Source organism: Parasteatoda tepidariorum, chromosome 9 (genome assembly GCF_982258835.1).
Source record: "Parasteatoda tepidariorum strain Cologne lab strain chromosome 9, Ptep-v5.0, whole genome shotgun sequence".
NCBI classification, from domain to species: Eukaryota; Metazoa; Arthropoda; class Arachnida; order Araneae; family Theridiidae; genus Parasteatoda; species Parasteatoda tepidariorum.
Window position 1 is genome coordinate 71730219 of NC_141763.1, and position 144179 is coordinate 71874397.

At 27.0% G+C, this 144179-nt stretch overlaps 1 protein-coding gene and 1 long non-coding RNA gene across 9 annotated transcripts; one reads left to right on the forward strand and one right to left on the reverse strand.

The window, feature by feature from the left end:
* The first annotated feature begins 16968 nt into the window (after positions 1-16968).
* On the forward strand, positions 16969-63212 carry Orc4 (origin recognition complex subunit 4). 8 transcript variants are annotated; one of them, XM_071186075.2, is made up of 3 exons: positions 16969-16987; positions 56650-56722; positions 61835-63212. In XM_071186075.2, the coding sequence occupies exon 3, from the start codon at positions 61865-61867 to the stop codon at positions 63125-63127; it is 1263 nt and encodes a 420-aa protein (XP_071042176.2). In that variant the 5' UTR covers positions 16969-16987; positions 56650-56722; positions 61835-61864; the 3' UTR covers positions 63128-63212. The 8 variants fall into 8 exon arrangements, with proteins under 8 accessions (XP_071042176.2, XP_015917149.2, XP_071042178.2 ...); XM_016061663.4 differs by lacking the exon at positions 16969-16987 and adding an exon at positions 54751-54945 and having other exon boundaries at positions 61849-63212; XM_071186077.2 differs by lacking the exon at positions 16969-16987 and adding an exon at positions 54751-54945 and having other exon boundaries at positions 56650-56685; positions 61849-63212.
* LOC107446885 (uncharacterized) lies at positions 59882-110480 on the reverse strand. Its single transcript, XR_011637858.2, has 3 exons — positions 110267-110480; positions 73064-73229; positions 59882-60303 (listed from the first exon to the last, which is right to left on the reverse strand). It is a non-coding gene; the product is annotated as an uncharacterized LOC107446885 (long non-coding RNA).
* Positions 110481-144179: the final 33699 nt, after the last annotated feature.

Consider the following 144179-nt stretch of genomic DNA (forward strand, 5'->3'; position numbering starts at 1 on the left):
GAAATGACAGAACTTTTTAATTAAATAGTTTTTATGTCTGTATCATTTTGTCAATTTCACTTTATACATTGAATAGATAGCATTTAGAATGAAGGCAATTTATTGCATTTTAGTTTTTATACGTTTGCACTATTCTGAATATTTGAAATGCTTTCATCTTTACATGAATATGACTAATTACGATGCAGAAAGTTATTAGTTTTTTTTAATTTTTTTATTACTTCTAGTATATGTTTCAATAATTTATAAGACCAATGATTTGAAACCTCTTATTTAGAAAACTTGTAATTTATGTTTTTCTTTCAATTGCTGTTAACAATTTTTTTTAATATATTATTATTTTGATACAAATAGAATATTTTTGCATTTATAATAAGTTTTAATAGAATATTGGACCTTATAATTTTTTTTTCAATGCATCGTTATTTAGATATAATTGGATAGTTTGTATATCGCAAATAGTATGGGTAATTTATGTATGAGTATGTAAGTTATTTGGGTAGAATTCCACATAAACAAAAATGATTTTCGAAAAATGCCGTTAGATCCACGTGCTTGAAAACGAAAGTAATTTTAACTATTATATTATTCATTTATTCTGAAAATAAATTCTTTTACTTATTTTACTTATTATTTTTTTTTTTTTTATAGTTGAGTAGTTCTGTGATCTGTATGAAGCTTTTAAATTTATATTTACTTAATATTTAAAAAAATAATACAGTAAAGAACATTCAGGACCACCCATGGGTATACCTTGGGATTGTATGGAGAAATATATGACCACGTAGTTGTCAAGTAAAATCTCATAGTATTATGAGTATTTAATTTTATACATAATATGTATCAGTTAAGATGTATCATTAAGAAATTTTTTTTTAATTCGCCCCTATTTTTTTTCAAATTCGATACTTTATTTGAGAAAATTTTTAATAACTCTAGGAACATAAGGAACATATAAAAAATTTTAATATGCAATTGTGACACACACACTCTCTCTCTATCCCTAGTGAACTGGTCTAAACACCGCCATCTGGCGGGCATGAGTAGAAATAGTTAGTTAAGCTTTTGAATTCTTTGTATATATATTCTTTGTATAGCTTTTAGATAGACTGTGTTTACCTTCCGTCTCCCTTTTGTAATTATGTCTAGTATCTGTTTGTAATTTTATTTGTAACTTAACCTTATAACATTAAAAGGGCTGATTTACTTTAACCCACTACCACCGGACACACAATTAGTTTTAATTGAAACTGGATAGTCAATGTATAGAAAAACGTATGGTTAATTTTTATGTAATAAGACAGTATTGTAAATACTTAATTGGTGTCAATTTAGATTTTTACTCTTAACAAGATATTAGTTTAGTTTTATATTTAATTGTTTTAATTGGACAGTCATAAAAAGTTTATAATTGAAATGAGCTTCAATTTTTTTAAATGATCATCAAATTTTTTTTTATTCCATTAATTTATTTAAAACTAAATATCTTATACCGGTATTATTTTACTGGATGAAAGAATGTATAAAATTATATTTTTGGTATGCCATTATTCTTGGCAAATATTAGGTGGTTCATATAAGTAAAAAATATGCACGGAAAAAATTCTTCCAAAATTACTACACTGTATGATAAAGACATTCCTAGTTTTAAAGAAAAAAAAAGCAATATAATTTTGGTGAATAAAACCAAAATATATTACTGTATTTAAACCAATCATTTGGTAATTTTTCCATTCACATGGTAGCGGTTTACCGAAAATACTGTTTCTCAAAATTATAGGTCTGACTATCGCACATTTTGTTAAAGATACAAAACTGAAAAGTACATTTAACCGAATAAATGGTTTTCATGCCATACTCTATGACATCATGAAGAAATTACCAAACAGCATGGTAATAAAACCATATTTTATTTTTGATTTTAACAAAAGTCATTACCAAAGCTCTTCGACAGAAATTACAATGCCTTTTAGTATTCCCATAGAGCCAGAAATACGAAAATTTTTACCATATTCTGATAGTTTTGATAATATTTGTTTTGGTGTGGGTATTTTGCATGGTACATTTGTAAATAATGTATTAGTAGTATTGAAATATTTAATTTTTATTATATTTTATTATAGATTTTACAAGTAAAGAGTTAATTCCTCAAACTAGTTAGCTTTAATGTTATTTGTTTTACAGATCTTATTTTCTTCTCTTTTATTGTAAATAATATTAATTAATTTAATTTTTTGCTTTATTTAATTCACCCACTAACAGGCTCTTCAAGCATTGTTGAAAAAACAAGTCTCACTTATTATCATCATAATTTTGAATCCAACTCGGAGGACAAGGAAACCTTTGGATCACCTATCGAGACTTTTTCTTATTCTTACTGAAAGATTTTTTTTCTTCTTTGCATTAAAAATTCGTTTGCTTTTAAAATTTCGAAAATATTTCACTGCTGTTCAACAATAATTAGTAACAAATGTAAACAGAGATTATTTTGGCCTGCACTATTTTCTGTTCAGGTCTAGAACATTACATAAAAGCACTAGCCAGCACTGAAATTTTAACTTACTTTTTGTATCAAACATGAGCGTTTTGTAAACTTTTATTTTATAAAACTGAATTTTAGTGTTTGAAAAAAACTTATTGACACCAAATTCGAACTGCAACTTTAAAACTTTTATATTTATTATTACAAACTGTTTCTTAGAGACATTTTCGTCTTAAAAAATTCAAACATTTATTTAATTTTTCGAATGCAGCGCCATCTGTGAACTAAAATTCAAATCCACTTGATTAAGTTGGAGTATTTTTTTCTGGAAAATTTAATTTTAAAATAAAAAATTCTGTTTAAGATTTTGTAGTTACCTCAGACCTCCCCGTATAGTGTAAGCTTTGGAGATCAGGTATTTTAACACTGAATGCATCATTTGAAATTATATTAAACATGTATTTTTAGAATTTAAATACAGTACATAGTTTTTAAGATGTTTGACAGTTTCTATACTTTTTGGACGTCTTGTATACGTCCTCTTATAAAAAATGTATAAATTTGCAATTAAAATATCATCAAATTTATAATTTAAATTTATTGTTGACTTTTTATCAAACAGCTAAAGCGCATTCTTCTTTAATAAACCCTTTTTTTTTCCTATTTTTCACAATTTAAAATTATAATTAAGGATAAAGTAAATTTTATTTTCATAAATATTTAATTAATGTTTTGACTTTATTTTCAGGGATTAAAGATAACATTTTTATTCGCGAAGAAAAATTTCCTCTTTTACTTAAGCATATTTAAACAAAATAAAAAATTTCTTTTAAACTCGGAACTGAATAAATATTTATACTTTATCTGATTTTGTTATTACATTTTTCTAAAATGTTCCTTCTGTTTAAGAAATATTTTTCTACTTTTTCTTGTTATAACATAATAAATATTTCTGAAAACACCTAACATTATCTACGCATTTCGGGGAAAATACTGCGGTTGAAAAATTCTTTTCGAAGTCTAAAAGACATTAAGCGAGTAAGGTTACGATTAAATATTCATCTTCTCGGTGATGTATTTTGAATATTTTATGTTCGCAATTTTTGGAAAACTTTGCAGAAAAAAAAATACTTTTAACTCACAACGTTTTGAAAGATCGTTAATATTTTATAGTTATTTTTGCAATGAATGTGTAGGAAAAATCTTAAAGTAAATCCTTTTAAAGATTATTTCAGCTTTTATGATTTGAAAACTATGTTTTTTAATGTTTGGTAACGTATTTAGTTTTTCTACGTTGTTAATTTCATTTTGTTTGTGAAAAATTTCTGCAGTTTCTTTTTGTTCTGTGTTTATTAGGTAGCTTTATAGCTTTATTATAAAGTAAGAAACTTAAAATCAAAAAAAAATTTTAGTCCGTTTAATAGTTAGACTTATTTTGTTATATAGTTACTGATTTTATCAAAATTTACATAGTTATTTTGCAAGGAATGCAAGAAAAATCTTAAATTTTTATAAACACTATTTTAGCCTTTATGATTTTAAAATTATGTTTTATTATGTGAAAAGTAGGTGTTTGTTTTCAATGTTTTAAAATGCGCTCAGTTTTTTTTTGTTAATTTCATATTATTTTTTGAAGAACTACTGGAATATTTTCATCTGCTTTGTGCAATCTTGAACAGTACCTTTATTGATATTGAATAGTACCTACTGATGCTGAATAGTACCTACAGGGATTGGTAAATGGTAAGCAACATCACATATTTTAAGTCAGATAAAAATTATGGTGGATATTTTGGCTATAATCAGTAGAGGTTTTATTTTGATGGGCACTTTTTCCTCTTTTTTTATTTATTCGATGCTTTTAAACTATCCTGTCGGAGGAGGAAGTGAGTTACTCCCTTTTGCACCGAGCACAGGGGTTCGTTTCGATTGGAGAAGCAGACTCGCAAAGCAGAACATATGGAGACTAATAATTTCTCTGCTGTATTACTCTGTGAGGCTCACTCCAATTTTTATGGGCTTGGCGACGAAACCCCGGAACCTCCAACCTGATTCTAGACAATTTAACTCCGTAAATATTAGTGATATCTCCTTGAAACTCAAATTTTCCAGTAACATCATTTTGTTGCCAAAAAAGTCGCCAAATTATTGCCAAATCGGCAAAAATTTCGCCAAACATAGTCATAAGAAATATATTAGATGTGTAATAATGCTTGGTTTGCCCGCAAGACTGCGCTAATGATAAACTTCACTCATGATCCTCTCCGCACTTTCTCTCGAACGTTTAATTTGAGTGGATGTAAAAAAAGTGATGTTTGATGCTTGTTAGTGTTGTGTTTGTATTGTTTTAGAGTTATTAAAATGTTAAAATAACTAACTGAGCTAGAATGGTTTATTATAGATGTTATTTTCTTTACATTAGAATTCTGCTACTTTCTTGCAAATTTTCTAATTAAACTGTTTAATTGAGGTCCGTCTGAAATATTTAGCTTCATAACAAATGAGTATTCACAAAATTATACTCACGTTTACCAATGAAACAAACTGCACACAAAATACCTCACGAACAAGTTACATAAATTACACAAAACATTTACGGAAATAATAATTGAAACACTTTTCTTTACTACAACTTATTAAAATTTCCCTTGCCTACAATTTCTTTTGAAATATTCCAATATTTGCTCAATTATTATTCATTAAAAATGTAATTAAAAAATCTATTTCTTATCACGAATGAGGCGAATTAAAGTGTTACGTGATTTGATCTCATGTCTGACTAGCAAATTTTATGTAAAAAAAGCAATTTATGTCAAATTCGTAAAACATTTTCTGAAAATTAAATATATTTTTATATTTTTAAACAGATATTTTTTTAAAATCATGCGATGTTTGTTCGATGCCTTATTTCAAAACATCGAAATTATTTATAAAAAGTATTAACATAATACGATGAAAATAAATCATAATAACATTTTAAGTTATGTTAAAATGTATTCATAAATTAGTATTTATAATTAATCCAATAATAAAAGGAACAAAAGTGCGTTTTTATAATTAAAAAGGGAAAAAACCATCATTATTAAAAACCACAGTGTCTTATAAAATGTTACTTAAGCAATATTTTTATTTACAAAGATAAATAATTTAATCTTGTATAAAACATGCCTTCCAGAATTTATACGTCTTTAATTTTTATTTCAAAATTAGGAACTGCCCCGTTTATTACTAACAATAAAGAACCATCAATTATTTAAAATGCAAATTATTATATTCTTTCTTCTTAATAATTAGCAAAGAGAACAGACATTTTTAACAGGATAATTTGTCTACAAATTTTCTGGCCGATTTGGCAAAGTGCCACTTACGAAATGCACTACATTGAATAAAACGTCTATATCTGTCAAACTCTGCGAACATAATTCCTATTCTCGTCTATTATCGTTCAACATAATAAGCAATGAATCTATTTCTTGTGAAAGAGTTACCCTAATGAAATGAATTATTCAAATTACTTTCTTTAAATGCCGAGAGAAAAAGAAATATAGATTCAAATTCTGCGCATTATATCTGCTCATTATTATTTACTCTCTTTTAAAGGGTGTCGTTGGAAAATGTTTATTTGTGATGTATGAAGATTTTAAGTTAAACTGGTTTTTTAATATTTATGAAAATAAAAGGCTTTGGAGTTAATGATTGCAGGTTATTTAATGCGGTGTTTTTACTTCCCCAAAACTAGTCTTCTGTATAAAATTATAATGTTCTATTATTGCATGTGAAATATAGATTTATCTTATTTTATGTAATTGTATGCTTTCATTGAATTGTTGATTAAAATAAGTTCTACTAAAATTACACAGATTAAATTGCGTGTAGCATTTTGTTTTCGTTAGTAATAATTTTTTTGGTTTATATTTATGTTTATATATTAATTTATAATTTATTAATTTTATGTTCGTTATATTTTCTGGATAAGGAAAAACTTTTAATTTAAGTTTTACATCTTGATTTGATCTTTCTTAGATATGTCGGGGTGGTCTGGTTGGTTGGGAGTTAGGCCCGTGTTCAAGAAAACATGAGTTCAATCCGCAACGGCGGAAAACTGCCCATGTACAAAATGGCGACTGGTACACGCTGAATCTGTCGGGGTCACGAAGTCCTCCAAGTTCCCATAACAAATCTATACCTCAGGGGTGTAGGATTGGAAATTGATCGTGCTCTGGTTCAGGTCAAAATTACGATTTGCGGATGGATGGTGTTTAAATGTGTCCTCCCTGCAAAACGGTCAGTGACGTAAGTGTGTGGTAGAGGTCAAATTCTTGACCATATTTGCGCCATTGAAAAACAAGAAGAGCACCCCTCTGCCTTAAAAATAGGCTTGTCAGTTTTGACAGGTGACATAAGTCAACAACAACAACATCTTTCTTAGATTTAAAAAAAAGAAATAAATTGTATTAAAATTATAATAATGATGTAAATAATTCAATAAATACAATAAATTTATACAAAGTGCTAAATTTTTTAAAAAAATTATTAAAATAGAAAAATTTATGAAAAATCCTTTTCTATGTCTTACGCCGTTTATTGGCTAATCCCACTGAATGCCTAAGTTCGTGGTTCAAATCTCAGTGGAAGAGTGAAGTAACGTAATACATCCATTTTAAGATGTATAACGCATTTGCTAATGAATCACTTTAAAAAAAATGATACGAAATGCGATATCGTAATATACCAAAGTCCTTGAGAATTTTTTTTAATCGGAACTTATTAAGCTAAACCAAAATAATATCACGATATTTTGTTAGTCTCTCCATTCATATGCATTGGTTTGTTTTAGCACATTTAATCCGATATTTATTAAACTATTCAGCCTTTTTGCAGTGTTTATGAAACGTTTTGAAAAAATGTATGAAAAATCGTAGAAAAGTAGACATTTTATGCTCCAGGAATAAATGAAAACATTTTCGCGTCTTGCAAATGTCACATAATTATTGCGTTTTCAGAATCCTTCACTTTTAAAAGGTATGACTCATGGCGAGGAAAGAGTCAAAATATTTATCTAGGCCTAAAACAGTTTTTGAATTTGCTTTAATCTCAAATAAATGACGATAAATGTCTCACCCTGTCCTGTCAATACATGTTGCTTGTTTGAACTGTATTCTAAAACACCTTTAAAGAATAATATAATGTATATTTTTCGTTACTTAAAGTTGTACCAAAATATTCCTTGAATTAAATCCTACCGACTGGATAGAATTCTTTAAATTATTCGATTTTATTGTATGTGTTTAGTAAGAGCAGACGAGTTTTAATATTGCTGCCATTAAACAAGAAATCGATATTCTTTTAAGACTTTTCATTCTAAAAACAAAAGCAGACGAAACAATAAACTAGTTTCCTGAAGAGAAGTGAAGGGAAGAGAATAATGCTAACGGAAGAAGAATTCTTAAAGAAGAATGTTCAAAGACTAGAAGGAGGAGAGCAATGAATCACTGACCCAATCTAAACAATAAATCAATTGCTGTCAAACTCAGAAAAAGGTTACAATAAAATAGTTGGGTTTATAGTTTTATTAACACTCGGAACAAGAGTTCTTTTGAACAAAGTAAGTCAAAAACAAAACCAAACAAGATTTGATATGTTGGCGTCTGGCTTGTTCTGAGGAGTTCAATTTTTTCTTTTTTCATTTGAAAAGTCATAATTCATAAAATAAATGGCTTAGCTATTATTTCTTGGCTAATAATTGTCTACTAATATTTTGACTATAAAAATATTTCTTATAGAAGAGGAATGTTTAAGACAAATTTATTTTTTCGCTATGAAATCAAATTATGTAGATAATAAAAATATTACATAATGTATAATGAAATTAATTATTTAAAAAGTGCATAAATCTTGGTATGCCCAATGTTAAAATTGCAAACATTGGAGAAAAATGTACTTCGCATCTTCTAAATTCTTTTCTAACCACATATTTATTAATTCTTTGTTAAAAATATTTAATGGTGGAAACCAGACAATTGCTTACATGAGATTTTTTTTTCAAAGAAAATGTTTTTTATTTCGGTGTTTTTTAAATCTAGCCAAAAACTATATTACTCTGCGAATGAAAACAAAAGCACCAGGGGAAAAAATTACATTAAGATTTACACTTCCTTACAATAATTAAAGAGACATTTTCAGTTTTTGACATTTTTTTAAAAATTTCTCAGGAAATACTTAAAGAATTATTTTACAACTTTAGGTCATGCGATTTCTCATAGTTAACAATAAAGTTTAAAGCTTTCAGAGGCTTGAGGGACCGATAGTAAATTACGAACAGAACAAAAAAAGCGTTTTTAACACCTTATGATGGAAAATATAGCAATAAACTTGAATCAATTACTTTAGCTATTATATGAAATAGTTACATAAAATTTCATAAGCTTAGCTTAAATGTTTATGCGGATGCAGAAATTTTTTATAAACACTAATTTTTTGTCTTACGTTTTTTCACTATAACTTCACAAATATTCAATTAAATTAAACAAAATATCTGGCGCAATATTTTATTAACCATAAAATAATAATTTCAAAATCTGAAAGAAAAAAAAATCATTAAAAATTGCTTTAGATACGAGTATTTAAAATGGTTCTTTCACATTGAGCATGGGCAGAAAACATTTAAAAAAAATTTCTTCATAATTTTGAAGTAAAACGTGTTTAGTGACTAATGAAAAAAAAATCTGATTTAAATATCGTGACTAGTATGTAGCACATTTGGTTAGTATGAAGCACAATTTCCTGTTTAAATTCTGAAAAAGGGTTAATTTTATCGTGTTCACTTTAAAGCTAGCTTAACGCTTTAATTGGGTATAATATAGCCTACGTCACAGGTTGTGTTGTTCCTACTAAATTTAACCCATGGACGGCATTTTCTGCGAGCCTAACTTCAAGCCACAAATAAACAAACGAAGTGTTCGATCGTTTAAATAGCTGCTTGCGAGATTTTATTGCATTATAAAGAAAAGTTATTGAAACTAAATACAACTAAATAAACAACAACAGCTAAAACAAATAACAACAACTACTAATAACAATAACTAAATAAACAACAACTAAATTCCATTCGTTTAGCATTGCGTCATATGTTGTTCCTACTAAATCGAAGTAGTTGAGTTTTTTTCACATTATACCCAATTATGAAAACACAACACCTTTTTAAAATTTTGAGTCGCGTGTAAAAAGTTATTTTGAATAATAATGTTATAATTTTTTTGAATATGTATATTTTGTCTGACATCAAGCTCAATTTCATATCCAACTTCTGAAAAGGTGTCTTTAAAACTATCTTAAAATTTTATTTGAGTACTTGCAACTCGATAAGAAGTGAAATGACTATGCCTAACCATGTGATTTTTGTAAGATTTAATTGGATACCTGTAAGTGACATCACGCGTGTGAGTCGAACCTGATTGGCTTCTGAATCGATAAATGGAATGATTTACTTACGATGACATCACTTGCAGGCATCCAATTATGAAAACACGTGTATTATAGTGATTGAATAAATGCAAGGTTCTGTTAAATTAATAAAATTTTAAAAGCTACAATTTTATTTTAATCAATTAATTCTAACACTTTTCGCAAATTATTGACCTATAGTATAATAATAGACGACTTATTCAATGACTAGTGGGTAATAAATAATTCTCTTTCATCGCCAAAGCAATCTGGCAAATAAAACACATGACACCGCCTCTGATTTAAACGAAGCGAAAAATTCAATTTAAAATGTAATCTTTTCCATAAATCACTTCATTTTTAAACCTAAGATTACGCATTTTTTTTTCTCCAGAAAAGAGCGAATTTCGACTTTAAATCTCGTGTAATCTTTAACAGATCAAAGATTTATCGTTTTTTTTTCACAGTACCTATTGTAAACAACGGCGAATTTAAGAAAATGCCATAAATATTTACTTGATAGTCGATGCACGTGTATTTACGCCTTTGTTTTGACAGTTTATATCGCTTTGAATCGATAACAAATGCTTTGAACTCATGATTGTATCGATAGAAAAATCGATTAAACTGTTCGAGTTGTTGAAAAATCGATTTTTGAGTGTGTATGTATCATCTGCTGTAGATTAAATGTTATGAAGCGATAAAAAGATTTCTAAGCTGATTGCTTATCTTAGATATTTATCATTTAAGTGAATGAAAATCGTTTTTTGGGGAACAATTAAAATTGATTTTCCGACTTATCAAATGATAGACTTGAATAAATCCTTTTATAATTTACGTTTTCTGCTTGTGCTTGATAAAATAATTTTAAAAAAATTACTGAAGAAAGTAAATAGTTAATAATGATTAAAAATTGTTACTGCGGACAAATTAAATTTAAAACAACGCTATCAATATCAAATTAAAACGAAAATATCGTTACTTTTATTAAGTTTATAATTTTTTTAATTTTAATTTAGCTTTAAAATAATTATTTCTTTTAACCGGAATTAAAATGTGATTCTTTTAATGAACTGTTGTGAGATTATTTACCATTGTAGCTTAAACGGGTTAAATAGGCTAAAGCAGACAATAAAGTTAAAAAAAATTTTTTTTACAATTAATAATTACTTTTTCAATTATGTACAGAAAAAAACTTTTTATTTTCATGTATAATTAAATACAAATTATTTAAAATATGTTTAAAAATTTTTGTAACATTCAGATTTTATTTCAGATTATATCCATTTCGCTTCTATGTTTTTTTACAATACACAACAATGCTTTTTACAATATATACCAGTATTTGTCTTGAAATATTTATCCAAATATTGTAACAAGAGATAAATTTATATAAATTAATTGAAGAATAACTGCTATTTTATCTAACTTTAAGGCTTTCATTTAATTAAAAATTCCTATTAATGCAAACCACAATTGTATACAAAATGGCATTATTGGTAATTAGGTCCTTTACCTAGCTGTAAAAATGCATATGCATATTTTTGTCAATAATCTTAAGTCTTTTTTTTTTGTCAAATATCCTTTTTAGCGTTTTTTATAAAAATTTATTGCATTAAGATTTAAAATACGCTTTTTTCTAAATTTTAGTAGGTTGAAATAAAGTAAAAATACAATGTCACCAAAAATTTTGTTTTTTGAAGTTTTTGTAAAACTATGGTGAAAACTGGTAAAAACGGTTATGCGTCAAAAACTTGCCAACTCTAAATTGTATGCCTCCAAAAAGCAGTTGTCTCTGTAGAAATATTATTAAATTTACTCTTGTTGTTTGGAATTTTTAATTACAATGAAAATTACAAAAAAAATTGTCAAAATTAATTAAAGTAATCTTATGAATAGTTTGTGACAAATAAATATTTTACTATTTGAGTTTGGTGAATTTTGCTTCATGAACAAAATGAGATGAAATACATTACAAAAGTATCCAACAATGTGTAAGAAACGCTAAAAGTTAAAATGAAACGACTTTTATGCAATTCTTAAAAATAATTAAAAAATAATAAATGTTAATTTAATAAAATTAAAAAAAAATCTTTTTGGTTCTTTTCGGCATGACGTGAGTAATAATTTTCTTAAAAATTTATTTAATTTTTTGTGATTGCCCATTTTATACAATGATTAAAAAATAAATAAAATGAAAAAAAATAATAATAAATAAAATTTGGAGGCTGTCTACATTTTTTGGCGACTTTTCGCTTGCACCCGGCTAACCGAAAAGAACTTTTTTTGAGTATACTTTCTTCAAAGCTACAAATTTTTTGTAAAAATCTAAAATGCGCAAATTTTGTTATTATTCTAATCTTGGTTCTCAAGAGGTTAAATTTTTGTTGTTGCTGTTTTTGGAAAAAATCTCGAAAATTATTATCCTTCATTTTGAGGTATCGCCAGTTTAGAACTCTGACTCAGAATTTTTATTAAATATATTTTTCATACTTTTATCATACATATTTTGTATTAATTTAGGCCAAAATAAGTGAAAAATATTATATTTAGCATTATAACATTTAATGGTTATGAAATATAGCATGAAAAACCGGTGTCTTTTTCTGCGTTAAAGGTAAAATTTTCTAAACACGGCTCACTCCCAAACAATTTTTCAAATTTGTACTTATTTTCTGTTATTTAAATCTAAGAAAAAAAGTTATTCATCATTGAAATTTCTTCAATTTACAAAATCAATCATTGATATATTTTCGAATATGAAAGAAAAAAAAGAAGCTTAAAACTACTTTTTTCGGATTTTATATTTTAGTGCAAATTTAATTCTGATATTCTAACAGATATTTTTATGAACTCTTACGCTGTTTTTTTTTATAATTAATATTTTTTTTTTTATAATTAATATTTTTATAATTAATTTTTATAATTGGTAAAATTTTCCAAACACGGCTCACTCCCAAACAATAATTTTTCAAATTTGTACTTATTTTCAGTTATTTAAATCTAAGAAAAAAAAGTTATTCATCATTGAAATTTCTTCAATTTACAAAATCAATTCTTGATATATTTTTGAATATGAAAGAAAAAAAAAGTTCAAAACTACTTTTTTCGGATTTTATACTTTAGTGCAAATGTAATTCCGATATTCTAACAGATATTTTTATCAACTCTTACGCTGTTTTTTTATATCTAAAAAATACCAAAATATATTTTTGCTTGTAAAGCGTCAGAAAAAATATATATGAAAAAGGAAACCGGTGTCCCATTTGCGTCAAATGGTAAAAAAAGAGTTAGAACGTAGCATCTGAAAAAAAAAATATGATATGATATTAGATATTTGGAAAACTAAGATTATGATCACATATTTACATATTTTGTACTGATAGTAGCGTAATGATGTATCACACTATCTGTTTCCTACCTTTTCTATATGTTATGTCTCATATATATAGAAAATAAATATGAACGCTATAGAATAATCAGACTCAGAAGTGACGATTGTACAGACTAGGCATAAGTTAATAAATTAAATTTAATAATAAAAATTCCATAAATCAGTACATTCAAAACATTACAATATTTTTTTTAAAATTAATCGATATGTTTTTTTCTTAACTCTTTATTGATAGCAGTGCGATAAAGAAAATTCTAGCGATAAAGAGAAGTGATGACAGATTTTATTGCTCAGAGGTTAATGAAGTTTACAAAGCATTAATACAGCTGACAAGCGAAATTTTATCTTTAGTTACGGTGTTTGTGATCCATTGACAAAACATTTTCTCTGGTCTTATTAATTTCCTTCCGATATATTAGATATCACAAAATATATGAATAGTGTATTTCTAAAATTTTGTTACTTTAATCATTTTAATACTGCGTTCATGTGAAATTTTAATTTCACAAACAATGTGTATATGACCAGTAATTTTGGCGATAAGCAGAATAGATAGTTTCTACTTTCGGTTTTTATATCATAGTAGTCCCACAGTGACTGATCGTTAAGACACGGCTCCCAGCAGATCACAGAAGTCAAGCATCACTGGCTGCAGTCAGTGTGCGGGTGGGTGACCACTTGGATCAGTCTGCGTAGGGACCGAGGGTGTGCGGTATTGGTCCTCGTTAAACTGTTCTACCGTTAAGTGCTCGACTTCGCGTGCAGGTCGTCGGGCTACCGAAGCGGGAGTGCCATGCCCTCTGCAGAGGATCAAAATTGTGATGGCATGTCTTCGGTTCATCCTCAGGGATGTTTCCCAGACCGTCGCCAATAGCCCATTGTGCAGTTCTAGTGCGACGTAAATGAACAAATCGAATCATTATATCATAGTACAGCTCTCAAAATTGTTTATTTTTGTTTATCTGCATTGTTTTTTATATTTTTGCAATTTTCAGATTCATTCCAGATAATAAAGAGGAATGGAATATAGAATTAATAATGTTATTCCTGCTACAAAAAAAAAATCTAAGCTTTTTTATGTTATAATTTCGCTTGTCATCCATACTTATAATATTTAATAAACTTAGCATGCATAACTAGCAATGTTTATATGCTTTAAAATTAGGAAATTAGTTATAATGAGAGGAAAAAAAGTGAAAATTTGAATGTTTTCAATGAGACGAATCAATCCAAATGATTTTCGTCCATTAACATGAAGTCACTTTCAATTGCTGTAGCGTAAGGGACTACAATAGGTCTCAAGACATCATCCTTATATCACTGACCGATCAGAACTCCATTTCGAATAATATGAAGATCAGTGCGCCCATCAATGGAGATGCCAGCATAGACCATCACTCCCCTACAGCCAAATCTTACACTTTCGTGCACGAACGCACAATTGTTTCTAGTGCCACATTCCCTCCTGATGAAAATACGCCTATTATCAGGATGAACAGAAAAACGGGACTCGTCAGAGAAAAGAACATTGCGCCATTCATTTCTGCGCTCTGTTGCCCTCTCCCTGCAGGTACGACGGTGCCTTTCTGTTTACGTGACGCACACCATTGGTCAACGAACATACAGACTTACAGCTTGAAGGAAGCTTCGGACAGTTTGCGTCGAAACTGTGGTGCCAGTAGCCGAGTGAAAGTGTTGAAGAAGAGTGGTATTCATATTTCGGTGCCTCTGAGCCGTTATCGTTAAATAACGGTCTTCATTGGGTGTTGTTGCACGTCTACGCCCTTGTACTCATCTTCGGCCTGCATTTCCAGTCTCCAAAAAACGGTTCCATATCCTGAAACCATTTCCTCTTTGTGAAACTCCAATGGCTTCTGCTACTGCGCCTTGTGCTTGGCCTCTTCTAACTTACCAACGGCTCTTCAAGCTTGTGATTTGGTTAAATGACTTCGTTGAGACAAAGCGCTTACTGAATATCGATCATTCTTTTCCGCTTTGTCTTACATTAAGTTGAAAGCCAAATCTAATTCGCTGCCGCTAAATCATCGTCTTCGACGTCAAACAGCATCTCAGCGTCAGCAGCTCAAAATTTGCATACTGCGAAGTTTGAAAATACGAAAAATTTGCATTTGTGACTATCTTCTTCCATTTTATGCAAGAAAAAAAAAGAATTTGCTTATATTGCTATTTTAAACAAGATTTACAATACCCTTTAATTATTTTGAGCAGTGTATTATCTAAATATGAAAAAGAGGGAGGTGAGGTATAAGAACTGCTTGCTAAGACCCTAACATCTCTTCATTTTAAAATTGTTTTTCAAAAAAATGTAAAAAAATATTGAAAAAATTTTAAATTTGTAGCAAAAGTCAAATTGGGCATAAGACAAAGCTGGAAAAAATTCTTTAATAAGTTTCGAAATGAATATAAATCGCAACTCTCGCTTTATTCAAAAATGCATTTTTCAGTTGAATTAAATCTTGAAATTAGATTACTACACTAAAAGTATTAGTAAAAGGGTTATTATTATGCTTATTTTTGGTGACAAAAGGGGAGGGGGAGAACAAAGCAGCAAAAAACATGGTTATGCAATATTGGAATGGTCCCTAACAGGCTATTGTACAATTAAAATAGATCTCGTTAACTATTCGCCTTTCGCTACCCAAGTCCAATTTTAAACATTACTTAGCTCATCTCTTAATGAAATTTAATAGCTACTTTTCAGCTTTTAGTTTTTTTAAAAAATTTTAAAACATAAAATTTACGTCGAAGTTTAATATACTGTTTTTTAAGAATATGCCGTTTTGTTGTGTACTAGGTGACACGTCTATTGCAGCAAGTGCTTGAGTAGCGTCCTGTAATAACTGTGCTCAGCTACAGCTGTGTAAGAAAACCTATTTTTAAGAAGGGCTTTTTATTTTGGATCAAGCTAGTTAAGGAACCTATTTTTTTACACATAAATACAAATCTTTAATGTTAAAAACAATACACAAAATTATCATAAAAATACAAAAAAATCATTAATTTTATGATAAAATGAAAAGTAATAAACAAAGGAGTAACAATACTTAGGAAAATACAAGCAATCACTATATTTCTCTTTACACCTCTTACTATAAATTTTTCATTTCTTTTTATTCTAAAAAATCCATAAGCCATTATTTATTTATTTTCCCCATTTTTGTTTCTCTCAATTTTTCTGTAAAAATAAAATGAAATATATGCTAAAAAAGAACCATATAAATATATAAAAAAATATCCTGATAAAATATGCTGTATCCTTGAAAAACTCTTTCAAAATGTTCTCAATAAAATGTGTGTATTTCCACAAAATAAAATCGTAGATATATCAATATCAAATATTTCGTGTAGATCTATGTAAATTTTGAGAAAACAAATTTCAGTTTTTTTTTCTCTCTTTTGTTGATAAATTGACAACCCTTTAAAATTCATAAGATTTTTTTTTTAAATGGAGCGTCATGCTTTTTTTTAAATAGTAAATTGATTGTGAAGTGGAGCATTAAGGAAGGGAAATCGGAAAGTAAGCATCTTGACTATTGGATATATTCAGCCTGATGATTGGTTTTTCTGCTTTAAGAGTGGAGATGCAGTGAAGTTATTTGTACAACCAACGAGGAAGATTTTATCGCCAAGAGAATTCGACGCCAAGAGTCTGTAAAGAGTTTTATTTCTAATTTTTTTTTCTCTCTTTTTTTTGTATCTCCTACCCAAAAATTCAACACCAGGAATAACTTTTCTTTAAAATACACTCTTAGTGAAAAACACGTTTATTTGTGATAATATTGTAATAGATATTGTATGTATTGTAACTTAAAAGCAGGTTTCATTTTGTCTTTAAATTTTCAGTAAATAAATTTATTTTTTTACATTGCATAGTTACAATAATTTATTATTATATTGCATAAATAATACTTCTGAACAAAGTTTTCGTTGCAATAATGGAAATATATGATATTGCATAATTAAGGAGTGTGGATTTCATATTTGAAATTAGTTTTGCTACTAAAGCTACAGATTTTTTAAAACAGTTTTAGTCAATTTTTTGTAGAAATGTACAAGTTTAAAACGTTGCATATAAACGGGGTGCATAAAAATTGTGAAAAACTTCTGGGACAGTTAGGGCACACCATCAGGATTGAAATTGCATTGGAATCCATATCAGGAAAAGTCACTATATGACACTAAGGGAGCTGCCCTATTATGACCTTATCAGAAAGTGAATAGAACAGTTGATAATAAAGACGCGGCCCAAGCGGCGTATGATGACATTTCCGGGCATAGTTTTCTTAAAGTTTAATGCTAATGATGTGCCCTAGCTCCCCTAGAAGTCTTCTGTAATATTCAACTGTTATATGCATCGTTTCTAAACTTGTACTTTCGATAAAATATAGACTAAAATAAAAATAAAAACTTACGTTTAAAATAAAATGCCATTTGAAATAAAAAGAAAAACTGGATCTTTAAGAGAGAAACCAATTGCAAAAGTATCTAAGATCTGTTTAAAAATCTCACGCAGCAGAAAAAATATCTTCCTTAGTGCAATTAATAGTTTTTTTTAATTACAAACTTGCTATTTACGCATTTCAATCAAATAATTCAAAAACGCTGCATTTAGTGAGGCAAAATGTATCTTCGTAAAAAAAGTTATTGGGATTTTTTTTCCTAAACTAATTTGATATTTCTATTGCTCGCTACCACTTAAGTTTCAAAATATCTTAATTATATAATTTTTGATAAAAATATAAATACTGTTAATATATTATGGTTAATACAAATGTCTAGATTTTCTAAAGTGAATTTTAAGAATAAAATAATTGAATTATCAGTCTTCATATTTTTGAAACAAATTTTTGAAAATATTTGCTGGGATAAATTATTTGGAAAGGAAATAACTAATTGTGATTTAACTTCATTTTAAAGAATTATGAATTCATAGATAGGAACTGATATACGGTAAAAAAAATTAGCAGAACGGGATCTTTATAAACTAATATATTATGCGGGCCCCATAATGAGGTCATGACATAGGATAACATTTTTCCCAACATGAACGCAAGATATTGAATATTTTTCTCTAATCTACGCTCTATTAGTCGAGGTGTCTCAGGGGATAGAGCCTCGCCTTCCAACGAGGTGATCTGGGTTCGAATCCCAGCAATGGCTGGAATTCGAATCCCCCACTCGGCTCGCACCGACCACTGGCGAAAAACACCCGCAGTGATAGATGGATCATTGGTTAGGGTCCCTTTGCAGTCAGTCTAACCACGGGAGGTTTTCATGGTTTCTTTCTCCATGTAACGCAAATGCGGGTTAGTTCCAACAAAAAGTCCTCCACGAAGGCGAAATTTCTCCCTATACTTCATTCAGGAGTTCCCTTGTCTTCTGGATTGGGTTCAAAATTACAAGGCTACGTTGGTTGATCATTAGTAGTCGTAAACCCAAAGAATTGCGTCGGCTGTTCAACGATGGCTGTGAAATAAATTAAAAAGTCCACGCTCCATTTTTAAGAGAATTGTGTTATTAACAAAAACCTGTAATTCCCATCCAAAATTATCATCTTTACTCCCCCTCCCCTCCTATGTATATCCCATTTTTATATGTTTCTATAGCAGCAATTTGATAAAAACGAATTGCATTTTTTAAAAATATTTTTTTTAACTCGTGACTAAATGCATACAAATCCTTTTAAAAATTATATAGTTTCAAAAAGTAATTCGTATTTACTTCCGTTTAGAGTGCAGAAATTTTGATTTCCATGAAAGATTCTGAGGAACAATCGCTTTGCCCTGATGATGATTTGGTCGGATACCCTGTGGTTTTAACTCATTTTCTTTTATACAATTTTCTAAAAATCTTCTTTAACGAGGTTAATGCTTTGCAGTTACTATGGCACATAATCATTCATTCAAATAATCATTTTATTTTTCATATGTAAGCTTATTTTATAAGCCTATTTTGCAGAATACATCTGCAACATAACAATAGGGCAATGCTAAAAGAGTTATGTTAGTATAATATACGAAAACTGTTTTCTTTTTTAAATTTTTTTTTATCGAGTGATCATTTAGAAACTTTGTTCGGATATTGATAAGAAACTATTTAATTATTTAGTTGCTTAAAAACGTTATTCATTGAACATTCTTCAAAATAATATATTTAGCAACATTTAAAACGCATTAACATTAATTTAAGAACATTTAAGATATTTTAATGCAATAAAATAATCTTATTTTAAAATAATATCAAAAAGTAAAGCGATATTTTTTAAGTATGAATATAAATTGCTCCTGAAAATCGTTCGAATGACAGCGAAACTTCATTTTTATCAAACGAAGATAAAAACATCGTTTGCTATTTTTTAGGAAAAGAAAATGAAAAGCGAAGTGAAATCATTTGTCAAACGATACGAGTGTTTCAAACCATGGCAAATTCGGATGATATTAGGCTCCTAACAATCCCTCTTAGATAATGACTTTATGTCAAAAGGAATGGCAACACCTTTATTAAAAGAGAATTCATATTTGAATGTGAATGGAATCAATAAGATCGTTATTGGATTAAATGATATTACACAGTTATCGTCAAAAATCACGTGATTTGAATTGTAATCGAATTAATGAATATTTTATATTGTTTTGATAGAAAGCGCTTCATTTCCGAATTTTGGTGGAAGCATTTGCAGAATTTAAAGGTAATAATATTGTGTTTACTTAAGCGTAGCGCTCTAATTATTAACAACTCAGGCATTAACTATTCACTATTTATTAATTTACGTATTAATTCAAAATTTCATCAAAACCACTATTCTAATCTGAACCACAGAATTATTGATGAAAGGTTTTCACTTTAATCTATTTAATGGAACTATATTACAAATCAAGCTGAAATTAAGTTATAATAGCATAAATTATGTACTACAATTGTTTATTATAATATTAAATTCGATAATTTATAAGATCGGTTTTCGAAGATTGACGTTTTTATTATGCAACAAGCAAATATAAATACAATTAAGTTGAATAATTAATTAAAATTGCTAATTTAAATTTATAATCTTAAATTCTGCGCAAATTTTACCAATTGTATTTACAAAAATTTTTTAATTGAAAGACTTGAGACGATATAGTGATAAATCTGACTTTTTATGCAGATTTTGACACCTAACTATTTCTTAGAATTGTTTGTCAAATATTTAAGATTCATACTAAAATTTCAAAAAGATGGGAGAACAATAAGAAACATTTTAATTGCCACCTAAAAATCTTAGTGTTTTATTTATTTATTTTTCTTTAAATGAAAAACACTCATGAAGTGTTTATATGATTTGAAAAAGGTGCTTATCATTACATTCTAAGTAAACCTTCAACTATCGGTTTAATGTGAAAAATTTAAGCAATGAAAAATTTGCTTATATTAATAGGTCATCAATGAAAAATTTAAGAATATAAATTTATCTAGAGTATTTGATCATTAATAATTGAATGTTTCTTATTCTTGCAATAGTAACTTTAATAACTATGAAGGAGAGGATATTACAACAATGTCCGCCAATTCCTTAATATGTTTTTATTTTAATTTTAATATTACAGACTGCAAAATACAAACAAAACAATTTATGCTAAACTGCAAAAAAAAAAAAAAAAGAAAGAAAAAAAACTCTGCAACAGAAAATTGCTGTATTCTGTTTGTATGATACTTTTTTTTTTTTACAGATTTTATATTTATTTTCGTAACGCTGATTTAAAATCTGCAATCAGTCTTTCTCTTCAAGCCACCGTTTTAATTACGTTTTTAGTCTTTTTTTTATCGAAATGTATGAGATTAAAACGTTACATATAATAGAGGGACACATAAATGTTTCTACGAACTTCCGGCAGAATTAGGGCACATCATACGGATTAAAATTGTATAGGATCCCATGCTCGGTAATGTCGTCATACGCTGCTAGGGACTGTTCTCAAATATGAATTGTTTCTTCATGTGCTTCTGAATAGGCAAGCGCAGCTAGTGCTGTACGGCGTTCATTGATTCATAGGTTTTAATCCTGATGTGCCCTAATTCCCCTAGAAGTTTGTCGAACTATTCATGCTCCCCTCTAAGATATAGCGTTTTTAAACTAGTACATTTTGACAAAAAATATACTAAAAATTTCATTCTACGAAAATATCTTCAGTTTAAGAAGCATACCTATTTCAGATTTGTAATCATCAGACCCAAATCTGGCTAGATCAAGTATTTGTATAAATGCAACAAAAAATTTGTTCCCCTTTGTTACTAATTAAAACTTTTTTTTTTATTTCCAATGGCAGGCCAATTTAAAAGAACAAAAGGATAAAATAACAAGAAAAACAAGGCAAAAGGAGATAAATAGAATTAAATGCATAGTGACATGCTTAGCCCATACGGGCCCTAGCTTCCCAGTAGCGTCCACACACAGTAGTGGAGATGAGCGCAGGACAGACAGAAATATGGGGCAAGTCCATGTCCTCCCCAAGGCGACAGAGCTTGCATTTAGGAGAGTCAAAAATGTTTATGCTAAGAAGGTGTTTGGCCAGACAGTCATGGCCCGTTACAAGTCTAAAGAGAGCGACTACCGTAAACCTGCGCTGATTTGGGATAGTTAAAATATGGTTGAACCAGGTTTTGTGTATATTGCTTGTACGGAAATTCTCTGAGAGCATGTTCCGGAATTAGTTTCGGACCAGCAATTTAAATGAGTGCAGAGAGATGGAGCAACGAGATGCTTGGGCAATAGTTGTTCTTTTCTTGGCCAAGAAATCAGCTTTTTCATTACCCCAAATCCCGCAATGTCCCGGGATCCATTGGAGGACGATTTGCTTGCCTTTCAGTGTCAGGTCTTTCAGACAATCAATGCATTTCTGAATGGAGATGGATTGGGGAATCAGTGGAGAATTAATATCAAGAAGTGCTGCTTTAGAGCTAATTAAAACTTACGCTCTCATATTTGCTAATTATTATCGATTATTCACGAACAACCATTAATTAATAATTATTGATGGTCATTAATAAATAATTTCTAACGAAATGTAACTGACTTATTGCAGTTGTATTTTACGGCTTTTTTTATAAAGTAGAACAGTTAAAGAAAATTTCTTTGCAAATCTACAAATAAATGAACAAAAGGGAATTTTTAAAAGTGTATTTTTTTTAGTTTGAAGGTTAGTAACTATTAAAATCTCACTTTATCTCCTCATTTCTATTGAACGTCAGAACGTAAGTGTGCCAACGTGTCATCCTTTTTTTCTTCTTTATAACTGTCGCTGAAGAGCCTACTCAATTTTTGGGTATACGACTACTAATGTTCAACTACGTAGCCTTGTAATTTTGAACCTAATCCAGAAGACAAGGGAACTCCTGGATGAAGTATTGGGAGAAATTTCCCTTCGTGGAGGACTTTTTGATGGAACTACCCCTCATTCGCGTTAAATGGAGAGTATGACCTCTAGAACCTCCCGTGGTTAGCCTGACGACAAGGGGACTCTAACCCATGATCCGCCTGCCACTGAGGATAATTCACGTCAGCACTGTTTTCGGTGCAAGCCGGAGGCGGAATTCATATCGAGCAGCCATCGCTGGGATTCGTACCCGTATCAACTCATTGGAAGGCGAACCTCTATCACCTGAGCCATCGTGGCTCAATGTGTCATCATTATCTATATCAGCAACTTCTTTCAGGGGTTAACTTTTTTTTAGGTTTTAATTTTTTCTTCTTCAGGAAATTTAGGTTACCACGATCCCGTTTACTCGAAAGAACTTGCGCCAGACTGAGTTCTCAAAACCATATGATCAGCTGATTAAGATTACGCCATTGGTTTAATTTGACCGACGACATAGCCGATTCTAGCTTTTTGCCAAAATACTATACTTGAAATTAACATCAAGTTGTTTACTTATTGTAAACACTATCCATAATTTTGATTTATACAGCAACAATACATACAATCTATAATTAATCACTGGTCTCCAAACAGAACAATTTGTTTGATTTAAGAATTATATTTTAAGAATTTATTTGGACTTACTATATATTTTTAATACATTCTATATATTTAAAAAAAATAGGATTTGTAATTATTCCAGCTTTTATTATATAATTAGTAGTATAAAATTTCTTCATTAATTAAAAACAATACGATTTTTAAAAATATTCAAGTCTCGAATTGATTTAAAAAGGCATAATTCTTTCAAATAAAATTTTTAGTTTTCCAATAAATAAAATTTGACAATAAAGACAATTGCTTTTTGATCTACGAAAATTAACTATTAATTTAACAGACAACCTTTTCTAACTATATTAAGTACTTTTCCTCAGTTCAAATAATGATGTCACGATAATTTTCGCAACTAACAGCGACTGAAGAAACAAAAATGCTGAATTAGTTAGAATATTGATTGTTAATTTCACGATTAGTTAAGCCAATGAATTTCGAATGAAAGCTTATCTTTAAACTATTAATACCTGGCAATTGTTGACCGAAATCTCAATAGTTTAAAGTTTCTTCCCTTGGGGGGAAATTGTTTTCGGAATTCATTTTCTTTGAGGATTGAGTCTAACTATATTTGGTTTATATTGGAAGATGACTTAAAATTAATTAGAATGGAAGTTTTGCAGTTTACAGCGGGGCTTCTTTCTGATCATGCTGTTATTAATTCTGTAACTAAAAATTAAACTTTTATGTGAATTAAGTAAACAGGGCTACCAATTTTCTACGCTTCGTGGGAAAATTTCTTTCGGTAGCAGCAGATTTTATATTTTAATGCTTGGTTCTTTATTATTTAGATGTAATATTCTACATGTAAATGATACAAAAGTTACATAAAAAGTTACTTTGTCCCATTTTGCTATAACTACACAGTCAGAACCTCATCGAAACACCAAGTTCAAAGTTCAAGTTAGATATGAAAGGGAAAAGGGCAGCAAGCGGCCTCAGGTGCCCAGATATTTAATACAGTACAGTACAGTCCCATTTTGCTTGTAATGAAGCTTTTCAGATGTAGGCAAATTTAACATAAATACTATACGCTTTGGTTTTTGGTAGTTTACTACTTTATAAAATACGCATTTCCAAAACGCGTAGTAGTTTGATTCCCTGAGTAAGTTTTTGTTTTAATATTTTGTAAGTAGTTCTTTAACTGTTTTTATAATCATATTTGTATGTTTAGATCTCGATCCAGCTCAGGGGATAAAGCGCTATCCTCCCAATGAGGGACCCGGGTTCGAATCCCAGGGATGGCTCGTAACGACCACAGTGCTGACACTTAAAGTATCCTTAGTGGCAGACAGATCATGGGTTTAAGTCCCCTTGCTATCAGTCTAACCGTGGGAGGAGTTTGTGATTTTACTCTCCTTGTAACGCAAATGCGGGTTAGTTCCATCAAAGAGGCAAATTTCTCCCGATCCAGGAGTTCTCTTGTTTTCTGGATTGGGCTCAAAATTACAAGGCTACGGCGTTAAACATAGGTAACAGTAAACTCTAAATTGGGTCATCTGTTCAGTCCGGTTATAAAATAAAATTTCAAAAATTTTTGTTCTCGTTTTTTTTTTTTTTTTTTTTTTTTACGAATATTTCTCTTATTCTCTAAATGGACATATCATTGCTATCAATACTTCCCCCTCCTCTCCCCATACTGCATTTATTTCTTGCGAATTAATTTTACAGTTAGTCTGTAAATGCTTGTTATCGAAAAAGGCTGAAATCCCTTTTTTACTCGCTTTTATTAGAAAAAAAATTTAAAGTTTCTAAAAACATTTGTAATTCCGATATCTTATTAGTCATTTCGAGTACTTAATATGGAGTTCATCCAAATTCAAAATTTCAACTTTTTATTTGTGATTTTCAATGATAACATGATTTTACATTTAACCGTAGTAATCTTCCAATTGAACATAAAATTGATTGCTTGGTGTGAAAAAAATGAATATCTAAATCAATGAATGAATCAGAAAATCACTGATTCAACAAATAATCGATTATTGAATTATCGATTATGTGTTTATGAATTATCGATCGAATAGATAATTCAGCAAAATAATAAATCTAGAAATCTGTCAAGCAGCTGATAAATGAATGCAATTATTGATAAATTAATGAATCAATAAATCAGTGCAATATGTAGTAAAAACCCATCGAATTTTGAATAAAGGAATTAACTGGTCAAAGAAAGGCTTTTTTGTTAACCCTTTAATGAGCCATTTATTTCTTGTAAAGGTAAATTAAAGTATTTTTGGAATTGAGATTGTATTAAGAATAGTAATTGATATAAGAAAAAAAAAACTCATTTAGTTTATAAAAATGTCATTTTTTGGTGGTAAATATATTTACACGACCTATTAGGAACTTATTGACTTTTGTTTTTCTTTATTTCTAATATAAATTTTATAACTGCTGCAAACTTCAAAAGGAATTATGTATTTTATAACTTTTATACGTTTTTCTTAAACTAAAAAATGGCTACCAATTTTGTTCAAACGCACTTCAAGAACTCTGTAGTTATAAACAAATGGAAACCTGAATTAAAAGTGGTAAAAAAGTGGTGGTAAGTATACTTCCCACGGCATTCGAAAGAGTTAATGAATTACTTTAAATCTTAAAAAATATGAAATTATGCAGATCTTTTAATTCTGAACGTAATTTGATTACTAAAATTTTGATGGTTCTTGACAAATTTTTTTTTTGTCGCGTAAAGGGTTATGCTAAAGTGGGCGGAGTTTTTTGCATCCGGGACTATATGCTCCGCCTTTTTTTAAACACCCACTATCGGAAGCTGCGATCGGGTCGATCTGGGTTCGATTCTCGGTAGCTTTAATTCAAATAAGAGATGAATCTTATTTGAATCTTTATTTTAACAGTGTATTTAAAACAAAATACCTCATTTACACAAGTATGTAGAAAAGCATACTATATTTTAGAAATTTTTAATTTTTTTTTTATATATTTCCAAGAGATTACGCTTCATTTTTTAAAAGTTAGATTTTTTGATGTTTTTTATTTCAATAAAGGCAAATAAGAATAAAAGAAAAGAGTAATTAACGAATAAAATTAAGATGAATTATAAGTTTTATTTATAGGCTTTTGTTGACTCCTTATTATCCGTGATATAATATAATAATAATATATCAATATCTGTGTTTGTGTGTGTAATAAAACGAGTATATATTAAACCTTTCTTAATTTTTTTTATGCATTTCTAACATTACTTTAAATGTATTTAAATCTTCTGAAAATGTGAGAATTTGATTTTTTTTGCATCTTTATTAAACTTTAATTGATCATTTTGAAATATTTTAAAAAAATCATTACTTAATATTTATGTACGTCAGAACTTAATATCTCTTTCAAGAATTAGAAATCCTATTAAATAAATAGCATATTTATATTTTTTTAAATTAAGAATAAATTATCGTCGTAAAAAATGAGATTTTCTCTTTAAAGCAGACTTACATTTACTTCATTTTTAAAATTCAACTCCCTAAAGAATTTATGAGAAGATAATAAGCATTCAAATTTTTCAAGTTAGCTACCACTTTAAAATAAAGCGTGTTTAGCCCCTATATATACAAGAATCGCTAACTATATCTCAATAACCAAGCCAATGGTACTTTAATGGCACTTCTTTGGTCACTATTATCAATCTGTGATATAATATCTATGATAACCTACATAGTCTTTCATCTATTGTGTCAAAAGTACCTTTGATTGGTTTTTGCCAAATATTGTTTTAAATTTAAAATTCATCGTTTCCCCCCCCCCTTTTTCTTCTTCTTCTCCTCCCTCTCTCTCTCTCTCTCTCTCTCTCTCTCTCTCTCTCTCTCTCTCTCATTTTTCTTCTTCTTTTAGTATACTAATGCGGCAATAACAATTCGAAGCACTTAAAGTAACTTATTTTCAAACTCAAATTATTATCACAAATTTTTGATATAAAATAAAATGAAAAAAATATTTGTGGAAATTTAATTTTTCAATTATTTATGGTTTTGTTGTTTTTTTTTTTCCTTCTTAAATTTAGTAAGTAGGCGTTTCCTTGAATGTAATGTAATTTATGAAATACATATTGAAGGTCAGATGCTTTAAATTGTAAACGTAAGTTACAAGCTGTAAACTTACATTTATTTGTAAAAATAACAACTTACAACAAATAAGTCAATCAAAATTATTGAGTATGTGAGAAAGCAATATATCATCGAATAAAGAAATCAAAGAAACCATAGAATAATGAATAACAAATTAGCAGGTCAAATGATTTGCTGTTTCATAGATTACTTTTTCCCTGATTTTATTGATCCGTTGACGTATTGATTTGCTTTTTCATGGACTCAATAATTTTATTAATTCATCAATTAGCTAATGCATTCATACGCTCAATTATTGACCTGCTGGTTCATTGATTTACCAAGTTATTGATTCACTAATTTTAAGATTTTTCAATTCATCGATTTGCTTATTTAGTGATACCGCCATTAAGATTCTTCACCTCATTATTTTTGCCTTCTCTAATTAGTCTTTTACGCTTATTTATTTAATTCGGACTTTTGCTGGAGTAGTAAAAACTACTTCTAACTGAAAGTTGCAGAAAACAACCGAAATAAAAGTAGACTTCGTGCCTTTCTCAACTTTCATTCGTAATATTGCTGATGCTCCTAGAGATTTCGTATTTTTTCTTGAAATAACGTGAAAAAACGAATTCCAGCTCTTTAGGGTTAAATAAATACACACATTAAATAAATAGATAGTATACTTATAAAAATACATATACGTATAAATAACCAGATTAAATATATATATATATATATATATATATATATATATATATATATATATATATATATATATATATATATATATATATATATATATATATATATATATATATATATATATATATATATATATATATATATATATATATATATATATATATATATATATATATATATATATATATCAAAATGAAGAATAAAACAAAGAAAAATTATAGACATATGAAAAAAAGGGGGGTGGAAATAAGTAAAAAATAGCAAACAACAGATTATATAATATATAATAATTAAAAAAAAAAAGGATGAAATTTTATTTAAAAAACCGGAAAAATAAAACCGGGAAAAAAAGATATAATCTTTTCTTCAGCCCACACGATCATATCCGCAAAACAGAGTGCTTTCTGATATTGTATCAATAAAGCCAGAGCAAAATATATTAATACAATAGTGTGAGGAGCACTCAAAAATTTTTTTGTAAAAATAACAACAAATGAAATAGATCACAAAAAGTAAAAATAGCATGTAAAAACAGAAATAAAATAGAAAACATTTAAAAGGGACTATAAAGCGAGTAGCAAAATCAGATCAACTTACAAGGACAGAAAATTTTTCAAGAATGATTTAAAAATGTTTTCGCAGAAAGATTGCCAGATTACAAAATATGAAAACAAAAGATGAAAACAAAAGCGCAAATTGAGTGTAACAAGAGGGTTTTAAAGTGTCGTTCTTGCTGCACTGCTGAAGTGATTTGTTATTCTGAGCTTTGATTTGTTAGTTACCAAGGATGGGCCCGAAATGGATGTGCGCAAGGTAATATTATACTGGATAATTTTAAAAATTGATCATAAATAGTTTTAAAAGATAGATGTTTATTTAAGAAAAAATATAAAAAAGAAAAGAGAAACATAAATTGCCTGTTTTGCAAATAATTTTAGCCGCGGATTTACACAATATGGATTAGCACATAGAAAAATTATTTAAAATATCAAAAAAAAATTTTTTTCAATAGATAATTTTAACACGGATTTGCCCGAAATGGATTTGCACATGGAAAAATTAACAAAGAAAAACTTTTAGTAGATAATTTTATCCACGGATTTGCCCGAAATGGATTTGCACATGGAAAAACTGTATAGATTAACAAAGGAAATAATTTAGTAAAGGAATTTTTAGTAAGTAATTCTAACCACGGATTTGCCCGAAATGGATTTGTACATGGAAAAATTATACAAATTAACAAAGAAATCATTTAGTAAATAATTTTGGCAATGGATTTACCTGAAATGGATTTGCACATGGGAAAATTATAAAAATTAACAACCAAAAAAAATGTTTATTAAATATATCCACAAAAATATACGATTAATTCAGTGATTTTATATAAAATTTTATTATTTTAGTTGGGAATTCATTGTTTTTTTTATCAAATTTTGAAATAGTTTATCGATTTGTTTTTTGGAGAAATAAATATTACTACATATTCTTTTAATTCTGTTCATTTCATTAAAAGTGAACTTATTGTTTTCCTTAACTTTCTTCGTGTTTTCTTGTATTTACTTATATATATATATATATATATATATATATATATATATATATATATATATATATATATATATATATATATATATATATATATATATATATATATATATATATATATATATATATATATATATATATATATATATATATATATATATATATATATATATATATATATATATATATATATATATATATTTATATATATATGTATATATATATATATATATATATATATATATATATATATATATATATATATATATATATATATATAATCTGGTTATTTATACGCATATGTATTTTTATAAGTATACTATCTATTTATTTAATGTGTGTATTTATTTAACCCTAAAGAGCTGGAATAAATATATATATATATATAATAAATAGATAATTCAAAACGATCCCATAGCTGTCAATTTTTCGCAGTTACTCCGAATATACGAATTTTAAAATGAACTTTAAATTTAAAACCCATGCTTTTCTCTTTCGGTTTGAGATTTATAAATTTAACTTAGACTTATTTTAACTATCATTATTATTGAATAAATTATAGGCATATATGGTTGATGAATTATAAAAATATCGCCATTGAAATTATTTTGAACGCAGCTCTCAATACGAATTTAGGAAAATGGATTCAAGAATAACTTTTTTGGGAGCTGACATGATAAGTTTATTAATTACACACATCGTTATGACAATGGGTGTAACTTATTACACAGTAATAAATTAAACATGTCTATTCATGTTCTGATAAAATATGAAAATAATTTATCCTATAGCTTTTTTTCAATTATCTTTTCATAATCTCCTTGGAAAATCATTTTTTTAAAGAGCAAAAGTTATAGGTATGAAAAACTAAATGAAAACTCTGTAAAATTGTATGGAAGTTTATTTGGCTTCAATTTTTTACGCCATATTTTTCATTTTAATGTGAAGTGAACGAAGTCTTTTGCATATGGCGCTAAATGCTCCGCCTCTTTAATATTTATCTTATACGCCTACATACCTGTAGCTGTGGCGATCTGGCTTCGATTTCCGGTGCATGAAGCCTATTACATGGCTGCCAACTCTTTCGGTTTTCCCGGAAGATTTTATTTCCATATTTGAAGTGGTAGCGAAATTCATGTTATTCCGCTAAAAATTTTGAATTATAATAATAATTATAAATGAGTTTGACCACCACTACATATAAATAATTACAACAGATATTTGAAAGCATATTATTCTTTACGTTAGCGAATTTCAACCTGATTGAAATATAAATATATTTTTGAGGAAGATAGTTTTTCAGTAATTGCTTTACTGCCACTTGGAAAATCTATTCTCGAAAAGAGTGAATGTTGGCAGGTATGCTATTAGTTTATAGATTGACGGGTATCCTTTAGTTTGTATTCTGATATTAAATTTCATTTCTTTCTAAGTGAAAAATATTATCCTGAAGTTTCATCATCTAAATTGTACAATGCTTAATCACATAATTAAAGTCAGTCATTGTATAAATCTTTATCTTTAAAAAAAAAAAGAAAATAATTCAAGGTAACTACCACTTCGAAATAAAATGCGTTTTGCCTCGGTATATAAAGGAATCGCTAACTATTTCTGTATAACCATGATATGGTACTTTAATGGCACCTCTTTGGTTGGTAATATCTGTGATAAACTACTGTGATACTCATTCATCTATAACTGTGATAACCTACTGTGATACCCTTCATTCAGTATCTATGATACTCTTTCCTCTAATGTGTCAAAAGTACCATGGATTGGTCTTTTGTCAAAAATTGTTTTAAATTTAAAATTAATGGTATATTTTTTTTTCTCTTTCAGTATATTTATGAGTCAGTAATAATTACAAGTTTTTTTTATCTGATCTATTTTCAGACTTTAATTTTTATTACAAATTTATGATATGAACAAAATGAAAAAATCTTTCGTTTACATTTCATTTTTTAACTATTCATTCGTTTGCTATTTTTCTTTTATGTTTAATAATTAGATAGTAGTAAGTAATAAGTTTAATTGTAAGGTAGTTTTTGCGAAATATTGTTTTAAATTTTTAAATTAATCGGATAATTTTTTAAAATTTTTTTCTCTTTCAGTATATTTGTAAATCAGTAATAATTAGAAGCTCTTTTTGTTATCTGATTGATTTTCGAACTTTAATTTTCATCGCAGATTTATGATATAAAACAAAATGAAAAAATCATTTGTTCAAATTTTATTTTTAAATTATTCATTCGTTAGTTGCATTTCTCTTAAGAATGCTAAGTAGGCGTTTTCTGTGGCAGTATTATAATTTGTAAACTGCATAAAATAATTGTCTGATGTTTAAAATGTTAAAAACTAATTTATAGCATAACTATTCACATTAAGAATTTTCAATGTTAGTAAATACAAGATGATAAAATAATCGCGACCGTATTAGAAATGCCTGTATAATAAATTAAAGTTTCTAAAAGATGTGAATTGCATCATTTTTGAAAAAATGTAGTACAATATTAAGGGATTCATTAATTAAAAAAAGTGATTTGAGCGATTAGAGAAATTGAAAGCAATTTGGATGTGCCCATAATTTTTTTCTTGTTTTAAATGTGAAAAAATATAATTCATTTCTTCTGATAGACACATCATAATTAGACACATCGTCATGACGATGCATGTAATTTATAATACAATAATAAATTAAACATGTCTATACATGTTCTGATAAAATGGGAGAATGGTTTATCCTATAGCTATTTTTCCAATTAGAAAATCATTTCTTTGAAGAACAAACGTTACAGGTTTGAAAAATTGAATAAAAACCCTGTAAAATCATATGGAAGTTTATTTTGGCTTTAATTTTTTTTGAAGTATACGAAGTCTTGTATATGGGTCTATATGCTCCGCCTCTTTAATATTTATTGTATACGCCCCCATACCTGGAGCTGTGATGATGCGATCTGGCTACAATTTACGGTGATATGAGGCCAATTCATCTATAGATCGACATGCATCCTCTAGTTATATTCTGATATTAGATTTCATTTCTTTCTACGTGAAAAATTTTATCCTGAAGTTTCTTCACCCAAATTATACCATGCTTAATCACATCATTGAAGTCTTAAAGTATATAAATCTGCATAGAAAAAAAGAGAAATTAAGACATTGTTTTGGATAAATTTTTTCTTGCCATTTTTTAAATAGTTTTGTGCTTGTAAGTTTGTTCATGTCAAAATGATATCTATATTTTGAGGGCATATAAAATCTGCTTGTGGCAATCAGGAAATAATTAAAAACTGTACTATATGCTGACACTGGTTCCCTTTAAAGCTTTGCGCACTTTAGCCGACATATTCTATTACAAAATATTTCTCCCCACTAACTCTACTCCAAAACCTCAGTAGTTCACTTCAAAACATCGCTCGCCTACATACTCTGCAGCAAAATATCATCCACTTGCATATTCTCACGTAAAACATCGTTCACTCGCATATTCTGCTCTATTTTATTGCCTACCTGCATACTCTGCCGTAAAACATCGCCCATCTGCAGACGGATACTCTACTTCAAAACTTTTTTAGCCCTCATGCATTGTTCTAAAATTTGTTCACCCACCTACTCTGCTCCAAAACATTGCTCTCTATCGCATATACTGCTACGTCCGCCCACTTACTCTTTTCCAAAAAACCTCACACATTTACGTACTTCGCTGGAAATTTTTTTTCGCCCGCATGCTCTGCTCCGAAATTTCGCTCACCCGGTAATTCTACTTCAAAACATAGCTCGATCACACACTCTGCATCAAAAATTCGCTAGGCCAAAGGCTTTTTGCCTAATCATAGCTTATCTTCACTTATTGCCTTTCGCTCACAAGCCGCAATTTGCCGACCACCAAAGTAGTAAAAAGAAATTTATTTATTTATTTTTTTGATTGCAAGATTAAATTGCAGAGACTCGAAAACGAGTTTATTGAAACACAGTAAAAAAAATTAAAAACCTGTTAAAAAAAATATCATGAAATATATTATAGCCATGTGAAAACACTTGTCCATGAATTTTTTTTTAAACCGCAATGTCAATAGTGATCTAAACTTGTCTTTTGTACTTTAATTTATTTCTCAGAATTTTCTGATGTACGTTATGCTTAAAATGTGCTTATCAGCTTTTTTTATGCACTGTTTAAAAGATCTAAGATTTTAGGAAGAAAATTGCTGAAAAAGAATAATGTATACTTGGATTTTTTTTCTTTTTTTAAAATAGAGTTTGAATTTTCTGAATTTTTTAAAAAAACTAAGTTTTTTAAAAATTAACAACTAATGTAGAAAATTTGCATTAATTAAAAAAATAAATTTTCATCATAATTTATGCCTTAGTACTTTTGACTTTGTTTTATTAAATCCTAGTTATAACCGTTGGGAAAATCTGTATTCAGAAAAATTTATGAATAGCGCATGATTAAAGGAGCATTTCATAAGTAATTATCAAAAGTTTTAATAGAAGAATGAATAGTTCCTATTCATTCCAAATTGTCTGTTAATTTTAATTCAAGATTTATTTTTATTCATTTTGTACTTTTTGTTAAAGAATAATTATAGAAAGGTTTAGACATTTTTACTGATGATATTTTGTACTTAAAGAAAGTGTTATACGGTACAACGTTAAGTTATGGGGTGTGCGGTGTCAGTGGAAATTAGAAAAGAAGTTGTTATTAAAAATATTATTTAATGACTTCATGAATAATTAGGAATAACGCAAAATAAAAATTTTCAATTTTCATTTTAAAATAAATTATTCACTTTTAAACTGAAACTTTACTCGATGTGCCAGATGTATTTTTGCCTCATTCTTAAAATTAAACACATCAAAGATTTTTTTTTTTAAATTTATCTTTTGTTTATTAATAACTAAATTTTCAATTTATTTATATTTAAAGGTTTTATCATTTATTTGATTGACAAAAGTGAAACAATATTTTACTATAATAAAATTTGTATTCAAATGGATACCTGAAAAATAAACAAAATCGTATTTTTCAATATTGAAAAACATTAACAGATTTTTGTAAACAATTTCACATCACAATCTGCACCATATTTGATTGTTAAGTGTAATGCCATTTTATTTGATTAGTTAAAGCATAGAGAAGTTTCAACTTTTCATTTTCGTCATTTGAATTAATTTTACATCAATCAGCCCACGCTGGGATTCAAACCTGGCACCTCAGTGACAAACGAGCGACCTATTCCCTGAGACACCAAGGCTGTTTTAAATTTTTTTAACGAAGTTCATTTTTGTTAATTAAGTAAAAACAAAAGCAAATTAAAAAATAATTTAGAGTACGCGGTGTACCTGAAAAACTCCCAATAAATATTTCCAATAAAATGTGGTCATCCTCAAAAAAATAAAAAGCTGCAGATATTGATAACGAATATTCTGTAAGTTATATATTCTATAAGTTATATATTCTATAAGTTATATGCTCTATAAGTTATATATTCTATAAGTTATATATTCTATAAGTTATATATTTTTAAAGAGAACAGATTGATTTTTTTTGATAAACTTATAACACAGTCTATAACACTCTAAAATGTATTAGGACATTTCTATTATTTGAGCGTCATAGTTTTTTTTAAAAATTATTATTTTAAAATGATTTTATTGTGAAATAGAACATTGAAAAAGCGAACTTGAAAAGTGAGTCTTACGACGATTAAATATATTCAGCCTGATGATTGGTTTTCACCCAATAGAGAGGAAAAGCGGTGAAGATATTTGTACAACCGACGAGGAAGATTTTTAGCCTCATGAGCTGTTAGACGTCACGGAGCTGAGGAGGCAGAAGGGAGCTTGGTTTCAAATCTTTTTGTAACGCCACCTCAAAATTTACAAGACGAATAAATTCTCCTCAAAATTAAGCGAATAGTAAAAATGAAGTTTATAAATTACATGCTACTGTTTACCTATTCTGAGCTATTGCTGCAAAAGCGTTTGATATTTTATGGTTATATTAAATATAAGTGATATAATAATAGGACATTTGCGCTAACAGTAATTGGATATTTTCTAGATCCAGCTATGAATTGAGCTTAAAAATATAGCAGTTGTGATTTCTTAGATCAAAATGTAAATGTTTATGTGATTAACATATCACAGTAACTACGCGCGTAGAAGGAGCCTGATTGAGACTGCGAAATTAAATTGCGCAGTCTCAATAGTTTTCTAAATTTTACACATAAGAAAAAAAAACCTTTAACACGTTGAATACCATGGGGTCACCGGTGACTGGCACTGAGTTTGTTCGTAGAGCCACGGGGATCACCAGTGACAGGCGAAGCGAAGATTATTAGAAACACATAATTGGAGTAAATTTTTAATATTTTTATATAATTATCGTTACTAAAATGGTTTGAAGAAATTAATGCAATATAGAACACGCAAAAATAGTTTTATTTATATATACAGAGATGCCAACTTGCTCCGGACAGCGAATAAATATTTTCAAGTGGTAGTTTATTAATTGTGATTCTTGGTTTAATAAATTCAATTTAGTATATTTTTATCCACTTCTATTTCTGAACAATTCGTGAACAATTCGTACATCAAAAAAAGATCAATTATATTTTATCTTTTTCTCGTTTTTAACTCTAAGAAATTTAAGTCAATGTTATTTTTCAAAATTTTCTTTATTTGTCTGAAATATTATGGGGTACTTTTAGAGGTTTTAAACTATTGAGGGGGCCATCTATCCACCCAACCCCCCACCAACAACGACAGTGCAATAAACACAAATGTCTTGATTTTCCTTGATGAATTTGAAACATTTGAGTTACCAGTCTTTAATTTCAATGATTTTCCAGCTAACTTTTGAAAAAAATTAATAGCATAATAACGTGTTGAATTAACACTTGAAAATAAACTAGCAATTAATTGTAATTTGACAATATTTCTTAAAAAAATTAAAAATTCAGAGATAGGGACTGATATACGATGGAAAATTCATAGAACATGGTCCACCTTAACTACTCTCTCTCTATTACCGAAAAATTGCAATTTCGTTTCTCAGTTCTTACAATAACTTTCCTTTCAATCCTATGATCTTATTTTTTTCATGCGTTACTATGGCTACAATTTGATGAGGACAAATTGAAGAATCTTTTTCATTTATAGGAAAAATTTATTCGATCCATGATTAAATACAACAGTACCTGTTGAATGCATTTCAAAAAGCAATGTGTATTTACTTCTATTTCAACTTATAAAGTTATTTAATTTTGACATCTACGGGAAATACTGTTGCGTAAAACTTAAAAGTGTATTGGTCATTCCGGAATTCGTTTTGGTAACTTGCTGTTTTAATTTATTTTGATATTTTTTCTGAATTTCTTTTACTACGATAAGTGCTAAACAGTTACTATTTATTACTCCTATTTTTTTTTGTTTTGTTTGAATAATGGGGTGTTTATCGCATTCCAATTTCCGACACTGTTATTGTGAGCAAACTCATTCCGACATTTAATAAGTATTCTCCTTTTTTTGTTGCTGTATGTATTTGTTCCCCATACAAACGTATAGGAGTTACGCCCCAGGTGACAAATTATGTAAATTGGTCTCACATCGTAGAGTATGTAATGTAACAAAACAGATAAAAGATTTCAGGTAAAAACTGAAATTAAGAATGTAGGAAATTTCACTAGTTACGGCTCAATAATTTCAAACATTTGTTTTGATACCGATTTTAAAAAAAGAAACATGCTATAAACGTATATAATAAAACGATTTATTTGATAAAAAAGCGTTCTGCTAAAATGTTATTAAAAAAACCCAATAAAAACGATTTAAAGTATGGTCATTTAATGAAATAATTTTATTTTAAAATGATAAGAAAAAAAGCAAAGCGATATTTTTCATATGAGATTGTAAATTGTTTCTCAAAATCGTCTGAACGATATCACAGTTTCAGTTTTATCAAACGAAGATAACATCGTTTTCAGTTTTTTTCACAATAGAAAATGAAAAGCGAAGTGAAGTCATTTATCAAACGATAAGAATGTTTCAAGCCGTGGCAAATTCAGATGAGCGTTTAACAATCCTTCTTTCATAATGACTTTATGTCAAAAGGCTCTGCAATACCTTTATTAAAAGAGAATTTATATTTGAATGTGAATGCGATTAATATGATCGTTATCGCATTAAATGATATTATACAGTTATCGCCAACAAGCACGTGATTTGAATCGTAATCGAATTTACAAATATTTTATATTGTTCTAATCGAAAGCATTTCCTTAATGCATTTAAGCCAAAGTATTTACTCTTAGGAAGAGAGTTTCAATGCAATAATATTGTGTTTGCTTAACTATGGCGTACTAACTGTAAATAGTTCATGGATTAACTATTCAATATTTAATAAATTATGTATTAATGTAAAATTTCTCCAAAACCTGCCATCTAATATCCACCGCAGAATTATTTACGCAATATATTAAGCATGCTTACATTTTATTCTAATTTATGTAACTATATTATAAATGAAGCTTAAATTGAGTAATAATGAAATGAATTATACTATTCAAATGTTCAATACATTATTAAAATCGACAATATACAAGAATTACTTTGTACGTTGATGCTTTTATTATAGAACAGTCAGACGCATAATTTTTCTAATGTATTTAGATTGAATAATCAATTTGAATTGTTAATTTAAACCTTTAATCTTAAAATGGCTGAATGATTTAGCTATTGAATTTTCAGAAATTTATCTATTTATAAGATTGGGGCAATATTGTGACAAATTAAACTTCTCTAAAATGAGCCCTTTTACATCATGCATTTTCTTAAATTTTTTCCATATGATAAGATTTATACTAAAATTCCGCAAAGATAACAGCACACTATATAGAAATACCTTTAGTGCAACATGAAAAATCGTTGTATTTTGCATTAAAAACGCTTGTGAAAGTTTTATCTGAACAATTTGAAGAAGTGAATTTTCATTATATTCCCACAAAATTTTCAATTTTCAGTTCGCGTCAATTATTGATTCTATTGATTTCGACCCGGAAAAGCAGACGTTTTCTATTTTCGTTTGTGACTTAGAAAAGTTCAATGATTACCAGCCATGTAGACAAAATCTGTTTTTCAGGATTCTCTTATGAAATTTTTTAAGAATAAATTAAAGGTCGAAATAAGTTAATAATGTGATGCCGTCTGTTCGCATAGTTCGTTTTTAAAAGTTAGTCGTTTTTGAAAAGGTTTTTAAAGTCAACAATTATTTTTACAAGGTTTTAACGGGGGTATAAATTAATAATAATGATATTAAATTAACGTCGTACGAACTTAAATTTAAATTTTTTTTTTATTGTTTAGTGATCTGAATACAAAGAGATCGCAAATAAAGTTACACTTGTAATATACTCACAATCTTGATCCCAAAGTCTGGGGTGCGAATTTCCAAACCAGCGGCTTTTAGCGACCCGCTCTTCTGTTTGAGATTTACATTTCATTACATTTTAACATTTCTTAAATAGAAAACTTTACTTTTTTTAAAATTTTGGTAACAACTTTTGAAATAAATAAAAGCTTACATTATAATTGCGCACAACTACATCCGAGATGAAAATCTCCAAAAAAGAAAGCGAGTAGTTAAAAGTAGCTGGATTGTAAATTAGCGTCCGGGACTTTGTTCTATAATGATTGTTCTATAATGATTATGCTTGATGTTTAAAAGGTATGGCAAAGTAAGTACGAAATCTTTCTTTCAATTGTTAGATTTGGATTCAACATTGAAAAGGCGTATTTTTGTTGTGTCTAATTTTTTGTAACACGCATTTTGAGCTACATCCATTTTCTTAAATGCCCTTTTTGTGCTGTGTCCATTTTCTTAAACATGCAGTTTGAGCTATGTCCATTTTCTTAAACACGTATTTTGAGCTGTGTCCCTTTCCTTACACACGTAATTTGAGCTGTGTCCTTTTTCTTACACATGCATTCTGAACTATGTCCATTTTCTTAAACACGCATTTTGAGCTATGTCCATTTTCTTAAACACGCATTTGAAACTATGTCCATTATCTTAAACACGTATTTTGAGCTGTGTCCCTTTTTTAAACACATATTTTGAGCTGTGCCAATTTTCTTAAACACGCATTTTGAGCTATGTCCATTTTCTTAAACACGTATTTTGAGCTGTGTCCATTTTCTTAAACACATTTTAATCCGAAATTCCAGAGGAAAATATTTTATCTTTTGTTTTAAACTCTGGCTTTTTTACTTATAATTCCCTATTGATCTTGTTTATAGTTTGTTTTTCAGACATCGAATTATGTAATTCTCTTGCTAAATATTTCTTTTGAAAACTAGGAATTATTGTTTGCCTATCCAGACAGTTATTATTATGAAATATTTCCAACAATTTCGACTATAGTTCACCACAGACGAGAAATAGAGAGCAGACGATATTATTTATATATTAATAATAAAAGTAGTAGTTTTTAGTAAATAGATTTTGTTTTTAGATTTATTGTCGTAATAATTCGTCTATAAAGAATAAGAATAATGATATAGTATTCTAGTTAAAAAGAGGAAATTGAATTTACCTTTCCTAGACGGATTTATCAGACAATGTTAGCTCAAGGTAAAAGTCAAGTGGAAAAATGGTATTGATGTTTTATTAGCTTATAGTTAAACTTTTTTATTATTATAACTGCAGCTGTTTCTACTTCTAAATTAAATTAAGTTTTATCATTATGGGAATTACATACCATCGATACAGAGTATTTTCTGTAATCCCGGCCCTTAATATATACTTCTAGAATCCTAGCCAAAATACAGAGTTATACATTAGTTCTATAAAGTCGTAACTATATTCTTAAGAGATATATTAAATAAAGTCAAAATATTTTAGGGATTAGTTAAATGACTTTTAAGTTGTATTGATTAAATTATTAGTTAATGACATTAAGAAACGCGAATTAGTATTTGACTAAGGAAAAAAAATGTAATCAAAATTTGACAAATCACTGACAAGGTAGGTGAGATTTTATTTTATAACCGTCGTTGAACAAAAACTAAACGTTGAACGAATAAAGCCTAAATAGGGTAAGAAGATAAACTCCAGGTTTTATAATTAACCCCAAAACCACAACTTTTAAAACAGGTTTCAGCTTTAACCTAACTATAAGTTTCCTATTTTTTATTTTATTTTCACAAAGGCACTGGCAGACTTATATGAAATGAAATAATTTTTGCGAACACAAAATCTCAATTACAAGAAGTTCCGGACGCATTAATTAACTCTTGTAACTAGATTTAACCCTTTCGTCACCACCTTATTTTGGTGAAATTTGTTTGAAAGTCACTAATTTTTTTTTTAAATTTTTCATTTTTATAGAATTCTATTATTCTATAGGGATAAGTTAGGTAAAAAAGAAACCAAAAACGCTGAAAATAGGAATCCAAAAATTTTACGTGCAAAACCACTTTTTAAGTAATCGAAAAAATACCTGAAATTTGAGTAAAAAGTATATGTTGGAAGTAAAAAGAAAAAACGCAAAAGTGTATGTCAGAAGCATTTATCTACAGAACGTTATCAACGTTTTAATAAAAACTTCGAAATGAAATTTTCTTTATTTATTTAAATTATGTGAATATGAATTTTAATGTGTGATTTTTGAGTAACGCAAATACTAATCTTAACATTTAATTTAAAAATCGCATGAATACGAATCTAGGATGGTTGATTTTAAAATTGCGTGAATACGAATCTCGATATTTGATTTTGAAATCGCGGGGATAGGAATCTCGATGTTTAATTATAAAATCGCATGAATATGAATCTCGATGTTTCATTTTAAAATTGCATGAATACGAATTCCGATGTGTAATTTTTAAGTCATTCGAACACAAATCATAATTGTGGCTCTTAAATCACGTGAATTCGAAACGCGATATTCGATTTAAAAAAATCGTAAAAATACGAAAAACGATGCGTGATTTTAATTCGCGTAAATAGGAATCGCGATGTGATTTTAAACGATGTGGATGTAATTTTAAATCGTGTTTGCATTCGCGGGAAAAAGTGCAAAAATGAATCTTTTGTTTCTAGGGAATTCGAAAAAGACAAACTTTTTTTGACGAAACCGGATTTCTTTTTCTTTTTTAGTAATAGTAAGAAAATAGAAATAAAAATTACGCCATGGCCACAAATTTTTCTGTGAACGGCGTTCGTGTACATTATACAGGTCTGGGACTGGCTTAAAAACAAGATTACTATAACGAAATGTCTACCAATATTTACACTGGGAAAAATTTTTTGTTGCTGTTTTCTTTTGTCTGAGATTTCTTCAACCGATCTTAGATACTTTAGTATTGCTATTTTAAATCTGCATTCAGTTTCTCTCACCAAGTTACAGTTTTTTTCTTTTTTTTTTTTGCTTTACCTTTAGTCTACGTAGCACAAAGCATTTCTTTCCTTTGTTGAATACTTTGCTTAGTTTGAGAGTAGGTCAATGTAATTAAATGAATTCCTGTGACGACTTTAAAATACTGACACTACTGACGTATACAAATACTATTTAAGTATTTTCATTTATGTATTCTTTCGCTTTAGCTTTAGTCTACGTTGCACAAAGTCTTTCTTTTCTTTGTTGAATACTTTGCTTAGTTTGAGAGTAGGTCAATGTAATTAAATGAATTCCTATGACGACTTCAAAATACTGACACTACTGACGTATACAAATACTATTTATGTATTTTCATTTATGTATTTTTTCGCTTTAGCTTTAGTCTACGTAGCACAAAGTCTTTCTTTTCTTTGTTGAATACTTTGCTTAGTTTGAGAGTAGGTCAGTGTAATTAAATGAATTCCTATGACGACTTCAAAATACTGACACTACTGACGTATACAAATACTATTTAAGTATTTTCATTTATGTATTTTTTCGCTTTAGCTTCAGTCTACGTAGCACAAAATATTACCCTTTCCTTTGTTGTATACTTTGCTTAGTTTGAGAGTAGGTCAATGTAATCCAATGAATTCCAATGTTTCTAATGACGACTTCAAAATACTGACACTGAATTTGTATCCGATCTAGACTCAGATTTTGGTTGTCAGTTTAACCTATCTTCATTTCCAATGCATAAAATAATCAACGTGTTGTGATTAAATTACACGAATTTTATTCAACGTTTCAACTTAAGCTCTGAGATACGAGGATTAAACGACCCCGACTGATCTTAATTTTTTCTTATGTCAAACTCAGTTTACAATGTTGTTTGATAATCTTACATTGATTACATAATAAATTTAGTATAATTAATTTCGGCCCTTTTGTAATTGAATTCTACAGTCAACGCCAATTTCACACCTGAATTTTTCATTAAGTTATTTAATTTTTTAAGAAACACACATAATGGGAACATTATTTTTCAAATAGAACATTTGTTAAAAATTTTCTTGAATAAATAATTTTTTGTAGTTATTAAAGTAATCTTCTTTAAAAAAATTTTTTGGAGTTCTTAAAATAATCTTCTTTTATTAATTTTTTAGAGTTCTTAAAATAATCTTCTTTAAAATAATTTTTTGGAGTTCTTATATGTTTTATTTACAACATCGTTATATCGATAACCATATATATAATTAAAATTTATTTTTTAAATTACTGAAGCTTTAATTATATAATTTGTATCATATACTTTCTTCGTTAACAACAGAAAACAATGTTTTAGAATTAGTTAAATCTAGCATCGATTGACTAAGAAAGTTAACCATTAATTTAACCTTTTCTGATTTTATAATATATTTCAATTTAGTTCAATCAGCCGTTTTCAAGATTTGATGGTAATTAAATGATTCTCCGTAAACAAAGACTGAATAAAAGAAGATGCTGAATTAGTTAGAGCAGCGGCTTTCAAATGGTGTTCCGCGTAGCCCTAGAGTTCCGCGTAAGAGCTAAAGGGGTTCCGTGAATTAGCACTTTTTATAACCAGAGATGAGTTTTGCAATCTCCTAATTACTTTTAGATCTAACCAATAATTCGCAATTTATTTAATCTTCTGGTTACCTTTATGAATTATTTCAAATTAAATACTAATGAATTGGAAATTTCATTTTTTTAAAGAAAATATAATATTTCTAATTGCAATATATTAGACAAATTATGAAAATAATAAGCATTTATGAAATATTGCATTGTAGTCTTGCTTTTCAAACCAAAATAAAAAAAACTTAACTCTTTAATAAAGAAATATGTTTTTCTAATAACCATTTTCAACGTTTATGGCAATTCTTTTAAGATTTTATTTCAAAGTAAACCATAAGGAGTAAGATGAGCTCTGTCAGGCCTAGTCTTAACAGACTACGAAGAATGGTCTGCTTAACCTTGTTCGGCTGTCTCAGGACCACTCTCACAGCTGCTCTGGAGAGCTTACTTGGGCTTCTCCCTTTGAATCTACGCATTGAAGTTGAAGCACAAACGGGTATTAAACGTCTTATGTATTTTGACTTGTGGAAGGAATATTCCAAGCAATTGTCATGGGGTCACCTTGTTTCACAGATGTCGGATATTCCCTCTTATATTGTACCCAGTGATTATATGTCACAAAGATATGCTTTTCACAAACCTTTAAAGATCAATTTTCCTACTAGAGATGAATGGCTTAAATCTCCTTGGTGGCTTAAAGGCAAATGTCTGGTATGGTACACCGATGGATCAAGACTTGGTTTTAAATCAGGGACAGGAATTTACTGCTCCTATGATGGTACCAAACTCCACTTTCCTCTTGGTTGTTATGCCACTGTTTTTTCAGGCTTAGATCTATGCTATTATCTTGTGCTGCAGGATATGCTTAGACAAAGGTTATCCAAATATACTTAATCACTTCTGTTCTGGCAGTCAGGCTGTTTTCTTATCACTATCAAGGTGTAAATTCGCCTCTTCACTTGTGTGGGAATACTCCTCTGTGACCTTTCTACTCATAATATATCCACATTGTATATCCACATTGGGTACCTGGATATGAGCTAGCTGATGAAGCAGCACGGGCTGGCTCCAGTGCGATTATCTGGAGCCTTGAACCAGTTTTGGGAATCTCTTCCACATCATTCAGGGCATCTATATTCAAGCTCTAAGGCAAAATTGCGCAACTCGGATGATCAGAGACAGGCTAAAGAACTGAATCGTGACTGTCCTAGTGTGCGTCAAAAAGATCTTCTTAAGCTAAGCAGGAACAGTTTGAGGAAGATCATTGGTCTTCTCACTGGACACTGCACTCTCAGGAGACACTTCGGATTCTCTATCTTATATTCATTGTCGAGGTTGTCCTCTTGAGGAGGAGACTTCACGATATATACTTTGTGAATGTGCGGGCCATTCTGCTCAAAGATTTGAGCATTTTTAAGGCAACATTGCATTAAAGCCTGGGAATTGTCCTGTCTGGTGTTTGCTGAACTTTATGTCAGCTATAAAAGTTTCTTGTTAATCATGATTTAGGGTTTGGGTACAATAGACCAAATTAAAAAAAAAAAAACAGTTTGTGAAAAATCTATAGAATAAAATTTCATTTTAATTATTTGATGCTATTTACTACGTTCTTGAACTGAAGTAGGTGGAGTCTTTAGGTCTAAGAGCTCCGCCTTTTTACTATATATTAGGGAGACCGGAAAGTAATGTCGTTTCAGCTCATTAAATATTCGTTAGTCTCAAAAACCAATTCATTTTTTTTCATCCATTTCAAATCATTTTCGATCCGGCATTGAAAGGTTGTTGTTAACGAGGGTGAATACATTATTGATTAAAAATAAAATCTTGATAACAAATATCACATGATGCACCGAAGCGACATTACTTTCCGGTCACCTTAATACCTTATCTGTTTAATAAGCCCGTTTACTCAAAGCCGTGGTGACAAGAAGGACTGGGTTTTATCCCCGGTGGCGACTTGAAGCCTACTCACTATAGTATGATGAGAGTAGACTTCTTTTTTTTTCTTAAATAAGTATAAATCTTGGTAGAGAAAAAATAGATTTTATCCCAAAGTTTCATTTCTTAAGTTAAGCTCTTTTATGTTTAAATGATTAAAGTCAGAAAGCATATACATTTCGCATCTCTGGAAAAAGTTTAAAAAATATCCGAATCTTTTATGTGAACTAACAATTTAAAATAAATTGTGTTTTGCTCTGGTTTATAAAGGAATTGCTAACTAAATTACCGCAACCAATCAATGGCACTTTGGCATTTCTTTTGTCCCTATTTAATTTCATCACAACTATTTATTTTTTGAAAAGTTGTTGGGAGAATAAGATATTACATGGAAAAAATTGATATTGCAATAATAAAGCAACTAGACCTGCTTCTACAAAAAACTATTTTCGAACTAAATTCGAAGAAACGGAAATATAATTCGAAATAAGTATGCATCCTAAATAACCTTGAAAAGTTATTTGAAGTTCAATAGGTGGGCGTTTTATCCCCCCCCCCTATTAGTAAAACGATCTGTTTTGAAGTTTGTTTCTATTTTTAACTCTCATTGTAGGTACACATGAAAAGATTCAATTTTTGGAATTGAATTGGAAAGGTTTGCTTAACTATTACTTAAATTAAAAAAAAAGAGATCAAAATAGTTATGACTGCATTTATTTTTTAAAAAGAGACGAATATGATCTATATAGATAATAAAATAAAGAATATATATATATGCGCGTCTGTATAATAGCAAGACGGAAAAGAAAAACTGGTACGAAAAAAATTTCATTCTAACCCTTTTTTTTCGAGAAAAATAAAATATCTCTGTAACTATCAAGATTTCATTTTATAATTTTAGTATATATGTTACCGGCAAAGTATGAAACGCCGGCATTGTTGCTGGATGTTTTTAGGCAAAGTATGAAATGTGTTACATACTTTCCCTAGGCATTGTATATAATGCCTAGGCATTCTATAGAATGACAAATGCTATTTAGGCAAAGTATGAAATAGACGTCCTGATGAGGTTATTATGTAATTGATGTGCATGTTACTGTGAATGACCGAAATCGGTGGTTGTTGACTTTCACCGGTGAATGTTGACAATCACATAGTCACTTTGGTGAATGTCCGAAATATTTATTACATCCGATTTGATATTAATTTATTCGTGGATATAATTACATTTATTCGATATTTTAATACTTACTGACGATAGATTAGAAGAAACATCAGTGTTTGGAGTATCGAGCAAATATATACCGGGCAGTGGCACTTAACTAGACCTAATATATATTTCGGTCATCTATCAAAGGTCTAGTCATACTAGATCTAGTTAAGTGCCACTGCCGGTATACATTTGCCCGGTATATCCTACACTGATGTTTTTTTTTAAGGTCAAGTGCCACTGCCCGGTATTTATCTTCTAATCTATCGTCAGTAAGTATTAAAATATCGAATAAATGTAATCTATCGTCGGTAAGTATTAAAATATCGAATAAATGTAATTATATCCACGAATATCAAATCAAATCAGTATCAATTAATATCAAATCGGATGTAATAAATATTTCGGACATTCACCAAATCGATTATGTGATTGTTGACATTCACCGGTGAAAGTCGGCATTCTCCAGATTTCAATCAGTATCTGAGACGTATTTTATACTTTGCCGGTTTCTCATTTGGCATTCTATAGAATGCCTAGAAACTTTTGATCAGATTTTTAAATTTAGAAACATTTAGGAAATGGAATTTTCTCATTGGCTTAGCGGATGCCATTGTTTTAAAGTAAACTATAAACGAATCCGTTTTGTCAAATATTTTTTTAAATAGTGGTATTTGTCAGTTTATAGCTCTAATCACAAAAGATGTTTATTGAGTTTTTTGTAATACTTAACCTGCCATAACGAATAAAAATTATCTGTATTATCTACGTGATATTGGTACAATAAACAGGCTGCCTCACTAGATAAATATTTTTAAGGGTATCTGAATACATGTGTTCATTTTTTGAATTTATACTTCTTATGCGACTTCCAACAAAGTTGCGTTAAACGTTTAACGCTACATTTTTATTGGCCGGGAAATCACGTGGTAGGATCCAGTTTTCCCTCATTCATTTCCATATTGTTTTGGTTCTCACTAGCATAAAAATAATAAAAGTCATAAAAGTATTGTTTCTCGATAAATATTTTTTTAGTTTGTTTTGATACACATATAATTAAATAGGGTAGCATTTTTTATTTTCAAATTTAGTGGATAACAATTGTAAAAAATGAGTGAAAACAATCCCACGGACAATGCGACGGATTTAAGGTTATGTCAAGGTACGTCTCTTGTGAATATCAATTGATTGTTAGGTTTTCTCTTCTGAAATTACATTATGACGCATTTACATACATTATTAATACAAATACATTTTCCAGGGCGAGACTATGAGGCAACCACAAGCACTTCCACTGGTTCAAGAGGTCCACGTGGGAAAAATGCACAATATTACCGTGATTACAGAGCACAGAAGCGAGCGGAGCAGGAAAAGTGATCCTTCGTGATCCTTCGACGACTGCTGATTCTTCTACAATTAACGTCGCAGGTTGCGAAGTTTAACTTCTTCCGCGCGGAGGGACTCCACGCACTATTTTTTTTTATAGTTATGCTTTTAAAAGGCGTTTTTATAAAACTTAATAATTTGAAATCAACGTTATTTGAAATTAAAAATAAAAAAAGAAATACTGAAAATCAAAATTAAGGGAGACATGGTATTAATTCGTTGAAGAGAAACGTACTAAAATGTCAATATTATTATTAACTTCAATGAATACTTATTTTGGCAATAATTGCAAATTGAAGTAAAAAAGGCAAAATATTAATGAAAAAGTACCAATTCGTTTATGAAATTGTCGAAAATTGGCAAACTATTATTGACGTCAATGAAGCATAATTATTTTTGATAATGGGTACTAATTTAAATAAAAAAAATAAGCTTTGAACTAAAAAGCAAATCTAATAGAAAAAACATACTTATTCGTAACGGGATATTGTAAAAAATAGCCTTAATATTATTGACACCAATGATGTTTAATTTGGGTAATAGGTGCTACTGGTATCATGGTAATTGGTGCAGTTTTAACAGGTACCAAACACACTCTTATATAGGTACAACGCATTTTAGAGCAAAATTTGATGTTTATTACAGCACCAATACTATTCAATTTCGAAAATTGAATAGTATTGGTCCCTCGAAAAATATAAGTACTGGAGAAAGTAGTTTGACTGTGGTACATTTTAAATGTCATGAGTTGCCTTGAGCAACAGCATTATGTTAGATGATACGGAATACAGTTAATCTTTATTTTGATGGAATGAACTATTGAAAATGTGTTTTTGCTTAATCTAATAATGTAAAGCTACTCAGAAAGGCAACAAATAATAATAAATGCGTAACATTTTAGCTTTATTAGTGTCAGTATTTGTCTGAAAGTTATGTGCACGATTTTCTAGTATTGTTCAGTACTGCTTAATGGGTGCTTTGTTTTTCACCCAGTTCGAAGAATGGGTATTCAGCTAGTATACAATATGTACGCAATTATACAAAACGCGATTTTTGACTAAGATAGGCATTTTGAACCTTTTGCGGTCGAGCCATCTTCGATGATCATCTATCTGATTAAAAGATAAATAGAAATTTTTATTTTATTTATTTATTATTTTTTTAGATTTAACTTTCGATATCAGCCCGAAAAGTGGCATCCCAAAGTTTTAATTAGCCTTGAAACGTTTATTTTTAGTTTCTATATGATAACTTATGAATTATAACAAAGCGAAAAAGGAAATAAAGTCGATATTGCGCAGTTAAAAAGTTGGAGTACTATGAGGCAAAATTCCAAATTAAAGAAAACTAATTGTAGTTAATTAAAAAGTTAATTAGCCAGTAGGCTAAATCAAAACGAATTACTTCTGAGGAAAACGGGACTATAAAAAACCCAGTTTGATTGCCCGAGGAAAGAGATGAGATGAAAGATTTGAAACAGTTTTATGCTTCATTAAACAATCCTACTAGTTTTAATATTTTTCATCCGTCATTTTCGTCCGTGGTTCAACTGAGTTTGAAGAAGTTTTTGTTTGTTTTTCTCTTAGATATTAATCTGCGGCCCCTAAAAATCTATATATTTTCATTTTACTCCGAATAATTATTTAATAAATTCTAATTTAAATACGTATTTAAGCGCGGATAAACAGAAAAGCTATCTGAATCTAACGAATCACTTCTGAGGATAAAGGAACTTAAAAAATAAAAACTCGTTTGATTGCCGTAAGAAGCAGAGAGGAGTTAAAAGGCCATTTTTTGAAACACCTTCATATTTCATTAGAATAGTTTTGATGTTTTTAAAACGCTTTCCTCACCAGTGATTCGGCAGATTTTGATATATATATATATATATATATATATATATATATATATATATATATATATATATATATATATATATATATATATATATATATATATATATATATATATATATATATATATATATATATATATATATATATATATATATATATCAAAATCTGCCGAATTTCATGCTAAAAAAGTAAATCTCTAAAAAAAGATAAAGATTCGGTTAAAACCATCGGGAAAAAGAATTTTAACCAAGAACTCGAAATAATCACATGTTTTAAGCCTACTGGCAAAAGCCTTACAATTTATCTAAAAGTAACTCCTGATTCTTTCAAATAGACTTTTACTTTTAAATTTTATTTATTTTTTATGTTCTCAAAGTAAACTATCAAAATGTAATTTAGAATAGTCTTAAATAAACGTTTACATAGATTTATATTTGAAAACTCTCATTTCATTCAAAATTCTAATTATAAATACTTTCTTAAATAGAGCTAGTTTAAGTATTTTGCTGTGAAAGTAAACAATAAAGTTACAATAATATTTTTACAACTTCATTATAATATTTTCGAAATATTCACGGGCTTAAATTTCGGAGATTTAAATTTATTAATGTGTTTCCATTATTTTGCATGAGTGCAGTACGAATTTAAATGCCCCATCGATCAAAATCTGAAGGAAAAAAAGACTTTTTCGGAAGAAATTATGAAACATTTATAATGTTGATGGACTTAATTCGTAATAAACGATCATTTTCTTAAGTAGTTTAAACGTGAAATTTACTTAAGCTTGAAGAATTTAGAATGTATTTAATCTTTTAAGTTAGAGAGAGTATTTAATTTATTAAAAAGTTAATGCATTATGAAATAAATTTACTTTGTGGTTGGCTTTTTTATTAGTTGCATATTAGTGTTAAAAACAATCTAATTTTGTTTCATTTATTTTATTATTTTTATTTTTTATTTACTGATATAACTCCGGCTTTTGAGTACCATAACTTTGGCTTACTTGATGTTTATCTGAATTCATACTTTAAATTTTAAATCAGGCCGACCAGGTGGCCGAGTGGTTAGCGTGCCTGACTGCGGAGTCGATGGCTGCGGGTTCGAATCCCGCTCAGGGCATGGATGTTTCTTTCTCTCTCTGTGTTCTATGTCCTTTCTCCTTTGTGTGAATGTGACCCGCCCTATAAACGGGTTTGTGGTTGTGTGACGTAGGCGACGCTGCTGCAACGAAAAGTGAGTAGCAGTTCTGGCACTCCTGCCAATGGGACAATACATTCCAAGTGCCCGCCATTAAAAAAAAATTTTAAATTAGTTATGGAAAGGAAGCAGAATTTGGGTTGAAAAATTTCTCCTTCATAATTAATTTAAAATTTAAAGCTTGGAAAAAGTGAGTATTGTCAAACCTAGAGTAAGCTATAAAGTTTTTATTGACAAAAAAAAAAAAAAAAAAAAAAAAAAAAAACATTTTTTTTTTCAAGGCAGCAAAATGAAAACAAAGTACCAAAAAAGAACTGTCCCTTCGCGTAATCCTAAGTTATCCACTCATAATTTGTTTTCATTTTGATATTTGGAAAATTTCTTTTCAGTATTTGAAACTTCAATGCTTACTCTAGGTTTGCCTCAACTCCCTTTTTCTGAGTTTTAAATTACTTATGGAGGTGAAAGACAATTTGTAAGAAAAATTTTCTCCTGCGGTATAGCGTCTTCTCAAGAGGACCACTGACGATATTTCACGTCAGCACTGTGGTCAGTGCAAGCCGGATGCGACCAGCCATCGCAGGGATTCGAACCCGGTTCACCTCATTGGAAGGCGAAAGCTCTATCTCCTGAGCTATTGCTGCTCTGACCCGACAGATTAACACGGTCGGTACTCACGAACGAGAGTCCAGCGTCCTGCCAAACAGGTTGTCCTAGCCGCGATATAACAGTTTAAGTTGCCAAGATTAATAACCGTGAATTCATTAACAAATATTTTTGTATTCAAAATATATCTGTTAATATTTAATAATTAAAAAAATATATATTATTTTCTGCTGAGAATTATCTTTTTAAGTCTCAAAATTTCTGCAAAATGTATCATTCGTACCTCGTAGAGATTCTTTAATTTCAGAAAATTATGCTGGGTAAATGAGAGATAATTGAATTACATTTTTGGCTCAAATAAACAAAGAAAATCCCAAATAAAGTGTATGCGTTTATTCATTTTATTCTTATGCAAAGTTAGCTCAAAATTAATTTTATTCAGAATTTGATTTGAATTCATTTAAGATAATCAGTATCTCTTTTATTTTAATATTGACTTTATAAGCATTATACGTATTTTATTTGAATGTAAACATTTGTTTAATTAATTATAAGCTTTTGTTAAAAGTAATGTAGAGTAAAATTTTAATTCTGGTTTAACAAACATATTCTGATCTATTTCGACTGTACATATAATTTATTGAAAAAGTCTTATTAGAAATACAATTTTTCTAAGTAATAATATTAAATTTATTCTCTCGTCGTTAAAACCCGATTTGTTCTTTGTTCTTGACATTTAAGTGTAGACGTAAAAAGTATAAACATCAGATTAAAATGAATTTCTAAAACTCATAACTCATGATTAAAACCATATGTAGTTTATTTTATGAAAAGATTTCAACAAATAATAATTCTTTGTTACAAACGCATTGCGCATAATCGTCTATTTTACATTATCATTTATAAATCATTATTATTAATAATCTATTTTATATTTGCTTCTGCGGTGTTTTATAATTTAAAATCTAACAATTTAAAAAACATGTGATGAGGTACTTATAAAATTACACAGAAGAGCAATTATTATTATTATTATTTTTTTTTTCTGCATGAAGATTTTCTCAACAGATAGATTTTAGATACTTTCGTAGATTTCATTTCAAATCTGCCATCGGTTTCTGTCTCCAAGCTACAGTTTTTTATTTTTTAAATGACATTTTCAGTCAATTTTTTGTCAAAATGTATAGGTTTGACATAGGGTGCTCCGACTAACTTCTGGGAGAGTTAAGGTAGAGACTACGGTACATTATCAGGATTATAATTGCATAGGAGCCCATGCCTGGAAATGTCATCATACGCCGCTAGGAGTGTTTCACTATTATGAACTGCTTCTTCGTGCGCTTCTGAACACATAATAGAGAAAGCGCGCCTAACCTCGTGTAACGACTTTTCCAGACATTTTGAGTTGTTTTCCCAAATCTCCAAAAAGTTCGTCGCAACATTTAGGCGACAACCTGTTAATATAGCGTTTTTAAACTTGCACGTTTTGGCACAAAACAAAGTATAAAATCTGTAGCTCTAGGAGCAGAAATAATTTCGTTTTTGAAATCTGCACACCCAAATTAGGCAGTATCAAGTATTTGTAAAAATACAACAAAAAATTTGTTTCCCAGTGTGTTTTTTTTAAACCTTTATCTTTATCTGTTTATCCATTTTACCCTTGCTTCTGAACTATTTCGTAATTTAAAATATAATAATTTAAAAATGTATCATAAAGTAATTCTATTATTATATTTAAAAAAACCCTATTTGCTTTTAATGAACAAATCTGAAAAAATATATTAATTTTCGAAGCAAAGCATTTTCTGTGCCTACATGATAAAGTCAAATACCCTCTGCATTCGAATGGTGCACGTATCATTTGGGGTATTCCTCATACTGGAAATGTTCGAAATCTTAATTCTTCCTGTCTTCTATTCAGCTGATTATTTGATATTTTATTATTTAGCTAGATTTCAGATTTACATACTAATTTAAGGTTGGTGAATATCAAATTAGTAGAGGAATAAATAAAATAGAAAAATATTTTTGGCAATTTCTTTTGTACATAGTACCCAAATATAAATAAATTTTAACACAAAAGGCTTTGAGACATTATTTGTTTCCTTACAATTATAATTCAAGTTTTTTAATACCACAATCAATATCATTGATTTCAAAATTTAAAAAAAAAAAAAAAAATCACCGTTTTTAAGTTATATTTTGAAATTATTTTCATTCAAAATGTCATCATCACTGCAATTATTTCGTAATTTTATTTATTTATTTATTTTGACAAAAGAAATTGTATAACTATAATACTTGGTATTATTTATCATCGAAGATCATAATTTTTAACTTGATAAATATGTTTTTATAACACAATCAGCGTAGCCATTTTGATTGGTAATAGATATGTTTTGTAATATATACTTTATTAATTTTATTTGCAATGATAATATATGTATGATTTTCCTCATCGCGTAACAGTGATATAATCCATTTTATGATATTACTCAGACCTGTATAATTTTTTGCCATACTAATCTTATTTTTCAATTTAAAATTTGTAGAAACAAATATTTTTTAAATTCAATTTAAACATTTCTTTTTACAGCAGCTGTAAGTATATACAGATGCGTAAATTAAGGATATATTCGTTTAATAACTTATATTACGTACTCAATTAAAAAGAAACTAAATGTAATTAGAATCGCATAATTAGGAAATAAAGAAAATTTGTAATTTGTCTCCTCATAAACAATTCTAAAAACGTTCGCCAAATAAAATATGTTATTCTTTTTCAAAATTCAATACGGTTTATAAGCTAGTAATACTTTTTAATCTTGACTCGTTTTAAACATCAGCCTAGTAGACGAAGGGAAAATAATTCCCTCATGGCCGATATGAAGTCAATTCAGTTCTTTTTGCGCCTAAAGACAGGAATGTAGCTTTCTTTTTAAGCCTTGATGTTTTCGAATGCGCGCGCATTCATTTTTTTCATGCTCTTTCTGCTTTTAGTGGCTTACCGTGCGCGGGAATGTCGAAGTAAATAAACAAATTATAGTTTTCATATTAAAATGAAGTTTAGGATCTGCCATGCTAATTTTTATTTCATAATTGTTTTAAGTGCGACGTAAGTATTTAAAAATCTTATTTTTATATAAAATTTTTTTTATTTAAAAACTTTTTAGTTAATTTCGACATAAAGAATGCATTCTGTTAAACTGTTGCATGCATAAGGTTTTATTTTGTATTTCATCGCTGCTCAAAACTGACTAAAATCGGTATATATTACTCAGTTCCGATGCATTTCGGTTTGTTCATGTTATTTCATATTATTCTGTTATTTTTTCTTAAATATTTTTTATTGTTTTGTTTTATTGTTATTATATCTTTGAATATCTACCCATTGAATTCGAAAATGTATTTCAAATAGCTTACAAACTACTCAGTTTTTATTTATTTTTGTATGTTTGTAAACTGTTTTGCAATATAAATGGTTTATATTTAAAAAATTCAGTTGATATTTGATAAATGAAATTTAGATAAAGCATTTTTGTTTATTATACATTGTTTTTATTTGTATATTACATTTACAATGGTTTGAGCAATTATACTGCATTTTATGATCTTGAATATGAAAAGCAACATTATTACCTTTTGAATTGTTACAAATTCATTATTTTTTTCTGTTAGGTTGTTAATGATATACTAATAAAATGCTTTGAAAAATTTTTTTTTTAGAAAACTGTTGTATAAATGACAGAAGTTTTTATTTTTTTTAAGTAAGATAAATATTTTGAAAAAAAGAAATTTTTTTTTAGTAAAAAATTGTTATTTCTGCAAAAATTTTCTAGGTTAACTTCAATGTTTCATATAGAAATATCAATACTAAATTTTTCAGTAATAAAAAAAACTTGCAAATTACTCTTCATAGTATAAAACTGTTTCTTGAACATTTAAATTATTTAAAGTATAGATTTTTCAAATAAATTTAAAAAACAAGATGGTGTATGAAAGATGTTTTTTCCTGCCCGTTGGAGTAAACCTGGGTTGGACCTTTGAGTCCTTTGCCATATATTCGAACCCTCACGTAAAAGGGTATGCAGGCACCAACCAGTCTGAGTTAAAATTTGGTTCTTTCCCCCCGAAAGTTTAAGTATTCATCTTAGAGGATTTATTTGAAATATTACAATATTAGTAAAAAAGAGTTGCTATTTTTATAAACGTATTTCATGGTCGAATCTGGATTTAATAAGTTACTGTATGTATTTGCTGTTGATCTTAATTATAACAAAATTTAGAATAACTTCTTCAGTTGTCGGTTACTCGTATTTTTCTTCTTTTTTTTTTATCAACTCACACATCTGTTTAAATTATTATTTTGTTCTAATTGTCATCATGGAGATTTTAGAAGAGCTCCAAGAATTACATATTTTTCCTTAATTTATAGTTAATCTAGAAATTAATTATGTTTTTCAGTAATTGATTTCTGTTCTGAGTATCATTATGCTCATTGCAAACTGATGCCTGGTCATACTAAAAAAAAAAAATTGTCTAATTAGGTATGTAGTAAATAGAAAAATTTGCTATCTATATGAGATGTTAACATTATTCAAAAAATTACTTTTTCAGTTTAAATGATTGAGTGGCAACTTTGATTCTAAAAAAATTTAAAATAATTTAATATTGTCTGTTATTCTTGTTATTTTCAGATTGCAGATGTGTAGATTAAATTCCTTTTAATTATTAATATGTTTTTTTTTATTTAACTGTTTAATTCCTGATTTTCAATCTATAAATTTTAAAAATGTTTGTATTATTTCTTTCTGTTTAGATAGTAGAGGGGTACGATTCTGGTTACTAAGTGGAAGTGAGTAAAAAAAAGAAAATCTTTCTTGTAGAAACTAGTAAGTATATATTTTTTCTTTACATTTCACAGATTTACAATTTTTAAATATCTTTATTGTATAAAAGGTTATTTTTCAAAATCTTTTTGTGCTGACCTTTAATATGTCAAAATTTTGCAAGAAATACATTTCAATACAATTTAAGTAGTTTTAATTTAACGCACAGATTTTTTGAAAGAAAAAAAAAACGGCCAAAAAGTTAAAAAACACACTTTAGAACATGGTTTCCATTTTTTGCCACTCCTGGTTCAACTTTTCTTTTGGTGGACAATTTTGATATACTGCACTTTTGTTCAATTGAAAATAGGCTATATTTTATTCTTGAATAAGTAAGTGTTATAGCTTACAATCCTATGTAAAATGATAAATATCAATAAAATGATTTTTTTTCTTAGCTTTCACATCGTTATTTTCAACCTCGATTATATTCGAGTGTGAAAAATTAGCAGCATAAAATTTAACGCTGCTTAATTATCTTGAGTGTGCACAGTAAGGCCTGTTTAGCACGCTCGAATTAACTCGAGTGCGCAAGTTAAGGGGTTAATTGGTTCTCATGTCATATTTAAGCAAGCAATGTCTGTATTTAAATTGTTATAATACAAAATATTTCATTATTCACGAGGTCTGGAGAAATATTTTCTTTTTCAAAACTACACAAAAATATATCATACATCACAGTATATTCTAAGAGTTTAGAAACCTGATTTTTTTTTTTTTTGGATTAGTCCCAAGGCATTTATGAGTTGAAAAAACTGGGAGGAAGTACGACGGTTTGGCAGTTTTGAACAATTAGATGAAATATGTATTTATTTCTGTAGCCTTTTAAAAGAGAAAGTGCAATTTTTGTGTTTTTAACATCAATATTTTATTCCAGTGACTTATTTAACCAAAAAATTTTCTACAAGTAAAATGAACTCAAAGCAACCATATTTTCACAAATGACACAGATAAGACACTGGTGTCTTTTGAAATATTTTTCCTGACACTCTAATTAAAAGCAAAAATATATTTTGCTATTTTTTAACTATATAAAACCGCCAAATAATTACTAAAAAAAATCTGTTGGATTATTACAATTATATTTGCACTAAAATGTAAAATCCAAAATAAAAGCTAGTTTAAAATTTTTTTCATTCATATTTAATTTTTTTTATCATAGTTGATTTTATAAATTAAAGAAATTTCAATGATGAATAAGTGTTTCTCTTAGAGCTAAAACTGCAATTAAATGCAAATTGGAAAAATTGTTCGGAAGTGAACAGTGTTTAAAAGATTTTACGATTAATGCAGAAAAAGACAGCAATGTTTCATACTATATTTTATAACCGTAAATTATTAAAATGGTAAATGTAATATTTTTCACATATTTTGATCTAAAATAATGCGAAAAAAAGTATGGAAAATATGTATAATAAAAATTCTATGTCTAATGGTTGAAGAGCATTCCTGTTATTTTAAATTATTTTTTTCTCAAATGCCCATCTGGGAAATGACATTTGGTCAATACAGGCATCTGAAGACCATATTAGTTGCTCACTCTTTCAGTAGCATTCACAGTAAGGACAGATAGTACAGAGAATGAAAGAACATCCATGCCTTGTCCGGGATTCGAACCCAGAACCTTTCTGATGCAGGGCCAGTTCCCTAACCCCTACACAGATTCATACTATACATTCTAGGCAGAAAAAAAAGGGCAGAGTGCAAAAGTTTAAAAAAGGGGCATTATTTTTCTAAAAAGGCAATAATTTCTTTCATAGGCTTTACACATTCTATTAAAAACATTGTCAATTAGTAAAAGAATTTATTTTTTTCTACTTTACTAAAAGTAGCAAAGCAATCATATTAATTACTAATTTTTATTAACAAATTAACATATATATCAAGTTAATGAGCTAATTAGCTTAGTAATTAACTTAAAATGCATGCATATATTCATAAAATAATAAATGTATGTTATTAAGTGTCTGTAGTTATGATTAATAACTAAAATGATTAATAATAATTATGATTTAATAATAGTAGAAGTAACTGCAAACTTTCAAAGACAAGTGCAACAAGGGGGTGTGATAGCTATTTTTCCTTTCCCATATAAATCTATGTATTGACAGCAACAACAAACTAAATAAAAAGAGTTGAAAATAACAAAAGTTTATGAAATCCATTGTGGAGTTTGGGGGGAAAAATAAAGAAGGGCTGAGGAATGAAAGGGCAAAAAGGGTATGGAGTCTATTACATCAGGGCACTAATTTACTTCAGGGGCAACAGGGTGGATTCTTTTGACTAAAAGGGCACCCTGTTTACCCTTCCTAGAATGAGCTCTGCAGTCGACATTTTAAATTATTATGATTCTCACAACTTCTGATTTCAAATAACATGACTAAAGCCATCATGTTGTCAGAGTTTCAAGTAACATATTGTTAGAACTGCTGCAAGTTGAAAAGAATTAATCAGTTGAAAACTTATTTCTTGATTCAAAAACTAATGTTTTTTTGGTAGCGCCTCAAGTTCTTTTCAGAAACTACTGAACCAAACATTTTATTTTTATATTGTCTAAAATGATGTTTTTTTTTTATTTATTCTGTCCTAACAAGTATTTCCAATTTTTGGTTTCATTATTTAGTAGGTACTATGACATAGTAAAACAACTACACTGTTAAGTGATTCAGGAATCCATGGGTATTTTTAGTATGAGGTAGTATTTAAAATAATCTGATTTATATTGATGTTAACATTCATTGAAATATTGTTTTTTTCCCTTCAAAATGGCTGCATAGTGCAGTTAAGAATTTTTTGGTAATTTAATTTAGATATTTTGTGTAATTGATCTCATGTAGATCCTTGATCAATAAGAAAGGTAGTAATTTTTGAAAAAAAAAAGTAAAATAATCTGGCAGTTGGTTAATTTTTAAATTGTTAAAAAAGCTCTATCTTACATATTTCATTATAAAGACTGATTAATGGTTATAGGAGACTGTGCACTATCTCCGAAAGCTCTCCCTCCCCCCTGCCCCATATCCCCCCCCTGCAATATTATTTCAGCTTGAGCCCAGAAAAAACTCTGAGGTTACTTAGATATTATACAAAATATAAATTAGATACCATGGTTAAAATGTGATGTTTTTAAAGTAAACAAATAATTATATGAGCCCCCATACTTAAAAAAAAAATATATATATATATTTATATTTTACAACAGACTCAAAATACACAAATTAAACTTAGTGACAATATATAAAATTAAATTACTACAATAATAACAAATTGTAGAATAAAAATCTTACATTTTATTGACATTTTTTACAAAGTATAATTCTACGATAAGTGGCAAAAAAAATCTGCGCAGGCTGAACCTATGAGGCAGGAGCAATGGTGTTTCTAAGAAAATAGGAAGGTAAGATCCTGAATTATGCCCTAATGGATGATAGTGACTTTCGATGTAGCTGTTATAGATGTGCTATTCCTGTTATATTTATGATTAAGCATCGATAGCAAGTCTGTACAATATTTTCACAATGCTTGGGCTTGAGAATCTTGGTGCGTGTCCATTTGGGTCAAATGAAATTTTTAATTTCTCTTCCTTCCTGAAAAACAAAATTTTTGTTAAGATCAAGATTTGTTTTCAACTAAAGTCAGCTTACAATTTAACAGTGAATTCAATCCCTTCATATTTTATCTTCTTTCTTTTCAATAACTATTTACAGGGATGATTTCATTGTAGTAAAAATTGCATTTAAGCAAGATAAATAAATTAAAATATATATTATTAAAAACTTGGTGCCTTTCTAAAATTGTCATGGATTAAAAAATATTTCTTCAAACACCTAACATATTTTCATAAACGAACTCTCCTGGGAACATGCAGGTTTCCCTGAAAAATATAGAATTTAAATTGCTTTTTCGATTTATTTTCAGTATTAGTTTAATCAAAGAGTTCTTCTCATCACAGAGTTTGGGACTTTCTCCTGCTGTGAAAACAAGAAAAAACTCATTTCAAAGAGTCTTATATACGAGTTTTATTGTCAAAGAGTCATATAACTTCTTTTGTACTTCTTTAATCAACCAGTGTCAAAACCTGTCCTAAATGTTAACCCCACCCCCCTACTTGAAGTAGTTCAACCTCATTGCCATTGACAGTCCTCTAGACCAGGGATGGCGAACTTGCTACTACGCTATGAAACATATGTAACAATTAAATTAAAATTCACAAAAAACAAACAAATTATTAAATAATTATTAATAAAAAAATTAAAAATTAATACTAAAAAACAGTTAAGAACCGTAAAAAACAAGCTAACAATAAATAACTAGCAAAAAAAAATCAACAGTCCTGCTTAAACTAACATCTTAGAACCTAATATAAGTTATTGGTCATCTAATCTGCAACAACAGAAGTCACATTGATGTTACTTTAAGTTGAATTACTTGTATAACTGAGACATTGCAAAATGTATTTTTTTTTCAATCTAAATAAAGAGTTTTGAGTTGATAGTATTTAGTATTATTATTTTCCCAATAATCACGAAGTCAAAATTATTTGACGGCACGTCTATGACCTCATTAAGCAATTTTATAGAGAAAATGGCACATTGGTGTATAAAGGTTCGCCACCCCTGCTCTAGACATTAGGCAAGAGTAGTTCATTAAATTCTACAGTATGCTAAAAATAAATTTTATTTTAATATATATTATTCCTTATTTTCTGAAAATTAATTATTATTACTTTCCTAGTGCTAGTCTTACTTCTAGACCGTTAAGATCCAATCATTTGATCAAAAGTTATTGTGGGTGATCAGTTTTTTTTCCGGTGCATTGTTCGTCTCATTTCAGTTGAACAGTTCTACGGGACAAATTTCATTGACATATTTATAAGAATTTCTCTTCTCATTTTTTAAAGAGGGTAGTATGTTCACTTAATATATAATTTGCCCTTTATTGGAGTGTAAATTAAAACAAACAAAAAAATACATTGACTAAAAATCAGTGGACTGGAAAAGGTTAATAACCATATTTAATTATTTTTTCAATTTAATTGTTTAGTATAATATTCAACAGATTTACTTATTTGATTTTATAGTGTTTTGAGTTTTATATATATATATTTTTTAATTTCAGTTAATTGCATCTAGGAATTAAAGTTTAAATATGTCTCCCGACTTGTGGAAAGAGCTTAACACAGCCCTTCAGTATCAGCTGAAGCCTAATGGTTATTCTGGCCATTTATTGAGCCATTTTGATGCCAAAAAAACTCATCTTGAAGACATAATCAAAAGAACTGCTCTGATGAGTGAAAGTAATTCCGTCTTGATCATTGGCTCCAGTGGAAGTGGGAAAGCTGCATTATTAGAATGCGTCGTAGAAAAAGTGTTCCAAGACCGGGCTGTTTGCGATAACATGTTGCAGGTTTCTCTGGATGGTATGATACATATTGATGGTAACACTGCTTTGCAAGATATAACTCGCCAGCTCAAATTGCAAGAAGTGGAGGATGCACCATTGAGAAGTTTTTCTGAGAAGCTTCGGTTGCTGTTGGATACTCTAAAAAGTGGAACTAAGAAAAGTAAATCCGTTCTGTTCATTCTGAACCAGTTTGATCTGTTCTGCAAGCATAAGAACCAAAATCTTCTGTACAATCTTTTTGACATAGTGCAATCTCAGCAAACACCAATCTGTGTTGTTGGTGTGTGTTGCCAACCTGATATTTTGCAGAAATTGGAAAATAGGGTTAATTCTAGGTTTTCTCATCAGAAAATTCTTCTTTGTGAGAGTATAACTCTAGAAGATTACATTGACTCTGCCAAACATTTCTTATCTTTGCACAACTTCGAAGATGCCAAGTTCCAAAAACGTTGGAATTCAGAAATTGCCAGTTTGCTTAAAGAATCTGAAGTAAAAGATATTCTTGAGTGGCTCTTAAATCGTCAAAGAACTTTACGTGCATTGAAGAATCTTTTAACCTATGCTGTTCTAAACATGAAAAGATCCCAACCGAAGCTTACTGTTGAGGACATTCAAACTGCTTACAAGAAATATTTTCCCGATTATAAAAGTGAGCTTATTCTTGGGTTATCTGTACTTGATGTGTCGTTAGTTGTTGCAATGACTCATATAACTGAAATTTATGATGGGGAACCATTTAATTTTGAAATAGTTTTTAGTGAGCTGGATAAATTCTTACGCAATAGAATGAAATGGACTATTGAAAAAGCTGTAGTGAGAAAATCTTTCGAGCGCTTATTGCGGATAGAACTAGTTAAATCTTGTGGCGATTCTACTTCTTGCGAATTGAGAAATTACATGCCTGTTAGATTGATGATAAGACCTTATGAAATTAAGAAAATCTTAGGAAAATATCAAAATTTGCCTGGTGAATTAAAAAATTGGATTGAATCATCATTGAATCCATAATTGAATAAGTTGCTGTTTAGATGTTAATTTCTGAATTTAGTTAAAAAATACTTGTTTTTAATAAAATTCTCAATTTTAATAGTTATATTAGCTTAAGTTTCATTTTTGTATTTAATTAAATATGTACATTTTGTAATTTTTTTGTTGAAAAAAGTTTTCCAATTTTAATGCTGTGGTTTCAAATTCTAAGCCTATAATTAAATTAAGGTACATAAAATACAGATACTACTAAGTTAGAAATAAATTAGCTAACAATAAAAAGAACCATATTATTTTACCATAGAACACCATATATTACTTATTAAAGTTCCATAATTGCCACACAATCTGTGATCTTTCATAAAATATACCACTTATAACAATACAATTAGTTCAAATTATTAACGGTAAAATAGATTCTTCTTGAATAATGATTTTCAATGATTCTTTTATTATGAAAAAAAAAAAAAAATCTAAGTAGAATTACCTCATTTTTCAGTTATTGTGCATCAAAAAGATTTTTTTTTCATATGCCATTAACCCTTTATAGGGCCATTTTTTATGGTAGTGTTACTACATTAAAATATTTTTAGGATTGTGATTAATTTATAAAAAGAAAATGATTTAGCTTACCAACACCAAATTTGATTTTTAAGAGTTTTTTTTTTTTTTAAATAAGTGCATGCTGCACAAAAGAAAATAACTCCCCAGTTTTGACCTGTTCTTAATCCCAAGTTAACCTAATCTATTATCTATATTTATGTAAACAATTGGTATTTTTTAAAAAATATTTTCTGATGTTATAGGCAGGCAGCCGCTCAAATCTTGGGTAGGAAAATAGCTTCCCATCCACTTTTAAAAATTATTGAAGTAGAGGGAAAGTCATATTCCCCATCACCTTATAACGGGCTAACATAATAATAGTGTATTTGATTTTCTGATATTTTACCTTTACGTATAATTTTTTAAGTGTATCCAATCATCATCATGGAGATAGTACTCTGGGACCAAAGGCATGCAACTGAGTTTGAAGTGAAGATTTATCTAATTTCAAGTAGTTACAGCGTTGGGAAATAATAATACATTAAAGTTTGTAGTACCCTTATAATACTGATCTATAGTCTGTGTACCATAATACTTATCTGTGATATAATTATATATTATATGCATGTTTTATCTGTCCTTCATGCAGAATCATGTTTTCATGTCAAAACTAGTGTTTGACAAGGCTTGTCAAAAAATCTCATAGTGTCTAAAAATCTGGACTAATTTCTTTTCTGTATTTGGAGACATTTTATAAGAAGTCAAGCGACATAATTCTTTAAACCATGCACAATTCTTTCATTATAATTGCTATTACAATTATGATTCATATTATATATCATGTATAAAAAATAAAGCCAAAACTATTGAATCTATTAACTGCTTTTTCAAGGAACATGATTATTATAACCATTTAGTATGTATAATTATGAGTTGTCAATTGTCACCAATCTAAATATTGTTTTTTATTCTTTTATGCCAGGATTTAAACAGATTTTTTCAGCTTAAGTGAAAATAAAGGAGTCACCAATAATTGTTTGATCATAACTCGTGAATATGATAAATTATGATTATAATATATTCTCTGATAGCTAAACTAATTATAATTTACAAAAAATATGAATGTTTGTTTAAATCAGTTTTTTTTTCAATCAACAAATTCAAGTGTTTAATTAAGTTATCAATATTTAGTATTGTTATTATAATAAATTTCCTCATACATCTTAGTTTTAGTGTGTAAACTTTATTATACTTTTTAATAGATTATTATGTTTCTTTATAAATTAAACTTTTAGTATGTGAACTTGTTAATAGAGATAATTTAATTTTGCAAGGTAATCAGTAATCCAAATTCAATAATTAAAGAAATTAACAGATAAGATAAATTGTAATTATATGTATTTTTATTTATAATTATTTAACATTTATAATAGATTATAATTTTTTACACCGAAATTACGGATCTTTGACAGCAACTGAAAAAACAAAATGGCGAATTTAATGTTAAAATGATTAAAGAACATAGATCACTTGCAGTTTTAGGTGTACTTTTATTAAAATTATTTCTTCTTTATATTTTCTAATAATTATTTTATATATCAAAGTTTTTGACATGACGGAAACCAGAAAAAACTATAAAATGTCAAAAACTTGCCAACTTTGATTAGATAGTATTAAACAAACTCTGAAAGTAGGAGATGAAGATATAATCATATGTAATACAGCTCATAAACGCATCCTCTCATTTACTTCAATTTAAATTAATAAGTAGTTATTTAATAATACATACTTATTAATAAAATATAAATAAAGAGAAATTACTCAACACATATTTAAAGGTATTTTGAATTTGTTTAGTGAGCCCTGCATTTCTAGTCTCATTTCTTTTCCGACAGTTATTGGCAATCAATAACAGCTCTTTAAAACAGCAACTGTTGTAAATCCTGTTTTGTTTTGGTAAGAAGTAGCAAAATGAATGAAATCCCTTATAAAGTTTTAAACCATATTTTATATACAATTTCCAAAACAACACTATCTCGAAACTTTTTTTTTCTTTCAATAATGACATCTGAATAACAAAAGATTTATATTAGCTTCGAACAGACCCGTATGATGTTGGCGAACGCCGTTCGCGGAAATTTTCCACGCTTTAAAATTACATTCAAATGATTTAAAATCACACATCGCGATTCCTATTTATGCGATTTAAGGTCGCTCATCGTGTTTCGTATTTTCATGATTTATATCAAATATAGCGTCTCATATTCACGCTATTTAAAAGCCACTATTATGATTCGTGTTTAAGTGACAGAAAAATTATACATCGGAATTCGTATTTACGCGATTTTATGATCAAACATCGAGATTCGTATTCACGCGATTTTAAAATCGAATATCCAGATTCGTATATTCACGTGATTTTAAAATCACATATCCGAGATTTGTATTCACGAGATTTTAAAATTAAATGTTGAGATTAGTATTTGTGTGATTTAAAAACCACGCATTACAATTCATATTCACATAATTTAAATAAATAAATACAATTTAGCTTCGATATTTTTACTAAAACGTTCACGTTGATAATATTCTATGGATAAATGCTTCCTTTATACCCTTTTTTCTTGCTATAATTTCAGGTATTATTTCAATTTAAAAAGTGATTTTGCACAGAACATTTTTGGATTTCTAGTTTCAGCTATTTTTTTTTTTTACCAAACTCATCCCTGTGGAATGGATCACTATAGAGTTCTATAAAAATGAAAAAAATTTTAAGGAAAAAAATCCGTGATTTTCAAACAAATTTCTCCGAAATGAGGTTAGTTACGAACTAGTTACGAAACTAGTTACGAGAATTAATGAGATATCTTGCATTAAAATATATTACAGTTAAAATAAACTTTCTAAATGGTCTTTTAACAATGATTTTCACCTTTCGATTTTCTTAAAAAATCAACCTACTTTTCAAATTTATTTTGAATTATCTTTCCTGAATTACGATAATTCAATTTAGAACATAATCTGAGGGTAAAAAAGTTTTTTTTTTTTAATGACTCATTTAATTTACTTGATTTTAAGACAGTTTCAAAATTTGTTATTCATATTGTATTTCTGCAATCTACAAAATGTCCCCAAGCATAGCATTTTGAATTGAAATTCAGTTATTTCCCATCCTTAATTACTATTAAATACGCATTTTTTACAGACAGAAAATTAATTTTTAATAGATAATTTAGATTGATAATGATTTTTTCATCTTCCTTCTAAAGTACATGCTTGTAAACATAATTCTTAGAACTTATGACAAAAATAGGTTAACTTATAGAGTGTATGAAAGAGTAATAAATAGTTAAAAATTTTAAAGTATGTGATATTGTCAGATGTGTATATTTTGCAATTAAATTTAGGGGTTAAAATTTGTAGCACTGTTATAACTTTTTTGGGCAGAAATCTTTTTTATTTTTAAAAAATGGAAATTTTTATTGGAATTATTTATTAAATTTTTATTGGAAAAATAATCCCCCACCCCTTTGGTTGGCTTTAATTTTGTTGGGCGAAAATGATTTTAAACTGTTTGAATTAAAATAAAAACTAATCCTTTTCATTTTAATTGAAAAGAAATACTCATTTTTTTGGTAATTAAAAATATCTCAAAGAAAATTAAATTCTGTTTTTATTTTTGTTTATAAATTGTAGGTAACTGAATGAATTTTCTTCACTTTGTTACCTACCTTAGTTCATTTAAGTGTAAGTCATAAAGTTTTCAAGTTTAAGTCATAAAAAAATCAATTTAGCTAGACCTCGTTAAATTGAATATTATTATTTTATTTTAATTAAAAAAATGTTTTTTTATCCTAGCTATCAAATTATTAGGATCTCATTTTTGAAATCTGAAATACAATAAATAATTTTTTTTTTTGTGATTAAAAATAAATTATTATTATTTCCATCCCTTTTTAATTTTATCGAATTTGTATACGCTCGAAATAGGAGATAAACAAAAATAAAAATTTACTTCCGAATATAATTCTAAAAGCTAAATTCTAATTAAATGTAATCTAATACATTGTGTCCCTTTAACCAAGACATAGAAATTACATTTACAGAGTCAAAAAGAACTGGAGAACACTTCTCCCGAATTTCGCAACCAAATTAATCCATATTCTCATATTTACCCAATCTCTCATTTTTGGCTATCCAAAAATACTTATATATTGCTAAACACTTCTTTCTTAAATGATCTCTTATTAGTGTAAACAGTGCTCTTCATTAAAGTTGCTAAGGGTAGCAGTTGATTTATTTTCCCCATCTTGCTATTTGAAATGTGATCACACTGGAGGCAGGGAAACGGTTGCCATGGCGACCGAGGAGGAAGGGGATGCGGGGGCGATTCAAGAGGAGGGGTTGGGGGGGGGAAGCAGCTACTTTGGAAAAGGAACATATCCTCAGGATAAAGCACGTCACTGAAAATAGCTACTGCATCATTCCGATCCAGTTTATCTTTCTTACAAGTTGTCTGCGTATCAGACAAAAACCTGAGTAATATCGATTTTTAGATTCTGTCTCCCCCCCCCTCCTTTCGCATACTTTTTTCCCCTTTTATAAAATATTTTATCCCTTTCTTTTTCCCCTTTCACCCGAATACTTTCTTCCGTGATTTTGTTTCGTAAACTAATTGGCTGAGAGCAGATTGTGTTGAGTTGAAATTGTTTATCTATGAAGGGATTTTGTGAGTTCTTTTCTCAAACAAGTAATTTGCTTTTAAGGTGGGATTTGTATTGATAATTGTATTAGCTCCTTGTTATGTGGAGACTTTATTAACTTTTACTGCCGCTAATTAGAATGGAATTATTATTTGTGAATTGTAATTTTTTTTTTTTATTATTTCAAATTGTATTCGAAATTGAAATTGTTTGGTATGCTAATTGTGTTCAACAAACAGCCCTGCTATTATTACATCTGATTTATAATGAACTGAAAATATATATTTGCCGTCACATTTTTTTATTGTGAAAAATACAACTTTTTTTTTATTAAATAAACAAAATTTTTATTTAAAAAAATTTCTAGTTTTTTTTTAAAATTTAAATTTCAAAATGTTTAAGGACTTTTTTCTTCGGAATGACTTGTGTTAATTTTTTATGACCTGCATTATTTTTATGTTCATACTAATAAAAAAGCTATTTGTTTTGTACAGAGTTGCCAAATTTTTATTGCAAAGAATTATTTTAATAAATTTCTGAAAATAATTTTTATTAAAACATAAAATTCTACAAAATTTTTTTAACATTTTTTCCCAAACTTTCGATATATTTCTGCTCTATATTATTTTTATTATTTGTTTTTTGAAAGAATTAATTTAATTCTGTATGTCCTACAATATTTTAAGATGATTTTTAAGGCATAAAAGTGTTTTATAAACTTTTTTAATTGCGAGAAATTGGAATTTTTTTTTAATAAAAGAAACAATTTACTATAAATTAAAATTTTCCTATATTTTTTATTGGTTTATTTTTTAATGACTAAAGTTGTTCAAAATGTTGGAAGATTAATATTTTCTTAAAAATAATCATAGATTTCTGTTCATTCCATACAATATGTAAACAAACAAATGTTTGAAGAAAGCATATTTTTGGGGGTAATAAAATACTTAACGAATTACATAGCCCCACAAATTTACAAACCTCGTTTTTGCTATTTTCTTTTAAAGAAAAAGATTCCAATATAGGCAATAAATTTTTTTTTTATTTAGAAGTATTTTCAGAGATAGGTTAAAAAATTCAGAATAATCTCAGTCATTAAGACCTAATAATCTCGTTAAATTTTAAAATTTTTTTGTTACTTTACCGTGTTGCTAAGCAACAAAACATATATAATCTTCTAAATTATATTTTTTGTAGGAGAGGAAGTTTACCTAAGGGTCGTAATTTTTCCGGTGGGTTTAAGTGCTTTTTTAAAGAAAAATTATTGTTAAAGTGACATAAGGTTTATATCAGTTGAAGACAAGATAATAATTTACTCTCTGGCTGGAGAAAAATATTTAAATTTTTTTTGTGAAAAACGGAATTGAAATTCCTTTTTTTTTTGTTCAAAAATAAATAAATAAATTTTGAAGAAAAATATCAGTTTTTATTACCTTATTTCTTTAAATTACATCAATTTTTGTCCGTAAGTATATGACGGTTTCAAAGTTTTTAAAAATATTTTTTTTTATTTAATGCAATTTGTTTTTATTTATTATATCCTAACAATAAAAAAAAATATATCACGCGAGTTGTACAATATATCTATATAATTTTTTTTAACGAATTATCCAATTCTCCCAGAATTATTATTATTTTTTTTTTTTTTTTTGTTATTATTATTGCGAGAAAATAGAATTATCGTAATGAACGAAAATAATTTCCCCTGTGAAATGAAATTCAAAAATATTTTTTTTAATTTTAAAACTGCTTCAACATTTTTAAAATTAAAAAAAAAAAAATTGTGAAATTATTTTTTGAAAAAACAAACGAACTTTTGTACAATTTTTATTTGACATTTTTAATTGCGAGAAATGTAAAATTATTTTAATAGTTAAAAATATTTTGCAATAAAATCTTGTGATATTTTTTTAAACTAAAAACGATCAAAATGTTTAATGACATAAATTTTTTGGAAAATACAAGTTTTATTCTTTGTGAAATAGAAAATAATATTTTAAAAAAATATTTGGTTTGAGTAGTCTTGAAAATTTTGTTATTGCTAGAAATATTTTAAGAAATAAATTATAACAATTTGTGCTGAAAAAAAAACGAAATATATTTTTATTCCCTTTTTAAAAAATTAAAAATGTTTAAGCTAATCCCATTAAGCCAATATTTTTTAGATGAAAGAAGAAAAAGCCGATTTAACCAAATTTGATTTTTTTTTTATAGCGGAAAATATGGAACTATTCTAATTTAATAAAAACAATTTGCCCTTAGAAATAGAATTCTTAAATAAAATTTTTTTTCTAAATTTTAAAATGTTCAATGAAATAATTCTTTTGGATTAAAACCAGTTTTAATCGTTTAAAACCTTCATTATTTACGAAAAAATATTCGTTTATTTAAAAAAAAAATTTCGTATGGAAAAAGGAGTCTATTCAGTTTTTTCATGAACTATGGAGTAAAATATATTGTCTTATTTTCTGCTTATATGGGGGCTTATATCTGCTTATATTATGTTGAAACAAGCAATCTCAGCAGGCGCTGCTTATGTCGCTTCACTGCATAATTTTTTTCTTAGAAAAAAATTGCAAAAACGCGAATTTTTTTTTTTAGGAAAAGCTGCACAGTTATATAATTTTTCCGAAAGTAAGTAAATAATAATAGAAAAAAAAATTGGGAAAAAATTTTGTTTTTAATTTTTTGGTTCATTTCTCAAGTAATTTTCTATAAAAAGAATGTATCCATAGAGACGGAAGATCGTTTTTGATTGGGGGAAAAAAATGAATAGTCTATAAGCTATATTCGTTTGTTGTGCTGCCATCTAATGGGAATGCCGAAAACTTGTAAAGTATTTATTTGGAAAAATACGAAAGAATAGTTGGTAAAAATGTCACCGTTTGGAATAACAGTTGCCTATCACTATATTGCTCCATGCCTTTCAATCTTTTCATGCATTTTTGTTTTCTTGAACTTTGAGTTATAAGTTGATTAGACGCAGCGCTGCCAATAGTCTGGAAAAATTTAAAGAGTGGTGAAATTTTTTTTTAATGAGATTATCATAAATTTATGGCTTTAATTTCGGGCCAATTTTAGGATTTCAGTTGATCAGTTGTAATACAAAACATACTTTATTTACAAATTTTTTTGATCCATGGTAATTAGTTAAAGCATTTTGTTTCTTCGACCTCTCTCTACCAGTGATTTTTTTTCTTCAGAAAATACATTTAAGGGAATCTGTAAAATGAATCACCCTTTACATGCAGTTGATAATTTTTCTTCTTCTTTAGCCTAGAGACAGAAAGGCAAACAATTTGCATTTATTTGAAACTTTGTATTGATGATTTTCGGATTAATGAATTATAATTTGAAAACTTATATTTTTTCGTTTTTATTTATATATTTTTTGCGTCGGGTAGAAATGACTAGTGTAAACACTAGTGTTTAATGTAGTCAAATGTAATATTTATATTTTTCACCCGAAATTTCTTTGCAAATTTTGGCAGATTGGAAAACAGTATTACATTTTTTAAATGTAAATGCATGACTAAACACTTGGCAGTTAATTATCAAATTAATAAAAAAGATTTTTATGGTGAAAAAGTAACTTCTAGATTTGGTTTTTAATTGCTATTTCAGATTTTTATTCGTTTTTTTTTTATTTTGAAAAGATAATAAAAGTTTACGATTTTATAAATTTTTAAAAAAATTTATGTTAAAAATTGAATAATGTAAAATTATGTATTGTATTAAATTATGTAAAAATTTTATAAATTGTTACATATAAATTTTTACATTACATAATAATAAAATTTTTACATAATGTAAAAATTTTATAAATTGTTACATATAAATTTTTACATTACATAATAATAAAATTTTTACATAATGTAAAAATTTTATAAATTGTTACATATAAATTTTTACATAATAATAAAATTTTGCATAAATTTTTACATAATGTAAAAATTTTATAAATTTTTACACAATTTAATACTATTTTTTAGATTTGTCTTCTTTTTAGTTAAATAATTATGAGTTTAATCAAACAAATAATTCTAAAGGGACAATGTAGATAAGGGATAAGGAATCGATATTAACAGGTTTTCCACGAATTTGTTATTGATAGCAAATTTACGTTATTGCCAGCAAGAATTTTCTTACGACACCACTTTAACGTCTGGCTGGGCAAAGTCTTCATACAGACAGATATTGGCAATCGAAATGTGCTACAGGTGGTGCAAAGCAGAACTCCCTACCTATGGCAACACTTTACATACTTTCACCATTAGCATGTGAATAGTTATAGAGGAAAAGGTACGTTAGTTTCTGTCTTGATTTTCAGATAGACTAACAATTTTTAGTTAAAAAACTAAATGGAACTCAAAACAGCATTAAACATAGTTCTTAAAAGTGATATTTTAGGAAATATTTTGGACAATTAAATGCGAAAATATTATTGGAATGGGAAAATATATCGTAGTATATTTCCATACAACTGAGCAGAGGAGGAAAGGGAAGGGAGAAGGGTTAAGACATGGAATCGGTCTTCTCTCCAGATGTCGCTGCGATCGCGAATATTAATTACAAAATAACCTTAGTAGTGGATATAAATATATTAAATTATCGAAGTTTTCTCATTTAAGTTACCACTATTAAATTGTTCTAAGAATTTTAGGCACCCTGATACAATATTTACATAGTTACTGATGCAAAATTCGGGTACCTGCAAGTGACATCATCGTAGGTAAATCGAGGCATTCGGAGATTCAGAAGTCAATCAGGTTCAACACACAGACGTGACGTCGTTTACAGGTATCCAATTAAATCTGATTTAAATCAGACATAATCACATCACTTTTGTAGAGTTGCAAATATCCGGTTGTAGATTCCTGCAATATTTAATGTGCTAGTGTAGTGATACAATTAGGGTAAGAACTATTTGTTAAATTTTGTCATTATTTAAAAACTTATCCAGGCTTAAAATTTTTTTAAATTTCCAATACATCGCGGTGGCCAAATCATTGTAAATCAAATTTATTTAAAAAATGAAATGACAAAGCATGACATTTTCTACAAATTTTAATATTCAGGAAAATTCTGTCTTTAAAATATTGTTAATTGGCTTTAACTAAAAGATAGGTAAGATTATTTACTCAAGAATTGTATCATTTTGCTTTTTATATAACCGGTTTATAAATAAGCGACCCAATTCTAAGTTTGCGACTATCATTGTTCACCTTCGAAGCCTTGTAATTTTGAACCTAACCTTAAATACAAGGAATTTCTTGAATCAAGCATTGAAACAAACTATCCTTCTTGGAGGACTTTTTTGTTGGAACTAATCCTCGTTTACGTTACATGCAGAAGAAAACCACGAAAATCTCCCACGGTTAGCCCAATGGCAAGGAGATTCTAACCTATGATCCGTCTTATACTGAGGATATTGAACGTCAGCACTGTGATCTGTGTTTGCTGGGATCAGAATTTGTATTAACCACCCACCTCTCGGATTCGAACCTGGGTCAATTTATTAAAAAGCGAACGCTCTATCTCCTGAGCCACCGCGGCTGAAGACTGTATTAATCGACTAAATCACCAAAATTTTGGTTTTACTTCCTTTTTTTCATAGATAATAATTAGTGCTATACTATCCGCATAGCATGGGGCTTGTGGTATTATAAAATCCTTCTTTATTTTTCAGGAGAAAAAAAAAACGAAATATTAAACGAAGTATGAATCGAAATAAGCTTTTGTACAATTCAAAAATGAAGATAAATGTTCAAATTTTAATGGAAAAAATTTAGATGAGTTTAAAATAATAAATGGTGAGCCGATTTGGCAAATTGATAAAAAAATGTTTGCATATTTTACTTTTTGGAAGATATGAAATAAAAATTTCAGAATACCTGCTTGATGTTCGAAAATTAGTTTACTGTTATTAAAAATAAAAAGATCTTTCAAACTATTTATTTTAAATTTTTTTTTAACCCGATTAACGCGTATTTTTCAATATCCAATTTTAATTCCGAATCTTTTAAGTGCTTATAATCGCATGCAATTACAAACATGCGATTGATAATTCACCGCCTTTCGACACGCTTCAAAGTTTTATAAAAGTTTCTTCTTAAATAAAATACAGAATTAATTATTCCTACCTCATCAGAATATTATTAATTTTGACACATTACCTAATCCCCTTACAAATTCACAATATTGTGAACCTTAAACTATTTCTGCTTAAACGCAAAGTTTTCGTTAGCCAGGACCTCATAATTATGCATTCAACTTGTATCCGATTTTTAATGCCTTTTCCCCTGAAGAAATAAAATAATTTGGAGACTGATCGACGCGCTACGTTTTAATGCGATTATCTTTAATTATGTGAAGGCCTGAACCTAGACAGAATAATTAGGATGTTGCTAGGAATGTATAATGTCCTAGTTGATTATCGATTTAATACCTTACCCTCCCCCATTTTCTCTTCCCTTTTAAGCGAGGTTTATTCTTAGAAGAGTTAGATTTTCTACTCTGTTGGAATTTTAAGCCATTGAACAAAGGACATATATTTTATTATCGTCAGTATTTTTTTTTTCCATCGAAAACTTGTGAAAAATTATTGCATTTATTCATTATTCCAAGGCCTTTTTAGAAACTGTAACTCACTTAATGTTCTAAATTCGCCATTTTGTTATTCAGAAATCGTCTGCGAAGAAAGGGTTTATTTTCGTTCTGGTTGAGTGATTTTTTCACAACTTATTGTTATGGGCGAGGTTTTAAAGCAAGGAAATCTTAGCAGAGACGCTAACTGAATAACATATGAAGTCTAACTCGTATCATATGGTTTGACAGATGTTTTTGCTTTGAAGTTTTATGCCACTGATTTATTATTTATCTCAGTTTTCGAAGAATGTGGCGTTCGGGGTAACTTTTTGTAGCCATTGTTTGCATACATTTAGAACTCGTTGAACATGAATTGAAATAATAACTTCTGTACTTATAAACAAACAGTTATTTATTAAAAACAATCTACAGTTACTCAGAAAAAGTTTTTTTATGTTGTAAAATTTTAATTAAAGGAATTTTTAGTTTGTTGCTATTAATATCTTAGTTGATTATCAATAAAGGAGTGCTTTAGATTTTTTGCGGCTCTGGCCGAAACATTGCGGCATTTTATCAAAATTATGTTTTATTTAAAATACATGTATTAAGCATTGAATATTTTTATTTCAATTAGATTTTTTTTTCAATTTCTTTTCTCGTTAAGCGATCAAAACTCTGATAAAATGTATAGATAATATTTAATATCATTTAACAACAATACTGCAGCTAAACAATTTAACACTACTAATAATAAAAAGATAAATATTACATTTAATTATGGCAAACTAATTACTGAATAAATGAAGTCAGTTACTTGTTTCTTTCAAACCCAAAACCTTAATGAATTGCAAAGACAGAAAATGGATTTGTCAAATGAAAAGTTAATTAATTTAGATCAGAAAGCATTTTCAAATTAAATTATTCTCGGCAGAACAAGTCTTTATTCTTTAATTACTAATGGATACATTGACTACATATTTAATAAGATTTGAAATTACATATATTAAAATTAATATGTACAAAATTAAATGGGTATACTTGAAATATATTTACTGATAGTGAAACAACAAATTATTTTATATACTGCAATGAGCATTAAAATATGAAAATCACATGAAAAAAAATCACAGCCTTAAGTTTATAGTTATTAGATAATGCACTATAGTATAATTAATATTTTCTACACAAATCTATGATATTTTCTTAAGAAGCATAATGAATCATATAAATCAATGTTTTTTTAAAATTAAAATCTTTTTTTAATCATGCCAACTCTGCTTTTTATTTTTCTTAATATTATTCGCAGTAGTTCTTAGGGGTTGCTCTCCAATCAAACAATGCAAATGGGCAAGAATTGGAAGTTTTAATATAATTAATTTCTATGACATCAAAGTTGAATTTACACTATTATTTTAAAAATTAAGCACCTGATATAAAGGATTATTAACTGAAATAAAATTAGACAGATTTGGAAATATAAATTAAAATAAATAGTATTAATATTTTATCCTAGGAATAGGAAAAATATATTAAAAATTCTTTCATTTATTCACTATTCCAAAGCCATTTCAGGAACTGTAACTCAATGTTCTAAATTTGCCATTTTGTTTTTTAGAAATCGTTTTCTAAGAAAGGGTTTATTTTCATTCTGGTTGAATGATTTCTTTCCAACTTAGAGTAATGCAAGAAAATCTTAGTAGAAACGATAACTGAATAGCATATGAAATCTGTTTCGTATAATATCATTAGACTGAAGTTTTTTTTTATGTGATTGGTTTATTATTTATCTCAGTTTAAGAAAAATGTGACGTTCGGGCTAACTTTTAATTGCCACAAAATTTAATACTCGTTTAACATGAATTGAAATATTTTCTTTATTTTCATAGCAAAATTTCTTATAAACATGAGGTACAATTACTCATAACATTATTCTCGTATTGTAGAATTTTACAGAAGGGTATTTTTTTAAAAATATATTTGTGAGCAGAGCCTGAATTACCACCCCCAATTTTAATGAAAATGTTTACCTATTAGAAACAGCTCTTTGTAATATATTAGTAAAAATTGCCTGAATTCAGGCAAATGTTTTATATAAAGAAATCCTTTAATCTAATATGGACAGAAAACAACGAAAGTTAGAAAGCAATAACGTATAGAAAAATTGGAATCACATCTACGATTTTTCATTGGTTATTGCATTAAAGATAAATTAAAAAATTATAAAATTTCTATATATTACAGAATTTTAAGGATATTTATTGGTTATGTAGAATTATTAACTCTAACAACTAAATAATTTATTAAATTTTTGCTGTTAAAATTGATCAAATTTTTTTAATGTCATTGCTATTTTAATAAAAACAAATTGAATTTGCTAAACAAAATGTTCATTAATGTTAGAATAATGAGTTGAAGAAAAGTTCACCAAATAACTATGTGGGCTTTATCGTTTGCAAGTTGAGTTCTGGTTTAAAATCAGAAATATGTTATTTAATATTTGTAAGCATTAATATTTTTTTTTATAAATTTCAATACTTAAATATCTTTTAAAGTTCATTTAGACTTGATAGCAAGAGATCGATTTTTTTTTCATTTTTGTTTAAGGCTTATTTCATCATTAATTATTAAATTCGTAATTTTTAAAATACTGTGTTTGCGAAAACTGTCTCTCATTTATTAATATTTATAATTTATTCTAGCATAAATAAAAGTTTATTGTTGCTAGCAATAATTTTATAAGAACAAACTTGTTAGAATCTCAAAACTTCTCAATGTAAACAAAGAAAGGAGATCAAATAAATATTTACAATTTTCAATTATTTATTATTTTTTTTATAAATATTTTTTGTAAACATTTTTATTCATGTTTACTATACAATTTTAGTTTTTGATACATAATTTTTTCATTTACTTTAAGAATACAATCTTAAGTTCTCATTGCAAAATTTCATATAAATTTCAGTTTCAAGAAATATTTCTACTATAAACTGTTAAAATCTTATACTTGCCTAGTTTTTTTATAAGTTTTGTTTAAACTTATATTAAAATATTTATTCTACAATAGTTTTGAGATTCGTGTTTTTAATAGAATTATCTATATGCTGCATTATCAAATGAATTTCATTACATATATTAAGGTAATTTTAAGTAAGCAGAGGAACCTTAAATACTTTTTTTTCTGCTTTCAATACATTTATTACATCAAAGAATAATTTATAATTTTTCAGATATAATTTATTAATGATGGGAAATAATGAACGTGGAAAATTTAACAAGAAGGAAGCCTCAAACGAATGTTTATTAATTTATTATTCAATTTGCTTAGTTATTTAAAAAATTTGACGAAATAATACACTAAAAGACACATTATTTGATTTAATTACATTACAAAGACCGAGTATTTTAACACGAAGCAGATAAAGTTATTGAATCGATTTGAAGCATATGTAGAGAATTATTGATTTAGTATCTTGATACAACTGCAAAATCTATTCATGCATACGATAAATAAAGAGTAAAAGATAATTATTTGTTAATTTTGTACCTTAATAGAACTATAAAATCTATTTATGCAAACAATAAATAAAGAGTAGATGATTAGCGTGAATTTTGTATCTTAATACAACAATAAAATCTATTCATGAATACGATAAATAAAGTGTAGAAGATAATTAGTCGTTAATTTTGTTTTTTAATACAACCATAAAATCAATTCACGCCTACGATAAATAAAGTGCAGAAGGTTAGTCATGAATTTCGTATCTTAATATAACTATAAAATCTATTCATGCATACGATAACTAAAATGTAGAAGATAATAAGTCGCTAATTTTGTATTTTAATACAACCATAAAATCGATTTCCGCATACGATAAATAAAGTGCAGAAGATTAGTCGTGAATATTTCATATCTTGAACTAAAAAATCTATTCATAAATACGATAAATAATGTGTAGAAAATAATTGTTGATTTTGATACAGCTTTAAGAAATAATTCTCAGAAAATAAATAATCATTGGTTTTCATTGAACCACACTGAATTGGAATTGATAAATGGTTTGAATTTATTCATGAATAATTGTTGTTTTTGATGCATAGTCAAACTTATTAACTAATTGCATAACTAAAAATAATATAAATTTTATTTTTCATCAGACGAATTTTTATTTACAGAAAATACACTTATTTTAGACTCATAAAACGCTTGTTAATGAATAGAGTAATAATTATCAAAATTTGCTTTTAGTTATAACTTTTTCAGTAGGTTTTGTTTAAAAATTTATACAAATTTTAATTTATAAATTTCATTCGTTCGTACAGACTCAAATAACATGAAGTCTGAAACCTTTAGTATACTCAAATTTCATTTCATTCTAAGTTAAGTTTCACTGAATATTAAAGTTCTAAACACTTGTTTATTAATTTATAATGCATGCATCCACATTAGGTTAATTTATATAAGTTTAATTTAGAGTTTACTTTGAAATAAAAACTTAATCCTCATGATTTAAAGAGCACTTCGTATGGTTTGAACTGTGTTTCAATGGGCAAGTATTTTAACATGGTGAATGAAGCTTCGTATTTTGTCGATTTAAATATGTGTGGGGAAGAATTCATCGTGGATTTGCATTCATATTCAAGCAAGCAAATTAATAAAATGGCTTTGCAAAGAAATAATTTATATGACATAAAACTATTCTAACAAATACGTTTTGCAACTTATAAGTTTTAGTTCCACTGAGTGCATCTTTATTAAATCTAGGTGTATAATTTAAATTTTTTTATGAAAATAGCTTTAAAATGCAGTTAATTTATGTATTTAATTGATAATTTTTAATTGTATTTATATTACATTTTTAATAACAGTTAGAATATTTAGTCTTAAATTACATTTAATATATAAATCTTTATTTATTGATGCATAATTTTTAATTGCTCGCAAAGACATAGTTTTTTTAAAATTTAATTTGTAGCATTAATGCATAATGTATGCATAATTTTGTATAAAATGACAAAATTGTATATTATACGTAAGTTTGTAGTATTATACATAATATATAATTGCATTTAATATATAATTTTTAGCTTTTGTGCCATAGTTTTTAACCTTATTTAATATGTAATTTTCATTTATTGATTCATAATTTTTAATTGCATTTAATGAAAACTTTTTAGTTTTTATAATCTTTAGTTGCTACAATTAAATAATTTTAATTTATTGACATATAATAATAAATAAATATAATTTTTTGACACGTAATGTGCAAAAAATGTTCTTATTTTGGGCTAATTAAAACAATAATAAGCTTTATCCACATAAAACATTTTTTTAAAGTTTTTTTTTAAATATTTCTTCAAATTTTAATTCGCTAATATAAATTAAAATCATATGAAGTTTGGTATACTCGATAAAATTTCTTTACAAAGATAAATTAAACTGAGCAGAAAAGCCTCAAACACTTGCTTATTAATATATTATACGTATATCCACTTTAGAAGTCATTTATTTATGTTTAATTCAGAGTTTACTGTAAAATAACTGCATAAAATTATGCTCCAAAGAACACACTGTATGGCTGAGTTAAACTATTATGACTAAGTATTTTAAGGTTAAGTTATTGAAACAATTTGAACCACGCGTAGAGAAAAATTAATCGTTGATTTTGCATTCTCAGTACAGCCATAAAATCTATTCATCCAAACGATAAATAATGTGCGGAAAATAGCTAGTTAATTTTGATACAATTCTAAAATCTATTCATACAGATGATAAATAATGCGTATAAAATAATGTATCATTAATTTTGATACAATTACAAAATCTATTGATGAATTCGATAAAGAATTGGTTGAAAATAAGTAGCTGTTGATTTTGATACAAATTTAAAATCTATTCATGCAGACGATAAATAATTTATGTTTTTTTTGAATTGCAAATAATTGCAAAAGTTTTAACTTATTGATGTATAATTGTTTATTATGCATAGTCTTTAGTTTAACTTAAGTCTTTAGTTTAACTTAAGTCTTTAGTTTAACTTAAGTCTTCAGTTTAAATAAATTTAATATATCAATGATAATTAAAAAATTAATATTTATTTATTTTTATACATAATTTTAATTTGCAAAAAATATACTTATTTTTGGCTTTTAAAAACAAAGTATGCCCTTTTCATAAAGAATATTTTACTTATGACGAATATTTAATCAAGTTTGTTAATTTTAATCGCTAATTTAAGATTAAATAATATGAAAACTGGTTTAATTGAATAAATTTCATTACAATTTAACTGAAGAGAAAAGCCCCAAACGCTTGTTTATTAATTTATTGTGCATATATCCACGTTAAAAGTCATTTATATATGTTTAATTCAGAGTTTACTGAGAAATAATTGCACAAAATCATGCTCCAAAGAACATGCTGTATGGTTGATTTATATTACAATGGCCGAGTATTTTAACGTGAGGTAGATGAAGTTATTGAATCGATTTGAAGCATACGTGGAGAATAATTCATCGTTGAAATATATTCTATGTTTGAATTTCAGGTGGATCTATCTGATTCTGTGAATTACGAGTTGAGTTGTCTTATGAACGCAATGGTCCGATCCATATTGCAAACTGAAGTTTAAAAGAGTGGAGGTAATGTTTGAAAATTACAATAGCGCCATCTATTAACCTACAGTTAAACTATGTTCTACATATTTGTATTTTAACTTATCCATGGTATCAATTTTTAAAATTGCACATGAGGTAAACCTATTTAAAGTCTAATAAGCAACATTTCCCCCACCCATTTGTAAAAATGAATGATGTAATTTAGTTGTTTTCTAAATAACGCAGAAGTAAAATATAATATTGTAATAATTATAGTTATTAATTGCAAATATTTTTTGACTAATGTATGACCAAAAAATAATTCTTATTAAATCAACTATTATGACTGCTGAACCTAAGGTACAAGATCAAATACTGTAATGATACATTATTTTTCATATGTTTCAATAATATTCGATTCGATATTAAGCTTAAATACAAATTAAAGACTTATTACGAAACAAAGCATGAGAAGTAACAAGTGAAATAGGGAGATAATAATAAATATAAATATAGAAGCATAATGTAATACTTGTATAATGTAATCAAAAAGTGGTAGCAAATTCTGATAAAGTAGATTGTTTATTTATTTATTTTAGTCCGTTAATGAAACCTTATTTATGTACATATAACCTGATTTATATATAGTGTATAAATTATTTATACATTGTTTAGAAATTTCGGATCAAATTACAGCATAAAGTACTTCACTTTGGGTTCGTCGTCGTAGAATCATTTTTACCAAACAATCCATTTTTACCGTAAAATATTTTACTGTAATTTTTACACTGATATTTATTTAAGGAGAGTGATTCAATGATTTTACCGGAATTATTACTGTAAAAATTACGGTACCGTAAACCGGGGCGAGTCTACCCATCCAGGGGCGAGTCTACCCATTTTAGTTTTATTTAATTTTCACTATTTTAAATTGCAAATAAAAAAATTTTTACCGACGGAGGACTTAGTTCAGACTCTAAGGAAGATGGCGCTGTAGTAGTTTGATCCGTTTTTATTTATTTGGTGTCTTTTTAACCAACCTGTTCAAACGTCTTTTGAGAGATTTGTATTGAAAATCAGCAAACTTTTAGTTGGTGCTGTGTAAGTATATTATTATTATTACTATTTTCACTTTGGTTAAGTGATAAACTTATCTAAGACTAAGATTACATTAATTTTATATGAAAAAAAACAAAAAGAATGTAAGTTTTGCTGTTGTAAACAAAAAGCCAGAATTCGCGGGGTGAGTCTACCCATTCGTATTTAGTTTTAATAAAGCTTATAATATAATTTAGAACTTTGTTTATATTAAAATTAAGTCATTTTAAATGAATTTGAGTATATTATTTTAATTCTGCATTGAAAAATTTATCATTAATAAGAAAATTTATAGGTTAAATATAAATGTAAATATAAAATATGTTTATTTTACCTATTTTTTCTATTTTTATATTACAAAATTAACTTTTTTTATTTAATGCAAGTTAAATAAATTATTATTTATTATTACAGATGGTTCGAAATTATGTTCGCAAAACAAATGGATTTAAATGTTACAAAAAATGCCATGATTTTGTTAATAATCTTTAATTATTATTATTTATTAATCATTTAATTGTAAACTTTTATTAATTTTAATTTATTTTTATCAACAGTAATCAGAAATTTTTTTTATTTTATAACGTTAATGATTATAAAAACAAAACTGTGATCAAAATGTGATAATCGATCAAATACTCAATTTGTGTTATTTTATGAATAAAAAAATGGAATATATAATAAAGTTATGAATTTTACTTCATAAATATCCTATATAATAACTAAAATAAAAATTTAATAGTAAAATTTGATTATTTACAATGTTAACATTCATTTTAGTAGAATGGGTAGACTCGCCCCATACGAGAGATTTGTCAGCAGTTCTATAAAAATATACAGTAACAGCGTAATTGTTAATATTTTCTAAAATCGATTTCACAGCTTTAAAGAGGGATAAATAGCGATTCCGAAACACCTATTAAAAGCCTTTTTTCTTTAATATTTACAAAAGTTTGACCACTTGAAAGTTGACAAACTGAAAAAATGGGTAGACTCGCCCCAGTTTACGGTATATCAGATTTTTTGTTTCGTATCATGTTCCGGTAAAAATAGATTTTACGGTAAAAAGTACCGGCATCCTGAGTGCCGGAACATATATATGTATATATACATATCAACTTTCTCTAGGATATATATTTTTTTGGGAAAACGTCAGATTCCAAAATTAATATAAGACCGAATTTTTTATAATCTCAGGCTTATTATAACAGCATATTATTGATAATTTTGTAGTAAATTAATCCCTTGTATACTATTGTTTTATAGAACGACATACTACGTTAAAAAAAATAGAACTGAACAATTTAAAAAAAAAGCAGTTACGATTTTTCAGTTTGTAACTTATCCCGTTTTTAGTTACCGTAAAAATACGCTTTTGAAAAGTTTTAATTAAAATTTTAACAACTTTTCGTGAGAAAGTTTTTTAAAACAATTTAATTCTATACTAATTCCAAAGCTTGTTTTTCATTTTACAATGTTTTATTTGTCATTTGATCATTTCAGAAATTTTCCATTATTCTATGACAAAACTTTTATTCCTAAAATATGTTATTTGAGAAAAAGGATAACCAAAAATTTCCGGATATAATGGTTGTTGTGGGCGTCAAATTATTTCCCAGAACCTTTATCTAAAACCCGCTTTTCAAAGAAATTGTTTTCTTTTTTTTCCCCTTTATGTATTCAATAGAATTGTTCCTACGGGAATATAGCGATAAAGTATTGATTTATCGATGCGGAAAATTTCCTGTAAATAGCATTTTTGTTATTTCTATGTTCTTAAAACATTTCTTTATTATTTCGTTCCTTTTTTTTGACGTAAAACTAATTTTACTTTAATTTCAGTTATTAGTGAGAAAAAATAGATTTTTTTTTTATTAAATTGAGCTTTATCCTTGATATGGTTGAAGGAATTTTGTAAAATAAAACAATTTATTAATTTCATTTTTTATTTTCATGAAAAACTTTTTTTTTACCAAACTCGAATTTTTTAGTTTTTAAAATCTATTTTAATAATAAAATATCAAGCATTTCTATCAATAAAATGTGTTTGAATTTTTGAAATAATTTTATTTTAGTATTAATTAGTCATATTTTTTTTACTAATTTTTTAAAATTTGTATTATTTTTTGCGATATTCTTTTTGACTTACAGCTGACATTACTTTGAAATTACTTAAATGATCATTTTAAATATTGACCTCTACTACTAATTTTTTTAAACATGTCTTTTTTTAAAAATTGGGAAATACAAATTAACAATTTGACCAGCAATTGTCAAATTTTTCGAACAAAATGTGAAAAAAATCAATCAATAAATAAAACTCTCTCTTATATCAGAAAATCTGGTTTATCAAGTGTTTTGGAAATAAAAATTAAGTTCAGAAAATAAAAAATACCCGTATTAATTATTTACACAACAGTTAAACTAAATTTAGAGTTATTTTTCCGAAATCGTTTAAAATTAATTTTCTCAAGCCAAACGATAAAAACAAATCAACCAAGTGACAAAACTAAACAATGTGATGGCCTCCTGAAATGTTCCATCCACTTTTTATAAGAGAATGCATTTTTTAACTAATTAACTTTAATCAATTTTAATTTTAATTAATGTAATTTATTCAGTGCAATTTGAATCCTACTCAGAAATAAATGAACGACTTAAATGATTTTTCGAGTTCAACTCAGTAAAATACTAAAAACGATATTTTTCGTTGGAAATAAAAAAGTTGTATTTATATTTCACTGCTACAAAAGAGATCGTTTGCCAAGGAAATGCAGCGCTCATAAAAAACGAAGTGATCCATAAAAATTCTTTAAATAAATGTTCTATCTACTCGGTTACGGGTGTTATTCAGTAAAGGGTGAATAAATTGAAGGAGTTACCCTCTTTTAGGTAAAAGAAAATACATTCTTAAAAGCGTTAAATCGTTTTAAAATAATTGCTTTCATTAATTTTGGGTCGTTATAAATATAGAAACTAACGTATCCTTTGAATTTTGAAATATTGGAGTACTTTTATGTTGCATTTTCGCTGTTTTCAAAATAATACTTAAATTTTAATACAACTGGCAAACAACGTTCCTGTATTATTTATTTCTTAAAAAGAAATCGTGATTACTTTATTAAATTTTTTAACCGAAGAAATTTAATAAATATTGCAATGTTATAACCATATGTTTTATAACGTTTGTAAGGGGGCCATAAATGTTTTCTCTAAACACGCGTATAGTTATAACTCTACCACTATTGAAACCTTTCACATACGTTTCTAAAATAATTCATATAAACCGTGAGAACGTTTAAAACAAATTATAAAGTGTTATAACGCAAAAATATAAGCAAATATATGTCATTTATAAATTAAAATTACTTTCTAAAATAATTTAAAGCTAATTTTCTTAAAACCGAACGATTAAAACAAAGCAAACAAATAATAAAACTTAAAACAGTGATAGCATCGTAAAATATTCAAACACGTTTAGGAAATGCATTTTCAAACTAATTAATTTCGTAAGTAATTTTAGTCAATTTGGAATAGAATTTAGAATTGTAAATTGAAAGGGTTTTTTAAGTTCAACTTAATAAAATACTGAAAACTATATTTTTCTTTAAAAATGAATGAAATTGTTCTTGTGAGAAATCGTTTGCTAATGAAACGCATCGTTCATAAAATACGAACTGATTCACAAAATTTGTATTTTTTTAACGAATTAAATTAACTTTTATAAATTGAAACTAATTTTAGCTCATTCAATAAATTTCGAATTTTCTTTAGAACTGAAAAGCCTTTACGATTTTTCGAGTTCAACTCAATAAAATACTGGAAACGATATTTTTCGCTGGAAATGAAAGAAATTCTTTATTTGCATTACGTTGCCACGGAAGGGATCGTTTGCCAAGGAAACGCAGCGTTCATAAAACACGAAGTGATCCATAAAAATCCTTTAAATAAATGGTTCTATCTACTCGATTAGGGATGTCATTCAGTGAGGGGTGAATAAATTTATACGCTTTCACTCTTAAAGCTAAAAGAAAATACAAAGTCGCTTAACTGCAGAGCATTTTAAAATAATTGCTTTCATTAATTTTGGCTCGTTGCAAATCTAAAAACTCATATATCTTCGAATTTTAAAGTATTAGAACGCTTTTATACGGTATTCTTTGAGTTGTAATAACTTTTAAATTTTACAGAACTTATAAATGTTATTACTGTTATATTAAAACTCACGTATCATCTGAAATATTGAAAGGCTTTTTTATTAAATTTTCCGTGTTAAAATAACTTTAAAATTTTTCACAACTTAACAAATGTTATTACGCTTATAAAATCAAACGCTTTAAAAGTATTGGAAGGTTTTTATGTTTTCTGTGTTGAAAATAACTTTTAAATTTTATATAACCTATAGTATTACTGTTATAAAAAACTCATATGTCTTCTAAAGTATTAAAAGACTTTTATATTACATTTCTTTTGTTAAAAATAACTTTAAAATCATGCGCAACTTTGATTATTCAGATTGTTTATTTATGATGTTATCTTATTATAATGTTATGTTATTTTATTATATTTCATTAAAAAATAAATTTGACAAAACATTACTTCTTAAAATTCTATTTCTCAGGCTGTTTCGACTGATTTAGCTCAGATTTTGTATTGTGCCATGTAAAATTACATTCTTTGAAATGACGTAAAAAATTGTATAAATCAAAAAAATTTTCGACTATAATTTAATAAAATAATAAAAAATAAATAAATATTTACTGATAGTTATTTTTTGCATTGGTAAACGACATGGATCGACATTGGAATCCGGATTTTCGGATAAACGAATTTTATAATTGTGTGCAAAATTTTTTTTTCTCAAAAAACGAAGAACAATCAAAAAAAGTTCATAAAATGCTCTCGTGATATGGCGAAGTACGCAAAAAATAAAATTAACATTAAGGGGTCCAAACTTTGGATCACTCTCCTTGGCAAACTAAGAGGACCACATTTCCTGCGTTTGCTTATTCAGAAAAAGTACGTTTTTGTGTCTGATTTCGTAGCTTAAAATATACACTGCACTTATTAATTAGCATATTTGAGGTCACTCCCTCGAACCATTAGGATGGAGTCCTAGAACGTGAAGATCCGGTCATTAGATCAAAAGTTATTCAGGGTGGTCCGTTTTTTTTGGCGCACTGTAGATAAATGCTTATTAGGACATTCCAAAATAAATAAGAATAGAGCATTAATGGGTTATTTCAATAACAAAATGTTAATTAAAAAAATTTTAAAAATTAATATTAAATTTTGTTCTTAAAAAAATTTTAAATTTTGATTTTAGATAAATGAGCTACATAATTGTATGTAAATTTTTTGTTGTTGATTTTCTTAATAGCTTCATAGCACGTAAAAAGGGAAATTTACTTTAAGGGTAATCAATATTCGATCATTTTTTGACTAATCCATATGGACTATATTTATATATATCGCAGCGACTTCCATAATTTCAGGATATAAAATTCAAATTCATCTAATTATTCAGAAAAGTATATTATCTGGGTCTTTTTTCATATGTAAAATCATCGTCTGCTCAAAATTTTTTTTAAGTCGACATTTTGAACCATTTGAATTATATCTGATTATTAGCTGTTTAAAACTGATCATTCGATCAAAAGTTACACTTTTCTTTCCTGTTTTCTATTTAGCGCAGTCTTCGTCGGATCGTGTCAGAATAAATAGGGTTTCGGCATAATAAAAAATATAAGATGTTCTGAACCAATTTATTTCAGAACAAAATTCCATAATACCAGAATTAAAATCGGCTATTTTTTATCTTACATTACATAAAAATGTTGTTTTTAAAGTAACATCATAGATGCGTTTTTGAGAATGTAGGATTTATGATATGTTATTTTCGGGGGGAAAATATTTTTCGAATTGTAGGCAGCATTAATTGAATTAATTCACATTTAACTACAAATAATACCTTAATTTTTTAAAACTAGTTTAAAACTTCATTAGTAGTTTAGTTTTATTGTTAATTTATCAATCATTTTCTTTGTTGAAAAGTGTTTTTTAAATTAATTTGAAAAATATGTCAAAAAATTCAATTTTATGTAAACAGTGGTAAAGTATTTTAAAACTATTTAAATAATCTTAAAATCAGTTAATCTTACATTAGGCATCATCAAAACTTTTTTATTTATCTTCAAAAACGAAAACAAAGGCTATTAAATTACTTTTATTTTATATTGCAGATAACGCAAGTAGTTTTTAATTTTTACTGTTAGCGGGTGATGTTTTACAACGCTTTAGGGAACTTAAGATCATCGAAAAAATATTTTTCTTTAAATTAAAAAAGCTATTCTTTCACCTAAAGTAAATTTACAACGAAATTTATAAGCTTTTTTGAAATTTACTCGTAACATTAAAAAAATAATGATTAACAGGGGAGAACTATCTAGTAGCCATTATTTTAATGAATTATTTTGGTAAAACTGAAAGCATAAATAAAAATTGAATTTTCGGCAAAAGATTTTTCTAAGTTTAAGATTTTAAATATTCATAATTCATTATCTGTTGACATTAGGTTTCCATAAAAAAAATGAAGTTTTGAAGATTAAAAATATTGCCGTAATTATTTGTTCGTTTTTACTACTTAACGTTTAACTTAATTTGCATAATCTGTCAAAAGACTGCATTAGAAACATTTCTCATTCTATAAAAAGTTCATTTTGTAGACCTTTTAAATATTTACCATAGAATCATTTATATTCATATTTGTCGAATTAAGGCTAATACTTCACTTTTTTCGTCAATTATTTACACAAAGGACGACAAAGTTTTTATTTTAGAACAATAACCTGACGCATAAACTAATTTCCTAAACTTAGATTTTTTTTTAAATTTCTCAAGCTTAGATTTTTTTGCTGATTTCTTACTTTGCAGATCAGCTGCTTGCGGCTAACTTCATTCCCCCCCCTCTTTCTTAATTAAACAGCTTTCCAAAGTTATTTTCAAAAGGAAAAATATTTAATATAGATTGCATTACATATTTATTAAAATTAAATAAATATTATATTTATATTTATCAAAGCAGTATTACTTTTAAAAATATGTTGTTATAAAAAAATCTATACAAAACGCGCTTATTTAATGTGTTTTAATATTCAATAAAAAAAAAAGGTATTGGGAAAGAAAGGATAAGAGCTTGTTAAGAAAGATAATTAAATTTGATTCTTGCTGGAAATTATTAAAAAACGTTTTTGAGATTTAACTTTATTTGATAGGTAACTTAATTAATTCTTTCCAAAATACATCAGTGCAAGGATGACACAAAAAGTCTGAATTTGATTTACTTAACATTAACATTCAGATTTTCTAAAATATTAGATGTAATGAAAAAAATTCTTTTTAAACTAAAAAAATTTTCTTAATTTATTTTCCTTTATGTATTTATGATTTGATTAAGCAGTTGAGCTAGGCAATCTATCGATGCATTGTAAAATATCGATATTTTTAAATTTTGTGACAATAATATTTTCAAAAATATTCTCACGATATATTGTGAATACCGAATACACGATAATTATATACGATAATAATACAGCCATCATTAACGAGAACGTAAAATGCCGTTGAAGAAATCTCGTCAGTATTATCGTTAACGATTAATAACAGGCGCAATACAATCGCGATTATTATTGTCAACGATAATCATCGATTGCGACGTTATCGTGACCGCTGATGCTGATAAATTTCATTTCGGCAATGAAAGTGTTGAATAATGACCAATGAAAAATAGTCAAAGTATTTTCAGAGATGAGTGCTTTACTTAAAAATAATAAAATGCCAAATTATTATTTGGTATTCGCTTAAAGAGATTAAAAAAAACGTAGATAGCAAGCAACCTTCCCGAAAACGTAGTATTTGCAATGCAAACTAGCCAAAGTACTTTCTTAACCATACTTATTATTTTTATTATTATATCGTTTTGTTATTTTTAAGTGTCTTAAGTAATAAAACGTCAAATTATTATTATGTATTCGCTTAAAGAGATTAAAAATAACGTAGATAGCAAGCTACCTTCCCGAAAACGTAGTATTTGTTATGCAAACTAGCCAAAGTACTTTCTTAACCATATTTATTATTTTTATTATTATATCGCTTTATTATTTTTAAGTGTCTTACTTATAAGTAATAAAACGTCAAATTATAATTATGTATTCGCTTAAAGAGATGAAAAATAACTCAGATAGCAAGCAACCTTCCCGAAAACGTAGTATTGCAATGCAAACTAACCAAAGTACTTTCTTAACCATATTTATTATTTTTATTATTATATCACTTTATTATTTTTAAGTGTCTTACTTAAAAGTAATAAAACGTCAAATTATAATTATGTATTCGCTTAAAGAGATGAAAAATAACTCAGATAGCAAGCAACCTTCCCGAAAACGTAGTATTGCAATGCAAACTAACCAAAGTACTTTCTTAACCATATTTATTATTTTTATTATTATATCGCTTTATTATTTTTAAGTGTCTTACTTAAAAGTAATAAAACGTCAAATTATTATTATGTATTCGCTTAAAGAGATGAAAAATAACTCAGATAGCCAGCAACCTTCCCGAAAACGTAGTATTTGCAATGCAAAGTAGTCAAAGTATTTTCAGAGATGAGTGTTTTACTTAAAAATACTAAAACATCAAATTATTATTATGTATTTGCTTAAAGAGATGAAAAATAACTCAGACAGCAAGCAACCTTCCCGAAAACGCAGTATTTGCAATGCAAACTAGTCAAAGTATTTCCTTAACCATATTTATTATTTTTATTATTATATCGTTTTATTATTTTTAAGTGCCTTACTTAAAAGTAATAAAACGTCAAATCATTATTATGTATTCGCTTAAAGAGATAAAAAAAAAATAACGCAGATAGCAAGATACCTTCCATCAAATGTAGTATTCGCAATTTCTTTTTATTGATGTGAAAAGGCGTTAAGAGTTTTAAGTTTTTAGCTAAAAATAAATACGTGCTTTGCTAAAATCAAAAATTAAATGAAAAAAAAAAAGAATTTCTTCTCAACGAAGTGCATTAAAGATTATATATTAAATATATAACTAAAAATTTAAGTTATAAATAAAAATTTAACTTCATTTCTTTAGGTCCAATCCCTCAAAACATAATAATTTTTAATTTGAGTTTAACCATATTATATTAAAATAATTATCAAACACGAAAGTTGCATCGTATTTTTCTTTTCTTTCATTTGGGTTTGGCCAAATGATTTTTTTTTTTTTTTTTTTTTTTTTTTGCTTTCTAAATTTCAGAAAACTAAGTTCTAAAACTGAAACCATTCTCCCCACCCTGAGAAACTAAACTGTAACACTGCTTTATACACTAGGAAAAGCAAAGTTTTTTTCGTTTTTGTTTTCAATCATACTTTAGATTTCGAAAATACGCATATAAAAAAATTTTTTTTGAATAAAAAAATTATTGGCTTCAAAAATATTCAGATAGAAATAAAAGTCAAAACGTTTTCAAGCTCTCAAAAATATGCTCCTGTTTTAAAGACTTGTCAGACGCGAACATGAAGTGATTTGAAATATAAAACGTAAAGTTGCTAACGAAAATAGGAAAATAAAGGTGAGAAAAAAAAAAAAACTAGAAAATCTGAACTGGCCGAGGGTGGAAGAAAAATAAAGATGGAAAAACAAAACAAGAAAAACCACTCTGACCTGTAGAGGGGAATCAGGGTAAAATGCATTTCCACGCTCTATGGAGAGGTGGTATGGAAATAATGTTTTAAATAATTTCAGCTTCGTCGAAATTTAATTTATGCCCAAGATTCCAACCATATTCAGCAATTGATGATTTATCACAACCTCTATATCGAACTTTTTCCTGATTTTAAAATGAGTTATTTTAAAATTTCATATCGCATTTGAGAAGTCTTTAAATTAAATGTTATATTTCATTACGTAAACAAAAAGGCAAATATTAGTTTAAAAAAAAGTATTTCTTAACTCTTGTTAAAACTTTTGGTGTAGTGAGATATATTTAGTGTGGAAAAAAAAGTACCAGGAAAATAAAATAACAATATTCAATCGATGATTTACATGCATTAAATTTATTTTAGAAAAAAAATATAACATCAGCAACGAAGAGCGTTATTAATTTTTGTTAGAATTTAATCTTTACTGAGTTAATTTTAAAGCGTAACACAAAAGCTTTTAACTTTTTTTGTCTTTATTCCTTAGACTACGCTATTTTTTAAAAAAAAATATAATCGACAGCTGACAGAATTTAACGTCATTTAGGGAAACATCTGATTATTGATGATATTTATATTCTTTTTCTATTTTCTCAATGTTCTTTTAATCCTAGACGGTTAGATAAATTTTGAAACACCACTTAAAATTTTGTTAGCATTTTTATTTTTACACTTAACCTAGACAGAAATTAATGAATAATACGGTAACACTAGCTTATGATCATTATTTCAATAAATTATTTCTGATAAATAGCGGAAATTTAAGTAAAAAAATGTATAATCTTTGTGGAAGAACTTTCAAATTTCAGTCTATTAAATATTCATAATTCATTTTCTATTTATGTAAACTTTTTGGAGAAAATAAAATGCGTGATGGAGTTTAAAGATACTAATTATTTATGATTCTTTAATACGCCGATTTTTAATATTATTTTAGATAAAATCAAAAGAGATCACGATAAATTATTCACAGTGCTGGAAAATTTTTCCTCCATATATTTCAGTATCCAAATGCATTAAGTGTTAATATGTTCAATACATTTAAGTACGTATATTCGTTCGATATATTTAAGTACAGTTAAGTACGATCAATACATTTAAGTACTTATATATACTGTAGAAAATTTAGGTGTATTGTTAACACCATTTTTGGTTTTGAGGTAAACTAAAATTTTTTACCGAACATGTAGACCTCACATTTTTTATTTACTTTTTCACTATTATATTTTTATTTATTTTATTTTAGTTGTTTGTTTACTGATAACACATATTCCCATACGCATTACAGTTAATTTAGCAGCTTCATTGCAAAAGCATTTCGCTTGAAAAACGAGTACATGTTTAGTAATATATTCGTACTGAATCTTTCAAACAAATTGTTATTTTGTCAATTTATTATTATTATTTTGTCAATTTATTATTATTATTTTGTCAATTTATTATTATTATTTTGTCAATTTATTATTATTATTTTGTCAATTTATTATTATTATTTTGAAAATTTTCTTGATTAATGAGCCTCAGCAGAAAAATTATCATTAAATAATATTAAAATGTACAACCAAAATAATGATCTAATAACGCAACTATTGACAAAAAAAGCATTACTTTAATTGTATTTTAAACAAATAATTAATAATTACTAATTAATTAAAAAAATTCGTAATTGTTTTAGTTAACCACTTAGTACAGAAAGTTTTTAATGAATTAATATAATAATTAATTTATAATAAATAATTAATTATTTAATAGCTAAAATATTTTTTCTACAGCATATCTTTTCTTGTTTATTTTTATACGTATAGTTTATACGGTGATGTCCATCAATGATGTGAAACGTATAGTTTATACTGTGATGTCCATCAATAATGTGAAACGTATAGTTTATACGGTGATGTCCATCAATAATGTGAAACGTATAGTTTTATACGGTGATGTCCATCAATAATGTGAAACGTATAGTTTTATACGGTGATGTCCATCAATAATGTGAAACGTATAGTTTATACTGTGATGTCCACCAGTAATGTGAAATTTGTTTTTCAATATCTTAGATTCTCTTTTATTCCTTGTCGTAAAGTGTCTTACTTTAACGCAATCCCCTTTTTTGTTAATATTTCATTTTTTGCAAGGATTCTAAAAATATTGATTTAAAGATTGTAATATGTACATAAATGCAAAAATAGAACATTACAAAATAAATAGGAATTAATATAGTAATATAGTGTTAATAAATATTTTAAATAGCGTTAATGCCGTATTTCAATAACAAAATGTATACTGCCAACAAATTTAAAAATTAATTAAGATTTACTTGGGGTCTTATTATTTCAGCCTTTAATTAGTACAACCCAAAACCGCATAATGAAACTCACTTAAGTGACAGTTACGGTTGCCGCCTACCAACTATAGTTGACGATGAGTCAATATTTCTTTACCCTTTGAAAAATATAATAAAAACGCAAATGGATTACGTCTTATTGCAACAGCTTTGTTAAATAGTCAAAATAGCGTGAGTAATACAAAGGCAGAAAACATATAATACGCATAAAAAAAGAACTATTTCCACGAAGCGTAAACGATAACGAATTTCTTGTTCTTTGCGAGTTTATTTATTAGAAGCTGTTTTGGTCCAATGCTTCTTAATAGCAGATGAAAGTCTTCGCTCTTCTATTGCCATCTTTAAGAAGCGAAATAAATAAAATTTATTCAGATAGAAAACGGAAACCACGGTAACGAATGACGTAATAGCTCCCATTCGGCTATCCTTAGCACTCTTATTATACATTCAAAATGTTTTCTTTTGTTACCTTTTTCTTTTAAAAATGGTTTCTTTATAAGTTTTTTTTTCTCTGCCTAATATTTTTTTTACATTTATATTACTTTGAAAAAAAATAAATGCACGCAGATTTAAAAAATATATATATATGAAAATGAAGAAATTATTTATTATATAGTTTCTTTTTTTTTTCCTTCTTTTATTTTCTCTCTCTTTCTTTTAAGGATTTAAACGATTGCAAAATTTAAAAGATTAATAAGATTTCAAGATTTAAAACTCAAGAACTTTTTTTTTTTTTTTTTTAAAGAATTTTGAATTGCTAATTGGAATTGATTTTTGAGTTACTAATTTGATTTTTCAGACTTAAGAAATAGAATGCGATGTTTTTATCACCGCTTTGAATTGTGACTAGAATTAGATGCCAGAAAAAAAGAAAATTAGGAAAGGAGATAATAGCGTTAAAAGAAAAAAGAGTAAAGATTCAGAGAGAGATTCAGAACTAAAGAAAAAAAAAGGAGTAAAAATAAATATGATAAAGTTAAAAAATACTTTAAAATAATTTGGAGTAAAAAAAGTCATTCGATTTATAGGATTAATTCCAAAGCCTTTTTTATGAACTGCAGCTAAGAATCTATTTTTAATGTTGCAAGTTTGAACAAGATAAATAAAGTAAAGCATACCCACAATAACCCGTTGCTACCAGGGGGGGGGGCATTGGAGGCCTGAGACCCAATAATTCAACGTGGTCAGCAACGCGTTCAATCTGCTTTTATTTCCCAAACATACTCATGCTTATTAATACTAAGCTGAGTGGGCTTCAAGCCGGCATAGGGAATCGAACTCCTGTCCTTACCAATGATGGCTTAGTGCCTTAACCACAAAGCCATTGCGGCTTATTCTGAACAAAACAGCAGCGTTAGAGCTGAGTTAGCGTAAAAAAAGACTTAAAAATAATTTAGAGTAAAAAAAAATCATTGGGTATAGTTTTAACTGCAAAAACGGGTTTTTATTAAGTAGGACCAAAAATCTAATTTTAATATAGGCAATATATGGTTAAATAAAGGAAATTTTTTTAATTATATTTATATGTTAACTCCTTGACGCTGAAATTTTATTAAACATATTTTTATACTTTTTTCGTTCTTTTGTATTGTTATAATTCAGGTCAAAATACGTGGAAAATATTTCTTTTTCTGCGTTAAAGGCAGAAGTTTCCAATCACAGCTCACTTCCGAACAAAAAATTTTTTAATTTACTCTTATTTCGGCAAACTTCATTATTGAAACTATTTTAATTTACGAAATTAATTATTAATAAATATTTGAATTGATAAATATTGAATGAAAGAAAAAAAATCGAACTTATTTCTCCGGATTTTATATTTTAGTGCAAATACAGATCCTATAACTAAACATGTTTTTATTTGGTACTATTAGATTGTATTTTATAATTAATAACTCCACTTAATAAAGGAATAACATAAAAAGCTTCAACTAATCTTTTTATGTTATTCCTTTTCTGTAAATATTTTTCTCAGCTTATTATTCTAAGCAAAACACTCTTTCTCACGCTTTAACATTCACATCTTGTCTTTTAAACTATTTTTACTTCAAGTATGCATTAATTAACATTTTAACGTTTATCCCTGTAACTAAGCGTGAGAAAGCTAAATTTCCCTCGACCTATTTAACAAACCAACTCTAATTACTAAGATTTCCCTTAATCTCTAAAACGAAACATTTTAGGGATGTTTCGCTTTATATCCCTAAAATGTTTCGTACTAGTAACTTTGCAAGATTTTCCCTAACTTTTATAGAGTAGCACAACGATTTTGTGTCACTTGAATGATTGTTCTCTCTCTAAGGATTATTAAATAAGTATTGTGCTCTCTTTCCCTGCCTGTAAGCGCTATATCTTAGTGACAGCAGCGCCACTCAGTGCGTGTGTTGAAGATGTAACACACATCCTTACAGCTATTCTGGTTTTAGCAACCTGTTTTTGTAATGATACTGCAACAATGCCTAGTTAAATAGCTTTAACATTTTTTTTAAATTTTATTTCCTATGAGCTGCACGATCAGTCTTCCCGATGAGTAGACCTAGTACGTTCTCTAGAAGTGGTATTTACTCTTTCAGGACCACCACAATGGGTGAGATACCGTTGGCGATGTTAATTTGGACGTCTAGTTTCTGCCACACAAGATGGCAGCACCGAGACTCTATTTGGATGCTAAAGTGCACTAGGAATTTAATTTGGCCGGAAATGTCATATTTATGCTTTAACATTAATTGTTTAATTCTTCAACAACTCTTAAGTCAAAACCACTCCTCAACATATATAATTTACCTATGTATTAAAATATAAGTAAATACTGTCAAAATTTAAAAATAAATGTAAAAACGCAAAAATAAATAAATAAAAGGAGCTGTCTTGAGATATCCTGTTTTATTCTAAGATAAAAGTATGAAATCAAAAGTACGAAAATAAACCTGAAATAAAAGACTTTTAGAATTTTTTTTCTAGAAAAGTTATTTTCTTTTTTTCACCGTAAAATATCATTTCTTTCATTTAAATATAAGATGAAGAAATTTACCGTGTTTCTGTTTATTTAATAGTTCGTATCAAAAGTAATTATTTTTCTTTTCAAAAAAAAAATATTAACGCTTTGAACGCATTAATTGCGTTATTTGAAAACATACATTTATTTTGTTCATCTGCTTTGAGTGAAATTAGTTAAAAAATAGCATTTGTCAAAAATTTTGAACATTGGAAAAATTACATTATTGCTTTAATACAGTGTTTCTTAACCTTTTTGGTAGAATGGACCCCTTTTAAAAATTTTTAAGAAGTCACGGACCACCCCCAGTAAAAAAATTTATTGCAAAAAAAAAAAAAACAATTATTAGGAAACATATAATTTTGCTATTTTACTAGTATACAAAATTTTTAAAATAAATGTTTTTAATGTTGTTGCTGCTTTACCTTAATTAATAAATTGACTTGAGTAATGGTTTTCAACAAGGTAAGGAGCATCATGTTCAACATTCAATCAATTTCAATGTTTTGTTTTTTATTGTCACAAGTGTGGAAAATCCCGCTTCGCAAAGATACACTGTAGAAAACGGAATTATAGCTGCCACAGCCACAGCTCATTTTACAAGCAATGGGAAGGCTTCCAAACATTTTAAAAATTAGGAGTAGTCGGTGGACCCCCAAAATTCAACCCATGGACCCCTAAAAGGTTCATGAACCACAGGTTAAGAAACCCTGCTTTAATAGACGAAACATAAATTGAGATCTTTTAAATATTTTTTGTTCATCTCAATTTGAGTCACTCACTCACTCAAAAAAAAAAAAATAAATAAATAAATAAATAAATAAAAATAATAATAATAATAATAAACGCAATATAAAAACGCGCCAATAAGAATTTATAAAATTTTCTTAAATGGCTTAAATATGAAAAAAAAATCATTCAGATAGATATTCGACATTTTTTTCTGATAAAACGATTAAATTAATAAGGAATAATAATTAAAAAAAATTGTAAGTTTCGTAACTATAAATTTTTTTTCGATGGTTCAACAATTTTTAAGGAAAAAAAAATCATGTTGACTGTCAATAGAGGCAATAAGGAACAATTGCGTTCCTAAAAAAACTATCAAACACATCAATTTCTAATTTTGGTGAGTGTTAATTCCCACCAAACATATAGATGGCGCTGCAAGCGTAAATTCAATTTGCGCTTGCAGCGCCATCTATATGTTTGGTGGGAATTAACAGTGAGCAAATTTTTTTTTTATTGTCTGTTCAACAGACAAAATGAAAAAGAATAAAAATAATTTTTTTTTTTACGATTTAAGTAAAAAAAAAAAAAAAAACTCAATTTCAAAATTTTTGAACATAATTTTTAAAATCTTTAAATATGGTAAAAAGTTATCTCTAACACGCTAAAAGGAAACTAAAAGAGCTTCGTTAAATTTTTATTTATAACGATTTGAATAAAAGCAATTTATAAAAATCATAAATTTACAAATCTCATTGGTTATAACACGAAAAAAATAATCATTTTAAGTGTTTTAATAGCTTTTTAAAAAGAAAAAGTGAAAAACCAAATTATTTTTTATTGTGCTAATAAGAACAACTTCACTTAAAAGAATAATAATAAAAGAATAATATTTACTATGTTTCATCAAAACTTATAATCTGATGTCAAATAACATCGAAATTTATTTGTGCAAATATATCTTCAGAATGTTTCTTCTAAATTATAATTTAGCAAGTCAAATATTTAATTAATTTACCTCGAATCAAATTAATTTTCCAAATACCGCTTTTGAAATAAAGGCAATCAAAAAAGAAGAAAGACGAAGTCAAATATCTCAGAAATAGCTTAATTTAATTAATTTCGAAAGTATTTTTTGTTACATTTATTTTACTTGGGCATTATTTTATTTTTATTTAAATTCTAAACGGTAAAAGCTGGGCTTATATAATTTCAACTGAATTTGAACGTTTTGTATCTTAAATGAAATATCAGAAAAAGTAATTAATTCATAATAAAATATGCAAGAATTCCTGTGCTTCTGTTATAATTGGGAATAAATTGTAATTTAATTAAAAGATTTTTTCTGAAAAAAAAATTGTTTTGTTATTTTTATAAGTATAACACATAGAGAAATAGACACAAAGAATATAAACACATCGAGAAAAAAATTACTGTGCTGTATAATGATGGCATCTCTGGTAAAAAGAAACTATAATTATGGTTAGTATATACGCTATTTAAACCATTCATTTGGTAATTTTTCCGTTTGTATGGTAACGGTTTGGCAGAAATCATGGTTTTCAAAATTATAGTTCTTATTACCACACATTTAGTAAAAAATGCACAACTGAAAATTAAGCCATTTCTAAAGTATCATGATAAAATTACCTAATTTTACCACATTTACCAAATTTTATTACATATTATAAAACCATGTATTATTGTTAATTTTACCAGCATTACTACCAAAGCGTTTCGGCAAAAACTCAGATTTTTGGTTCTCCAATAGAGTAAGAAAAACGTTAAATTTTACCATATTCTGGTAGTTTTGACCATATCTTTTTTTACTCAGTGGAGAACTGCCACAATGGCTCAGCTAGTGGGGGGGGAAGAGAATGAATTGCAGAATAAAATAACTTTCTCTTATAAATGTCCACCCGGCAGATAATAAAATATTGTAGTTTTTTTATTGCAAAAAACATTCATTTATTTAAGAATAATTTTTTAAATGTATATTAGCAATGGCAGCATTCAGTAACCGATGTCAAATTTAAATGCTTTTTAACACTTTCTTTCTATTTCAGTATCCCCCCCCCTCCAATAGTTTCGCGAAAAGTTATTTGTTTTTGGGCCATATTCAATGTTGAGCTCATGTCGTGAATTTTTCGCTACTATGCTTAAAGAATTTAATTCAATTAAATTTAATTAATTTTAATTTCGAATTTAAAAAATTATAATTCGGAGAAAACGAAAGATTTTCTTTGCCGTTGAAAATAAGAAAATTATTCAAAATCTGATTTCCATTAAAAGTTTATAAATGCCACTTTTAAAAACTGCGCTTTCAATGTAAATAGTATTAATTAACTGTAATTCCGAAATTGATGGAAGGTATTGCTCTGATATAAATAAAACTGTTAGTAATTAGAAGAAGAAAAATGCGGAGAATTCGGATATGTTTTCCTACTTATTAAATTTATTTAAGAAACATTGAAATTTTAAAGTAATAAATTGTTGTTAGTGGTTTAATGGATTGTAAAGCGAACGAAAAGTAGTTTGTTAAAACAGAAAGTAATTATGTAAATACTAATAGAATGTAATACTAATGTAAATACTAATGTTATACTAATGTAAATACTAATGTAATACTAATGTAAATACTAATGTTATACTTATGTAAATACTAATGTAATACTAATGTGAATACTAATAGAAAACCTGATAGAATTCAAACTTATTGTAGTAAAATTCAATAACTTCGCTCTTTTTTTTAAAGAATGACTATTTTAGGCATGTATGACTTCTTATTTGAATAATTTTCAACCACTTAACTTTTTTTAAAAGCAGACTAAAAGAAATTAAAGGATTGCACAGAATTTTAGAATGAATTGTTCTGTGTAGTTAGAGAGTTTTGTTTTAGTAAATCCTAATTTGTTAAAAGCTAAATTTTAAATTTAGATTTTATTTTATCAAAACGAATAAAAAGTTACAGAAATCAAAATAAGTTATAGAATTAATGTAAAGAACGAAATGTCTGCGCAATGAGTAAAAAAAAAATCGTCTTGCTTTTCAAGTGAGTTGTAGTATTGAAAGTAAATAAAGCAAAAACAAAAATAATAAATTAAATAACATTTTTATAAAAATGGTTTTCAAAAAAAGAAAAAAACAGCAAACGATTTTTAAGCAATACAATGATAAGTGATAGAAGCTCTCAAAAGATTATAGATATCTTTAATACATCTAGAATTATTATTTACGGTTAAAAATGAATTTGTATAAGCAAGTGACTTTTTCTTGTTCAGTGATTTTGATTTGATTCGATTCTCTATCTCTTAATGTTTTATATTGAAGAAAGGTTGACTTAATTATTCATTTTTTGGTTTATGATTTGGTTATGGAATTGATTTTTTCCCTTAAATTTTAAGCTAAAACATATGAAAGTGTCACATTAATGCATAGTATTAATAAAATAGGCCTTAGAAAGTATCATAGAATTAGTAACTTTCAGATGCTTGAAACTTACTTATATTATGAATTTGGAAGGATATTTTTTAGTTAACAGCTAATTTATAAGTTCTTCGTATACTTAGATTTGTATACATATTTTTTAAAATGGTGAACTGAATTTTTAAATTCTGCTACAATTGACTCAATTATTCAATGCCTAGTTATATAGTTATATTTTTGCACTTCATACGCTAAAAAAATCAAACAAAACTTTAATAGTTAAATGCTTCAGTACATGTTAATTTTAGTAAGTAATTCCTCAAACTAAAAAAAATATCTGTACAATTTAGGAATATCATTTTAAGAAATCTAATTTCAATGAGCCAAAATACAATTTTTCTTCATTTTTAAAATTGAAAATTTTTTTCACACTGCTTTATTAGAATATAGAATATACATATATACTGCGATTAAAATATACATTACATCTAAAAAATTCAAAGATTTTATTAAATTACAAACTTAATTTTTAAACGTAGTTCACTGTAGTTCCTATTAATACTTATAAAATATTTCTCACCGTACACTGAAAAAAGTATGATTAAACTGACAGAATATGGTAAAATTTGCTGTGTTTCTGGCTCTGTGGTAACACCAAAAAGCACAATAATTTTTACCAAACCGCTTTGGTAATAATTTTGGTAAAATTGAGAACAAATATAGTTTTATAATATGTGATAAAATTTGGTAAATATGGTAAAATGTGGTAATTTTATCATGTTACTTTAGAGAATGGCATAAAAACCATTTATTCGGTTAAATTTACTTTTCAATTTCATATATTTTTTACTAAATGTGAGATTATAAGACCTATAATTTTGAACACAAGAATTTCCGAATAAGCATTGCCATACGAACGGAAAAATTACCAAATGAAAATTTAAATACCGTATATTTTGGTTTTATTACCTAAATTATGTTTTTGTTTTATTATTAGAATCGTTATTGCCCCACAGAACGTTCATTTTATCAGAATTGTTTTCCTTGTGTAACAATCTATAAAATTATCTATTCTACCAAAAATCAGATTCTATTCACAAAATCTTCCCTAATAAGCCTTATTAATCAAGATAAAAGGTTATGAAAGAATATTTTATTTTCACATTTCTCGGAATCTCCATGAAATTCCCAAAGCACTTAGGACGAATTTGTTTTCATTACATTTACTCCAAGAAGAGTGTTAGTTTTCAAGAGTGTTATTTTTAAAATAACTTAAAATCAATGCGCTTTACGACACAGTTTTCCATTTCTCCTACTTTACGAGCAAAAAGCACGCAATCCAAATTTACGTTCATCTATTTTTGAAACAAGCTGTTCGGCATTGTTTTCATTTATGCTTTAAATATGCATAAAAGTGTTCTCTCTCCGGGGAAAATATTATTTTTGTTAAACTTAACCACGAAAATCTATAAAAGTAATTACCGCCATCGTAAGTGAGTATTTTTGAAAATGTTGGAGCTGCTTATGAAATTCATTACTCAAATTTACTTGAAAGCACATCACGAATAAATGTTTTTGCCAATTGCAATTATTACGTCGTAATGAAATTCTGCCTTCGTTTGGCAATTTTGCTACTATAATGGCAAAAGTAGAATACCTCTACAAAAACGTTTTTAACCTAATCGAAATATTCGGTAATATAAAAATGGTTCAAATTATACCTTTGAAATAATTATGTTCCTCAAGATTAAATCTCATCAAAAGAATGCTAAGTCATTTATAATAATGCCTACATGCCTTATATATAGTTTCTGATGTTTCTTTTCATTGAAATAATATTTTAAAATTCTAGATTTTGCTCGAAAATAATATTTCAAAAGCCGATTATTATAAAAAGGTCCCAAATCAATGACTGAAACATAAAAGTTCAAGACACAAATTAACAGATTGATTGAAATACATAAAAACTCATTACTTGCTTAAAATTTCATTCGCTTTAGAAATATACAAATCCAAAATAACAGTTGACTTGTTTTAAAATGTTTGCTTCTTACCTCTATTTTTTTTATTTTTCGTTGGAAACTTTAAGTTTTATATTTCAAATCACTTTTGTTTCTTCTCATTCACATCTGGCAAACCTTGTAAATGGGAGCCTATTTTTGAGCGATTGAAACATGTCGACTGTTATTTCTAATTTGTATGTTTTTAAGTGAATGTTTTGTTTCTAAGTGAATTTGTATGTTTCTAAGTTCATTTTTTTACATATAAAAATATAAAAACTTTTTTTTTAAATTTTCATTATTTTATACTTTTTTTTTCCTTCAGTGTTTTCATGTTGAGCTTTTAATCAGTTGTTAACTTTTTAAACATTACATTTATTTAATCTAACATTAACATTACGGTATTTAAATATTTATTTATTTATTGCATTTATTTCATTTTCTGAACTTATTAAAAAATTAATTTTATTAATTATTAATAAATTAATTTTATCATATTGATACTTTTTTCTGAAATTTCTGCTGCTTCTTAGCGCGTTTTTTTCAAAGACGTTTTATCCTTTTGATCTTAATTATTTGTGTTTTCTTTCAGTATTTTATTAATCAGTTTACTCACATTTTATTTATTTAATTTCATTTGTGTTCTTTAAAGTTTTATCAATCCTTCAGAGTTACGAATCAGCACTGATCTGGAACATAGCTCTTTTTTTATTAATAACTTTTGTACTAATAATGCCGTTAATTAACAGTAAAGTTAAAATAATATGTAGTTATTGTTCATCACCTCAAATAGACCAAGGAGTTTTTATTTTTATACCCTCTCTCTCTCTCTCTCTCTCTCAAAAAAAGAAAAAAACATTTCGTTTTTTAACAATGAAAAAAAAAAAAAAAAAAAAAGAACAATAAATAAGGGCATATTTTTCGCAATTTTTTTGAAAAACTTTTTTTGTTTTAGTATAAAATAATTTTACTTTTTTTTGTTTGTTTTTGGCCTATATTCTTTTGTAACTTTAGCTTTATTGGTTGTTTAAAATTTGAAAGTTCATTTTAGCACATTGTTTAAGAAAACAGAAGCACTCAAAAATAAATAAATAAAATAAAATACTAAACTTCTAGTGACGATCTAAAATTAAAAGTGGCCATTGAACTTATCGCTCAAATTTATAGAGGGAAATAAATTTGATAAATACATAGCGAGATTGTACACAATAGATAATATCTCCTTTTCGTTTCATGATATAAAAACGATTTGTCCACTTCGCCTTAAAAGGTGGGAACATTTTACGATTGAGTAGCTGGCACTCAGCCAAGAACATCAAGATTTAACGATGTTGAATTGAAAATGAGTTTAGGTTTTTCTTTCACTTCAATTGACAAAGTCTGACTAACTCTGATATGACTGTGCCATGTTTCATAATGGCGTTATTTATGGAGGTTTGCTAAAATTATGTTTACAACATCGCATATTTTTTTTAAAAATTTACATGCAGTTAGATTAAATAAATGACTGTAAAATAAGTATGTTATAAAAATAAATAAATTTAATATGCTATACACAGGGTGTTCTGTAACAACTGCTATTAACCCCTTAACGATCGGTTAATTTTCAAGAAAACGGTCGTAAAAGTGCCTATTTTATTGCCTTTTGTATTTGCATTACGTATTTGATTAGTGATGACATCTAGTTTAAAATAAACCAACTATCTACAATTACCTTAAAAATATCCTAGTACTGCCATCTGGTGTGTAAAATGAGAAATAAAATGTTTTCCGGGTGAAAGAAATGAATTAGATTTATTCTTATTGGCGCGCTATTACAGAACACTGCAGCCCGCCAACATCACGGGAGCGAGAAATAGAGGGCGAAACATCACCCCGTCATTTTCACGGGAGCGAGAAGGAAGGGGTTAATATATATCACTGTCAAATATGATGCGAAAAATATGATAAGCAAGGGAAAAATAAAAACACTGTTGAAATCTCTCGAATTACTTATTAAGAAAGGCGGGATGAAAAACTTAAGAAGAAGTTTGATTACCTGAAGTAAATTGGATTTTTTTTAATATCATTGCCTTTTATTTTCTTTACTAGCAAACAGGTTTTGATGTTTGTATTCCTGTCTTCCTTATTAGAGATTGATTAGATTTCGTAATAATTTTCTTGCTTAAATAATAATTTGCTGATGTGCATATTTTTTCCTTTTTTGCTAAGGGTTCTAAAAATGCAGATTATAAAACAATTCCTTTTGGATTACTCTACAATATACTGCGATAACACAAAATAATTAGATAACAATATATATTAATATTAAATATGGTATGAAATGTGAACAAAGAGAACATAAATAATACAAATAGTAAAATTTCTACAAAAAGCATATAAATAATGTAAAGTGTAAATAAATATTTGATTGTAATCAATTCATACTAGTATTTTTTTCAATTGTTTGGATTAAAAAATATGTTTAGAATCTCGTCTCTATAAATAATATCTGTTTAAAAAATTGTTTTCTAGTTTTTGTTGAAAAGTTTTTAGCTCATGTTTTGTAGATTGTATAAAAATGCTACCGTATATTAAGTTTTTATTAACATTATCAAATATTTTTTTATTGTTTTATTTTAAGTTTCCAAATTTAAAATTAGCATATGTAATAAAATTAGTGAACTTTTTAAAAAAAATATCGCGTTCTCTTTTGATCTTTTATATAAAAAATTAGTAAACAATTTTTAAAATTTGAATTTTTTTCTTTAAATTTTTAATTTTCTTTTCTAATGATGAATCAGATTTTTAAAAATACAATGCATGCAAATGTTTTTTATGGACAAAACATTTAATAATAATGTTTTTAACTGTTCAATTTTTAAAAAAATCATCATTATTTATATTTTTGGAAAGAAATAAAAAATGTTAAACATTAACATCTCTATTTTATATTTAACAAAGATATTTTCGAATTAAAAAGACAAATTGCACTACAATTCATAAGTTTATAAATATTTTTTAATTCATCTAAAATTATATATTTTTGTGACTAATGGAATCTTTTAAAACAAACTTCTTCAATTAAACTAAATATGATCAATACCTAAGTAAAATGAGTGAAATTACACTTTCTAATAACGTGGAAGCAAAATAAAATAATAAATAAAAGTAAATAGTTTTGTTCCAAAATTTTTTATTCAATCATAATTTTACTTTTAATGCTACTTTCAAAAATGATAAATTGTTTACATAATTGCATTAATATCGTTTGCTAAAAAGCATCTCCGCCATATTTATTTTTCCATTTAAGATAAATATACATGGAAACATTTGAATAAAAAAAAGATAAAACATCACTAGAACAACGAAATTATGAAATTCTGAAACATTAAGATATTATTCTGAGAATGAAGAATTAGAAAGAAAGAAAAAAATATCCCCCAATAGACAAATCAGCAAACATGCCAGAAAGTAAATGAGGTCGAACGTCATTGTGAGAACTAGCCAATCAGAAGAGGAGCTTCGTTACCATGGCAACCGAATGCTGCTGTGTTCTATCTACCAAATTTAATCACATATTCAGCAGCAATAAACATTGACGTATATGCATATTTAGATTAATGCCCTTTACAGCAAACTCCTGTAATAAAATAGGCAGAATGCTTTTAATGCTATTCAAATTACGATAGCATTTCAACTAACAATTGAGTTTCGCAAATTGTTTTAATACTCTATTTTGATTCTTTGTCAATGCGGATTATATCAAATAATCTTTTTACAAAATATTTTATACAGATAATATTCATGATTAATTAAATGTATTCATACATTAATATGTTTATTGGCGTGTCACTTAAATTAATTAGTTTATTTTTTTTATGCTTTCAGAGTTTAATATTCAATAAACATTTGTTTTTAATATTTGTAGTTTGTAATAATAATTATTATTATTATGATCTAATAATATTATAATAAGCACCTATAATAACCTTTCTAATAATATTAATAATAAGCACCTAATAATATTATAATAATCTAATAATATTAATAAAAAGCCCCTATAATAATAAAAACCTTAGTCAAATACTAGGAAAACAGTAAAGTTGAAATAATTTGAGTAATGTTATTATATTATTAGGTATTTATAATATATAATAATAATTGATTTTTAATAATATATTAATAGTAATTTATAATCATATATTTAAATTAGGACAATGAACATTTGTTTTTAATATTTGCAGTTTGTAATAATAATAATTATTATTATTATGATCTAATAATATTAATAATAAGCACCTATAATAACCTTTCTAATAATATTAATAATAAGCACCTATAATAACCTTTCAAATAATATTAATGATAAGCACCTGATAATATTATAATAATCTAATAATATTAATAATAAGCCCCTGATAATATTATAATAATCTAATAATATTAATAATAAGCCCCTATAATAATAAAAACCTTAGTCAAATATTAGGAGAACAGTAAAGTTGAAATAATTTGAGTAATGTTATTATATTATTAGGTATTTATAATATATAATAATAATTAATTTTTAATAACATATTAATAGTAATTTATAATCATATATTTAAATTAGGACAATGAACATTTGTTTTTAATATTTGCAGTTTGTAATAATAATAATTATTATTATTATGATCTAATAATATTAATAATAAGCCCCTGATAATATTATAATAATCTAATAATATTAATAATAAGCCCCTGATAATATTATAATAATCTAATAATATTAATAATAAGCCCCTGATAATATTATAATAATCTAATAATATTAATAAAAAGCCCCTATAATAATAAAAACCTTAGCCAAATACTAGGAAAACAGTAAAGGTGAAATAATTTGAGTAATGTTATTATATTATTAGGTATTTATAATATATAATAATAATTGATTTTTAATAATATATTATAATCATATATTTAAATTAGGAGAGTGATAATTTTAATCGCCAAATAAAAATAAGAGATTCTAAACTGCAACCCTTTGAAGCCTGCCGTCGAATAATAAATATAGATTTATACTTCAATTTTTGATAGAATTTTAGATATATTTATATTTTACTATTCCAACAAATCAAATGTTTCGCTAGATCAGATTTTATTTGTGTGAACAAATTAAATGACATTAAGTTTTTTAAAAAATGGGAATAAAAATTTTAAGGTTTACTTTGGAATTGTTTTAAAGTCACTTTTTTTAATTCTTCATTGATGAACCAAAGATATAGATTGATAATTACTGACTAAAATGTTATAATTTAATTAATTATTTTTTTTAGTCAGTAGCTATTCTTACATTCATGCCCAACATATCATAGAACGTTTTCCTTGTAGTAAATTCTATTAGCACATTAAAAATATTTGTATAGCTCTTGTTTGTATTAGATTGTAAACAAAGAATTTTTTAAACTATCTGTCAGTTTCTGAAACTGTTTCGTTTTTTTCAAAAACCACATTATTATGATTGATAATATTGTATGAGATTAACCTAAGTTCATTATTTTTTAGTTTGTAAAACAAAAAATTCTTTAACCTTTAAATTGCTGATTAGAACTTGTATCATGGAATTCATGCTTTAAGAGCAATGTCACAATTTATTTAATACTTTATTTAAGAACATCTATGATTCAATGCTAAACAAATAAATTGGAAACTTTTTGCCAAATTTGAATATTACTGTAAAGCACATTTTTTTAAATCAATTTCTCATTCTGTTATTTTTCTAAGCTTACATCGACTTATTTATCATATAATTTAACTTCAAAATACCGGGAACAGATTTTTTCAATGAAAAACAAATATGCCGTTATCTTAGAAAGATATATGTCCGATTTTTTAACTTCTTAATTGATTTTTGAAAGGAAGAAAAATTAGGCAACGATAATGATAAATTTATCTTAAATAATAATAAATTATTATTTTTAAATAAATTATAAATGGAATCAAAAATTTTATTTCACGAACTTATTCAATTGGATGTGTCCTAACTTCTAATTTATTTCATTATTTAGCATAATTTATTTATTTAGTATTGATCGTTTTTTGAACAAATAAATATATTTTATGATATTGAGTTGAAAATCGCTGTTTCTTAAGAATTAGTGTGAAAATATAAAATATTAAATTCTAAAATAACTATAACTTATTAAGTAATGTTCAAATTTCAATTAGTGAACAATGAAATTTAAATGCATATTTTTTGATTCACAATGTCTACTTTTGATCAACATATTTGATGAATATTTTAAAGAATTTATTTCACTATATTTTTAAATCTCCTTCTATTTTTTTTCTTCGTTTTATTACAGAGCTCGTCACTACGATTAGAAAAAAAAAATGGAATTACGTGCGAGTTGGATACCTTATGTTCCTCATCTTACTTTAGCCATAATTTTTCACATTGAGGGTGTTCCAATCACTTTACCCCCTCTTTATAAGAGTTCCTTTCTACCTCCCCACTTTTCTAATCGATTGCAGAAGCTATTTGCTGCTTCGTCGATCGTCTGCTCAAGTTGCACGCATAGGAACTCACACTTTCATCAATCACGCATACACACATCAAGCTTCTGTGACTTGAGGGAAAAACGATAGGGAAAAAGCTTTGCAGTTAAGGGAAAAAAGAACATGTAAGAATTCCGTATTTGTAAAAAGATATCGTAAAAAGGCTCGATTTTCGTCTTGTTCTATTTATTTATCTTTTGACAGGCTTCGAAAATTTGAATAGACTCGTTTTATTTGCATTTAAAGTGCTAATTTTTTTGTTCTGATTACATTACCATTTTTATGTTTACGATATGACATTTAAATTTTATTGATGAATTACGGAAAATTTGTATACAGTTATCAAGAAAAGATAAGTTAAAATATTTTTTTTTTCGAATAAAAAATTAAATCACTATAAAATTAAATTTTGAGACTAGTTATTCAAAACGCTTTTTTAAAAACGTCGTTGATGGAAACGGTTTTTTAATATTTCCATGCAAATTGGGATAAAATATGTTATCATAAATTTAATTGAATTATGAATATATTAAAGTTCATACAAGTATAAAGTCGTTTGGAGTAAAAGCTTTCAATCACAAATCATAAAAGTCAAGTTTATTTGAATAATCAAATTGCAGAAGTTAAACCCTCCTATAATGAAACAGGTTTTGACGTTTTTCGATACTGCTTTTCTTAATAGTGATTCTGTAGATTTTAAAAGAGCTGTTGTTTCTTCGCTTTTACTTTAATTTGTATTCCCGAAGGTGCTTAATTGACTTAATTTTCGACAAGAATTCTAAAAATACACTGTGGTTGCGTTACTTCCTGTCCTGCATTTACAAAAATGCAGAGAGTATAGGTAAGAGATCGCATGTTGTCTTCCTATATTAAAATAAGAACAATGAGATTTAAAACTGACATTTAGAGGAAAGGGTCATTCATGAAGTAAATTTTAGTTTTTGATGTGCAATAACATTAAACACAATTTAATGTTTGTCCTAAGGTCTAGTGAACTGCAATAATATATATATATACACTGCAAAAAATAACTGTGAACTCTACAGAAAAAAAACATATTTTTTACAAAAAAAAAAAACTGTTTAAAGCGCACTGTAAAAAAATTCTCGTTCTTTTTACAGCACGTGAATTGGAAAACCAAAATGAGGTGGTCATAGTTCGGATCCCTGCGTCGGTAGTACAAATGCTGCTCTTGGCTCACACTGACCAAAATGCTAACACAGCTATTTTATAAAATTTTTTGTTAAAATAGCAGTATCCGCTAAAAAAAACAGGTACCTGCTTTTAAATAACAGCATTTTTCTGTGAAATAAACGGTTAAAACGGCTCTCCCAAATGATTTAGTTGAAAATTTCGAACAATATTTAGGATTGGAAGCTAAAATTTTCCTTTTCACAAACTTCATGAACCCGGCAACAATAGAAACAAAAATATAAAATAATGCCTATGTTAGAAATTTGTACCGATATAGTACGCTGTAATAAATTCCGGATCAAATTACGGTATAAAGTACCGGTACTTAGGGTGTATCATCCGTAAAATCCATTTTTACTGTAAAATATTATACCGTAATTTTTACAGTAATATTTATAGAATTAGAGTGATTCAGTGATTTTACTGTAATTATTACTGAAAAAATTACGGTATATCAGATTTTTTGGTAGCGTTTCGATAAAAAGTACCGGCATTTAGAGTTCCAGCACTTTTTACTTCAATTTGAACCGAAATATTTTACAGTGTAACAGTAAGAACATTTCGCCGTTGCCTTTCCCTGTAACATGAATAAATATTAATTCCATTAAAACGCCTTTTCGTTCAAATGCTTTATGCAATAATTTTGCCTTCTGGGTTAGGTTCAAAATCACAAGGCTACGGAGGTGAACATTTATTACCACAAATCTAAAATTAATCAGTTGCTCAACAATGAAAAAAAAAATAAATGATATTGAAGAATAGGAATTGTTAATATTTTCTTTAAATGTTTCAAAATAAGTTTTTGAATTTTGCACTGTTTTGTACAGTTTACAATAAGTTGATCTGGGATTTTTTTATAGTATGGGCAGTTAAAAATACTGAGTTACCGTATTCGAAAAGTTGGAAAAAAAGTAAGTTTGTTTAAAAAAAAGAGTGCTGTACGAGGCATTTAATATTAATATAAAATTGCGTTGAACCGCTATTGAAAAATTACGTTGGGTTAAGCTTTTAACACTTTTTTCTAATTTCCCTACAAGTTTTTTTGGGTTGTTTTTATTTGTGAGTAACATAATTTAATATTAGTGAATTTTAATTTAAAAAAAATATGTTCTTCCGATTGCTAACTTCATAACTGATCAACTCGAGATAAAATACTTTTGTATAATGAAAACAGAATAATAATAAAAAATTTTTATGCACTTGATTGATGACTAACGAACTACAGTTAGTTAGGATTCACTTTTGACATTGTTGACTTTTTCGAAGAAAACTTCAAAATGAACAAAACTTCAAACATGAATATCTAATTAATCGATACTGATGTTTCCTTAATTAAATAGAATGTGCTTAATTTAATTTTATTCACGTTTGAACTTGTTCACGAAAGTTATTAATAAAGGATTTTTTTTGTCTTTAAAAGAGGAATCATGTTTAATAGCAATATGCTTTCTGAAATTGCTTTTAAATTATTTTGTTTCGTTTAGTGATATCATTAAGTTTACTAGAAAAATTTTTTGAATTGTTATTTAGAACATCTATATTTAGAATTTAAAAGCTTTTAAACAACAAAAATCTTTCATACAGGCTTAAAAAAGTTAAAGAAAACTGGTTGGCTAGTTTTCAATCTATTAAAATTAGTTTATTTTAATTACAATGAAGTCTATTTGAAGTGTACATTAATTACCAATATTAAATACTTAATAATATTAATTAAATACCAGTAAATGAAGCCTATTTTAATTACCAATTAAATATGTCGAATAAATGTGAAGAGTGATTTTTAATTTTTAAACGTAAATATTCATTTACATGGTTACTCTGTCTTTTAGATCTTGAACACACTCTCAGAAATAAGAGTCTCGCTTTTGACGATTCAGCAATCTTTGAGCTCTATTTCGTTAATTTTGAGAACCATTTCGTCACAAAATCACGTGATTTGTGATGAAACGCGAACTCTCAAATATGTGACGAAAATGTTTCCTCAATTCGACTTTAGAGTGCTTTGTGGAAGGTGGTTATCTGGTTGATCGTTAAATAATATATAGCAATGTAATAGTGCAAGATAATTAGCATATAATGATAAAAAATATACATAAAACTTGAATTCGATATTTAATAATATAATAGTATAGTATCAATTTTACTATGTTATTTTACTAGCTGCTCTTATTTCACTGAAAAATTTTACAATAGAAACATTTACTTTAGCAAAAATACAGGCAACGGTCAGTAATTTATTAAAAGAAAAAAAACTTAAACTATCCTATGTAATAAAGTTTTTACAAGTCTATTAAGAAAAATAAAATTTTTTCAATGAATATTATATAATAAGAATATAGACTAATAATCGTATATAGCAAAAAAATAGTATAAAATAAATATGGAATAATAGTATGATATAATCTAGTTTATAAAAGTTTTAACAGTATAATATAGTTAATAAATGATACTATAACGCAAATAAAATATTATAACACAATATAAACGTAATTTTGTTTGCTGTAAAATTAATTTTAATCTTTTTATCCAGTAGAAAAGTTTTATATTAAAAAACACAATTTAAATTAGTGAAAATCCGCACGCATCTGAATCAAGAATATATTAAGAGATAAATAGTTTCAACAACACTCTGTTATTGAGTTTTTTTAAAGTCGATTAAGATAAATAAGATTTTTCAATGTGTATTATAAAATTACAATATTATAAGTTAATAATATTTTTTAATATAATAGTATAAAATAGTAAATAATAGTTTTCTCTAAATACTACATAATAATATATTAGTATAATATAAAAATATTAATAATAATATAATAATAAAATATAAATAGTAAATAATTATATTCTAAAAATAATTCTTATAACGTATAATGTAAAAACAACATATTAGTAGCATGTAATATTATTAAGGTATCAATATTACTACTGAATTTTCCCAAATCGAACACTAGCCAATTCTTTTTATCCATTTGAAAAATTTTACTAGTGAAACACAATTTAAATCATTGAAAACCCAGACGTAGCTCGGTCAATAATCTATTATAAGCCAAAATCGTTTTAACCACCTTCTATAATAGAGTTCTTAGAAGTCGATTCTGATAAATAAGATTCTTCAATGTGAGTTAAAGAAAAGAAGTTCAGATTAGTTCTTTTCTCTAATTACCAATTGAGATTTAGTGCCAGAAAAGAGATGTTTAAGAAGTCGTCTGACGGGCAGCTTCTAGCTCTGTCGAAGTTAATTGAAATCGTTAAAAGAGATAAACAGTTGTATCAATAGACAAGGACGTGTTCTTTATTCGAAATTCACCAACTTCTGTTTCAACAAAATTGGGTTTAAAGCAATTTACTTCATCTATTACGGTGAATTTTTCTGTTTCGTAAATTAATCCATTTTCGTTTTATTGCCCACTGTCGTTGTTATTTAAATATTTGGTTCTCAAATACTGCCCAGAAAAAAAGTTGGCTTATATTAAGGTTACATTATTGCCATTAAGACAAATTATATATTCCTTTGAAACATTGATTAATGTGCTTTAATTGTAACATTAATTGTTAGATATAACAGATTGTTAGTAATGATTAAGATAAAGACTGCTAATGATAAAAAATAATGAGCATTAGTGATAAATAAGATGTTTATTTGAAGAGAAAATAATGATTAGTAGAATGAAAATAGTCATTAAAATAGTGATGATTGAAGAAATAATAGTAATTGTAAATTAAGAGATGCTTATGAAGCCGTCTGATTTGCAGCTTCTAGCTCTGTTGAAGTAAATTAAAATCATTTAAAGAGATAAGCAGTTGTATCAATAGATAAGGACATATTCTTTATTTGAAATTCACCAACTTTTGTTTTTATGGAATTGGATCTGAAGAAATTTTCTTTATCTATTATCGGTGAATTTTTCTGTTACTTAAATTAAAACATTTTCATTTTATCCCCATTGTTGCTGTTATTCAAATATTTGTTTCTCTAATACTAAAAGAAGTAGATTTGTGTTAAGGTTACATTATTGTCATTAAGACCAATTACATATTTCTTCATAATAATATTAAATTAGTTCATAATAATTTATATTATAGTATAATATTTGTGATAATAATTATATAATATTAATTAATAGCTTTAATTTTAACATTAATTATTAGGTATAACAGACTGCTAGTAATAATTAAGTTAGAGAAAGCTAATGATAAAAAATTATGATTAATAGAATGAATCTAATCATTAAGGTAGAGATAATTATCAATAAAAATAGCAATTGTAAATGAAGAAAAGTTTATATAGTTGTTTAATAGGCTGCTTCTAGTTTTAAAAGAACTCCTTAGTAGTAATTCTTCCTTAAAAGAAATGAAGAGAATTCATCTAAAAATATTTGTTCTTTTTTCAAAACTTTTTTATTAGTATGCAATGTGTCCTATAAAAACATAATTAATATACTATATATTATATAATATATTATATAATTATATATTATATAATCATATGTTATTTAATTATTTATTATATAATTATATATTATGTAATTATATATTATGTAATTATATATTATATAATAAACTATTAAGTCCTTATCCAAATTGTAGGCAAATTAATAAAATTAAAGGAGAGTAAAATGAATAATAAATGTTCTTTTCAAAAAAGTTTAAATTTAACTTAAAACACTGAATAGAGCAGCATTTGGTGTTAAAAATAATATTACGGGTACAAAATGAAGTATAAATTATATTTCTAATAACACTTACAGTTTAAACAAAAAAGGTAATACCTAATTTAAAGATGTACAATATTTGTGTTAATGTGAGGTTAATGCTATTATTTATATTATTGAGAGGTTTATTTTAGTTTAGTTTCACGCAGGCTTAATTTTTTATGTTATTGTGAAGTTAATGCAATTAAATATAATATTTATATTAGTGCAAGAGTAATTTGTTTTGGTTATTTGAGTTCAATGATAACTTCAATGTGAAGCTAAGGTTGATATTTTTGAGCTAGGGAGGTAATAAAGTTTGAATTTTAATTTTTTTCTTAACCCTATGACGCAGAATTTTTTTAAAATATATTTTCTTACTTTTTTTAATATTTTGTATTGATTTAGTTCAAAATAAGTGAAAAAAATATAATATTTAATATTTTAATAATTTATGATTATGATATACAGTATGAAACACCGGTATCTTTTCCCGCATTGAATAAAAATCTTCCAAACACGGCTCACTTCTAAATAATTAAATAATAAATATTATATTATAAATAAATTTATATTTATAATATAATATAATATAATATAATATAATATAATATAATATAATATAATATAATATAATATAATATAATATAATATAATATAGTATAGTATAGTATAGTATAGTATAGTATAGTATAGTATAGTATAGTATAATATAGTATAGTATAGTATAGTATAGTATAGTATAGTATAGTATAGTATAGTATAGTATAGTATAGTATAATATAATATAATTTAAATATATAATTAATTTTGAATTTTATATTCTAGTACAAATTCCGATAATCTAACAAACTTTTTTCAGTAACTATCAGACTAGTTTTTATTATTAAAAATATATACCAAAATATATTTTTGCTTGCAATTAGAACGTCAGAAAAACAAAATATAAAGGTGAAATAGTTGTCCCATCTGCGTCAGAGGGTTATAAAATATATGGATGATAACATTTTATATAGTAAAAAATTCTTTTCAACTTCAGCAAATTTATTTGTCACAAAATCTCAAACGATGAATAAATAAACAAAAAAAAAATGAAAACGATATATTTATTTTGCTCTTTACCAAACGAGAAAACAGGATTAAAAATTCCACGAAAGTTTTCAAGGATATTTTTTTTTTCTGTATCCGAGTGTAAACAAAATGAGAAATATCGCCAAGGACTCGCCACTTAGTCAGATTTTTCACGCTTACTGTTCTTATCTTTCTATTGTTGTACAAAAATGAATCCTTTTGTGTGATATATTTATTCCCTATGTTATGAAAGAGACAGGTGGACAGGATTAAAATACCGTTTTATGCTCATCAGATTGTTCAGCCAGCCATTCATTCAAGGTTTTGGCCACTCATTCGGAAATGGCAATTACTCATCGTCATACAAAACGATTTATTTATTTCATTATTTAAAACAGTTTTTTCTTTTAATTTAATTAAATTTGTGAGAGACTTTTGAGTGACAGTATGTGCCTGTGGTTTAATATGAATACTTATTTGGGAAAATAAATGTGATATGACACTTAACGATTTAAAGGTATTCACTTTGATTAAATAGAATTTTAACTCTGAGCAATGCATTCACACTCACAAACAAATAAATGAAAAATATAACTGCAATTAAATTATAATGCACAGGAAAAAAAAATTCTATGTTTTTATTCATTGTAATTTTAGGGTAATATCGTTTTCAACAGATGTTTTAATTACATGAAATTTATTTTTCATTGTAAAATTCAATAGTTAGTTAGGTATTTGTTAAAAGTGACCAGCATTTTTATTTTATTTTATTTTATTTTATTTTATTTTATTTTATAATCGACGATGAACAGCCGACCCGATTTTGAATTTACGACTATCAAGGTAGCCTTGTAATTTTAAAACCCACTCAGAAGACAAAGGGAACTCCCGAATCAAGGTTTTTGAGACAAACTAGCTTTCGTACAAGGAGAAAACAATTCTGGTACAATTACCGTATTGAACGGTAATCACATTTCTGGTAAAAAAAAATTATAATTCTGGTTAATAAAACCAAAATATATGGTATTTAAACCATTCATTTAGTAATGAGGTCGGTGCGAGCCAGGTGCAGAATTCGTACCGACCTACCAACACTGGAAATATATTTTTAAATATTTATAACTATGATAATCTTAGTAGATTTTCTTTTGTTGATAAAATCATATCTTAATAAAAATAAACTCGGCTGTTTGTTTTATTTTGGTATGCGCCGTTCATGTTTTGTAAAATTATATTTAATTTCCTTTTTTTACTCAAAAATTACATTGGATACATTTTCTTAATCATTTTTAAAACCTTTTTTCCAATTATACTTAAAGCATTTTATCTCAAAAAACGAAGAAATAAGAACATTGTAATAAGTTCTTAAGTAATTCATAAAAGTGCATGACAGTAAATCATTAAAGAAATTGAAACAAATCTAGTAGTAGTAGATAAATAACTATGGTATTTATTTCAATTCCTGAAAGTTAAAATGACATTTAAGTTGTTTTTTTATGCTTAATTGCTTAAAGTTTCGAAGAAGATGTATTTTTAAATTAAGCATTTAAAACATTAAAATGCAAAGAACTAATATAAAACTAAGCAGTTGTTTCTCTATGTAATTCGATGCTTATAAAATATTTATTTTGGAATATTAAATTCGTATTTCTTTTTTAAATCAGACACTTATTTTATTTATTTTCCAATCGACATCATCATCATTGCTAAAACAGATATCGGATAATATAAGCTTTCTTTTTTCCCCTTTTTTTTTAAATGTTCTATCGTTTGCAAATGACAGTCTAATGTTTTATCGTTTGCAAATAACAATTTCATATTTTTATAAATATTATGTTCTTTGTTATTTCCCAAACAGTCTGCAAGGTTAAATTATGTCATTTCAGAGAAAATTTTAGAGGAATTATTATTCATAAGTACTGAATATTAAAATATGCATATGCGTATTTCAAATTAAAGTATAAAGAAAATTTAGTAACATTTTCGAAGCAATATGTAACTCAGACGTTTATGAAAAGAATAAATTTTGTGTATTATTTAAATATTTCGAATTTATTTATCTTACTTCAAAGTATGCTTTCATTGCATAATAATATGCATTTATTTCTTTTTAATGTTCTAACATCCTTTTTGAATATTTGCATTCATTTTAAAGTACTGTTTTTAGTTATTTTATTTTTCTACCAACTAATCTGTAAAAAAAACACAAAGCAGTCTATTATTTGTTGACATATATAACTATCATAACCATTTAATATATGTTAATATAAACTATTTAAACTAAAATGCATGCACAGTTTTATTTGTGTCATAGATGGTTATGGCATTAATTCATGTACTTTACAAATTAAAAATTTGGAAATTGCTTTAACTTACTTTTTGTTACGTCTTACAATTGAAAGCCTTTAATGTTCAGTGCGGCAAAAGAAAAAAAAATTGAACACCCTGAATATCTTTTGATCCTAATAATCAGATTTTCACTGTTTAGGACTCAATCCTTATGATTCGAAAGGGTGATCTCAAATATGCAAATTAAATAGTGTAGACGATATTTTAAGTTACGAAGTCAGACACAAAAACGTATTTTCTCTAACTGAACATACTTTCTTTTATCAACGGATTCGGATTTCTGTCCCCAAAAATATAGTGGGTAGCCGAAATTTGGAAAATATAGTTCCAATAGTTTGGTCAGGAAAACGATCCAAAGTTTGGACCCCATAATGTTAATTTTACTTTTTGCGTATTTTGTCATATCTCAAGAATTTTTCAAGGGAATTGAAAAAATTTGGTCGCAATTATAAAATTTGTTTATTCAAAGATAATTCCGTACGAAAAATAAATTTTAGTAAATATTTATTATTATTTTATTTGATAACAGTGCGAAAAACTTTGAGTTGTAAGGTGTATAATTTTTTCCGTCATTTTAAAGTATGTAATTTGAATAATTTTACAAATCTTTGAGTAATTTTACAAGGCAAAATACAAAATTTGAGCAAAATCAGTTGAATAATTCTTGAGAAAACGAATTTTAAATATACGACTTATTTAAAATTGGATTTTTTTGGAAGTATTTCGCTCAAATTTTGTATTTTGCTATGTAAATTACGTACTTTAAAATGTTGTAAGATATTCCATACCTTACAATTCAAAACGTTTTCGAATAATAAAAAAAATAATAAAAATAACAAATATTTACTAAAATGTATTTTCAGCTTAGAATTAATTAATTAGCATATTTGAGGTCACCCCCTCAAACCATTAAGATTGACTCCTAAAATGTGAAAATCCGATCATTAGATCAAAAGTATTCAGTGTGTTCCGTTTTGGCTCAATGTACAATACGCTTGTATTACAATAGTTATAGATAAATTTTTACATTAAACTTCCAATTTTTACATGTTATATCGTAAAAACTTTATTTTCAAACTATATATTCATAAAACACAAATTTAAAGCGTTGTTTTACCCTATTGAGTCTTCTAAACATAGCAGATTATTTAAAACATCAGTAAACAAACGTATGTTTCTTTTTATTATCGTTTATTTAATAAATGGGCTTTTATGAATAAGTCTTATTTGTTTCGTTTCTTATCCTTTATTGGAGCTGGCATTATTCTTAATTTATGGAAAAGAGGGTAAATTTTACAAAACTCTTACTCCTTGCTCTAATTATAATCGTACTTAAAAAGTTTTGACATATTTTCTTAAGAAGATCACTAAGTGATAAATGTATGCATCTAAAAAACAAACAAGCAAAAAGCAACTTAGTTTATAATATGTATATTCATAATTCATATATTGCAAACACAACCACCAAAACTTTCTGAAATATATGTAAATTTTTTATTTAAAATTTTAAATTGTCAAACGCACAATCCCTTTTTATACATAAAAATGCCTCTTTTTTTAAAAAAAGTACTTTCATGTTTTTTTAACTGAAGGAAAGAAGGGATATGAGTGACAAAATTTCATTTCACGCGAATTTTCCGACATTGTATGTTTCTTGGCAACAGCTTCACGAGCAGACGATTTTGAATAATGAAAAAAAAAGGAGGGAAAAAAGAGTATGCATATAGTTTCCGGATCTGCCCAACTTGAAATCTATCTTCTTTTTCTTTTCAAATGCGATATTAAAAATTCAGAAAAAGAAAAGAAATTCGAAGAAATTTATTTTCTTTATTTTTTTCTATTTAAAATGCATTTCTTCAGAAAAAACTGAAAAAAAGAATTCTACTTACAATTTTAAAGATAAAGACGCAGACGATTTTCTAATTAGTTGTGTAACATTACCAGTGTTAAGGTACTGTAAACACTGCCGAGTCAATAAAGGTGTTTAACACTCTAGACTATTTTAAGAGGATTTAAGAAAATGTGACTAGGGTTTCTGCTCTCGCCTTCTTTTCATCCTGAATTTTAAGAGATTAAAGCATTAAATTCGTTTGAGGGAATGTTTCCTCTTAATTAAAACATTGTGTGAAGTATTAAAGGAGGATTTTGAAATGAGTTGTTTTAAAGGAAACTAAGCTGTTCCACACTAATTTTAAAACACTGAGTTTATATTTTTGACAGCGTTAAAGGAATTTGATTTTACAAACTAACTAGATGACTTTCAGACTGTTTCTAAAGTTTGATTTAAGTTATGTTCAAAATTAAAATCTATTTATGAATTGAGTATTGTACATAAATAGATTATACTTTAAAGGTTGCAAATTTTCAAACTTCAGCAAAGAAAACTTATTTTTTATTGTAAATATTTTTTTAGAAAATTGAAAATAAAATCTATTTATTCTGTAATCAATTATACGTTGAGTAGAACTGATAGTCTAATTTATCATAAGGTTTGAGAGATCAGGTTCTAAAAATTTCTAGAGGCTTGAAAACAATGTTTTTGATTATTTTCCTTCGTCTTTTAGAAGTAAAGGCAAACATGAATTTACATAATCTATTACTATAGTTTATTTTAAGAAGATTTTAAAAAATATGTTTAGGATTTCAGCTTGTCTTCTTTTTCTTTTGAATATTAGATTAAAGCGTTAGATTCGTTCCGAGGTTTATAATATTTTTGTCTTAACTTAAGCGGTATGTAAAATATTGAGGGAAAATATTGAAATGATTTGTCTTTAAAATGTTTTATATAAATCAATCTACTTCTACATTTTTAATAGCGATGGAAAAATCCTGGTATTTGAAGCTAATTAAATAGTTTTAACAAAGAGTAAGACTTGATTAAACATGACTTAATAAATTTAAAATTAGGTATGCGTTTAACTACATTAAAGTTAATTTACAGATGGAGAATTTAGAAAAGGATATTTACATTTAAATAATTTTAAATTTTCCTTAACTCTAAGGAATTTCACATTAAAGGATTTAGTTCATTGCCCGAAACGAAATAAAATAAATATTATGATATATAAATTTACCGTGTCAATTTTGGTTCTATTAATTACAAATGCATATTAGAATAACACATATATAATTATTAAAATAATGTTGAGTATTATTTAGTTAATTTTTAAAATATATATAATTATTCATTACACGTAACAAATCATTCTGTTTAAATTACCGTACTGTATAGCAATGACATTTCTAGTAAAAAAAATTTAATACTGTGTAATAAAGTCAAATTATACGGTAATTAAACCACCCGATTGGTAATTATTCCGTTAATATGGTAAAGGTTTACCGGAAATTCTAGTTTTCAAAATTATAGTTCTTATTACCACACATTTAGTTAGGAATGCAAAGCTGAAAAGTAAATTTAACTTAATATATGGTTTATATGCCATGATCTGAAGTATAATAATAAATTTACCAAATTTTATTACATATTAGAAAACCATATTTTACTGCTAATTTTACCAAGATCATTACCAGAGCGCTTCAGAGAGATTACCGAGATTTTTGGTGATCCCATAGAGTCAGAAACACGGTAAATTTTACCGCTTTCTGTCTGTTTTTAAAGCATACTTTTTTTCTCAGTGTAGTTATAAAATTACTTTCCTACGAAATATTACAAAGTTAAGTATATTTATAGCATATTTTTTATGAGACAGATGAGTAAATAACAGAAATATTAGTATCTATCAATAGAATCTATCAATCTATCAATAGAATCTATCAATCCATCAATAGAATCTATCAATCCATCAATAGAATCTATCAATAGAAAATTAGTAGAAAAGATTTAAAAAACGTTTTTTTTTTTTTTTTGCATCGTACAATAATATAGTGACCCATGTATTATAATCTTGCATTTTTTGAATATTTTAGTGTTTTGAATTAAACGAATACTGCATACCACATAAAGTAACAAAATATTAAACGAAGAGTAACTAAAATGCAACAGTTGCTGCCATTAAATAGCAAAACTTAACGCTTAAATTTTATGATTAAACAAAAATATTTATAGCAGTTAAAAAGACCTTGAAATATGAAATTAATTAATTTATTACTATTTTTTTTTTTGCTTTGGGTATTAGTTGAATAGAATTATTATGTGATATGTAACTAAAATATTAATTTAATAGACTTATGTAGACTTCAACAAAAAACTTATTATAAATTAGAAGAGTATTTAATTAGAGGTATATAAACTAGAAGCGTATTTAATCTTTACTGACCTGAAGATTGAAATAAAAAGTTATAAAGGGATTACATAAAAATTACATAAAAATTATAAAGTGTTTTTTTTTCCTACTCAAAATAGTCAAAACAAACAATATTTTTATCATAATATTGTATCATATTTATTTTAAGTAGATTAAAAACTGATGCAGCAATAAACTTTAAAAAAAAACTCAAATAAGAATTTAAAAGGAAAAATCATTAAGTAAGATAAGTACTTTCGACGCATATAGATAAATCACAATAATTGGATTGTTATCTAATTTTGTAATAAAGTCTTCGAGTAATAATCTTATTTTAAAAATAATTAAGCTATCGAAATATCTATAATTATCAAGATATCTATAATTATTTAATTATCAAATTAATAATTATTTTAATAGTAGAAAAGGTTTTAACACATTAATGTAAGTGGTTTTTTATTATAGACGGTTCCAAAACTTTATTATGACTACACAAAAATAATATATTTTTTGATACAACGATGACACATTTTTGAGAAAAGTTTTATATTCTTTTAAAATTTATTATCGTCACCATTCCGTTTAGGAATGTAGAGTTTTATTTTTGAAATCCGCCCGTTGCGAAGTATTGTGTTTAATCATTGATTAGTGAAACTAATTGTAGAGAGCAATTATTTTACTGAAAGATCTATAATTATCTAATATTGCTAATTACGTATTTATTAAAACAATAATCCAATAAATCTTTTAGAATAAAAGAATTAAACACATTAGTGCATATGGTCTAATGGATGGTTTTAAAAATACGTCATAAGCTCAGATAAGTTACTTTTTTGTCATAACTTTTACATATTTTTTTTAAAATTTTCATTCCTTTTAAAATTTAGCAACAGCAATGTTTAGCCAATTTTTTAAATTTACCTAATCAGTGCCAAGGCTGAGAATTGTTAATCTAAGTACTTACAATAATATTGTAAACTAGAGGGCTGCGCCCCCTGCTCGCTAACGCTCTCCAACCCCCGAAAATTGTTACGCAATCTTATATGGTTTGCTTCGCAAACCAAGCTCGCTTCGCTCGCTACTAACTTAGGTACATTGCAAATGCACAAAATTCTAAGAATTCAAAACAATCATTCAAATCCACATAACAACTTTTTCTTCTAAAAAAAAAAACATCTTTTTAGTAAATACTAAGTCATTAAAATAAATTTGAATTCAAATAAATGACATGCAATTCGTTAAACCTATTAAAAATGTGCTATAAGATAAAATCTTAAGATAAAATTTCTAAAACTGATATCTCTTCAAAAATGTTAAAATTTTGGTTATAATTAAGTCTATTAAAAATTGAAATAAGTGAATTGCAATGGAAAAACCTGCATAAACAAAATGTTATGTTTTTAAAAAATAATAACCATGAACGATTCACAACTTTGTTAAAAACGTAAGTATAAGTCTTAGAAGTTTGACATACAGAAGAAAAACTTGCAGAGACTAAACATTCATTTGCAATAAATACTAAATGCGAACAAATACTGAGAAAGATTAAGGGCTTAGCAAAAAAATAATAGCAAAAAAATAATTACTATTAAAGATTAAGAACTTCCTTAAACACACAATTATAAATTTCTGGGCTTGGAGCTATCATTGTTAGGCTGTCAAATGATCTAACCCTAGAGAGGCCAACATTAAGTTGTCCATGACTAAAAACTGGTTTTGTCTACATAAATTCGTGAAAAAAAGTGCTTTCGACAAAATATTAAAATAGAGATCTATCGACAAAGATTACTCACTTCTACCTAGCTTAATAGTATGAGATTGCAGCAGCTGAATTGAACAACATGCTGATGCTCTCTCTGGTTATTTCAGTCTCCGTTTTTAAAAGCGCTATATGTTGAGCCACCTTATCTAGATTTGCCATGTGACATTTTTAGCAGCAATCATTGGTCGATTTTCTAACGTTGCCATTCGGGGAGTTGTAATGAGGCTTTTTTTTGGTGCCGTGTAAGAGAAATATATATATAGATAGTTCAATTAGTCCAATTGTAGAGATATTTTTTCCTCTTGGTTTCTCGCATACTTTTAGAATTTAATATTTTTTTGGCATTTCGAGGGATACATATATATCATTTCCTGTGGCAGTTGGCCTCACTCGTTCAGCAACTTTGTTTTCATTCCCTGGATGTTTCTCGGAAGAGGTAGCGAGTTGCAATTGCCTACCCCAGAGTGTCCCAGACATGCTCTATACGGATGAGGTCTGGAGATCTGGCTGGCCAATTCATCAGGTGAATATTCTGTCTCTCTAGAAATTCGTCGACCAGAAGATCTCCATGTGGCCTCGCATTATCGTTCATTAAAATGAACTTAGGGCTAACTGCACCCCTGAAAAAGCGAACATAGGGTTCCAAGACCTCATCCCTATACCTCACACCAGTCACAGAGCCTCTTTCAAAGCCATGGAGAGGTGTGCGGCCATCCAATATGATCCTGCCCAGACCATTAAACTTTCTCCATTGAAGGATAGATAAGTGGTCCCTGGTTCTTTCCATATGAGCGTACGGTGAGAATCGGTGTTCAGGCTGAACCGGGACTCATCAGTGAAGAGAACGGTCGCCCATTGATCCATACTCCAATCTCTATGATCACAGCACCATGCTGAACTGACTTTCCTGTTCGTAGAAGTAAGTGGGATGCAAACAGCAGGTCTTTTTGAAAACAACAATGTCTCATGAAGTCGTTTGGAAACAGTCAACCTTGATATACGGGTTCCTGCGGCTGCATATAAGTTACAAGACACCTGAGAAGCTGTAACCCTCTGTTACGTCTCGCTATAATGGACAAATGGCGATCTTCTCTGGTCGTCGCGAATCTTGGACGACCGTGCCCAGGCTTTCTCTCAATGGATCCCATATCCTGGAACTGTTTCCATAAGTTGCACACGACGCTGGGCCTTTGGCTGGGCGTTAAATTGAACTTTCACAAATCTGGACCTGGGATTGGCCTGCTTCGACTATTCACCGAGGTGGTGCTAGCAAGCGAAGTGCGTCTTAACTTACTCGCACTTACAAAGTCTCTTTCTCTACTGGCTCCGCCCACACAAACGTGTACGCTTACGTATTTGATGTACAAGATTTGTATTTTTGTCAAGAAGCAGTGGTTTTACATACAGTTCAATTCGTTTCGATTCAAGGAAATTCGATAAAATATGCAAATTCTTTTAGTTTATTTCACCATCAGTGTATATAATAATAATAATATACATACAGATATATGGATGTATCATAAAAAATAAGTATTTTCATGAATATTTCCTCTTTTTCTGAACTTCTTAGCTTTAATAGAATAAATGTAAATAAGAATTTAATTTAAAAGAAATTAATGTTTTTGGACATGCAAATTTCATTAAACAGTAACGATAAACATTACCGACACAATTGGATTTATTTGTGTTGATATATATCACTGAATATAGTAGTTTCTACAAAAAGGAAATGAAATTGAGATATGTTGTCATAGGCAGAAATATATTAATAAAACATAAATACATAGATACAAATAAATATTAGCATATCGCTCTCATATAGTTTAAGAAATGAAATGTTATTTTGCATTCGTATGTTATATATTAAAGTCTAGATAGCATTTTTCAATAAAAAAGCTTCAAAAAAATGAATAAAAAAGCACTGAAATAATGAATATTTTCAATTTCGATCTTATTCAAATATTTTTATTCAAACTTATTTCAATCCGTTAAAATTGATTTATAACTGCCTTTTCTAACAAGAGTCATAGAAATTGATTTAAATAAATTTAAAAAAAATAAATAAATAAAAAAGTGATTAACGAAATGTATACTATGTCAGCTTTCTTACAGATTTTCGTTATATTGCATAGTTCGATTGAAAATTAATTTGATTTTGTGTTTGCTTAAAAACATATTATTAATATTTATAAATTTTTTGGACTTGAAATCTCCGAGTTTCTGAGCGTTCAGAAGAATTTATTACTGTCGAAGGAAGTTAATATTGTCGAAGAAGTATTTGTTGTTACCTCTTAAATAAATGTTTCATGTTGTGCTTTTTGTTTGTTCGTACCCATAGCGAAATACTCGATTTATTTCATCGCAGTTCTTAGAATTCTTTGCAATCTCATAAAATTGTGCTTTTAAAGTAAGTAATATTGTATTCTTATAACTGATCTGAGTTTTCAGCAGATATGAGGTTTTTTAATCTTGTGAGTATTTAAAAAAAACGTAGCCTTTCCTATTAGGTGAATCGGGTTTGAATCTCAGCGATGGCTGGTCGATACGATTTCAGCACCTGGCTCGCACCGAGCACAGTGCTAACGTAAAATATTCCCAGTGGTAGACGCATCATGGGTTAGAGTACCCTTGCCATCAGACTAACCGTGGGAGGTTTACGTGGTTATCCACTCCATGTAACGCAAATGCGGGTTAGTTCCATCAAAAAGTCCTCCACAAAGGCACCTTTCTCCCAATACTTGATTCAGGTGTTCCTTTGTTTTCTGGATTGGGTTCAAATTACAAGGCTACGGAGTTGAACATTAATAGTCGAAAACCTGTTCAACGATGGTTGTAAAAAAAACGTTATCTTAGAATCATAAATACACTGCTAGAAATTCGTCGGACAAAAAAGGTTAAATAACAATTCATTTTGCTTTTTTAGCATATTTAAAGACAACAGTCACATAATAAATGAAAAATATGATATTTAAACAGTTAACTGATAGAAAAATAATTTATTGCCTGTTTTCACCTAGTATGGTTAAGCAACCAGAATTTTAGCCGCGCCAACTAGACCCACTTTCAGAAACCTCTCAGTTCTTTGCGTTCAGTTAGTTTATATTTCTTCCTTTCCTTCAACTCATGAAGAGTTTCCAGTATCATTCATTCCTCAATGTAGTCCCGGCCCATTAAAATACGAAACTCTCATTGATGCATAGATGGAAGCACCACAGAGCTGCTTGACACAAAAAGTCTAGTATTTCCCGTTTCTACGATAGATGGCGCCACAAGATAAACAATTAAGCCATATTCCACGGTTCATTTGATGAAACATAACTCAACCAAAATCTAACTCCACTGACCATTACGTAACAAAACTCTCCACTGTCCAGTGAAATTTAATTTTTACGGTATAGAAGGCATGCTAGTTGAAAATTATTACAAAACCGTCTAGTTTTGCATTCATTGTGTATTAACCATACAAATTGTAAATGGTTTTAAAACCGTAAAGGTAAAAAAATGTCCCTAACCGTAAACTTTACGGTTAATTGGATAGACAAACTACTGCCGGTTATTTTTCCGGAATTTTAAAATGGAAATTCTAACAGTGTAACATTTTGTGGGTTTTTAGCTGTTATTTATGATCGACGGGCCAATTTTTCTTTACATATTTAGCCGCCGTCTTTAATGCTAAATATGAAAACAGTGGAAAATGTTTATAAGAAGAAAAGCTTCAATTTTGTAAAAATGAAAAACATTCACGATCTAGTTTGTTAATACTTGAAAAGCTACTTCTTGGCTGCGTTGTTTTGGTTTATAAAAATATATTTACGTTAAAAATTATTTTTCGGTTTTAATTATTTTCATTCAGGAGGAAAAAACACACCAAATTTAAAATGTTTTAAAAGAAGTTTAATAGTTTTTCTAATATTTAAGCTAAGTGTCTTTTTTTAAAATCCGAACAAACAAATTATTTCTGCAAGACTGCATATTCAGAGTGTTTCGTAAAGATCACCTGTAAATATGTATTTTAGAATCCTTATAAATAATAAAAGCAAAAACTGATATACATATTGGGGGTCGCTAATTAATATTTAAGCAAAGCTCTTAAGCTCTATTTAAGCTCTTTTTAAACCAAGGGGAAAATATTAACATGCTCAAAATTCTAGTAGTTAATAAAGCGCTACATGTTACGTACTACATAAATTATATCCATCATTGAAGTTGCTATACAAGAAAAAGCAAAAACGACATCAAAATCTGAGAATACACTGTAAAAGATATGGTTGTAATAAATAACAAGATATATTTGATTGCTGGAGGAAAAAAGAACGATTTTTAGCTTTCAAGTTTCAACCTCCAATTGGATGACGTCTGGTACAGATATCCAATTTAACCTGATTTAAATCACCTGGATTAGCCTTATCGCATATTCTTCTTCACGAGTTGCAAGTACCCAACTAAAACTGTTTACTTAATTTTTGATAAATAAATAAGTAAAAATTAATAAATAAATTAAATTATGAAAATAATAAATAAATAAATGACTTATAATAGAATTTTTCTCTTAGATTATTATTAAGTTATGCATGTTCTTTTTAAATCATTTGATATTTTATTATTCAGGTTTAATGTTTTATAATAAACAATAATATATTTTTAAAGTTTTGTGTCATCCGTTCTTCTGTACTATGATTTGTCAGATTTCAATATTATTTTTGATTTTTGTTTCGTTAAACATTAATTTTAGATCCCCAATGCAGGTATTTTTTTTTCATTTATTATAAGGACTATAAAAGCATATATTATGGGTGGTTTTTATGGGACACCTATTAAAGTTTAAATATAAGTACAGCGGCACAATAAGTTTTTTTTTAATAAGTTTTTTTAAGCAAAAAATAAATTTTTTTTTACAGTTTATTTACGAACATTTAAATAACTTTATTTTCTTCTTTTTAAACCAAGGGGAAATATTAACATGCTCGAAATTCTGGTTAATAAAGCACTACATGTTACGTAAAGAAATTACATGCATGATTCAAATTGCTATACAAATGTTGCAAATCGCTGAGTTCAGTATCGTAACATTTAAAAAAAAAATTTTTTTTTCACTATTTCAATAAGAGTTTTTTTTTATCTTAAATATATATTTCTTTTTTAGGGGAAAATGACAAAGAAGCATTAAATTTTTCTTTGGGAAAACTGTCCCGTGAAAAAGTGCTGAGTAATTTTCTTTTGAAAACAACGATCAATCTTTGAAAAGCGTTGAAAATAGCAGTTGTTCGTCAGAAAAAAAGGACTCTCGAATTTATAACTTATCGTTTGATGAAGGTACAGATTTCGAAAAATCTCATATTTTCTAAACGTTCATATAATTTCCAAATTTAACCGCGATGAATCTAAGGCCTCTACTTTATAACTGAAGCTGAACAGCCGACTCACTTTTGGATTAATTAATGTTTACTACCGTCAATTTGTAATTTTTAACCCAACCCAGTTGACAAGGGAACTAAAGGGTGATTAAAGCATGAATTAAAGTAGAGGAATTAAATATTTTAAAATATAATTGAAACACAATTTTTGATTAACAGTCTGCGACTAATGAATCTCAATTTTCGTTTTGAAATTATAGTATTTTAAGGATTATACAAAATTATGTTACAGACATAAAATATTAACGTTATCTTATGTGGTTATATTAGCCCTTGCTTTCAAATTATTACTTTATTCTAATGAGCCATTAGTTTTTAAATTATTCTTCGTAAAAACATTTTAATAAAAATATGTTTAGCATTATTTTACTTGAATTGAGAAGATATATTTTGAATGCGTAGAAATATCAAGAAGATGTTAGCAAAGCTTTTTCTAAATGAAATATATAGAGAAAATTAACGTTCTTAATCTAGAAAAGTAAGCCATGTTAATAAATTATTTAAATATGTTTTTTATTTTTTATTTTCTTCGGCAAATTTATCTAATTACTCAGAATATTCACTCACTGATAGACTAGATAATAAAAGTTCCAAATCAATAAACTAAAATTTAATCGTGAATATCTGCATTAAAAGGAATATGAATAAAATATTTTACAGAAAGTATTATGAGGAAAAACCCCCACTACTTTTACACCACATAAATACTAATTTTAAAAACGAAATGAAAACTATTAAGTAACAAAAAATATGACAAAAGTTCTGCACTTTTCGCTATATAGTTCTCTATTTTTCACAATAGTTCTTTACTTTTAGCAGTAGTTCTTTACTTTTCGCAATTTTTTTCGCAAGTTCTTCAATAGTAGCTTATAATTTTTAAAGTTTTTAAATTTTTTATTTACTATTATAAATTGATTTAATAAACATTTGCAATGTCATAACTACATAAATCCTTTTTAAGCAGCTCTCTGGAGGAAAAACTATTTGCCAGACGGTTATTTTACTTCTATTTAATTAAAAACCCCAACTAATTTTACACTACATAAATACTAAATTTTAAAGCAAAATGAAAATTATTAAGTAATAAAAAATATCACAATAGTTCTCTACTTTTCACAATAGTTCTTTACTTTTATCAGTAGTTCTTTACTTTTCGCAATAGTTCTTTTTTTTTTGATGATATTTTAAAAAAGTTCTTCAATAGTAGCTTATAATTATTAAAGTTTTAAAATTTTTAATTTACTATTATAAATTGATTTAATAATCCTCTGTCATGTCATAACTATATAAATCCTTTTTAATCAGCTCTCTTTAGGGAAAGCTATTTGCCAGACGATTTTTTTTTACTTCTATTTAATTATCTCTCAAAAGTTGTAGTCGTAATTTTGCTTTTCGATTTAATTTGTTTAAGCCTGAATAATACACTAAACACTTTATCGATTTTATAATAGAAAAAGAATATAAAATTAATGTAAAAGAAAAGTGGAAGCGACTACATTTGACGGCGTTGTATCATTTGTCTACATTTTTCTTTTATGTTTTCTTTAGCGCCCTCTTCTTTCGGCAGACGATTTTTTATGGATAGCTAATGAATTTATCTCCTTTGACTAGAAAAGCATCAACTAATTATTGTTTTTCATAGCAATAATTACTGTAACCGTGACTGTTCTTATGCATGTGTTCTTAAACTCACTTTTTCGTTAAAAAAAAGTTTTTTTTTTGTCTCAAAGAGATGAAAAAGATTTTTTTATTATTTTATTTTCTCAATAAAATGACATAAATAAGTAAATAAATAAATGTCTTATAAGGGAGTTGTTCTTTTAGATTAGTATTGATTTATGTATGCTCTTTTTAAACATTCGATATTTTATGATACTGTTTCATCGTTCTATGAAAAACAATAATCAATTTTGAAAGTTATGTGTTTTGTGTCGGTTTTAACATGCAAATCTTTCAGTTATAAAAATCAATACCATCTGTTCGCCTGACATTTAAGAAAAGAATAATCGATTAAACACTTATTGCTGTCGTGATATCAAATTTAAAGGGAATTATTATTCTTTGAGAATTTTTTTCGAGCAAAATGGTAAAAAATGAACCTCATATTTGAATAAACTGATAAATAAATTTATTATTTTTCATTGGGATTTATGAAATAATATGTTTCCATCTTTTTATATTAAGAGAACTCGAATTTTATATTATCAGCTACATAAGAAAAATTTAGAACACTCTTATGTTCATTGAATTTTGCTTTTTAAGAATATTCTATATCAATTCATTCTTAAAATTGGGAAAGTTGGAATTTATTTTCAATTATTATTTATTGTTCTATTAATTATGGTAATATTTAGGGAAATTTTCGATGCTTGGAGCTACCTAAATTATTTATATACCTCCGATAAACCCTATAACTGAGCCAATTTAATAGTACGAATCTTGAAAAAATTAGTTATAAAGGATACACATATAAAATTCTTCGAAAATAACCTATGCTAAAAAGTCTTAGTATTCAAGTTTCTTAGTGTAGTTTAAAGTATAAATAAACGATGAAATGTAAAATCAAAATCGGTACTTTCACCCCAACACGATAGTTTTGTTTAAAATATTATCGATAAGTTTGATTTTCAAATCTTCTCGTTGAAGAAAAATTTATCACCCCAGAAATATCTCCTTATGTACTATTTTATTTAACAACAAGAGTTTATAAAATTAAATAATAGAAAACGATTCTGCAAAGCTAGTATTCATGGAATTGTTCATAAATATATAAAGTGTGTTCCTTTTTAAAAATTTATCGTTTTATTTCGAAATGAAATAAATCTAACCTAGTCACCTTTGAGTCACCATCTTTTATACAATGACTTTGAATTTGCGTAATTTTTTAAAGATCATTTTGTCACAATTGTATGGAAAACAGAAATACAAAATTTTCTTTTACTTTAACAGAAGAAAAAAAAATCCTAAATTTGATCTGAATACGAATATTTTCCGACTTATTAGAGTTTAAAATGCGAACTTTATAGAGATATTATTCTTATTTCTTATTTTATTTAACAACAAGACTTTAAAATTAAATATTTGAAAGCCATTCTGCAGAGTTGGTATTTATGGAATTGGGTACTTGCAGTTTAAGAAGAAGATCTCCATTACCCACACATGTGACTTATGACGTCTGCGCCAGTTAATCTTTATCAGCAAAATGGGGTATTAATGTTGAGTTAAGTTTCTCAACCTAAGTTAGAATATAAATTAACGATAAGTTAATTAAATACACAGCCGCATCGCACAACGAATTAAATGAAATATAATTCCTTCACGCTTACTTCTTTTACTTAATTTAGATTCATTATTTGTTTATGTATTTTATTGTAACAATGATATATTTTTGTTTTGTGTACCTGGCAACTTCCATGCACAATAAGTTTGTTTATATTCCACATGGCTTCCGGCCTGTCTTTTTGTAAGTCTCTGAGTATGTATATGCAATACAAAAATTAAAAATACTTCTGTATTAATAAAAGCATTAAAACTCTGTCGTTTTCATAAAATATCTTTGGTAAAGGATAAAGGTAGAAATTCTATTTTGGCACTTCAAGGTTGAAAACATACCAATGAATAATAATTAAATTTATATTTCAAAAGAGAAGTTATTTTAAGATCTTTCACTTCCATATAAGGAAAGATTAAACGATTTTCTATGAGTAATGAATAATTTTGATGAGGCGTAAGAATACAGAAAAGGCAATATGACTGGCCTCTTCACACATTTTAATTATCGTATAAAACAGAGGAGCAATGGTTTTTGCGTGCTTTTTGGTATTTCATGCTTACAAATTAAACTCCCGTCAGATCTGACTGAAACTCTGTCTCTCCCTCTCCGGCTGGAGAGGGGTGAAACTGCTATTTCACCATCGTGTAGCAAAATAAAAGATTATGCCGAAACTGGACTCGTTAATCATGCTGTTTTGACTCTTAATTAACTAAAAAATATCTGTGTGGATCCCCCGTTATTTCATATATATAGTGAAAGAATTGAAATCTTTGTGAAAGATTCTTTGTGAAAGAATTTAGAATTTCAGAAGAATTAGAAAGAATTTCATTTAAGGGAATTGATACTTTCGGGCTTGGTCTACTTGAAATAGAATGGGAAGAACAGTTGCTAAGGAAAACAAACGCCACGTTGCAGCTACCAATCAGAATCGAGATGCCCACACTACGCCACTGATAGGTATCCCATTGTTTATATGTACGTATACATGTATAAAGCGTGTTCCTTTTAAAAAATTATTGTTTTATTTTGAAATAAAATAAATCTAACCTATTAATTTTAAGGTTTACCTTTACAGTAAATCTCCTATGCAGCAAATTCAAATTTGTTTTATATTTTTAAACTCATTTTCTCACATTTGTTTCGAAAACATACCGAATTTTCTTGCACTTCAAAATAAAAAAAATAAAAAAACATCCTTAAAGTACTCGGAATTCAAATATTTTCCGATTTATTAGAGTTTAAAATTCGAGCTTTACACACAGATAACTCAAAGTGTATAAGTTATCATTCCGAATAAAAATAAATACGAAACTCATTTCTCAAGTTATTTTATCACTGAAGCTCACATTTATTTAAACGCATTAAACTCAATAAATTTTTCGTTCTTTTTCTGATCTCAAATACACGTTTCCTCTTTTTTTTATTTATTTACTCTTCTTATTCGCCGTATGTCGAGTTATTTTTTATGAAAGCAAGCAAACAAGAGATTTTTTGACATCAAGAAAGACATTTTGACGGCTAAGTAAAGCAACGAACTTCTACCACTCATAGATCATTTTACTTTTCGAATAATAGAAGTGACTTTACGAACGACATATTTTCTGAGAGAAAAGAGCATTGTAATTTATAATATTGTATGAAATATTACGAGAAAAGATTTTTCGGAAAAAATATAGTTGGTTTATTTTATATATTGCTAGCATAATGCAATATACATATTTCAAAAATGTTAAAAAAAGTTTTTTTAGAGCAATGTTTATAATTCATTTAGACGCATTAATCTCATTGAATACTTTGATGTACGGTGCGCCAAAAAAACGGACCACCCAGAATAACTTTTGATCTAAAGATCGGAGCTTCACGTTCTAAGACTTCATCTTAATGGTTCGAGGGGGTGTCCTCAAACATGCTAATTAATTAGTGCAGACGATATTTTAAGTTATGAAAACAAACACACAAAAGTGTTTTCTCATAATAAACATACCTTTTTTCAACGGACTTTTTACTGCATAATTTTTTCATCATTTCTGACCTTTAAAATGTAGGGCATAGCCTCGATCTGGGAAATCTGGTCCCCATAATTTGGTCAGGAGAGCTATTCAAAATTTGGACCACTAATGTTGATTTTATATTTTGTGTATTCCACCATATCGAAAGATTTTTAAGCGAATTGAAAAATCTTTACACACAATTATAAAATGTGTTTATCTGAAGATAATTCCATGCAGAAATAAATTTCAATAAATATTTATTTTATTTTTTATATAAAACATTTAAACTGTTTATAAAACATTCAGACTGTTTTTAAATAAAAAATTTAAAAACAGTAGAAAAAATTTTAAACTGTAAGGTATGCAATTTTTGTACATCCTTTTAAAGTACCTAATTTCCTATGTCAAAATACAAACTTTGAGCAAAATCGGTCAAATTGTTCTGAGAAATCAAATTTTAAAAAATTCGTGCTTTTACAATTCGAATTCAATAAATATTTATTTTATTTTTTTATATAAAACATTTAAACTGTTTATAAAACATTTAGACTGTTTTAAAATAAAAGATTAGACTGTTTTTAAATAAAACATTTAAAAACAGTAGAAAAAATTTTAAACTGTAAGGTATGCAATTTTTGTACGTCATTTTAAAGTACCTAATTTCCTACGGCAGAATACAAACTTTGAGCAAAAGCGGTCACATTGTTCTGAGAAATCAAATTTTAAAAAAGTCGTGTTTTTACAATTCGATTTCTAAGGAACAGTTCGACTGTTTTTGTTCAAATTTTGGTATTTTGTCATGTGAAATTAGGTACTTTAAAATGATGTAAGAAATTGTAAACCTTACAATTCAATTTTTCCGATTGTTATGAAAACAACAATAAAACAATAAAAAATAATAAATATTTACAAAAATTTATTTTTTGCATGGAATTATCTTTGGAAAAGCAAATTTTATAATTGTGTGCAAAATTCACCTAAAAAGTTTCGTCACATAAAATTACATTTCTTGAAATGAATCAATACAATTCAAAATTTGAGAATTTTAAAAAATTTAATCATGCAATATTTTGCTGTAAATTTTGAGTTTATAAATTTTAATGGAATATTTACAATAATTGCTTATTTCAGCCCTTTAAGCATTCTTCTTTAATATAATCTTTTACATATTGTTACCTTAAACCATTCGGAAACTGCTTTTTTTTTAATATCATAATTAGTGATAATGCTCACGGATGAATATTTTAGACATTCAATTAGCCTTTTCTTAGATTTCGAACTGTTATGTGATCTAATTTTTTTTTTTCATTAGAAAAATTATTTAGTTCGTCAATTTTTAACTCTTTGACTCAAAATTTTTATGAAACATATTTTTCATAATTTTGCATAAATTCAGGTCAAAATAAGTGAAAAATATTATATTTAACATTTTGATAATATATTGTCATGAAATACAGCATGAAAAACCGGTGTCTTTTTCTGCGCTAAAGGTAAAATCTTCCTAACCCGGCTCGTTTCTAAACAATAATTAGCACTAATTATCAGTTATTTAGATCAAGGGAATAATTTCATCATTAAAATTTATTTAATTTAAAAAAATCAGATATTGATAAATTTTTGAATCTGAATAAAAAAAAATTATTTTCAAATGGCTTTTTTTTTTAAAATTTTATATTTTGCTACAAATATAATTTCAGCAATCTAACAGAATGTTTTATTAACTATTAGACTGTTTTTTTTATTAAAAAACACCCAGAAATATATTTGTCAGAAAAATTATATAAGGGTACACCGGTGTTCTAGCAGCATCATAGGGTTAAGAATTAAATTTGATAATAGACTTTTTCTTAATAATTTCTTAAGAGGCTTCTAACTTTTCGACCGAACTCAACTGTTGAAAGGATGGAGATGAAGAAGTAAAATTCTAAATATGCTTTTAATGTTTTTTATTTATTCAGCAGTATCTTCCGATACTTCTAAAATACAAATGCGTCACCCAATTAGAAATTGATGTATAAGGCAGCGTGGTATTTTCGATTCTTTATTAGTTTTGTCTAACAAATTTGCCCCTATACAATTCTACGATCAGTAAAATTTTAAAAGTTAACTAAATAGTATACAGTTGTCCGTTTTTAAGTTTTTGATAAATATCTTTGTTTTTGTGTAATTAAATTTAAAATAATTGTTTAGGATCATCCAAATCCTTATTAATCAGTTTAAAATGTAATAAAATTAAATTGTAAAAATTTAAAAACTGACAAACGTGTAGTATACTGACAAATGTGAAGGTTATTTACTCAAAGCAATAAATCTCAAAATTTTATTGTTTAAAAGTTTTGAAGAAATTATCAAGCGTTATTTATCGTAATCTAATAAAGCAACCTCTTTATTTTCCACATTTTTAAAAAAAAAAAAAGATATTGCGCTGTCGAATTACGTTATACCATCAAAAAATTATTAAGCACAAACACTATCCAGAAAATACAAATCAAAAATTTAAACTAAGAACCAAGATGGCGGAGGTAGAGGTCTCTTAAGCTTGAAAACAATCTTCCCAACATGCTTATTATTCAGCATAAATCTACCTTTAAATGAGTATACTTATTTTATTCGCTTTCAGTTTAAATAAATAAAGTTTTGAGTTAAACACGCAGAAGTAAAAAAATAACTTTTTTTGTAATAGATTGAAGTAGTACTTTATGAAATCATACCATAATTCACAAAATATATTCATAATAAACGTAGAAAAAAATATTATAAATACATACTATTCAAGTCAATATTTGAAGACAATACTTTGATTCTGAATTAAATTTATTAAAAATGTTTCATCAAGGAAGCATTTAACATTTTTATTGCACTTTTGGGAAGTAAACTGAAACAAAAAATTATTTTCGTAGTTCAAGAATTCTTTTTATTCCACATTTATTAACATAATTATTTTATAATTAAACATAACCTATTGCATTTCTAATCATTAAACTGGCAATTAAAAAATAAAAATTTTCTTCCCTTGTAATTAGTGCAAAATACTTTTAATCTTAGTAGTACTCAAATTCCAACTACGAAAGCATTACTTATTGAAATTCGATTGAGCGAGTTGAGAGTTACTTTTAGAAAAAAAATCGTTTGCCTCGTTAAGACTTCTCTTTCGCAAACGACAATTTCGTACTGCGATTTTCAAAAATCATTTCTTTTCTAGTGACAATTATTCTCCCTTCGCCGCTTGATTAATTATACAGTTGATTTTTACTCATGTGGGTTAAGTTTTTATTTATAAAAATATTCAGTTTCTACTCAGGTATTATGTAGTTTCACAAGAATAAGTGGAAGCTTTTGAATTTGCATTCAACTGATTACTTTTTTTTTCATGTTTAAGAATTAAACTTTTTTTAAAATTATTATTATTTTTAATTTAAAATTTCATTAAATGTATAAGTTTTTTTAAATTTTATATTACTTTTAATTTATAGTTTCAGTAATTGAATAATTTTTTAAATTTTAGATTATTTCCAATTCCTATTTTTTTAAATTTATAATTTTTTTTGTTTATTTCTGTGGTTGAATTCATAACTTAAAGTTGTAGCAAATTTGTACCGTATTGTGGTTCAAGGCACCGATATTATGATCCAATTTAGAATAAATATTTTTAAAGCGTTGCTATAAGAACTTATAATGAGATCCCCTCACAGATAATACAGATCAACTAAGTTTGATTCAAACTATATGCATAAAGTTTATTTATAATATTGATATAAGTATAAAATTTATTTATAAAATTATAGTTAAATTAAATTCTGTAGATATTAATAGTGAAATTTCAAATTTTGGACTAGCATAATTTATGAATTTTTGAAAATTTGAATTTCTTTGCTGTTGAAAAGGAATTTTCGCCCCCGAAGAGAATGTTTCATAGTATTGAAAAATGTGATAAATTTTAAAAATATTTTTGGCATTATATGTTTAGTAGCATTATAATATACACTAGTTTAGAAGAAAATTTAAATAAATCAAGATTTGTATTTCTGTATAACAATAGAATTTGCCATTTGTAAAAATATATTTTGAACATTTATTTGTAGAAATTAATCACATGAAATATTTATCAGAGACAATGCAGCTAAATGAGAATCCAACAAGAATTAAGTACAATAAAACTAAATCTGCTATTATAATATTTATTATGATTTGATTTTTAGCCGGGAAATGTTTGACAATCTGAATATTGAATTCTGAATAAATGTTTTATTTAAATTTAGTATGGACATTTTTGGTCATTAAAATTTAAATATTCTTTACATATAAGAAAATTTAATTATATATTATTGCAAAATAGATAGTTGTTTTAACATATAATAATTTTTGTTTATGTTATTTGATTCAAGCAAAATATTGAATTCTGAATAAATGTTTCAATTAAATTTAGTATGGACATTTTGGTCATTAAAATTTAAATATTCTTTACATTTAGGAAAAATTAATGATATATTATTGTAAAATAGGTAGTTTTTTACCATATAATAATTTTTGTTTACGTTATTTGACTCAAGTAAAATATTGAATTCTGAATAAATGTTTCAATTAAATTTAGTATGGACATTTTTGGTCATTGAAATTTAAATATTCTTCACATTTAAGAAAAAAATAATTATATATTATTGCAAAATATATAGTTTTTTACCATATAATAATCTTTGTTTATGTTATTTGATTCAAGCAAAATATTGAATTCTGAATAAATGTTTCAATTAAATTTAGTATGGTCATTTTTGGTCATAAAAATTTAAATATTCTTTACATTTAAGAAAAATTAATTATATATTATTTCAAAATATATAGTTTTTAACCATATAATATTTTTTGATTATGCTATTTCATTCAAGCAAAATATTGAATTCTGAATAAATGTTTTAAATAAATTTAGTGTGGATATTTTTGGTCATTAAAATTTAAATACATTCTTCTTTACATAAAAGAAAAATTAATTATATATTATTACAATATAGATAGTTTTTTACCAGATAATAATTTTTGTTTACGTTATTTGATTCAAGTAAAATATTGAATTCTGAATAAATGTTTTAATTAAATTTAGTATGGTCATTTTTGGTCATTAAAATTTAAATATTCTTTACATTTAAGGAAAATTAATTATATATTATTGCAAAATAGATAGTTTTTAACCATATAATAATTTTTGATTATGCTATTTGATTCAAGCAAAATATTGAATTCTGAATAAATGTTTTAATTAAATTTAGTATGGACATTTTTGGTCATTAAAATTTAAATATTCTTTACATAAAAGAAAATTTAATTATATATTATTGCAAAATAGATAGTTTTTTACCATATAATAATTTTTGTTTATGTTATTTGATTCAAGTAAAATATTGAATTCTTAATAAATATTTTAATTAAATTTAGCATGGGCATTTTTGGTCATTAAAATTTAAATATTCTTTATATTTGAGAAAAAATAATTATATATTATTGCAAAATAGATAGTTTTTTACCATATTTATTTGTTATTTGTTATTTTTGTTTATGTTATTTGACTCAAGCAGAATATTGAATTCTGAATAAACGTTTTAATTAAATTTAGTATGAACATTTCCTGTCATTTAAATTTAAATATTTTTTCACATTTAAGAAAAATTAATAATATATTATTGCAAAATAGTTTTTTATCATATAATATTTTTTTATATTAATGTTAAAATATATTTAAAGTAAAGATTTAGATTTTTTTAAAGTTCTATTTTTTTAATTAACTTCTTTTGTTCATAAAAAGATTCCAATCTTCGTTTCAAGAGCGTCTAATCAGAGAGTTAGCTCCGGGCATTTACACCCCTCTGTACGCCACTGTAAAAAATTCCTAATCAAATTTCGGTAAAAAGTGCCGGTACTTTTACCATAATATCCACTTTTACCGGATCATGTTACGGAATAAAAAATATAATATACTGTAATCTTTAAAATAATAATTACTGTTAAATTACTGAATCACTCTAATTAAATAAACATTACTGTAAAATTAAGGTGTAATATTTTACGGTAAAAATGTATTTTACGGTTAATGTACCGAATGCACCGGTACTTTTTATCGTAATTTGATCCGAAATTTTTGTTTCATGTACTGAAATAAATTATTTTAACCCCTTGGGGACGGGTGATTCAGAAAAGCATTCGTACAAAATCAGAATCAAGTTGTAATTAAATAAGAAGCGGTAACTTAAATGTAGTCGTTGCTAATTTGACAGACTTACTTTGCTTTTTCTTTAATTATTGTTAATTTAATCATATATATAATCAATGTTAGTTCAAAGTATAACTAAATAGTTTTATTTTGAACAAAGTAATGGTGAATTAAATAAATCAAACAATTATAACTCCTCCCACAAATAAACTGCTAAAGAATTACTTTGATTACCAGTTTTATCTTTTTATCCTGATTGATACAGTTTCATGCTGTCACGTATTTGTGACAGTCGGCGCGAAAGGGTTAAATTTTTTTTGTGTGGAATCTAATATTTTTACTACTAATTTCATTATAGTTGTAATGTTCAATCTAAATTTTAAATTTATTCTATTAAAATAAATTTTCAACTTGTAATGCAAACTTTAAGACAGACATTTTCTGAAACATGGAATACTGAAAATACTATATTAAATAATTTTTGCTATTTGTTATTTCATAATAATAAAGTACAGCAATAAAAGTTTTCCAAGACACTACCATCGATATTGGTTTTAAGATCTAATTCAAGTTTTCCCCAAACTGGGAAAAAACAAACAACATAAGAGTACAAAGGGATAAAAAGCGGGCAAAAAAATACAATGAATAACTGAAAAAATTCGCGATAGGGAAGCATTTCAACTGCGTGGTTTCATCTTTTGCGATCGATAAAACCCACCCCCCTCTTCCTTTGAATTTGTTCTTTTTTCTACTTTTAGAATGTTTCAAAAGCAGAAGTCTACTTTAGTACCTAATATAATAGCTCAATATCACATTTTTCATTTTCAGATAGCTAAAAACCTTTCCTCACTATTATTAAGAAATATTTTTTATTACTTTTAACTTTTCCCTTCTTATTTGTCAGATAACCTTTTTTAAAGCTTATCAGAAGAAATTGTAGTTTTATTTTCGGAAATTTTTTTAGGGAAAATATTTGTTTCAGTAAAGTGCATTTCATTTATTATTAATATTTGTTATATATTGCACAAGGTGTTGGATAACTATCAAATATGCAATGTAATATATTCTTAGAATAAATGACAAAAATTATAAATTTTTTAAAGTATGAGTCGTTTTAGCCAATAATTCTGGACAACGCTTAAAAATTAGTTTTACAATTTAGTTTCAGTGTCTCAAAATTCCTTGTATTATATAGTTTTCGATATTTATTGTTGTCATTAATGATCACGATATTGCCGTATTTGATTCACCTATGTGTATTATCAAGATCCGGTAACCTATGTAAACCAGAATTATTAACAGGTATTGGCGAATATGGCTTCATGAAACCCATAACAGATAACACCAAAAAAATGGCTAGTTATTTTCTGATCGTATATTTTTCCGATATGGTACACCAAACAGGCTGCCCAGATCATGCAATTTAACTAAAAAGGAACTTTTTGGAAATATAAATTTTAAACCGATCAGCCCACAGCCACCTACGCCTTGATAGAGGGACTTGAACGCTGTCTTAACGAAATTCAACCACATTTATGAAAAATAGTCACTAATATCTTTGACAAAGCAATGCGTATGTGCCAA

Bases quoted from the DNA above. Each gene is read 5' to 3' on its own strand.
- Orc4 (XM_071186075.2), top strand. From the start codon at position 61,865: ATGTCTCCCGACTTGTGGAAAGAGCTTAACACAGCCCTTCAGTATCAG.